The sequence below is a fragment of the Ciconia boyciana genome, chromosome 2 (genome assembly GCF_034638445.1).
Source record: "Ciconia boyciana chromosome 2, ASM3463844v1, whole genome shotgun sequence".
In the NCBI taxonomy this organism is placed as follows: Eukaryota; Metazoa; Chordata; class Aves; order Ciconiiformes; family Ciconiidae; genus Ciconia; species Ciconia boyciana.
In genome coordinates this window covers 90,586,428-90,716,222 of record NC_132935.1, presented here as the reverse complement: position 1 = coordinate 90,716,222, position 129,795 = coordinate 90,586,428, and the positions used below count along the sequence as shown (strand labels likewise).

The window sequence follows — 129,795 nt, the reverse complement described above, 5'->3', positions numbered from 1 at the left end:
CCTTTTAAAAATATTTCATGACTTTTTCTTCCCTCATATTCTGATGTATTTTGTGTTCCCAGCTTGAGTTACAGGTGGTATGTTTCTTAGCAAATTATTCACGTTTATGGACATAGTATATCTACCTAGTAATGAAATGCTAGGTAAGACCATCCATCACATCTCCTTAGCGTTTCTCTGGGTTCCTCTATTAAAGCAATTCTCTGTAGAAGGAAATAAGGGTCAATGACTTTGCCCTGGTCTTGTTTTGTTTTCCTTATTCTCTTCGCGGTAGCCTACCTTATTGCTGTTGCAGTGAGTTGCTCAGCTGGAGCAACTCTCTGAAGCTTGCAGAAGTGAAGACCATCTTAGGCGCTTTTGTCTGTGCTTTCTGCTCATAGGCACATTCTCGACCTGCAAGGTAATAAGCTGAGGGAAAGGAGCATTGCTGACTGGAGTGCCTTGGCTGGTCAGCATGCTGGAAGATCTGCCAGGGAGCCACGAAAGCGGTGCACTCAGAGAGGCTGACCCCGCAGCTGCAGCCGAGTGCATTGGCCAGAGCAGGTAGACTGAGTCTGTGAAGAAAAATGAAAGGAAATACCTCCCTTGTTTTTAAAAAGTCAGAAGACAAGGGCTGCTCAAGGACAAGACAGAAGGGAGCGACTATCTTCTCCAACTCTTGGATTTTTTGTTTCCGTGCCTGTTTTTTCAGGTACCCTCAAATTTCAGAGATTCTTTCTGGGGTCCTAAGATAAAATAGGTTATGTGCTCTAGCCACTCAGATTTCCCTATCCATCAGGGAGCAGGTTTACCTCAGAGGCCCTTTTCTTCACATGCTTGCTATGGATAACAAAGGGAGCACCAAATTACACTCAAAACCTTGCTAACCAGGTATATTTCCCTTTGTCTGAATCCTCACTGCCTTCCTCAAAAGGATTCCACAATCTTTCATGAATAAGGATATAAATCATCTGTCTGTGACTTACAATCCAGTCATACCTGAATGCCTCAAGCATGTGATTCTGTTGCTGTTCACAGCACCTGTGTGGAGGGAATAAGGAGGGACTATGTATTCTGTTGCTGAGCCATGAAAACAAGGGCGAAATGGTCAGTTGAGTCCAGGACTCAGGAGGTCTGTGGTAGGGCAATGATGCCCCGTCCAGTGGATGCCTCAGTCTGTGGATTAAGCATCTTTTCTTTGAAAGCCTGATACATTTCTCTTCCCGTGCTGGAGAGTGTCTTTGAGAGAGAAAAAGAGAACTTGGCCATGCAGGCTGGGTGCTGTCACCCTCATCCCTTTTTCCTGCAGGGTCTTGGGAAGCAATGATTGAGAAGATCTCTAAAATGGGGGACTCGGCTACAAGAAGCCAGAGCCCAAACAGTGTGTTGCTTGTACACATTTTTAGAAAAAGTAAATAAATAAATAAAACCTTCCATTTACAGCAGACAGTTAAAAAGTAATCCATTAGCAAAGGACAGACTCTTGAGCTGACAAATTGTGAACTTTTACTGGTAGCAGAAGCAGCTCATACATCGGTGGTCCAGAAGTGATGCAGCAGTGACGGGTGAGTGTTTGTCACTGGAGGTAGCTTGTTACTTTATTTAAAGATGAGGATGGTGGTTGTGGGAACCCATGGGACCCCACTGATGCAAGCTGAGCCAACATTTCTTAAAAAAAAAAAAAAAAAAAAAAGAATTACTTCCCTGCAGATTTCCTCCTGTCATTGCTTCAGCCATTTACTGTGTCAGAACAGTTCTGACATAGTGACCAGTTTTTGCTGCCAACTAGAATTACAATTCAAATACTGCAGCTCTGTTTCCAGAGGAATACTTGAACTGGCAAACAAAAAGCAGCCATCTCCCAATCCAGCAGCACTTGAAAATGCTAATGTTTTTCAATATCCAATTATAAACTCCTTTTAAAAAAACAAAAAAAAGAAAAAATCCATTAAAACTCTCTAAGATAAGAATTTTTAATGACCTTGTTGGACAAGTAATCCAAAATTGCTGCTCTTACCTTCTGTTCTTGTGATGGTAAACATTGTCAAATACATGAGAATCTTTCAGTTTTGTCATCATTAAGAAAAAATAAATATGACATCCAAAGAAAAAATAAATAACAAAAAAACCTGTTTTAACCTTTGATGTTTAAAATTTGTCATTCAGTACTGTTGTCTCCTTCCTTCTTCCAAAAACCAAGCCAAATATTTCAAATACGTTTTCCACCTGTCGGAATGTGTCAGATTTTACAACCAATACCCTGGCTCAGTAAGTGTCTGTACACTAACAATCAAAAGCAATCTATGTGTTATTGCTTACCGGTTTTTGAATCGGGGCTTGACCAGTTATCCAAAATGGTGGGACACTGCCAACCTTATAAGCCCTCAAAACTTTTAGAGAACTCAATGGCTTTACCCAGCAACAGGTTTTCAAGATTTCACATTCCTTTTGCTCCCATTGCTATCAATTTTTTTTCATTTTTCAATGTTGTCATTGTTTGTTTATTTGGTTTTTAATGTGGTCCATAGTACTACTGTCTCCTATTTCAAAATTCCCTGATCCTTCCTTTTGGTTAGCAGATACAGCATTAATTCCTTGCCCACTGTGAGAAAAGAGAAGAAATGACCTTGAACTTTTTGCCTTTGCAAGTCATACCTCAACATTTATATCGGAAATCAAGTCCCAACAGCAAGAACAAAAGCCTTACTGTGCACCCATGCAAATAAAATACTGAATCTTTCCAGTATAATTTTGGGGGGATTCTGTTGGACATTTTAAGAGAGATTGTGAAGTCTTCAGGCGTGTAGTGATGGACTTTTTGCAGCTTATGTTGCGAATTTATGCAATTGGATTAAGTTTGGTATCTATTTCAGCTGGCAGCTTATAAATGAACACTTGTAAGCAAGAAGAGAGAGGGAAGAAAAAGCAGAACTGTTACCTAAAACGCTAGAAAAAGGCCTGTTTCAACACTGACTGCTGAGAAGCAGATCGATTTGGATAGAAAAATGTTAACCGCTTTCAAATACATACTGAAAAATATGGGGTTTCAGTGTAACATAAATACAATTCTGTGCCATGTGCTTGAGATAATGATGGCTTTAAAAAAAATGCATTAAGAGTTGAGTTTTATGCAAAGCCAGAGTATGAATCTTAAAGATAAGATATAGCAAATCAATACTTTTTATTAGAAGTAGAAGTGAGGTGAGAAAACATTAATATCTTAAGATACAGAGGTGGGAAATAATCTAGCAAAGCTGTAATAGATATCTGGAGTTTAATTAGGAACATATTTGAATAAATGTGTTTGGGGTAAATGCAGATATATATGTATATATTTATTTATGAAACACCTGAAGTTTTCACTCATTGCAATATGGTACGTTTTACCAAGGAAAAAAGTCTCCTCTGTGTTCATTGTTTGTTTAACAGGTATTAAATATTGTTTGTATTGTAGTAGTATCCAGAGATCTTCACAAAGGCCCCTTCACATGCTAGTGAAGGGGCTTTTCATGCTAGCCACTATATGAACACAAAATGACAGGCTGTCCCTGACCCAGAAAGAAATAGAAAGAAAGCAACACCTTACTCTAAGTCACCAAACAGGTCAAGGGTAGAAATGAGAACAAAACCCAAGTCTGTCAAGTCCCAGCTGAGTTTCATCCTCTCTTCATACTGTATAGCTGCTTATTTACAGCATTTAGCTTTAGATATAGTCGTCGTTTTGTTTCTGCATTCATGTGGGCATTATAAGTTTCATGCACAGCAGACTAGAATGTGGTTTTACATAATCTCTTTCATACCGAAAGCTTATGAAAGTAATTTTAAAAAGTAAAAGAAAATTCAAGTGGCTGGTGCTGCATGGTAGGAGTCTCTCTCCACAGCCAGCTTGTTCACGTTTGCCTGCCTTTGCTGTTGAGCTCCTGCTGTGGCAGCTCGGGCTCGTAGCTCCAAGGTCCACCGCTCAGCACGTCGTGACGGTGCGTGTGACAAGCATCACTCGGGTAACAACAAGCAGTGTCGTTGTACTGCGGTGGACCTGGCATTGGCTCAGTTATACACGCACAGGACAAGGCAGGTCTCCGTTCTGGATTCACAGGCAGGCATTATGGCTGTTGGTTTTTTAAGGCTGATCATATCCTCACCAAACCCATTAGAGGTTAGTATGGCTTTAAGCACATATAATGTACTTCCAGCATGGTTACAAAAGAAAATAAGCGTGCAAACAGCTGTGCTCTCATTTATGCAAAGTACTTGATTTCGAAGTGCCTAAGCAATTTCCTTGGTTCCTTGAAAAGAAATTGATTGAGAACTGTTTGCCTTCCAGTAACGGCCACAGGTACGTAGAAAGGGCCATGGGTTAACGTCACTAAAAGAGAAGAGCGTCCCGTCCTTAGTCTTGTGCTGCCACATGTTCTTGCTCCTGCAGGAGGATTAGCGGCTGCCGCCCCCCGGGGCAGTAACGGGAGACAGAGGTGAGGGAAGGGGCACTCGCCACGTGCCTGAGCATGGTCCCCGGGCTGGGAGCGTTGGGCACTGGTGCTGAGGCAGGCTTGTGGGAATGCATCCAGTGCATTTTCGGCCAGTAAGAAGGCAGGCAGAGGAATAAGCATGGGTTTTAGCCCAGCCTTGACTGGCAGAAATTGGTGAGACGGCAGTGAGAGCTGAAGGTAGAAGCAGGACTTCTCTCTTTACAAGCTGTGGTTAATCTCTGACCAAAATAGTATTTCCTGCATGGCGGTGAGGAGGAAGACTAGAGGTCCCGAGGACAGTACATGTGCAGAAGAGCTCAGTTCGATCAGCTGTTGCTTCTATACTGTTTGGTAATGGCTTATCTCATGGCTTCCCATATTTTGAGGGGATTTTTGCCTGGTCCCGCACACGCCTGCATTGTACAGACACATGTATGCATACACGTGCATGGAGTAAAACAGATGAGTGTGTGTGTGTATATACAGAAGTTTGAGTCTCTGCAAGTGTGGGAGTGAAGGAGGCCCAGAGAACCAGCTGCATGACTCCTTCGCCTCCTAGGCAGATCTGTCATTTCTGGCTATAGGATTGGTTTGTTTATTCTGTTTAATGATACTGACCTTTGTGTTGAATAGGTTGGCCTGTTGCAAAGCTAGGATTTGTGTCCTTTTGGGACTTCAGTTGTTTGGAAGACTGAGGATATTTTTCACTACATCAGGTCCAAAGAGAATGACTTCTGATGACCCAGCTGCCCTTATAACTCATTTGCCCTTTACCTTTTGACAGACAAAGTGACTTCAGATTTAGTCATATGTTAGAGACTGTCTAAACTTGAAGAACGTTCTGGTAATAAATGATATCTTATGGCAAAGGGAAATTGAAAGTGGTTTTGAAAATTCCTATTTTTATTATGTATTGCATGTACTGTCTTGGGGGAAACTAATCCTGAATTTGTAGTGCGAGTTTTAGAAAGGACTTATCTTGAAAAGTAGAAAAAAAAAATAAATTTGGATACACTGGAGGGAGTATTGCCTCAAACTGTATTGTCTTCCACAAAAGATCTTATGCCAATGTTACTTTATCTGTCTCTGAAAGAACAATCAATTTCTCTTTTACGATGTAAGAAATTGTCCCCAAATCTTATTTGATTTTGGGACCCCCAATCTGATTCCACAATCTATTTTAGCTAAGCGAATCCCTCAGGATTGGCACAGAAGGGTTCACACCTGAGATATTTTGCAGCACATCAACAAATACCCTTGTTTGGTTTTTAGTCCCTAGACTTGTAGTGGCCCTGATCCTGCAATGCTTATGCCCAAGATTAATTTTAAGCACGTGACTCTCTGTCTCTGTTGAGTTGAGCACATCAGCTAGGATTGGGAACTTGAGTTGCTTTGACTTGCATGTCATCAGTGGCAACAGCTTTGCAAGCTCTGCTTGTGCGTACAGCCCTCCGCTGTCTGCAGCAGGAGTCTCTCGGTGGTCACAGTCCAGAGACCCGCAGGCTGCCCAAGTGGCCCTGCAGTTTGGTTAACAGTCCCGTAAATACACAAGCCAAAAATCCTGTCCTGTTTGCTTCCCATCAGCTGTATTGGTTCTGCTGGGTGGAAAGCAGGGAGGGGAGAAAAAAAGATTTAAGTACTTTTTATGGTAAGTTAAGCAGCACTCTTTCTGACTTCACACAGGAAAGGGATCTGCTGAGTAAGAAAGTGCTAATTTCACATCGTTGTTTTTCGCAGTAGAGATACACGGTAAGTACCAAGCCCAAGAGGAACGAGAGCATAGTCAAATTAATGAAAAATAGGTTATGATGATAAATTATTCAAGTGGATAAAATTACTTCGGATTTGGAAGATGCTGAAACTTAAGGGCCAGATCCTTTTCTGGTATAAAAAGATTCAGCTTCATCACTTTCAGGGAAACAGTGGGAACTTATATCATTCGGTTGAGAATCTGACTATGATCGGCAGCATAAGCAATCATTTAAAACTCAGTGGGACATATTTCATCTACTTTGGGTGACAGCCATAAGGTGAGTGTTTTAAATTCTGATATGGCTTAGCCTTTCTTTTGAGATCTGTGGTGTGATTTTAAAGGAGATGAGATAAAAGCCGTGCCTCTCCAAAGGCACCTTTTCTCTGATGTTAAAGGAAACAATGTAAAAATATGCCCACTAAATAAATCATCAGGGACTTTCAGAATAGATCACATCTTTCTGTCTTAAAACTTGTAATACAACTCAAGATGTTCACCTTAACTCATTTTCTTTTGTTCAGCAATTTTTCCATACAAGGAGACATGTAGAGAAGGCAAGTCTGGAGGAGACACCCCATCAGAAGAGGTTCCAGTGAACAGAGATAAGAAGCTCCTCTTTTGACTTCTGGCATGGCACTTTCAGAAGTTTAATCCTCAGTGATCCCTCTCACATTTCCAAGGAGGGGATAGTGGAGAAAAGATGAGGGCTGTTATTTTGCTGAAGGTGAATACCAGTGACATGTGAACGTACCTGGCTCTGCAGAATAGCCTCTGTTTTTTTTAAGTACCTTAGCTAGCACAGTGAAGGAAGCGTGCTGATTTGGCTTCTGCTGGTCTAGGATGAATTTTCAGTAACATTTGTCTTCAGCTTGCGTGCACGTCATCACACAGAGCAGTGAAGGGAAGCATAGGCTGGCACAACGGGCTTTTAATGACCATGTCTGAAGTTAGAACTTGCAGCAAGTTGCATCTATAGAAAAAGAAAATGCCCTAAACTCAAGAACTCCTGGCAAGTTCATCTACCGTACTAACCTCTAAGGTTGAAACGCATCCTACCAAACAGTAGACACTGAAGTCATAGCTATTGCCCCTAGGCCCCTACTGTGGTAAGTGGAGAGAGAAAGCAACACCTCCAGGGACTAGTTCATGGCTTAGGCAGGATGAATCACCTACTCTTGTCTGAGAACCGAAGGGTGACAGCTCTTTTATCTTTCTGATTAGTCCAATGCCCATAGTTAGATGAGTTGAATCTAACTCTAGGCTTTAAACATTTGTGTCATGTAGCTGTAACAAGACACAAGTGCTCAAATTGAGCCAGCATGGCATAGCCTCCTTAACACTTTGCATAGTCATCGCTGTGAGGAGAACGCTTCTTTATCCCCAGGTGACTCCTTCAACCATCCCCTTATGTGCAGATATGAAGAGGAGTGACAGTTTCTCCAAAGTGAGAGTATTTTCAAAAGTCAAGAAGCTTTATTTTTTAATGTGTTAAACCATATAAAATACCCAGATAATATAACTCATACATGAAATGAGACTAATTAGTAGGAAGGTAATGAGAGAGCATTTACAGAGGTTACATCCCAAGGTCTGGACACTACTACGGAAAACACGGGAGAGGGGTAAAAACTGCAGTCTGCTTTGTTCCTCTAGCACTGGCATGCATAGTTGCTAATTAACCCCAGCAAGGGCAACTTTAGAATGGCAAAATGAGGAGAAAAATGTTAAGGGACTATGAACTTTGTCATTCCTTTCTCTCCCCTTTGCCTCCCACCAGTGTCCCTGGGCTGGCATGAGCTCCTTATTGCTACACCAACCTGCCCTGGCAACCATAGCAGTTCTGGGGCTCCATCCAGCTTTTCCTGCGTTAGGGCCACACGCTGGGGAACTTGGGTTCAAGTGCTTTTTCCAGGAAAAGCTGAAGGGACACCACAGAAGTCCTTTTGGCATAGGTCATCAAGGTTATGTAGGTGCCCAACTCCTTTTTAACTGACAGTCAATTGCCCATCTGCAAAAGCAGAAAATAACACTGCTTGACCTTATAGTATTGGAAATGTAAGTCTATTATGGGTTTTTGAGCACTTGCATGCAAAAAGGTATGGAGAGTTGTGTGAGGACTTAAAACAGACCATTGAATTAGAATGCCATCTGTGATAGCAGAAGTGGAAGCTATTGTACTGACTGCACGGTAAAGGATCCAAATGGCAAATTTATGTTCTGGGTTACTTAAGCTTGAATAGAAGTATAAGGTCTCATTCTAAACTCACCTGAATTGATAGGATCCTTCCCTTGACTTTAATAAGCATCTGTATTGAGCTGAAAGTTGAACCTTGAAATGAAACCTTGGCATGTGAGTAACTGAGACTTTAAAAGCATGAATTTACAGTTTGTCAAAATATCAAGGAGATACTGCTGATGAAACAACATCTATGCTGTGTACTAAATCATAATGCACTTAGTGAAACACAGATGTCTGTTGAAAGAACAGACCTATTGAAAACCAGGCCCATGTTGAACAAGGGTCATCCATTTGCACAGCTTTTAACAGTCGCCATTTACACCTGAACAGCTACAGGCTCTCTTGGAACATGACAGAATTCAAAATGCTTGAGGCAAATGCAACTGAAGGAACATACAGTCAAATCAGTGATCACTGCAAAAGAAGCATCTGTGTCTATATACTGATTGAAGGAGCTGGATGGAGAGGGAACAAAATTATTAGCTGAGGAGATGCGGTGGCTGAAGTATAACTGATGAGAAGTCAAATAAGATTTAAAAAAAAAGAAAAGATTAGCACTGATGTCAGCTGTCACGAAAAAAAATTACGAACAAGCGGGTGTAATGAGAAAATAGGTATGTTGCAAGTAACAGAATTTGAACACTGTGCTAATCTGAAGTTGATCAGTCCATTGTGGAGAAAAATCATAGACAGGGTGCCTGGGAAGACTTTCTTCTTTGTTTCCTCTCAAAACTTAGATTTACAGATCTGGTCTCTCCATCATTTTATTCTGGGACCAGTGTTCTTAAATATGTGCATTAATTGCACCTCAGCTACCTTTGAATTTTTCACTAGCCTAATTACTCTTAGATTTTTGCTCATGTTTAACCTAAACTTTTCCTTCCTTTGCTTATGGCCGTTACTTCTTTTTCTGTTTTCTTCTGAGACTTGGCGTAATTTCCTTCCTTCATTTACATTGTTACCTTGAAGATATTTACAGGCTATGTTCATTTTCCTCCTGAGGTTTCTCTTTTCCCCTGTGTTGCTCTTTTCAGTTCCTTTCTTTTTTCTTCTCTTTGCCTAATTTGTATGCTCCCCATCTTTTTTTATCGTCAGTACAGCTAAGCATTTTGACTAATTTTACATGAGATCTTTTTCTCATACATTTAAGACTAATAGTTAAGTAGCAGAACTGACCTTAAAATGCTGTGAGGGACATTTCCGCAATAATACTGCATAATATCCTCTCTTTTATCACACGGTTTTGTGCTTTTAATGTCCATCAGCAGCAAACTTCTTGTATTGCTAAGCCAGCTGCCGCAGTTAGGTGCAAAAAAAAATCTATAGCCTTCATTTTTTTCAAGTAGGACTTTATATTCCCATTGCTTTAATTTTTCACTGGTGCATATCTTATTTGTAAGCTGTCCAGACTTGCATAGGTTCTGCATAACTTGTGGTACATACATGAGTCTGGTGCATGCATTTGAACAAGCAGGCAGAGTCTGTGCTCCGCAATTAAAACAGAAGAATGTCATTCGGTATGCATGTCCTGCTTTGGATGCTTTTCCATTTAAGAAAGGCCAGGACAGGTTTACAGCTATATAAGCACACTGACGTACATGTAGATGTCTAACAGGATTTTCAGAAGTGACTAGGCGGGCTGAGTTCCTAATCCTTAATTTCCTGATTTTACCAGTTTACACCTGAATTCCTTTGGACATCTGCTACATGTTCTTGGTAAGTTTGCTGGGGTGGGAACTGCCATTTTCTCTGTGCAGTGCTGAGAACAGCAGAGCCCTGCCCTTACCAGTTCCTCATCAGTACCAACCTGAAAATGCCTAAGAGCAGCAAAACAAAACCAGAGCAAAGCCAAGGGGCTGTGCAGTGGGAATTAATATGAAGTAGAAGGAGCCAAGCAAAAAGACACCATGCAATCAGTTCATCTGATGGTGAGAGAGTGAAGAACTGACCATCAGAAACATCTTGCTTAGCAATTCAAGATGAGGCATTGTCTTTCTGTTCTTTGCAAGTAGACCGATTAAAGATATCCCCCATTTTTATACATCCCCATAGGCTGGATGTATAAAAAGTGCAAGAATATACTTTTCCTTGCAATCTCTGGCCCCATATTTGTTTATAAAGATTATCTAATAGAGGAACAGCTGCAATCTGAGAATGTGCCTGCGCTGGCAATAAGGTACGAGGGAATGGGAATCTCGAGTCTGTTGGAAAAAGAAACGTGTATAGCGACCCACGAGCTTGAGAAGATACAGCTCCTTCGCCCTGAACCCCCTGTTGTCACTGGCTGCTGTCAACCGGAGGGTTTGGTTTCAATGTTGTGAGAAACCTGAAGCAATCTCACACAATGCAAGTGAGAAGATGACAGCCCTCTGATGATGCAGCCAGTTTTCCTGATCAGCGTGATTGTATGAGAGCGCTGTACTTAGTTATATCGATTTGCCTCTGAGAGCTCTTTCTGCCACATAAATCTCATCGAAAATCTTTAAAGATCTTGCCCCAGAAGGCCACTATGTTTTCTTTCTCAGTAAAAAGAAGCAGAGCCAGGAATTCATTTCTCAAACTTTCAACTAGAATGGTCCATTTATGAGGCAGGTCTCACTGCATCTCTATTTTACATTTTGAAACATTTAAAAACAGCGCTGCACTTTATGATTAACCTTCACATCTAAGCAGTACTACAAAGAGCTGTATCTCTTTCCTCTCCCTTTCTTTCTTTGTTTGAGAGGCTTGAATAAAGAAAACCACCTTTCTTTTAGATGGGGGAATTTCAAGGAGCATTGTACTTATTGTAGCTCAAGCCTTAAGTACAATACGCACCATATTATAAAGATACTATTTGTGCCACTCTACTTAAAAAGACTGATAGTGCTTCCCTGATGAAATTTTTCTTTTAGAGTACCTAAAATGATTTTTAAAATAAATAAATATTTTAAATTAAGAATAAAGTCTTTCAACTCAGCCAGAGCTAAGGAAGCACAAAATACAAGTTTATACTAATTCTCCATAGAATTATCAACAAGTCTGAGTCATAAACTGTGTCTTTATGCCTGACAGAATCACTTCTTCTAGCACATATAGAAGTAAATATGAGAAAACACAAGAATTCTGACCTTTTTTTTCCCCTGACAAAAATACTTTTTTGAAAAAAAAAATTATTTTCAAAAAACACAGAAAGAACCTATTTGTGTAAACATATACATGTGTGTGAGTTTTAGGCTGTTCAGGTACAGAATAGCTTGTATGATGGGGCTGTAAATGTTTCAGTAACACTAAATGTTTGGTAACATTATTATTTTTTCCTCTTTAACAGCCTGGTAAATTATTCCTTGGCTTACTCTGTCGCTCTGCACAGATGCAGTGGTCTGTCCACACACTGTAATAGGAGACTGGGGACTTCATTTCCTTCTCCTCTTTTTTTCTTCTAAACAAACTAACTCCAAGACCTTTTACAACCAATATATGCCGAAGTGTCACTTATTCATTTAAACTGTGCAGCCCAGTGCAACTTAAATATAATTACTGCACAGCAGAACAAAGCTAACTTCATAAAACCAGGACATGGCAAGCAACATCTGATTAGAGAAGCATCCTCCTACAGGTGCAGAACCATTGGCAACAAAAGAGAGTGTTGTGTTAATCCGGGACATAATAGGAAATTAAACAGGTCATCACTTTGTCATTTATTGCAGAGGGATACACCAGTACCACATTTGTATAGAGCCAATTTCAAAGAAGTGAGTGCTGTAGCAGTTCCCCCCAAATGGAGCAAGTTTGTGGCTATGGCATTAATTGCGTTAATGAATCCTGGCCTAGAGTATATTCACGTGTTTGTGAGTTCTCTCCAAAGCTTCTTTGTCTAAGTATTCTTATTCTGACTTTATGGTAAATGACTTGAAGTTGCTACAGCAAATGGATGAGAAATCTAATGCAGTACAGCAGCAGGGTTTTTGAGGACTGGAATGGACAGTGCCTAACAGTATATGTGATGATTTTGTCAAGACTATAAACTCTCATACCTGCAGCATATCAGCATGTCTTCACAAGCGTGGAAGTGTTTTTTTCAAATAACAGTCCAGACTGATTAGAGTTTGAATCCTTGTCCCAGAGCTGAAGAAAATAAGGCACCAATCTTGCCCAGATTTATGCATGTTTTTCAGTTTATGCACCAGGACTAGTGCCTTTAGTTTCAGTGAACTGACAGACTGAATACTCATAAAATACAAAAAAATTCAAAGTCAGTTTCTGAGCCCCATCAGGGTCTAGAGGCAAACTCCATGGTTTTTGGAGCAGTCTTTGGATTTCCGAGTTCCCCTTGATCAGCTCTTGTGTGCCTGCGATATTAATGGTTCAGGTTTAGGGGAGAGATGTAAAGATATCCTCTAACCCTTTATGACAGTCCAAGTTATATTTCTGTCAGGAACAGCATTTCTCCAGCCAACCCTCAGCACTCCCTTACATTTCCCGCACTGTCAACCCCTTTTTGTCCTTAGGTGAGACAAACACAGACAGACTCTTGTCTCCGTTTTCCATGGCTGGTACTAAGGGGATTGTGGGGTAGGAAGAGACCACTAGCTGGCCACTGTTTTCATAGGAAAAAGGGCTTCCTAAAGCTACTTTCTGGGCCTTCCTTTCAGTGTTGGAGGAATGATTTTTGTGTCTCCCTTTCCTGTACTCAACACCACTCGTACCAAATAAAGAATGTGCCTTATTTGCTAAGGAGCCTAGAAAGAGTTCCGGTAGCCTCTAACTCACTGCTGTCCCAAAGAGATTGGGCAGTGGGAAGGCAGTCTAAGTGGAAAGTGTTTTCCCTTGACTAATCAAAATATCTTCTGGAGTTTGCATTTTCTCACTTCATCACAATACTAGCCCCAGCAATGACAGGAATAACTTGTGTGCTGGCAGTATTGCACATACAGAAAAGGTCTTTTGGACTTTACCAGCGATTAACAGGTACCTAGTGAGTGCCCAGAACTATGAGCATCAGTGAAATATGAATAGTCCATTCACACTTTATGGTAAAGTGTAGTGTACCATACTTTATGGTACGGTAGGGGTAAACCAGAGGATGGGCTAAGTACCCAGCAGCGTTTCAAAAGACAAGATGGAGTAAGATGATAAGACTGAGTAATCATTAGCATAACAGCTTTATATATATATAGTTAGTATACAGTGTAAATGTTTATGAATGTATGTAGGCTATCCAGAGGATAAAAGAAAGGAGATGCAAGAACAAGAGCTAAATGAAATACAAGTTTGCAGTTCAGCTTTGGTCCAGTTGGTCTAGAGGCTGAGTATGCAGGAGGGGTGGCCAGAGCTGGCACAAAGCAAGCATTGCCTGCAGCAGGGACGTGACCTTCCAGTGGAGAGGAATTGAGAGAGAGAAGGGAGACAGCTGACAGGATTTGATGATGTCTCAGCTGACATACGAGGGGGTTTTTTTGTTTTGCAAGGTAATTGTTAATGGGCAATAAAATGAAATGCTGAAGTCTTGGCACAATGTTTTATATATCCTCCTGCCAGAGATCTTTGTTCGCATGTGGTTCTTTCATTTCATAGTCCTCAGGAGCAACATCTGTAATGAGTCCCTTTGTCCTCTGCTGTACTTCATGCTGGTCATCAAACAGTTAACCTGTATTGTCTTTCAGGAGTCCCATTTCACTCCTGCCAGAATCAATGATAAAATTCTGACTGCGCAAAGCGAGTGAGCCCATGGGCCAGATGGATATTTGGTATCAAAACATTTGAAAGGCTCTTTCTGCAATAAAGAGCTATATTAAGTATTTGCTCTAAAGAAAAGTACCAATCTCTTGTCTCCAGGGCATTTGTAATCAATATTATATTATAGGTTGATTAAATACCAAGATATTAGAACGGTGAATCTCAAAGCGTAGTTTTGACTTTTCTTTGTTACTCAAAAACAACTGTAAAATTGTTTAGAGAAATGTTGACAATAACAGAAAACAACAAAATTAAAATCACATCATAGTTACTATTTCTGAATGTGCGAACTTGGCAAGGGGGAAACACTTGTCATTGGATTGGTACCTGGCAGATGCTGTAGATAGGCAGAATATCATAACCCCCTCGTTTATCCTGTGCTCTGTGCAAGTAGATAGTAGAACGTTTGGAATAATTTCTACACGTAGCTTCTTAGACTAGTATCCAGCGTGTGCATAGAAGGTGGGAAGCTTAAAAAGCTGCTGGCATCCATGGGAAGCCAAATAGAAAGGTTGAAATCTGTTGTCTTCACAGATATGTAATAAGGGGTGTGTCTGGTACGGGAAACTCTAGATCTGATGCATTTGACACTGTGACAAAAAATGGGTAAGCAAGAGAACAAAGGCCATGTGAAGAGGCATGGCTAACCCAGCCATAATTTGGAGCAGTAACAGGGGGCTCGGCCCTCTTGTCACTGGATTCCTTTTATTTCATTAGGCTTTCTGTCTTTGGCAACAGGTACTAGGTTCGTGTCCATCTGAACATGAGTGATAAAGTCTGGGACCAGTGTGAGAAGGAGGAGGAAGAGAGAACCTGGCTCCATATTCTAACTATAAAAAAGTTGGGCCGTCAAAATGCCCAGCAGTGGCAAAACAAAGATGCACCTGTTTTTTGGCTCTGATTGGGACGCCTTGGTATGTGGGGGAGAAAAGTACATGAAACAAGTAACAGGGTGAAGAGTGCACCCTCTGCGAGCCAACAGTAAGCAGACTCATAGGAATGCTGTGTCAGAGACTGCGCCAGTTGGAACCTTCTGTCCCTTGACAACCCCACTTTCCCCTTCTGTCCCTACACCAGCTTCTTCACTCTCACTTACCAGAGCTCTTTTTTCAGTCCTCTTTCCAATGTCTTGTTACCAAAGTTTAGGTTTGTTCTTTGGGGGTGTTTTTGGTTTTATTTTACTTTATTAAAGGAGGTTTGAGAGTTTGTTTGTTCTAGTAAGCTGGAGCTGTAATTGGGAAATGGGTTAAGCTTGCTTCTAATTAAGATAATTGACGTGAAATACCCAATTTCATCCTGAGACAGAGAGAGAAATAAGTTCCCCAGCTGAGCTGTAGAAGAGAGCAGCTTTGTCTAACAATGTAGGTGGAAGCAGATGTTTAGAAAAACATGTAAAAGCAATCAGGAGGGGATTTATTCTTTTGTTTATTAAGTAAGATGCATGCCTAAGCAGACAGCCAGCAAAGTTCTGAGTTAAGAAAAGCAAAGTTCCAGCAGGGGCTACAAGGAAAGCTGTATGCAGGTGATTCTTTTTTGGTTTGGTTTTGTTTTGGTTTGTTTTTTTTTTATTTATTTTCCTTTCTTTTTATAAAGGAGGAACCACCCCAAAGCTTTATTGAAGATTCAGGTCAGCCTGTCCCCTTGCATACAGTTTTCCTGACTCTGTTCCCCTGATCCAAGTAATTTTTTTCTCTTTTGCTTAAATAAAGTAAGATATATGATAAGGTCCTATCAGACCATGAGTAACTCCACAGCTAGGAAAAATATACATGGTTTTGTGCACTCTGTTGTTTGCCAATGTTAAAAAATGCATAATGAGTACTAGAGCGATTATGAAATAGTGAGTGACTGAGGACTTCTGATAATGCTCATGTTTGCTTTCTAATTTGTAGGGAATAAGGAAAGTGGAATCAGCTTTTCTGATTGGAGGGACAGAGTTGCTTGGAGATCTAATGTAGGGACAGATAGCTGCTGGGAACCTGTTAGTTGGTGGGGTCAGGTTGGAGAAAAGAAAAATGTAGAGGGTGGGTATTTGTTAGACAGCTGGCTGTGCTAAAAACAGGGAAAGATGTGCTAGTGCTGGTAAGAAAGACGAAAGGCTTCAAAGGCTTTGGATAAGAATATGTACCTTTTTTTTAAAAAATGTCTGTACCTTATCCAACAAACTTGGATTTCATTTACAGCATCAAAAGTAACATTATCTGAGATTAAAATTGGAAGGACCAACACTGAATTCATTTGGCTGCTCATGTAAGTGATCATTCCTGCAATTTTTATGCAAGTATTGAAGCACCAGTTAAATGTATTGCTCTTTTCTTTGGTTTCCTTGTTTCAGCTGTCGTTGAAATTCAACAAGGACTGGTTAAACTTTTTTGAAGTAAGAGACTGTAGGCTTTAATGGCTTGTCTAGCTAACGTCTCTATGATGACTTTGGTAGTATTAGTGAAAGATTAATATTGGGTGATTTGTGGTTTGTGTGTTGCTTGTTGGGGGGGAGCCATTTTACATAGATGAACCTGGTAAATTAATGTCTGAGAATCAAATATGTTTTCTGGCTGAAATGCTAGCCTTTAGTTGACTTTTCTTTGTGATTGAGGTGCTCTTTGGTATAGTAAATCAAATAAGAAGATAAGAAATATGGCAGATTCCTCTTTAATGTAAATAAAAGCGGTAGGGTCCTTCTGTTCTGCTTCTGGCACTCAGAGCCTCAGTACACGTGGAGGGTTGCAGAGCCTGGACCACCTCTCTGCAGGTAGACATCCAGGATTCCTGCTGCTGTTAACGTCTTCATTTAGAAGATGAAAAGCTCGAGCTGATGTTTTGTGAAATCTTGTAGGGCTGCTCTAATGCAAAAAGTAACAGAGCCAAGAGATGGGGTAACTGCAGCCTCTCTATGCTTGTACCTGTAAGCGTGTGTCCTTACTGGAGGGTGTGGAGGGCAAGTAGATACATCCTCCATGCACAGTGCAGTGCTTAGTTTCTGTGATTTGGTGTTCAGATAATGAGATATTTAAACACTTTTAATTACTATGTAGACCTATGTATTTATAGCCTTATGATCTACTATTGAGTGTCTAAAAAAGCTGGTTTCTTGGGCTATTCATACAGAAGTTTTCTTCTGGAGGTCCACCAAAGATTGCAGGTGGATGTTTAGGCTAATTCCTCCATTCAGTTACAAAAGTTACTCAGTTCTTTCATAAACCACATATGGGTTTCAGTGTTGAACTGGTTGCTTTCTGTGGTTCGTTCTAATGCTTTTGGTGAAGTACTGCTTTGCTGTGACCTTGCCCATTCTTTTCTTTGCCTTTGTATTTAGGAAGAAATTTAAACATGATGGAATTTCCGGATATGTAGGCAGATCTTTTATTAAGGAAGTGTTAAAGTGAATAATTTTCTCTGGAGGTTGTTCTTATGTAAAAAGATATTGCAAATGACATTTGGACTCCCCATAAGTGAACCAAGCCTTTAAGTCTTTTTCAGACCTCATACAATGAAAGGCAAATGGCTGAACAGTGCTACTATAAATTATATGATCTTTATGTACTTCGGGGAAGGTATTCCACATGCTTTACTTGGGCAAAGCTCCTGCTGACTTCCTGGGAAACCTTGGCTAGTCAAAATTTCACATGTGATCATAGACTAATATCCTCCTTATAGTAAGCATCACTAAATGATTCCTTCTGAAATTATATCAGTCTTTTGGGAGGCCTCACTGATCTCAGAATAGTGATCCTACTGCTTTTACTGCATGTTGCAAGCCAGACACTTACAAATGGCGTTTGAAAAACTGAGCCAATTTACCCCTATGTCTTAAAGTGACTGCAGAATCTTTTTGAAGGCTTATCTTTATGTTAGCTTTGTAAATACAAACCATAGATTGAGAGAATTAGGAAAAAAACCCCACAAGTTAGAAAAAACAATTTATTAAGTAGTATCATATAAATAACTTGTTACAAAAATCAATTTGCAAAAAGGCAAATTCACTCTGTCTGTGAGAAATTGTTGTTCAAATTGGTTTCTCATTAAATCCTTAAATTTCATTTCCCCCTGCTCCCCACCCCCCAAAAAGAAGCCAGTACAGTGAACAGGAAATATAAGGGAGAGAGTGCACACTTGCCATCTGACCATAACAAATTGCCCATCCACGCTGCAGAAGAGAGAATCATTCCAGCGTGGGTCCTTTTGCAACACAGGAAAGCTTCCAGGTGTAAATCTCTGGGGTGACAAAAATCTTATTGCCCGCAAATGTCCCTCTGTGCTGAGCAGTGACATGATCCATCCGATGCTGAGGCTCCCTTGGCACAACCAGGGGATGACATCGCAAGAGACTGTGTGGCTGGAGCATGCCAGCAAGTAAATCTTCCCAGGTGGCAGCATCAGTTTCAATTTATGCTTGGAAGTATTTTTAATTAAAAAAAATCAATACCGAAAAGCATTTATTTTAAGGGTTTAAAAATCACAAATCGCAATAGGAGTTTGCCAGATTGATTTCGCTCAGTAACACAGTTAAGATGCACATAGCATTTATTATAAGGCCTTCCTTTTAAGTTTAATTTTTCAAAGCAATGAAAGTAATCACAGAATTAAAACAGTACAGTGATTCTGAAGAGTTTTTAATGTGTCAAAATCCAGAATATTTTGTGTTTGCAGTGTTGTTTCTTTGTTATGTTCACCTGAATGCTTAATAATTCTATACATTTGTTTCTTTAATAAACACTAAAGTAATAGATTGTAGAAAACTAAAAGCTTATAGAAAGAGTCTCCAGGTATATTTACATAAATAGTGCAGTCACATAGGAAAGGTCAAAAGCCCATGGGAGTGGGAAGGATTTCTCTATATGCTGGACTTAAGCCTTATTTGTCAAATTGACTTTGTGGAAGGAGAAATTTGAAGTTAGCAGCTCCTTTTTTCTTTTTTCTTCTTCTTATTTTGTAAAGAAAGAAAAAGACACATGCAGGAAAAAAAAAGTAAGAGAATGTTCTGTAAAGGCTCCTTTGAAATCCAGTAACTCTATGCATAATATGACAGCTTTGTGGCTTTTAAGTGCCACGGGCCTGCCTTGCATACGGCTGATTACCTCCCCCCACCCCCCCATGCAATTCACTTTCTGTTCTTCTTCCTGAAACCCCCAGTTCTCTGACTCCTATACTCCCTGTGACCCCAGCCATGGTTTTTGGATACCTACTGCTGAATTTTATGAACTGTTCAGGAAAGTGTTTAGTGTATGACAAAGGCGGGTCTGGTCTGAAAAGTGTAATATTGCAAAATGATGGGCAGGATCAAGATTCTTAGCTGTGCCTAAATAAAACTACTGAGGGGAGAGACTGCCATAAAGACATTGCATTAGCTGCTGTGTTTTTTCCCCTCCTGGAGAAATGCATGAGGCTGTAGATATTAAATATGCTTTTGTTCCTCTTCTTTCTTAAGTACAGAAACAATCTCTAAGAAAACAAGCCTTTCTGAAGACTAAACTGAAAATAAAAAAGTTGTGCCTTTGACATTTATTGGAGGAGGCTGCTGTTTCACAGGTCTAGAGGGGCTGGAAAAAAAACTGCCTTTCACAACTTACGACATCGTTCATACTCATTGGAAGTAGCGTAATGACTGTTAATTGGTTAGCTCTCATTTGGCAAGGGACCTCAGACTGCAGTGTTAACTGAAACACAAACGGGCAGGGGATGGTAGCATCCAGCTGGGACAGTGATCTTCTGAAACACTTCAATATTACTTATAGCCAAAGGAAACATGGGGAGATTTAAAACAGATGGTGTCAGGAAGACCTAACATGGTGGTGTTCGCAGTGAGTTACCTGCTCAGAATCACTGTCCGTAAGTCACCCTGCAGAAGGCCATCAAGATAGATCTGCTGCAGAAATTTAACACATTTTAATAATAATCATATCAAAGGGACTTTCTTTCCTAGAGATTTGCATGGAAATGGCCTGGATTTAATTTGCTTGGTCTGAAAAAGATGATGTCTGTCTTCCTATCCATGCAAATCTCCCTCTGGTTGCTGTAGGAAACCTGGAATTGTTATAGGTGACTATGCACTGTTGCCCCTGCTCAACATGGTTAAGTCTGGCTTTGAAACACGACTTAGCTTCCAATGGTCATTATTTCCCTTCTTTTTATTGATACTGTACATGTGCAGACACACATTCCTAAAGCCATTTCTCCCTGCTCTACTCTTTATGACCGTTCTGCTTTTTATGGTACTACAGATACTCAGTTAGTTGGTTTTTGTGGGACTTTTTTGTTTGTTTTGTGACAGAGAAATGGAAATGTTGTGCCTTGTAATGTAGCCTGCTACCTCCAAAACTGGATTATTTGAAGGTTGCCTCTCCCACTCACATTTCCCAACTAGGAAATAGCTGTCCATAGAATGAAGTAAAACTTGACAACTAATGAAATAAAAAATATCAGTAAAATATATCCATTTCTTAGGACAAATTTAGAAAATATTGGTGTTGGTAGAGGTGGAGTGTTCTTCTACTTGTAATCTTTCCCAGAAATTTTTTTTACCAGCAATAACTAAAACACACAGACAACTTGTTTTTCTCATGGTTAGACAGTGTATCTGTCTATGTCAGGTTTGGGAACACATCCCAGTCCTGTGGTACTGTCAGTAGAGCCCTGTGGAAACCCCCAAATTCCCTTGTTCAGAGCTTGCTGCAAGTTTCTGCCTCGGCTCTCTTCCAAGTGCTTGTCTACACAGAGAGATGTCCTGGTACAACTGCATTGGAGACATGTGCTGGTGCATCTCCTCTGCTGCGTCTCCCATACTGGTGCTGCTGTGGGACAGAATCATTTTTAACCTGAAATAATCATTCTTCTGGAGTAAAAAATCATTTTCTGGGATAAAGTGGCTGTTTTGGCAGTGGGATGGAATAGCTGTACTAGAAACCTTATTCAATTTCAAGTGTAGAGATGTTATTGTTCTGCAGTAGCAAGGCTGGAAACGTCTCCCATGTAAACACGCTCCTGTTTCATGTTAACTCCTTGGTGTTAACATGAATTCCTTGGTATCTTTTAATAGCCCCTCTGTCGTTAGATCAGATGCTTTTCCAAATTAAAAGCCAACTGCATTGCTCATCTCCCTACCTGGTTTAACTAAACTTCCTAATAATATTTCTTCTTCTCAAATAGGTGCAGTTGTAAGAAGAGCAGGCTTAAAACAGCCTTGAAACCCACTTCATAGCCCATAGTCTAACACTTGTTTATCTATAAATGACAATTCTAGCATTGTGTGAAAGCATTGTTAAATACTCATTTCTATCATCTAGCACGCCGGCATGCAACAAGGTGCAAAGAAATACTACTGCAAAGTTTTGTATTCACTGCAATATGGCACTTTCAATATTTAATATGCAGTACTGATTTTATAAATTGCACTTTGTGGTACTGCCAAGCAAGAAGAAAAGACAGAATTGCGCTCTTCTTGCTGTGTGAGAGATGCTAAATCTGTCTAATTTGCAGGAAAAAATAGACCTTAAAACCTAGATGCATAAATAATAATTTGGATGCGAGTTTGTCTTGAATTTTCTTAGAAGAATCCATTTGCTATTCAGGCACCATATTTTTGGTGACATAACATAATTTTATATATAATATATTTACACAACAGGCACGAGTAGCCACTCTCTATTATTTACTGTGTCACTCAATGGACAAGATAAAACCAGCTTTCAATTCAAAGAAAAAAAGAAAAACAAAACTTAAGCTTGGGCTGCTACTAACAATCACTAAATCAGACAAAATCACTGTACAAACATAGGAAAATAGTTACAAGGAGATCAGTGATCCTCCTGTCTTGTTATTCCACCCCAAGGAGGGACTAATGCAAGCTGACCTGCAGGGTAGCCCAGCCCTTTCAGGGTGCAAGGTTCGTCTTCAGTCAAGCGATGGTGACTCCCTATTCCTTGTGAGCTGGGGATGGCTCGCAGGGCCAAATACGCGTGAGTTTCACAGCCACCTCTGCCGTCCCCTCGGCACACAAATCTGTTTCCTCGGGGCCTCAGGAGGGGAAGGGACGGTTCGCTGGCTCGCTTTGGGCGTCCAACTGGACTCTGAGCTTGAGGCAATTTGCTTGAGGCAAGTCCACGCCATGAAGGGCGAGACACAGGCGTTTGTTAGGGAGCCATTCGGAAGAACCCCCGAGGGGTACGCTGTCTCCACTCACTGTATGAGGAGAGCAGCCTGAAGTGAGGGACCCGTGGCAGGCGGTGCTGAGCATCTGCTGTTCCTCCACATATCTGAAATCCAGATGGTCCCTCCTGTGTGCCAGAGACAGGTTTCCGACAGATTGCCTCCTGGATGCTCTGATTTCAAGGAAGCCATGAAGACTTGCAAAGGCTTTTATCATCTTAAATTACTGAGGGGCCCTCAGGAGGACATAATAAGGGCCTAGTCATGCCATTGCCATTGTGACGGGCATTACTGGCTCAGCCCCCCAAGCGTCAGAGTTGGGCACCTCACTCTGCTGGACTGAAGCACCGTGAGAGGTCTCCATCGGTGAGACTGGGGGCTCAGGACCCCTTGAAACTCTGGGCTCCTCCACTCTGAAAACCCACCTAATAAATCATGCTGGGTATCTGCAAGCCATTACCTGCCTTGCCCTAAACCTGTAAATGTGCAGTGCCCCCCACTGCGAAGGAGTCCTTCCCAGTCCCAGCTGGGCACCGCAGCATGGCTGGCTCCACCTCTTCACTGTGAGCTGGTTCACGAAACCTGAAATTATGTCATCATGCTTGTAAAAGTCTAATACTCGGGAATCTTACTGCTCTCTTTATTTAACTTTCTAGGAGTAATGAATTCCAGAGATTAATTTTTAATCCCTTTTAATTTTCTGTTTATTAACTTTTTTCCCTTCTCTCTTTATTTTTAGAGTAAGTTGGAGCTGTTGTTTAGTTTTCAAACTGTTTCACTTAAGATGCGGGGGAGGGAGAAAAGTAGATCCATGCCTGTAATTCTGGTATTAAACACTATTTCAAAATGAAATAAATGAGATTAGTTATGTATGAGGTATATGGAAAAAAAAAAAAATTCCTTCTTTCCTTGGCATAGTGCCATGGGCTACGTCCCTACTTTGGGACGCAGGGTGGCTTTTAGCTCCTGGAATTGGACATGTCCCATGGCAGGCCCTTAGGGTTTTCTCCAGATAGCCTCTCCTAGATGGCTGGATTTGAAGAGCAGCAACTGCATGCATTCGACAAACTAACAGAAATACTGAGTGGTGCACAAGCTGTAAAGAAAATTGGTTTGGCCTGAGACTATGGCATCTTCCCCCACCCCACCCCTGGACAAAAATTACTTAGCTTGGCAAAGCAGATAAACACACACAGAGAGACTTGTGATTAAAATTTTACCTTTTGGTGAAGTCTTTAACAACCCTGGCTAAGTAGTTTATTTAAAAAAAATGAGTTCTAGTTATAAACCCTACTTTTCAGGCCACTGGAATGACAATTGATTCTTGCTCACTTGTGCATTCAGGGCTTGAATCTGGAAAAAAAAAAAAAGAAAACAACCACCCAAAAGCATGAGAAATTACTTCTTCTGGCAGAATGCCAGCATTTTCCATCTCTAAAGCATTTTCCAAATGACTTGTATAATTCTTGCAACATCCTGATGAGGTAGGCATTATTTCCCCACTTTACAGATAGCAAAACTGGGCAGAGAGTCAGTCAGTAAGCCACCCTGGGCATCCAGGTAGAGAAGGTCAGGACAAAAAAAGCTCTCTTTCCTCCTTTGCAGTTGCTCCTTTTGCCCCAATGGGTGGCAGTCACCTTGAGGCTACTACTCGCCTCCTGCACATGAGAACGGGCAGAAGTAGATGGATATGAAAAGCTTGACTCCCACCTCCCCAGTGCAGTGGCCATTACTGAACTGATGTGCAGGTAGAGGCCGACCGAAAAAGTATGAAGAAAAGCACAGTTATGATCTGCTCCTTCCTCCAAGTCATGATCTAATCTGGAGCTGGTTTAGATGATTTTCCTCGTATCACAAGGCAATTCTGGGTTAGAACTGGGAAACCATTGAAGAATTAGATATTGGGGCTACTGACCGCACACACATGCACGCACACACATCTCTCCAGCAATGCTAGGTCAGAAGAATATATACATAGCAGTCAATGAACTATATATATGTGTGTGTTAGTATGATTCAGTGCACTGGGGGCAATGGCGAGTTCTAGAAAAACACTTAGATTTAAATGACCATTAGGCCTTTCTACCCTCCTCATGAGTAAAATGCATGTTTGATGTTTTTTTCTCAACTTACTCTACTTGTATAATAAACCTTCATTCCATCTCCACTACTTTTGACTATAATACATAGGGTAAACTAGGGTACCTCATTACATTGGGATGTGCAATACACAATCGACAGAGCAGTCGTCTGAGCTGAATAGTCTGAATACAAGTAAAAAGAGCAAGTGAGCTTAAACAGTAATATACTCCAATTTACAATATAAGCAGAACAAGTAAAAATATTGCTCCCCATCTGATCCTTTTTTTCCCCTCCACTACTGCTGTGCCTGTAAGATTAGCTTGGTAAACTGGATGCACTAAAAAATAAGAATTTTGCCTCTTGGAAGCTCATAAAATGATACTAGAAAAAGTTTTCTGACGGCTGATCCACACAGACTGCAGTCATTAGACAATCTGAAGGGGTAGAACAGAGAACCCTTTCACACAGCTGTGGAGAAATAGAAAGAAATAGCCACTTCACATATCTCAATGCTGTTTCTGAAAATGAGGAAGGGGGGAAAAAAAAAAAAAGACAACATATTAAGAGTCTTTGTCACTGTCCATTGCACCATACATATCTGCCAGCTTTTTAAACCGAGGCCCCCAGTCACTGAGGTAATCGTAGTCCTGATCTCCGTCTGTAGTCACCGATTCCAAGGAGCTGAGGGACTCCGCCACAGAACCATTACCTTCGTACGCGTAGGTTGCTAACGAGTCATACGGGGGTGCCGTTGGATCTGTATCGTTTTCCTTTAACCTTTGGTTAATGAAATCTCTGACATCCGTGTTATCTCGTGCTGTTGCAGTCCGCCGTGGCATAAAAAGTGTTTCCGGCACAATGTCTCTGCGTAATTTATTATCATCTATGGCTTCGGGATTCCTCAGTGTGCCGATATCAAATGCCTGGGTGTCTTCCTCTCCACCACCTTCATCATTATAACTGACAATGTTGTCTCTGATGTCTTCTTTGGAAATAATCAAAGGCTCTTTTTTCCGCTGCCGTCTCAGTGCTGCAAACAGCACCACTGTAACTGGAAACAAAAATAACAGGGAAAGAGAAAGGGAAAGGTTTATCCCTAACTCCATTAAAACCCAGACAAAATACTGTGCCTCTTCTTGAATTTGAAGTTTTAAAAGATGTTTTGCAAAACTGCAAATGCGCACATCAGGTTTTCAGACTGTGCTTGCTCTGCCTGTGAGTACCTTGGGAGATGAAATGGCATGGATATGCAGTAGAAGAAAGGAGATGTCAAGCTTGTAAGAAGCCAAGTGGAGAATCTTTTTGTCAGTAGGCACATTTTTTACCCAGAGTCATATAGCAATTTTGTTGCCTTGAGAACAAAAATAGTGCCATGAGAGTTGGGAAGGGAGAAACACTTTCTCCAAAATAAATAACATCAGGTGTTATTTACCGTGAACCCCTGGGACGAGATGCAGCTTGTGCTATGGACAAGGCTAGTATGTACTGGGCTATGCCAATGCAAAGCTGCATTTCAAGGTAAGTAAATCTATTCTGCTCTGGAAAAAAGCTTGGAATGTGGAGTGGATTTTCAGCCAGCACAAAGTCCAAGTTTTATTAACTTCCCTGGCTTGTTTTTACAATGTACATCACCTCAAAAAAGTACATGGCTTATATCTTAGACTGATGAAATATGGTAATGGTATTATTTAATCTGCCAAAGGCATGAGATTTCTCAAACAGATAATTTTATGCCTTTCATTCTAAAGTGTGTGTGTGTATATATATTTCATTTATTTGGAGGGCAGGAACTCCTTCCAAAGCCCTGATCCAAATTTAAGTATTTTTACTCAATAATGATCCCCAGTACTGTTGGAGAATCCCCAGTACCGTTGGGCACAGAGGATACAAGGGGATAGGTTCAACACACTATTTCCTTTAGAAGATAATTTCAGATTTCTTAGCTGGATTCTACCTTAAGATGGTAAATGACTGAATATTTACAAGTGAACAGCAGCAAGGAGCCAGGATGTATTGCTACTATCACTGTTGCTTTCGTAGTCTGAGGTCCACAGTGCCCAGTATTTCAGCTCTGCTGTGCAAACTCTGAGAAGAGATATCTTGCTGTATAGTTCTTTTGTAACAAAGCAAAGCAAATCAGGAAATGCCTAAACTCATTGATATGAGATGATAAGGTGGTTCAAAATTATCTTTCATGTCAGCTGTGTTTCTAAAATGGTTTGTAAGTCAAAGCACAGTAACTGTTAAAGACTTTTTTTCACAGTCACTTCCTCATTTGTAACCCTGTTAAGGGCAATGCCAAGGACTAAGGACATCCCCAACCAAAATTTTAGCCCATTGAAACTTGTCTTTCTTAGCTTCCTTCAACAGACAAAAAGCTGATCTTTTTTTTTGAATCCTCCCCTGCAGGATTGCTTAGAGCAAGATGCTATCTGTAGGTGTGCTCAAGCATATTGTGGAAGAGTCTCATACTCTTTCTCTCCATTGACTATAGAGGGATAACAAGAAGATAGGATAAAGTAGGAAAATGCTCTAATTCCTGCTGTGTCTTTACCATAGGCATAGCGTGAGTAAGGGAGAACATCTGTTAATATGAGTTGAAAGGAAATAAGTGAGGTGGTGAAACTGAAGGAATTAGGATGGCTGGTTCAGATGGTGGAAGCTTCAGGCTCTCACCCTAATGATGAGGATTTACTTATGGTGTCATGTAAGGGTCCTTATCTGAGTGATGCTTCTTTGTGCTGCTGTGCAAAAATGCAGTAAGAGAGAATTCTCTTACTTAGGAGCATAAAGCTGTGACACTATGTGGGAGGACTGGGGAAAGGTCTATGTGAGAGAACAGAGATAGCTGGAGAAAATTTTGGAGAATCTGAAAAACATGGCATTGAATTTGAATGGGCTTCCGGAATAGCGACCAGTAGAATGATCTGAGAAAGCATAGGAATGATAGTTTTTACATGGAAGGGTTACTGAAGTATCTCATTAACAAAAAAGGTGTTACAAAAAATATGCAAGGATGAGACTTTCATAATTATGTCACATCTCTGATACTTGGGTTTTCTTATTTTGTTCTGAACTTGCAGGCAAAAAAACCCATGAGAAGTTATATGTTAAAGTATATCACCTTTATTTGCATGTCAGTGTTCAGCAGTATCTGAGGCCTCCTGATAAGCCACTAGACTTACTCAAACTGCAAATAAACCTAGCAATTTACAGGCATTTTTTGTTACTGCTAAACTTTAAGTTGTGGTTCAGGTCTGCCCAGAGTATTGTTTTTCACTCAGTAGTGGTTGCACATGCAAACCCTGCAACCAGCCTGAAAATAGAAAATTATATAGCTGAGTTAATTGAAAATCTGCTTATGGTGCATGGTGGCGTGAGCAGTAATTGACATAAAGTGCTGCTTAGCACACAGAATCAATTATTTTCGATTGACATAAAACAGGAAATCGTTTAATGTCAGATTGATATTAATGAGCACAGTTGTACTAATGAGTGCAAGACTACCTGCAGCATTAGATTTCTTTTTCTGGTAAGGAACTTGATACAAAGTGAGCTCAGCCCTTAGAGGCAACAATACCATGTTTTGAAAAATGAATTTAATGGCAAATTAAGGGTAAGATTGTTATTGTGGGAATCTTTTCTGAAAAGGGATAGTGTTTATTTGGGCAAGCCATGACTCTATTTCTAAAATCTGAGAATCACAACATGGTCTTTGACTCATCACTGGAGAGGGAAATTTTGTTAATAGTAAAGATCAGGATGATTCTGCAGTGGTGATGCAAGGAAGATACAAGTATGGTAGAAAGAAGTGGAGTCACTGAGGAAACTTTTTCTCCCCTGCTTGACCCTGCTGCTGTAAAATTGGTCTGACTCCCTTCTTTCCTGGCCAGATACTAAAGGTGTACGTAACATGTCCCTGAGAACTGCCTGTGTTGTATTGTACAGTTCTTCCCAGATGAATATACTATGGCTAATGGCCGAAGGGCCGATTGTCTCTGATATATAAGAGGGGTGGAACCCGAGTGAGAGGAATGTGAGAGATGTTGTAAACTGTCCTTATTTTTATAAACAAATAAATGTTGACCACCTGTAAGTGCTGTAGCCAGAGATCTGTACATCCTCCACACTCAGGATCCAACCTCTTCATATTCACAGATGCCTGAAACGGAGGACCCTGCAGCTTTTGAGAGAGTGCTTTAGTCGCCACCCCATTTCAGCATCTTTTTCCACCAGAACAGAAGCACTGAGACTTGTTTCTCCTCAGTTTAGACACAAGAAGTTAATTGTTTAAAACTAAGTTATCTGGCCTCCTTCTATGCTCAACAGAAAGAGACAGACACCTGCAGAAGGTCATTAGTCTGGTCCACCTCAGATTCCAATAAGGGGATGGGATGAATGTCTCTCTACAGCTGCCTGTCTCTTTTCGTTGACCAGAGGGTGGAACCCAGCTCTTTCCTCTTGCTTGGACATTGCTAACTTTTAGATAACTAAGATTAGATGGGATGTGTTCTATACACCGTATCTGTAGCAACCCTCAGAAGAGGAGATACAATAATACAAATGCATGACAAGACAAGGATATCTTTGCTTTGGTCTTGTCCTAGCCTTGGTATAATCACTTGTAGCAATGCAAAATAACCATGAAAGGAACAAAATGACTCTGAGCTACTTACCAAGTAATATAATGATACAGAGAAGAATGGCAATAAGAGCCCCAGTGCTAAGACCAGTAGGATGAATCAAGGCTTCGGCATTACAGGACAGCATCTTTCCTCGATGGTCACAAGCACATACTCGAATAGTCACCGTTTCAGTGCTGCTCTGGATAGGGTAGTCATTGTCTGATATTACCACGGGCAAGAAGTAGGTACTCATTTCATGCCGGTTATATCTGGTTTTTCGGGTAAAAATCCCTGCTGTGTTGTCTGGAAACACAAAGCATGCATTAAATCTTCATCTGAAGACTGAAAGCAAGGAAGAGATAATAAAAAAGTTTTCCTAGAAATTCACCTCTGTTGTCCTGTAGTGTAAAGTTTGAGCTGCTGGCTGCCTCGGGAGCTAAGGAGAATGAAAACTGATGTCCACTGTAAGAGTCATCTTTATCAACAGCACTTAATGTTTGTATGAGCTGAAACAATAAGAACAAAATTATCTTCACAGTCAGTAGACCTTATGCTTATTTATGTACTCTAGGATTGTAAAGCAATCTTCTTGTATTCATTTTCTTATCCTGCTTTAAGGCAGCCGATGCTGCTATGGCAAGCTTAAGAAAAGTGATCCATGTGCTGCTGATGCTGTTTAGGATCGCCATGCTATTGTAACCCATACCATCAGCGAGTAACCTAATGAATTTGAAAGTTGGCAGGAAAATCATGTTGAATTCAAGAGCAACCTTTGGTTGATGCCACTCCAGATGGGTAGGAAACCTTTGCATGTGACAAGCAATAGAGATGAAAGGTGAGACAGTCCAAGCTGACTGTATATTTATCTACCCAAATCTCATGTCACAGGAATTGTTTGGCTGAATCTTCCAAATTATCTGCTACTTTGAACCATTTAGTAATAGGACTGGTAGAGTGAGAGTTATCTGGCAGGAAATAGTTATATCAGAGACAGGACCTATAACAGTTACGGACCTGAAACTGTTTTTTGAAGGAGGCAGTGGAGGTGCCTGAATAAAGCAGAGAATCACAGAATGAAAATGAATCAGGGATAACAAGGTGCAGTACAGAAAACAACAGTGTAAAACACACTGTCACATTAGCTGCAGGAATACTAAGTGTAATCAGATACTGTGCAGCCACTGTTTAGTTTAATTTTGCAAAACTGACAGTTTGATGCAATGCAAAGTATACCTCTTGATGAGGTGATGCAAGAGTAGTAGCAAAACTCAATTAATTTGGAATATTTTCTTAGTACAAACAGACAACACACCTGTTCTGCCTTTGCATTTTCACAGACGAAGGTCTCGTAAAACATGGCAAACTCTGGAGCATTGTCATTTACATCCAAAACCTTAATGAACACTGGGACACGGCTGCTTTGTTTTGGGTTGTCTGAAATGATAAAACCAGAAAGAATAGAGATTTTATTTAGCCCAGCTACTAACTCAGTGCAGGAGAAGAAAAGGACAGACTTAGGGGCTCGTTGCCTTAATTCTTCTCACTCACAACAGTCCACATATATTCTGTTGATTTCTGGGGAATGTGTTATGGGGTGAATTCCACAAAATCATGCTGTGTTATCATTAGTCTGATTCTGTGTAAGCTATACAGTTAAGATTGGGTACGAGTCCAGGATTTACAAATTCCTTTGAACACTCCAAGTACAATTATGAATGTATGTGTGATATATATATACATATATATAAAATACGGGATTTAAATGAAACCTATTTATTAACCTAACTGATACAGTTTGGTGGCAACAAAGTTTCTAGAACATAGTCCCTTCCTTAACTCTGAAACAGGAAGACTGAAGAGTCATGAAGATGGGATTGAGTGTTTTTTTTCCTGTCCACCTGTTATATATAATATTCTGTCCCCTACAAATCTCGTTACACTGTTCCTTAAGCTACCACGATTACCATTATATTATTTAAATAGTAACCACAGCTGTGGTCACAGATATTTTCTAATTTGTTGTGAATTGATTTGGCTGATATTCTAGAGTTAACACTAAAATGTATCAGCTGAAGAACATAAACACTATGTAGAATCTGCAGATCCCCATACGTAAACATGCTTTTTTCCCCTATAAGGACTGTATAGTGCCAAGAGATTGAATTTGACAATGATATTCCTGAGCATAAAATACTGATGAAAATATTGTCATCTTTCTAGATAAAAATGAAAACATTTGGAAATGCACCACACTGTATAGACTATTCCTTTTCCTGTTGGACTATGGGTCCTGTTGGACCATTCCTTTTCCTGTTGGGGGGAGAGAGGCTTTAGTCATGAAGATACACAAAATAAGGAAGAAAGGCAAGAGGCAGGAACCTTGCCTAGCAGCCATGAATGGTGAAATAGGCAAGATTCTGAGGCAAAAAGTCACATCATAACAACCATTGACTCCTAAAAGGTACAAGACCTGCCCCCAAACCAATTTGTAATCACCAATCAGAAGGAAACCAAGAGACATTGCCAGGGCTTGATCTGTGTCCTTCGTGCTCCATATCACACAAAAAATGATCTAGGCCAGGTCACCCAGACATACCCACCTCAGTGCCTGGGAGTATGTGGGTGTGGGAGTATGTGAGAGAGTGAAATCTATGAGGGAATGAGTGTGATTGAAATTAGTTTCATTTAAAATAAATACCTTCGCCATCCCTTTCGTGAGGGCTCACACTGAGTTTTGCTACATTAATTTCCTACCCATGTTAATGTAGTTTATTAATGCATTTTAACCTATGATTCAAGTGAAAAAAATAGTGCAATAAAATATAGCAGATCTAAGACTCTGTATGCTTCTACAAGCATTCATTATAGTAGCTTGTTGAGTTAGGCTTTAATAAAAGTCCTATTACTGTGTTTATCATACTTTTATAAATTTGAAAATGTCTTCTCCAAAATTGGCACTGTATATTTGTATTACAGAGCTCAGTCATTTGGACAAAATATTGTGCTCTAAAGCTCCACAGTCCCATTGAAGTTAATATGATTCCATCAAGCATAAACCACTTTCTAATATGAACCATTGGGCTAAATTCATTCAATGTATAAAATAACAGTTTATGTATAATATAGACTAGGATGAATTTTATGCTAAAATACATCAATACAAATGTTGAATTTTTATAATAGGCAGAAATCAAAGGTACTCATTTGAAGTCGCAGAACTATTGGCAAGACTATATTATAAGGGCATACCTTTCTAACAAATACATTCAAATATATTGGCAAATGTGTTTCTTCTCCTTTCAAGAATTACAATTGTTTTCTTTCCTGCTTTTTGAACCATGAACTACATATTTTCATTTTACTTCTAGGTGCTTAAGATCCTCACAATTTACAATGATACTGTAATAAATAGAAGCTTCATAAAAACTCTATGTTCTATGGACATGGGCCTTTTTTCCAATTTAATGGAAATGTAAGTTGAAATATATGTATACATCTTTAAGTAATTTTTTGTCATCTCTCAAATTGTTTTTGCAAATTAATTGATGTAGGTTAATTTGTTTGCATTATCTGCATATATTACTGCTGGGCTCTCTCTCCAAAAAAATCTCCATAGACTCAATGAACTGCTTAAATCTGTTCATCTCTATAGTGGTATGTTTTCTGTTGAGCCAGCAACCAAACTGTTAAAGTTGTTTTGGTTTTTTTTTAAAGCAGCCTCAAAGTCCTGCCAATGTTTGATTTACCCTTAAGTGTTAAGTAAAGAATATTTAAAATTACTCTGGGAATTCTCTCCAGTAAATCAGCTGTAATTCTGCAGCTGTGTATCAGTAGCCCTGTGTACTGAGTTTTATTGCCAGTTTGCCTGCTGACTATGGCAGATGTACTGATGCAGTGTTTCACCAACTATTTGCTTGCAACATCCACAGCATGATTCTCCAGGCTGCTGAGCAACTGCAGCTCATACTGGTGAAAAAGAAGAACATTAAAAAATGACACTACCTACACTTACTGACAATTCTAGACAATTAAAGGCAAAACAACTTCCATATTTTCAATTTTTTCTACTGTAAAATGAAATCAAGAACAGTCATCACTGAAAGGTGTTTCTCTTTATGACATCATCATTTTTTTTTAACTTTTTTTATATCAAAGGGAGCACCCATCCATCTGAATGAGCATCCTGCCTGTAACTTGACTGGATATTTCTTTTAGATACTTCAGTGAAATATACCTGGAGTTTGATGTGATGGTATGTCACTGAGAGCAATCAGTGATTAGCTGGAATTTAGTGGAAAGGGACTTTAGCTAGCCTTGCTGTTTTTAAAATTGCTGGTTTTAAAATTACTGGTTTTAGCTAGCAGAATTAAGCAGTGGTGCTTTCCAGTCTAATCTCTTGACACTGAAATTAGTGAGGTAGCCTGGATCAGATCAAGGCTTGTTTAAACAGTAGCTGCATTTCAACCAAGAAAATTGCCTTTGGAAGGCATCTACCCCAGTTATGCCAAATTTGGTCTAGGCTCAGTGAAGCACAGCCTGGGAAGTAGCTTGTTGCAGCCTGGAAGGATTCAGACTAAAGAGAAATGGTGATTAAGACAGAAGCCTGTATCAGACATAAAAGGTTTAGTTGGGAGGGTTTGGCCTAGTAGAAGGTCTGTCCTTAGGGGAGGAGGCAAGGAACTAAATGAGTATTTTGTATAGATGCTAAGTTGGTTTTCAGACAGTATACAATTTTCTATACTGTATATTATTTCAGCTCTGCTGGGATCAATGCAAGTGTGCTTCCTAAATGTTCTTGCTCTTCTTTCCTTTTTAGGTGTTTATTTTTCCCCTCCTCCTCTACCCAGGGGCTCAATCTGTAGTGTACAACTCTTGACCCTAGATTATCTCTTCAAAGACTTAACAGAAACACAAACACCTGACTAACAGTCATCCAGAAGTCAATGTTTGGTATGCTGAAACCACTTACCTACCATTAAAAGGTGAAAACTTTCAAGAGAGGGAGAAAACTATTAAGAAACATAATTTCTGTAGGCTCTAGCCCACTACTCTTTTACGTAACCCCATCTTCTTGCCTCAATAATATTGTTTCACATCAGTTTTCAGTTATAAAAAGACCTACAGAATAAAGGAAGCTGGAGTCAAGTACTCCTTAGTTACACTCTTCTCACTGTTCAGCAGTTGATTGAGCCATATACACATACACACAGCATAAGAAAGTAGAGCTTATATTGTTTCAGATTATATTTAAAAAAAAAAAAAGCCATTTAGCCTGAGTTGCACAAAGACTTTGTGATGGTCATAGAACTGGTGTTTATATTAGATCTATCTACCATTCCACCATGCTTCACAATCACAGGCACTGTGACTCTGCAAAAGCAAATGGAATTGCATTACCTAATATTTGAGCATGTCCCATGCTTACAGTTAATGTATTAAAATAACGATGATTGTTTATTAAGGCCACCTAGCATACATGTCCTTATCTAGATCCCTGGCATTTCTGCTCCTAAAATCAACATGACTAGTATTACCACAAGATTACTTCTTCTGAGCAATCCTAAACTACATGACAGACTGATTTGTAACTATAGCTCATAATTTCAAAGGACATGAAAGAAGTTAAAAATGGAAATCCTTAAAACTGATTAAGATCTGGGCACCTAGCTCAGCCCAGCCACCTTAGTCTTACTTGAAAACATCCAGCCTGTGCTATATTCAGTCTGGATCAGACTGAATTCAGCCATGGAATGCAGTTTGGCTGTAAACCATCTTGCTTGCTGCATGCCAATTTCAGAATTCAACAATCATGTTCAAAATTAAAAATTACTGATTAGAAAACACAGAATTGTTACCTTTCCTCCCTGCTCAGCTAAGTTACCTCTTCATGAGCTGTGTCCATAGTAAACACAAAACTGCAGACCACCTCTTGCAGTTTCCGCTTCTTCATTAGTATTGAGTGGACTATCCATATAACCTGACATCTGTCCAGCCATGCTTTTCACACGCTCAGCTAGAAGGCTAAATTCATTACATCAGGGACAGCAGTGGTATTTAGGTTTGACTTACTGATCTCTGCTGCTATTACTGTAATGTTGTGCCATAGCAGTGTTTCCCGGTCAAGGGGTTTTGAAGTAAATATCGAACCGTTTCCTGAATTGATGTTGAATACTCTGTCCATATCAGTGTGTCGATCTACAGAGTACCTGCAAATATAGAGACAGGGGTTAGGAGAATGCTTTCTTTTTAATTTCGGTGTTCTTAAACCATTTTCTAAGACCAGACATCAAACAGCTAGTAAATGGGATTGCCTTTTGTTTCAGTGCAGGCTTCAGAGTCTTCATATATATTCACACACAGAGCTAGGTCTGAGCTACTGGATAATGACACATTGGAGGTTTGATTTAGAAGGTGGAGCATTGTCACTGAATAAATGAATTACTGTGGAATTTACATACCTCTGAGAATCATCAAAGCTTTGTTTTTAGTGAAAAATGTGAAGTCTGTGTCCTGAAAGATATGAAGATTATTTTAAGGCTGAGTTGGCTTTCCCATTATAAAACCCTCTTTTTATGGTTTGATATCTCAACTGTTCCAAATAATTTCTGATATAAAATTTGACAGCTGGGGTGCATTTTTGCCTTGCACTTCCCAGCATTTAAAAAGACTGCCCCCACCAAACAAGTCAGCCTGGAACAGAGTTTCATTATTCCATAGTACATATCACATAAAGGTTTGCTGTGATTCACTAAAACTAACATGCTCAGCCCTGCTTGATGGTATCTAGATGTGAAAACGAATGCTAACAAGCTCTGGAGGAGCTCAGAGTCTAAATACGGATTCAAATTTTCTATCTATCTGATCTTTTGCTTTTTCTGCTGAACTGAATCCAACTTTAGAAGCAGAGCCCTCCAGTTCATGGGAGAGGGTGCTACGCCCTTGATCCAAATACTGTGACTTGGTTTCATCTCTCATGAAGAGAAAATTCTTGCATAAATTACAGAGGTTTTGACAGAAATATATCTCTGATGTTGCTAAAGCAAGAATGCAATTGCATTATTCTGCTCTTGTTTCCAGCCCAAATGTGTGCTGATGTACAATCCAGGACAGAGCCTTAGGAAGCCCAGTGCGCTCCCTTGGTTCCCTTGTAGGCCATGTTGATGGAGACAAGGCAGCTACTGCTGTCTCTTGTGTCCAGACAAGGATAAAGATACGGCTGAGCTGGTATGCAGTCCGATGAAAACTGTGCCAGGAGAATGACTGGCAGAGTTTACTGCCACAACAGAACTGAAGGGAATGCAGAGGCTGAAGAAAAAATTCCGTTCCCTGCTCTGCCCTAGGAGCAGCTGTGTGACACGTCCCTTATTCTGCACAGATTTCGCAGTGCCCTTGCAGTGTCTCTTAACTTCTGAGAAAGATCTTGCATGGACAAAGGAGGGAATAGAAGAGTCCAGTTGAAACATGTGATTCTGACAAAGGTTTAAAATGAACTAACTAGATAATTATCTTGTAACTGCATTTATTTTTCTTCTTTGCAAGTAAAAAAAAAAGGGATATAATATCCACAGCAAATTAGACTAGTCTTATTCTGAAATGAGAATTGTAGTGTAGCTTACCTTCCTAAAAAAACTATAGCAAGTATTAATTATTTACACTAAATTGTTTTTCTTTTTCCACATTATGGAAACAGCCAAATGAAATTCAAAGGTACTTGCACAAAAAGCTAGCTTTTTTTTGTGGGACTTGCATAGGCACACCTTGCTAGTTTTTCAGGAGTTGATTTAGTTTTTATTTGTTGATGTCACTTGACCTAACAGTACCGCAATTTCAGCTGTAGTGTCAATAACCTAGTTCCTTTATGCAGCATTGTAACGTTACCATCAGCTTGAAAAGAGTATGTGAGAAGGTATGTAATATGCAACGCTGACTGATGGGACAGCTCCAGCAAGCTGTGTTGTTTTGTCCAAATCTAAATAGTACATGTGAATTTGTTGACTTAGCTGAAATGTTTGATGGAAACAAGTTTATACAAACCGGTCTGACTCTCTCATATTTTGACAAAGTAAGTATTTGATATAGTAAACATTTCATTTTAACTTGCATTCATTCAGGCTTTTATATGATATAATGTTGGTATTTTGTGAATTCAATTATTTTTCAGATATTCTGTATCTCATTTCCATATCTTTCAGCTGAAATACTTTGGTATTTCCATTTTGCAGTAAATCTAGATTTTGCATTCCTATTTGAAATTAAATATCAGGATTTTCCATAGATTAGCTGTTCCAGCCAACTGTAATAGTGTGATTCAGGCTCTTATTCAGCAAGATATTTAAGTAAGCAACTAGCTTTAGGCATGAGTTTTCTGTTTGTTGTTTTTTTTTCTTCAATTATGCTTTCACTCATGCTTGATATTAGTAATGGACTTAAAATATCTTACTGCCTTAGTGCATTTTAATGCCTTGGCATATTGTAATCACTATCTTTACTTTGTAAGATTTCCTATATTCAATATGTGGTGCACTATCTGGAAGAAATTAAAAAAAAAATTGTTCTGGACTTCTTCTAAAGTTACCAGAGCTGTAACATTGAGGACTTCTTCAAGATATTAAGAATTTTAAAATATAAGTCCCTGTAAAACTGCATGTATATTCAGTCACTTGTACAGAGCAAAGTTAAACTCACCAAAAAAAACCCCAAACCAAAACCAGAGAACAGCTTCTTAATGAAATGTTAATTTTATTTCTTCATATCCAAAAGAAAATACATACAAGGTCAATGCAGTTAAAGTATATTCTAATTATACCACTAACACTGGTCTAGAAGGATGATTTTAATAAGCTAGACTGTCACTTCTGTTTCTCAGTTTGTATAATCCAGTCTCTTTTGATCAAGGACTGTTAATTATGTTGAATTGGTGGTGATTGTGACTTATGGATCATAACCTAGTAAGAATTAAGCAGACAACATCAAACTAACTTTTACATTTATTTAATGAAATTACTGGTGTGTATTTGTCAGATTTCAGGACCTCATCCCTTTCAAACCTTGAGGAATTGACAAGCTAGGAAGTTAAAAGGTATCTATGTAGATTCCAGTCGCTCCTTGTACATAAGAGGAAGAAGGGGAGGGTGAAAGAGGGAATCTAACACATGCAAATATGTTGTCAGTAAAATACACAAACAAAATTAAGCCTTACATTTGTTTGCAGATCATTTTCATCTGGGATACTTTAGTAAATCAAATCACAGCAGGGAGACAGTTCCAGTGACTGATGAACTTCATTATGCCTCTGAGGAGTTACTATAGCAAAAAAACTCAACTAGCAATTTAAAAAGATCTGATGTACAATACAGCAGTGCCAGTTGCAGCATTATTTTTTTCAGAATGCAGTGGTTCATAATATTTCTGTTTAGATCAAACACAAGCAGAATGCAAAACTCTTTTTTTATAACACAGCTGGACAGTAGAGTGTTACTCAGGAGTGTATTAATGTCATTATGCATGGAAGCATATTCAAATATAGCCAAACATCTACTTGGTGTATTTTTGTATTTTCCTAATGTCATGTCACAGCAAAGTTTATTTATAAGGGCTGGACTGATGAAATGTAGCTCTGCCAGTACACAGGTCATGAATGATTATGCACTCTTACAACCAGGGCAGATATCCGCTTCATATTTTGGTATTGCTTCATTGTCTTCTGATGTTCAGCAGCTTGCTGTCTAATGTAACCGCAAGTCCGGGAGATTTGTGGGTCAGGAAAGGATGTGTGTGTGAATTTTTCATAATGCATTTTCATAATGATATTGTGAAGGTTTCCTTTAATGGAAGATCAAAGGGGCTTTCATCTAACAGAGTTAGGGCTCAGTTTGTTTAAAAAGAGAAACCTTCACTTGAGCAGAGGAGAAAATGGAAGGTTTTCATTGTAATATCAAGTGTCTAAAGATTTTATTTTTAACTGTCAAGAAAAATTGACAAGCAAGTGACAAGTCATATATATTCAGTCTAATTGCATCTTCCCTGAAGCTTAGAGTGAAAATCGGATTTAGCATCTCTATTGCATGATGAAAAAAAAAAAAATCAACCTGTCAAAAAGATGCAGACTCAACCCGTGCCCCTAAATTCTAGGAGATACTCAAGATATTAACACCATAAAATTACATTTATTGCAAGCTAACATCTCTCAAGCTACTGCTCTCTGCTGATTTCCTTCCCCTCTTACTGATTTTCATGTTTCTTCTTGCTGTTTTTATTTCTATTACTCTAACGTCTTCCTCATTTTTCTTTTTCTTCTCTTTTCACCTTGATTGTTGCATGCTATTAGAGTATAAAGGAGACAAGTTTTCTGCTGCACTGCATCAATTTTGACACCTCTGCTAAATTTTGCTCAATAATTATCTGATACTTTAATATGCAAAGTATCTATACTGTATTAAATAACTGCCCTTTGAAAGAGGTAAGTTTTTGCACACACATTCAATTAATAGAAAAGAGCCAGTAGGCAGTACTCAACAATGAATAGCATAATCCCTATCCACTGTAAATCACTTATAATTAGGAGCTGGTGCTGGTGTAAAATGCAAATGGTTGTAGTTATCACCACAGGGAAACAGAGGGAAGCACTCCCCTCACTCTTCAGTGCCATTAGATATAAAAAAGGAGGTTCGTATGAAGACTGCAAGGGGCCTGGGTGCCACCCCAACCAGTTTTTCATCTTCATGCTAGCATGCCCATGAAGACATGCTATAGAAGGTGTTCAATTCTGTCCCTGGGCTTCACCAAAGCCAGCAAAACATTATGTTGCTCTTTAAGTTACTATGCTCTGCCAGTCCAGAACTCCATATAATTGTTGCATGTCATGATACAAACGAAAGCAAACCTTAATTAAAATTAGAAGGCTTAGTCTTGAACAAGAATTCATGTGCAGGGCATTGCATGTAAACTGAAGACAGAGACGGTTTCTGCCAGAAATGTTTTAGATCTAATTTCTTCATCTAGGAAATTAAGATGATAATATTTACCCCTCTCACAAGACGAGCTGGGAGCTTAAAACTTACTCATGCCTCATAAACATTTTAAGATATCTTGATGAAAGATAGTTGTTTGCAGAAGTGCAAAGTATTGATGGATTGGATTTTTATTAAACCTGCATTGTTCTATTTTGATCTTAAGACTACTATTGCATTTCCAAGGTGCCCAACCCAGAGACATGCTGAAAATTGACCTGGTTTTAATATTTCTGTATTTTTCATTTCCTCCTCTTGCTGCCTTCTCAGTAGCAATGAACTTTAATTAAAGCATACAACTATTAAAAAGTTCTTTTATACTCTATCCAAAATGACTTAAGTACTTCAGTATGTTTTCAAATGTACTGAAACAATGTACCTGTTAATTTACAAAAAATGAAGGCTTAGGTTTAGCTACTCCAACCTTAACATGTCCTCCACTTCCTCTAAGACTAGTTTATTGATTCATGGCAAGTGTAATTTATGAAGTCCATGAGACTGATTCTTAACTTACTAACCTTACACTGATAGAAGTGAAATCAGAGTCTGTGTGTGCACATGAGCTGCTTTTAAGGCATTTCTACTTGCAGTTTAGAGAAGGTAAACGTGACCTCTGTTAAGCAGATCTGGACGGATGGGAGAAGAAAGGGCTGCTGAATCACCCCCCTGTCATATAGCCAAGAGGATGTACTGCACTGCACTGGAAAATGTTAAAGGTGGAAGGAGAACACTAACATCTTCTAAGTGCTCTTTTTGCAGTAAATTCTTCCATGGTAGAAATAACCACAAACATTAGTTACTGAAGAGGATAGACTGTAATTCAAGATGAAAGGACAATGCAAACACAATCACGCATACCTAGATATGCTCAAGTGTGAGAGATCACTTACCATCTACAATACTCCGTATTTAAGCATACCTGAACAATTTCATTGTTAAAAGTCATTTTTTTGTGTGCTGACATGAAAAAAGCAAAATTAAAGCTGTAAAAAATTTACGCACAAGCTGAAATAGGCTATGCTTACTTGACAGGGTTCTTGGCAGCATCTGGATCCTGAGCAGTTACTGTTCCTATTACGCTGTTTATTGGAACATCTTCTTTCACTTCCATTATGTATGCTGGTCTGCTGAACATGGGGGGTTCATCTACATCCTCCACCTGAATTCTGACTGTAGCTGAGTCCTTGAATGGCCCCAGGTAGAGGAATCGAGGGTCCACGTGAGTATTGGTAGCTTCTACTTTCAGAATATACAGGTTTTTATTTTCAAAATCCAGTGCCTGGGAAGAGAAAAAAAAGTTTGAGAGCTCTGTGGGGATTGCTGTGGCTTGCAGCCAGATCACAGAATCATAGAATCATAGAATCAGTAAGGTTGGAAAAGACCTCTAAGATCATCTAGTCCAACCGTCAACCCAACACCTCCATGCCTACTAAACCATGTCCTGAAGTGCCACATCTACACGTCTTTTGAACTCCTCCAGGGACGCTGACTCCACCACCTCTCTGGGCAGCCTGTTCCAATGCTTGACCACCCTTTCAGTAAAGAAATTGTTCCTAATATCCAATCTAAACCTCCCCTGGCACAACTTGAAGCCATTTCCTCTCGTCCTATCGCTAGTTACTTGGGAGGAGAGACCAACATGCACCTCGCTACAACCTCCTTTCAGGCAGTTCACAGAATCACAGAATCGTATAGGTTGGAAAAAACCTTTAAGATCATCGAGTCCAACCGTAAACCTAACACTACCAAGACCATCACTATACCATGTCCCTAAGCACCTCATCCAAACGTCTTTTAAATACCTCCAGGGATGGTGACTCAACCACTTCCCTGGGCAGTCTGTTCCAATGCTTGATAACCCTTTCAGTGAAGTAAAATTTCCTAATATCCAGTCTAAACCTCCCCTGGTGCAAATTGAGGCCATTCCTTCTTGTCCTGTCACTTGTTACCTGGGAGAAGAGACTGACCCCCACCTCACTACAACCTCCTTTCAGGTAGTTGTAGAGAGTAATAAGGTCTCCCCTCAGCCTCTGCTTCTCCAGGCTAAACAACCCCAGTTCCCTCAGCCGCTCCTCATAAGACTTGTGCTCTAGACCCTTCACCAGCTTTGTTGCCCTTCTCTGGACACGCTCCAGCACCTCAATGTCCTTCTTGTAGTGAGGGGCCCAAAACTGAACACAGTATTCAAGATGTGGCCTCACTGGTGACGAGTACAGGGGGACGATCACTTCCCTAGTCCTGCTGGCCACACTATTTTTGATACAAGCTAGGATGCTGTTGGCTTTCTTGGCCACCTGGGTACACTGCTGGCTCATGTTCAGCTGGCTGTCAACCAGCACCCAGGTCCTTTTCTGCCTGGCAGCTTTCCAGCCACTCTTCCCCAAGCCTGTAGCGTTGCATGGGGTTGTTGTGACCCAAATGCAGGACCCGGCACTTGGCCTTGTTGAACCCCATACAATTGACCTCGGCTCATCGATCCAGCCTGTCCACATCCCTCTGCAGAGCCTTCCTCCCCTCAAGCAGCTCAATACTCCCACCCGATTTGGTGTCACCTGCAAACTTACTGAGGGCGCACTCAATCCTCTCATCCAGATCATTGATAAAGATATTAATCAAGACTGGTCCCAAAACTGAGCCCTGGGGAACACTGCTGGTGACTGGCTGCCAACTGGATTTAACTCCGTTCACCACAACTCTCTGGGCTCAGCCATCCAGCCAGTTTTTTACCCAGTGAAGAGTACACCTGCCTAAGCCATGAGCCACCAGCTTCCCTAGGAGAATGCTGTGGGAGACAGTGTCAAAGGCTTTACTGAAGTCCAGGTAGATAACATCTACAGCCTTCCCCTCATCCACTAGGCAGGTCACCTTGTTGTAGAAGGAGATCAGGTTGGTCAAGCAGGACCTGCCTTTCATGAACCCATGCTGGCTGGGCCTGATCCCCTGTTGGCCTGCACATGCCTGCTGAGCGCACTCAAGATGAACCGCTCCATAATTTTCCCCAGTACCAAGGTCAGGCTGACAGGCCTGTAGTTCCCCGGATCTTCCTTCCTGCCCTTCTTGTAGATGGGCGTCACATTGGCAAGCCTCCAGTCGTCTGGGACCTCCCCTGTTAACCAGGACTGCTGATAAATGATGGAGAGTGGCTTGGCAAGCTCCTCCACCAGCTCCCTCAGTACTCTCGGGTGGATCCCATCCAGCCCCATAGACTTGTGAGTGTCCAGGTGGCACAGCAGGTCGTTAACTGCTTCCTCCTGGATTATGGGGGGTACATTCTGCTCTCTGTCCCTGTCTTCCAGCTCAGGGGGCTGAATACCCTGGAGATAACTGGTCTGACTATTAAAGACTGAGGCAAAGAAGGCATTAAGTACCTCAGCCTTTTCCTCATCCGTGGTGGCAATGTTCCCCCCCCGCATCCAATGAAGGAGGGAGATTCTCCTTGGCTCTCTTTTTGTTGTTAATGTAATTGTAAAAACATTTTTTATTATCTCTTACAACAGTGGCCAGATTGAGTTCTAGCTGGGCTTTTGCCTTTCTAATTTTCTCTCTGCATGACTTGATGAGAACCCTGTACTCTTCTTGAGTTGCCTGCCCCTTCTTCCAAAAGTGGTAAACTCTCCTTTTTTTCCTGAGTCCCAGCAAAAGCTCCCTGTTTAGCCAGGCCAGTCGTCTTCCCCACCATTTCATCTTACGGCACATGGGGATAGCCTGCTCCTGCGCCTTTAAGGGTTCCTTCTTGAATAATGCCCAGCCTTCCCGGACCCCTTTGCCCTTCAGGACTGTCTCCCAAGGGACTCTCTCAACCAGTGAGCCAAATTAATGGGGGGATGTCATGGAGAGGCCAGTGCTAGATAACAAGGGACTGAACTGGAATTAAAATGCCAGCAGAAAGGAGAAAGACAGGGCTCTGTGCTACTGATGATACAGTATAGAAAAAAACACTTTTTCAGGGAATTCTATGCCTGGAACTCCTTGACATCAATTAATCTTTCCTTCTCAAATAGTCTTAACTCTTCATGCCTTTTATTCTGTCATTTCTGGCATTTTGATATTTTCTTGTCTATTCCTTGCCCCTAAGCACCACACACTAAAGGGGGAAGATTTTCTAGGAGCTGCTTGTTTAAATATTGGCATTTCATCACTGAAATGAAACACCGTGACATCTAGTGTCTGGACATCCAGAACCACCCATCAAGGAAAACATGATTTTATGACAGGTTATGACTATATCACACTATTAAAAGTATGAAGAAGCAGCATTTAGTGACTCTTTGTTACAGTACTTAGAGAAATGTGGGGAGAGAGTAGTTTTTCCACCCCGTTTTTCCACTATGTTGTAGAAGATTCACAGCTTCTCTCAGCAACAGACAGAAATGCAAACAGAGTTAGACTGATATCATAATCAGCCCCTGGAAGGCATCTCCTAAAAAACAAGTAGTGACAGGTGTCGTACTGATATCAACAAGCAAGTGCATGTTCAGAAAATCTACACAATGTCTATCTAGTGATGATTGAACTTGAACTGATGGAGGATGATATCTGTAACCTTATCAAGCTTGCCTAATAACCCACTGTAAACAATATTTCTCAAACCTTTTCTGACAGCCAATGTGCAACCTAGTAGATGATGTCCATTGTGATCCAGCAAGGCGCTGTGATTTTTTTTTCTAAAGCAAAAGCATGCTGATGGATTTATTAATTACATTTTTACAAAATGTGTGTCAAAAGAAATTTGTCTATCTATGTACTTTAATGTATTATAGCTATACAATTCAACACTTTCTGATAGTGCAAAATAGGCAATGTGATACTGATTATTTCTGTGGTCTTAACACAGCACCTTCTAGTAAGTGAGCAAACCCTGTAATCATCAAAGGGAGAAAATCACAGTTGGAGGGTGGTGCCTCCTTGAGTTATTCTGTGGATATGTTCAGACTGTAGAATTTTTTTCTCAGTCCTATCCCACTCCCTAGGTAATTTACTCTCTCAGGTCTTTCAAAGTATGTGCATTGATTTAGTAAAGGAGGGTATAAGAGGAAGGACCCCAATTGCTTGTATAAAAGAAACTTTACATAGTTAATGTAGAGATTCCTAACAGATAGCATTCAAATTAATAAACAACACATGTTACACTAAAAATGGGAAAAAAATATATGCTAGATAAAGTTTTGACTGGTGTTTCAGAGGCTGAGATTAAGTGTGTTAAGATGTGTACCTTTTTGACAGTTATAATTCCTTCCTGGGTGTCCTTGTCTGTAGTAATTCCAAACATGTCATATCCATCCCCCTCAGTGATGCTGTATTCAATCTCTGCATTTTCATCCACGTCAGCATCATTAGCTTTTATCCTGCCAACTGGTGAGTCAGGTGGTGTAGACTCAGGAGCTCTGAATTGGTATGTGCCTACAGCAGACAGAGAAGGAAATTTTGTCAGTCAGTCTCCTGGTACTTTGGACACCATCTCTCAGCCCACTGTCCATGCTGGGGATGCACAGATGAGTTAGTGAGTCATTGTGTCTTCAGGTCTTCCTGGGGCAACAGCCTTCAGCTTCTGCCTTACTTTCATGTGGATAAAAGTAATTTTTCTATCTATTTTCTAGTATGAAGGATGGGCATTTTGTGTTCCTACATACATGTATCTTGAGGAACATATGTCCATTTCTAGACATTATCACGGTCTCTGTTGGCCATATCAAAATTGTATATGAAAAATGTCTTGCAGCCAAAAGACAAATATTAAGACTTGCCAGAGGCCAATGCAGCTTAGTAACACTAAAACCAAATCCAGCCAAATGCCTATTCATAATGTGCTATATTGAATTCTCCTCTGAAAAAACTCTACTTGGGGAATGTTGGCATTAAGAAGCTGTATCTTTGGCTTTTATACTGAAGACACTTATGTCCAGAGATGTATAATTAACTCATTGGAGGGAGAGTGCTATATTTGCTCTTAAGTTGCTCTAATTTAAATGGAAATGCTTTGCCCACAGCTAGGAACAGACTTTGAACTTAAATGACAAGTTGCTTCCAATAACTTTCCCAGTGACTTAACCGCCAAAGTTTGCTGATTTGTCTGATAGTATCTGCAATTATTTTCTCTAACAGCTGCTTGTGACTTTGACACACACTGACACTGTGATACATCACACACAGAGCAGTGGTTAGACAAAGCAAAAAAGGAGAAAAAGAGAGAGAGAAAGAAGGAAGAAAAGAAAGAAAGAGAGAAGGAAGGAAAGAGAGGGAAAGAGAAGTGGATGAAAGATGAATCACTTTGAATCACTTATGGCCGTGAGTGGTCGCTAATAGAAATTACTTTCTAAGAGATCTGGCTCAAGTGATTCCCTTAAATATCACACAGATCTCTACCAAATGATCTGAGACAGGGGAAGGAAAATAGGCAGAAATATCTGGTATATTTATGTACATGCTTTTGTTTCTGCATGCAAAGAATATAGGAAAATCCATTGAGGCAAATGCTTCCTGGGCGTAAGTATTCATTTTGATAGAATTGCTCTTGGGATCATTTTATGTACTTAAATAAATAAGTTTCAAAACTTAAATATGTTAGATTAGAACAGATATCTTAAAATGCAGTCAATTATAAGGTCTAATAGAAATAATATTGATCAAGAAATACAGATTATATCAGTCAATGCTATTTAATGGGTAGGAGAAATAATGTTTCTGTACATTAATTCACCTCTCAGACTATCTACTGCAACTGGAGTAAAAGTATTAAAGATATGTTTCCCAGTTATTGCCATTAACCTTAGCATGATCCTATTGCTTGTTTGTGTGTTGTCTTTTTCTTTCTTAAAGGAAGTCTGATACTCAGTAAGTTCATGACAGCAGAAACAATATCTGAGGTGAAAAAAAATACCAATTTTTTTCCATTTTACTGTAAAGACATAGAATGTAAATATTCCATACTCTGGGGGAAGCGAGGAGGATTGTCGTTTACGTCAGTCAATGTGATGTTCACGGTGGTGGTTCCTGATAATCCACCCATCTGGCCTCCCATGTCCTTAGCCTGGATGACCACTTGGTATTGCTCCCTGTTTTCACGGTCCATGTTTAGCAAAGCGGTTTTAATAATGCCTGAAAACATGAAAATTAAAGAGGGGGAATTCACATGTAAGGTACTGACTTTGATGGAAATTCTTATTAAAAAAACCCCACAGCCTAAAGAACAAAACAATCTCTGTGTAATAAGTAAACTTTGCCCAGTACAAATATTTACTGTTATGAGATGGCATATTAAATTACAGACTTGTCATATCATATCTCAGGCTGCTGCCTATGTGACAGACACAATATTAGTGGCATCCCCAGAAAGATGTTCTACCTATTTGTGAGCAGTGTTATTTTACATAACTATTTACCCCCTTTCAGTTCCATGCTAAAGTCTCTCACTGAACTGGAAAAAGGTTTTTTGTTCATTATAATGTACTCCATCTTTTCTCTCCTCTTCTGTCAATATTTTTATTTTGACACATGTGGTAAAAAAAAAAAAGTTAACTTCAGCAAGACATCATTAAAGAGGCAATACAGCAACATTAAATGAGAGAAGAGAAATTAATTAAGAAAACTGTGAGCACCCAAGCATGCCCAAATATATATATTTCTATTTATACATTGATTGAAATGATTTTGCCAGTCCCTTCCTTCTTCAAAGGCATAAATATCAGTTATGAGGCCAACTCCTATTGAAATTCAGTCATTCAGATTTACCATGAAGCAAAATGTTTGCATTCTCACTGGGTCTCTTAAGGCTAACAACTGACTCCTTTGTAGGCAAAAGGGGTGAAATTCAAGTACTGAAATCCATGGCAAAATTCACAGCAGCTTCAACAGAGACTTATTTCACTCTAGGAGTTTTGCAATTGATTTCCATGGCAGGAAGATCAAGCCTGTGGTTTACCTTGCTTCCCCTCTGTGCCCCATACAACCCTTTTGCTAAAAGATTATTACTGGTCAACTCCCAGCTACATTATCCTTATTATAACTCTAGATAGAAGAGCACATAGTGTACTGTCCAAGTCAGAATAAGTGCGTCAGTCCAAAAATCCTTGCTTGCAGTATCTAATACCTTACGCTTGAAGTAATCTAATATCTTGGCTCTCCCTCATTTCAGAATTATGTACATTTTTTCACCTCAGGTTTTTCTTTGAGACATATCATCTCTCCCTCCTTTTCCCTGCCTGAGTCTCTAAGATTTATGTAAGAAACAATGCTAAAACCTGATTAATTGTCTGGGATAATCCAGTCCTTTCCTGTAAAGATGCTGAGGAGAACCGATTTCTCTAGCTTCCAGCAACCTATCACAATGGATGTTCCCATTTAAGGAGTTTCTTGAGATCCTTTGTTTCTTGTTGGAGAAGGTTGTTATAAATCTTGGGAAGAGACTATCTGTGTAGTCAGATAGGCAATGGTACAGCAGATTCAGTCAGCCAGAATTCATATGTTTTACATGCACAAGTTCCAAAGCCGTCTGTTATTCAGCACATAAAAAATTCCAGTCATTGTGTATAATTTAAACATCTTCCAAAAACAGAATGCAGAAGTTTCAGATTCTATTTGTGATCTTCTAGTGTAGCACAGCAGCCAATTTTACCTCTTCTATCATTATTCTTAATTAAGATTTCTTTCATAAAATTAGCATTAAAGTGATATGTTGCAGATGTACAGAAATTATAATTACTTTAAACAAGTTTTGAAGAAGCAGAAGGAGAAAAAGAAACCCCACCTGAACAAACCTTCAGTCTTAATTTAGCCATTATGAAGATCTATGAGGATTAAGCACTTTTTTCCACACCCACCTGTTTCTCGTTTTCTTCTAAAAGCCAACCTATTTGGTTTAATTTAAGCATCCACAGCAGTCTCTGTACCCACTGCTTGTTAAAAATGATTGAAAACTGGTTCACATCCAGTACTAATTGTATTTATTAGGCTTTGCTGGTAAGATTAAAATAATGTAGGTGTCATGTTTACAGATGTATCACTCTATTAAGTTTGTCAGATTTTGCACTGAGTAAGATGTAATCTCTTTGAAGTTTTTGTCTAGTATGTCCTAGCATGGCTTAGTACGTCATTTTAAATTACACACATTGTCATAGAATGACAGATAAGGTCCTCTGACCTGTCTCAGATTCAACGGAGAAATATGGTTGTCCCTGGAGAATGCTGTAGACAACTTTAGCGCTGTTCCCATACGTAGGATCATCGGCATCAGTTGCGGTGACTTGCACAACAAAGGTACCTGCAATGATAAATTAAAGATAATAAAAATCCACAGGTTTTTTTCATGGCCAAGACAGTTTATGATGTAGAAAAAGCATAGTTCAAGTTCAGGTCAAACTTGTGGCAAAAAGTTAGACGTATTCTTATTTTGTAGAAGTTTCTCTGTTCATAAAGGACGTAGATACAAAAACAAAATGATAGTTGGCTTATTCTCAGTTCATTAAAATACACAGTCATTGATTGGATATGTAGATCCTTCATCATATTTCTTATGAAGAAACCAGAAACGCACCCTTTTTCAGATATTGAACGCATTCAGAATTTGAATCTAGGTCAATAATATACTTTTGCAAATTTACTCATGCATGTAAGGTGTTTGACGTAGGAATGTAAATCTGTTTTTTCATGCATCTTCTAGAGAAAGAAATGGTGTTGAATCCTAGGCAAAGTGTTAACAAACATAAAAAATGAGCTTCGGTTTTGACATTTAGAACAGATTTGTGAATAAAGTATTCACTTTACATATTAAAATGTGAATATTAGGTTCTCCCTTCACCAGATGAGGTTTCATCCATGTGAAAAGTCCCATGAATGAGAGGAGAGAGTATGCCCCAAAGTCTTTATTTTCATATTGCTTGAGCTTTATTTTAATCTTGTTCTTGATTATAATTAATTAATGCTTCTCTCCCTGGATATTATTTCAGATTAGAAATGTGCTTCTTGCAGTTTAACCATACATTGCTCTCTGACAAAGAAATCAAAATGACCTCCCTAAGAATCAGAGACAAAGAAACAAAACCTGTCAATTTCTCTGGAAAAGATCCAATCTTAAAATGATATTTCAAGGAAACTATTTTATTTTCTTTTATTGATTGATTCTTACAGCTTGATACATTTTAAATCAATAGAAATATTTCAATGGACTACAATGGATTTTGGAGCTTTTTTCTTTTGCATGAAAAGAGCATCAAAGGTCATAGGAAGTTAATGGCATATCTCAGAATCAGTGAAGAGTTGACTAGGGTGACAGTTTTTGCTCCTGAAGTGTGTACAACCACTTTACGCCTGCCCTTTTCCATTTTTTTTTACCCTCCTGAACTAAAGAAGGGTTGCTGAACAGACCTAGGGGTGGAATGGATACACTTAGGTGACCATGGATTTCCATATTATTACACTGCTACTAAATCATGTTAACAAAGCATATTAAATTCTTTACAGGTGTCATGTAACACAGCTTAGCTCAGCTCACTTCCACCATGAGCTAAACTAGATTGTATTAACTTGCATTTTTTGTGGTACAACAGAGGCAGTAGGTTTCACTCAGCTGAAACCTCTGATTCCAGCAAAGTCTTGTCACTATTTTCCTGGAGTTAGATTTTTTTTTTTAAATGGCTGAGGTGCTTTTACTCCAGGCTCAAACAGCAGATGCCTGTGTTCAGTGCCTGTAAACTTTGGGGCCTTCATTAAGTCCACGGAAAGAACCCAGACCAGACACTGAAATCAATTATTAGTTAGCACCTACCAACATCTGACATTTCGGGAATGCTGGCATTGTAAACGTCCTTTGTAAACATTGGCTCATTGTCATTGATATCATGGATCTTAATGATGAACTCAGATTCTGGTTCCACTGGTCTTCCAGTCCTTCTGTTTATAGCCTGGGCACGGAGTATGTATACAGGCTTTTCTTCCCTGTCTAGTCTCTTTGTGGCCTGGATGTCACCAGTGTTTTCATTGATAATGAAGAGGTCTCCTGCTCCATCTCCAGAAAGGATGTACTTAAGTGATCCATCTCCTTTATCCTGGTCTGAATGCAGCTGGTGGTGAAATGGGAATAAAAAAAAGAAAGGAAAATAAATAATTGGGACACAATTCTAGATACTTTAACTGATACCATGATACATGCTTTACTATTATTAATACCCAGCCAAAATGCTGGACACTGCTTTTGGGAAATGAAATGATACCACAGTAGAAGCAGTGAATTGATACAATTGTGGCTTGACATTGGAATTGAAATGGTCTGCAATATTGTAAGAAATTGCCTGAGGAAAACCATGAACTGAAGGTCCAAATCACTTCCCCAAGCTAAGCACACATCAGTCAGATCTAAATGCTAGTGGCTTAGGTGGAATCCTAGGAATATGTAGGACAGTGAGATCCGACAGTGGAAAAACATTGTATTCAGGAATTGCAGTAAGTAAAGAATTAAAAAGTGGCCAGGCCAGCCACTTCTTGAGTTTAAATTCTGGATGCTCTGCTCTTACGCTCTGTGGACATTATGTAATATACAACACAGTGCACAACATAATAACATACTAAATACATACACGAATAACAGATAAATACATGCATTCAAAGATGTGGCAAACTAAGAGCGGAGGCAGGCAGGCATATTAGGCCATTCCAGCACTGGCAATGAAGAGATCAGTTGTCTTATCCAAAGGGACATGGACCAAGCTGAAACATGGTGGGGGCAGGGGAAAGAAGAGAATGATGGTAATTAGCATACAAAGCATGAGCTGCCCAAAAAATAATCTTTTTTTTCCCCAGGAGATTTCCATGTCTCTTGAAATGCTGCTTAGCACACACACAAGGTATGACCAATTAAATCATATGCTCATGGCTGTTCCTTTGATAAAGGCTTATTTATCCCTCCTGGCCTTAAAATCAAGGCTAATCAGCTACATTTTATTTTGTTGTTACATTAGAGAAAATAAAAATGAAAAAAATGAAACATTACAATGGCTTCTAAAGTCAGGGCATAGGTGATGAAATTAATGGGAAAAAATGAATCTATTAGGTAGCAGATTCCTGGAAATTGTTGATTTCATAGAAAAGACATGTTTATGAGTCAGGAGAGCTGGACTTTCTCAACCAGCTCTTTGCTTCTCTTTTCCTGCATACAAGTTAGAAAAAAAATACTTAGTTGACTATCTGGCAAAGTACTTAGCATTGCTGGATGGCATGCTTTATAGAAAAGAAAGATTTGTAGGTTGAAAGAATATAGAAAATCTTCACACAGACTTTACAAATGCCTGGCTATGCCCCTGCCACGCTGGAAGGGCAGTCTCCAGCATAACCACATGGTCAATGTTTTGGGCTTCCTCCAACTTTCTTTCCAGATCAGTGCTATGCTGGCAGCCAACTGACAACCTACTTGGTGGCACAGTGCTCCACCATGTGCGCTTATGCCTATGGGCCCTACAGAAAGCATGCTCCATGCAACAAGTCTGCCTTTAAGGGCAAAACTCTTTGTCACCACACATCCCGAAAGTGTCCAATAATACAAAATATCAGAACTGTAGCATGTTTAATCATTAGCAGATGTGCTGAGGCTCTCTTCTTAATTTTCTCCTTCAGGGACAAAATGGGCATTCCATGTATTTTTGCACAGAGCCCATACTCTTGATAATAAGAATACCAATAAGTAGCTTGTATGCAGCATTTTTCATAAGCAGATTTCAAAACCCTTCACAAAACACTCAATACCATTTGCTCTGTTTTTGGGATCACAAAGCATCGAAACATTAAGTTTCTCAGAAGGCTAGTCTTGGAACCTGGAATAGAGTTCAGGTCTTCCAAGTCTCATTCAGTTGGCCAATACACTCGGCCATAGGGCCTAGAGGAATTATATGATTTACTAGATATAACCTCAGCCTCTGACAAATGTCTGTTAGGCCTGCTTGTTAAGAATTCTACTGCGGGAAGTAATTTCAATAGGATATTTGAGTATAATTATCCTCAAAGGCAACCTGCAACAGAAAAGTCATGAAAAGAATTTTGTCTTTAAAACTGTATTTTTTATGATTGTTTCACATAAAAAAAATCAACTTTTGTTTGCCTTGAAAGCCTCTTTAACTTTGTCTGTATCATACTGGGACAAAAACAGCCCTTGGTAACAGACTATCATTAATTCATATGAATCATGGAATAGTGCTGTTGTAAGACTTGTTACAGGCTGAACTCCCAAACTTATTTTTATCATCATTTTAATTAAACTTGGTTTCAATGAACAAGGTAGCAAAAAAAAAGGTCAAGCTTAGAAAAGGTGTTGGAACCACTGGGAATTGTCTTCCATAATATTCTTTACCTAGCTCAGACCACCTAAAGAGCTAAAAATGGAAAGTTATGTGATTTTTTTCAAGTCCTTATTTCTGAAATTTCTACTCCTCCTCCACAATTAATCCACCTGTGTAAGATTGACTGTGACTTTGGATATCAAGACAAAGTATATCTCAGTGTAATGACTCATCAGTATTGAGAATGAGGTGATCTTCATCAAAAGTTCAATCTCTTGTTCAATCAAAGTTCATCAAAGTTCAATCAAAGTCCTTCAGCAAAAGCACTAACTTTTGAAAATAAACATTCCCTCTGACAAGATCCTTTTCAACTTCAATAATTTTAGTTTTACAACTTTCCTAAGACATGACAGAACAAACTAAGCGTTCAGTTGGCCAGGCTGTATGTGGATTATTTACTATGAGAGCAACACTGGGGGGAGGTCATGCCCTATGTACTGGTGTATATTACTGTCCTGGTTTCAGCTGGGATAGAGTTAATTTTCTTCCTAGTAGCTGGTATAGTGCTGTGTTTTGGATTTAGTATGAGAATAAAGTTGATAACACGCTGATGTTTTAGTTGTTGCTACGTAATGCTTACACTACTCAAGGACTTTTCAGCTTCCCATGCTCTGCCAGGTGCACAAGAAGCTGGGAGGGGGCACAGCCAGGACAGCTGACCCAAACTGGCCAAAGAGCTATTCCATACCATATGATGCCATGCTCAGTATATAAACTGGGGGAGTTGGCCAGGGGGCAGCGATTGCTGCTCAGAGATGAGCTGGGCATCGGTCAGTGGGTGGTGAGCAATTGCATTGTGCATCACTTGTTTTGTATATTCTTTTATTATTCTCTCTAATAGTTAATAAGACTAATAAGTTAATAAGTTTAATAAACTGTCTTTATCTCAACCCACAGATTTTACTTTTTTTCCCGATTCTCTCCTCCATCCCACCGGGGGTGGGGGGAGGGTGAGCGAGCGGCCGTGTGGTGCTTAGTTGCCAACTGGTGTTAAACCATGACAATCATGTAGAGCTAAGGCTGGCTGAGTGCCTGGTCTTCAAGCCAACAGTGAACTTACAGTTTGTCACCATGTGTGGCCTCAAGAACCTGATTCAAAAAGGATCTCAAAAGGTATGATTACAATCTGATTTCAGTAAACTAGGATAGTTCTCTAACTGCTTGTCATCAGTTTTTTTCTGGTATAGGCCTATATCACAACACCAGCATCAACTGCTTAATAGCTGGGTCAAAATAGTGTGGATTTTGTTCCCTTCTTTTCAGAAAAAAAAAATATTTTTATATATTAGAAAAAACAAGCAGATCTCTAGAAAAGTTTCTCACAGATGATAAATTTGTAACATTCACTTGTGAGGAAAATATAAAAAACCCCAATTTATTATTTTAGATTAAGTTATCTGTCATTGACTGTTTGCTTGGTAGAAGAGTTTTATGCAGGCAAAGACAATCATCTGTTTCATTTTTTCTTAAGTGTCAGTTTATCTGGGAAGCAATATTTTGTCTGTGTGACCTATATGAAGGGGGAAATTGCTACCGTAACCAGTTTAAAAAAAATAAGTTGGGAATGAAATTAAAGGAGAAACAAATGGTGCACGTTGAGGCCAAAAGAAGGGCCTGGAGGTGAGATGCACTTAAAAATATAGTTGATGGTTTTGTATATAAAACTTAACACCATTGTTAGGTTATGAGGATGAAATGAGTAGTAATAACAATCCCCCCTTTCCTTTTAAGTTGTTTTTCACTACCCAGATACCTCATTGCAAAAGAAGTTTGCTGTGGTGAGATATGCATTTAAATTATACTGGAGATGCTTTTAGCAGGACCGATCCTAGCCAATGCAAGATATTATAGCTTCAGTCTGTGTGCTAACCTGCGTTGCGAAAGACTGTCCATTACCCTCTGCATAAAGTTGGTCAGATAAATGGGCCATGGCAGATAATCATGGGATAGAATAAAATGTCTTGGGACACAGTGCTCATGTCAGCTGGGCTGTATCATATTACCATTCCTCAAGACAGTTACTTCAGCCAAAGGTTTTTAGGACTCCACATAAAGGTAGATTTTTTTATTTCCATAGGAACTCAGTGTTACTTAATGGCATTAATTTCAGTTGGTGACTGAATTGAGCAATACCCCAAAGGTAAGCAAAATTGTGAAGAAGTAAGTCTATGCAATAAAAAGTAAATGCATCAGCAATTGCACTGTATTAATATTACAGTAAATTGATTCATTCAGAATCTAATCTGGACACTTTTGTGAAATTGTCCATCAATCACTGGCTAAGGCTGGGGATGAACGACAAATTAAAGATTTTACTATGCCCTAGGCATACTTTTACTCATTTTCCTTTAATACCACTGTTAAGCGAACCATCTGGTTTTCTTTTAATGACTTGCAGTCAGATAAAAACTGTCCAGCCTCTGTCTTTCTTCTGCCCCCCCCCCCCCAATGTCCTGGCCCAAACCATTCAAATACAGCTGCCTGAAAACAGGGACGGCTTCATGCCTCCAGGAAGGGGCACTTAAAGTGCATGCAGGACTGCAGCATTAGCTGCCTGTACTTAACATTCTGCTTGTCACATACATAATTACTTTAAAAGGAGAGTTATTTTTATTTTCAAATTAGCCCCAATCTGGAGTAGCCTCCTTGTCCACAGTGTCTCTGGCAGAGCACCAAGAAAGCACCAAGAGCGGTGGCAATGGGGTGTCTTCAGCACGATGAAAAGGAAAAGGCAAGTGAAAGCTGTGCTGAAAGTATTTGTACCATGAGCATTTCTTTTTTTTTTTTTAATTTCTGGAGTGAATATATTTACAGCATTTGTGTTCATCTCCAATAGATAGTATTGCTTCACTTTAAAAAAAACACTCCAGGAAAATTTTACCAGGGTTTTAAAAACTGAGTTGCACCCATGCTACACACACAGGGATTACTTCAACAAAGCATGTGGGAAGAATTTAACAGCGTCTTTCATGTGCTTTTGAGATAAGACTATAAACTGATACAGCATGAAAACAGCAGATCCAATTGGCATTAAGTTGTACAATTCATTATTGCCCATCTCTGGTATTATAGAGTCATGAGCGATACTCCAAAATGTCAGCAGCACTTCCAAAAGAAGCAGCGTTAGCGTGTTTGAACAGAGGTGAGGGACGGCGGCTCCCCGGCTGGGTGACGGCAGGGCCTGGCAGCCAGGGCCTGTCCCACCGCCCCAGCCAGGAGCAGGGCAGCCGGGGGCACCGGGGCAGCCCCAGCCCTGGGCATCCCCCGGGCCAAGGCCAGGACACAACGTGGGCCCGCAGGTGGGCCCGGCTCAGCGGAGCCCACGGCCGGGCAGGGCAGGGCTGTGGGGAGCTGGAGATGGGCCCTGCTGCGGCACCGCAGGGGCAGGGGCTGACAGCCCCAGGGGGCTGACATGGGGTCCTGGGCCCTGGGCAGGTGGGGGAAGCCCTGGGGGCTGGGCAGGGACAGTCAGGGCTGGCGGTGCCTCAGGACCCTTTTCTAACCATGCTAAATTCACCTTGATATGAAACTGTATGAAACAGCAGTACCAAAACTGTATAATGAAAGTGAGATCCCGTATATTTTAATAGGTTAAGGCTAAGCACTAACTTTTTTGTGTGTTTAAATGGAATACATTAGAGAGAAGCGGCTTTCTAGGACAAATATTTGTAACAAGGTTGTACTGAAAATGTACTTTTATAGCCGTGGTAATTAAATTCCAAAAAATTGAAATTGCAGGCTGTGGATATTCGCCAGAATGAAATAACATCCCTCCTCTACCTCACTCTATAACACTGATTTAAACAGCATAGTTAATCTCATTTATGAAGTGGCTTTAGGTTATGCAAGATGGCTGTAAATTGCAGTTTAGCTCCCACTAATGTCATATTGCTGGTTATGATACCTGGCAATTCAGTGGGTAAGATGGTTTTCCATCCATCCTACAGACCAAGTTCTGTTTCCTGTTGTGAATATAACATCCTACTCGCTGAATTTCAGAGCAGTTACTGAACCTCTGCAAAGATCAAAGTCAATTGACCTTGGGATGTACACACTGAACCATCAACCTACAATTATCCAGAAATAAGCTGCCTGTTGCGTCTTATTATTTGCTTGTATTTATAAGAGGAACTTGCTATTCTGGGGTTGCTGTGGTCACATTTTTGTCTCCTAACACAATAATGAAATAGCCAGCAATTATTAAAATAGTAAGTAGGCAGTTGGTAGGTAGCTAACAAAGAGAATCACAGGTTTACCCTTGGCAGTATTCATAGCACATGATTTTGCTCCAGATTGAATAGATCCAAACAGCAGAGTTCTGTCTAGTAATGAACAAATTCAACCACATATATTGCTTGAGGTTACACAGGGCAATGCTACAGCATTTACAAAAACTAAAGCACTCAAAATGAAACTGCTAATACTATAATACTGCACACAGTTTCTATTTCAGAATAATTACCACCTTGCACTCTGCCCTGTCTTTTCTGGTGCTCTGTATCCCTATAGCATCAACCAACCTCCTCAATTAATATCATAATCAACACCATTAATATCATCAAATAATCAGCACCAAAGTTTTTACTCCACTTGGTGACTCTGTGTTAAAAGGAAAATGGCATTGGTTTTGCACATTAGGTAATAAGTATTTATGTATAATTTGCTGAAATTTAAGTATAGACTTCTTCCTGATGCACAAAAAAATACCCCCAAAACACTATCTATGTGTTCCATATACCTACATATACACACACTATATCATGTATGATCAGGGCAAATACCTACACAAATAATTTATTCCAAGCCATAAAAGATCCTTTCTTCTAAAAAGATATTCCACAAGATCCAGAGAAAGATCCAGCATCACCAGAAATGACAGATTTCCTATGGATGTGTGTGCCATGTGCTTATGGCCTCAATTATGCTAAGCTCTGGTTCCTTCCATGCTCCACATAACCTCTCTATCTGACTCACTGCTAAGGCAAAGCATCCTGCTCTCCCTCATATCACTTAGCCTACTGTGTGGTATTTTATACTTCCTGCTCCAACCTGTGTCCTCAAAACCTCTTGACTGCAAAATGCTGCTACTTCTTGTGTTTCCTAAATACTGGCTTGAGAAGAGACAGCATGGGCTGTGGTTGGTGGCAGGTTATATGTGTATATATGGAACAGCCACTTGACTAAACAGTCAAGGCACAATGTAGGTTCATTTGCCTTATGCAGCTACTGTTCTTCCAAACTGTATATGAAATTAATGGTTTTGATCCTTTATTCCTCTATAAAATTTAACTGAAAGCGGTAAATGGGCTTAAAAATTATTTAGAGGCCAAGGGAGAGAGATAGAGGCTTAGAGCGCTGAAGCTAGTTATCTGCTCAGGTCAGATATCTGGAAGGTTATGTCAAGACTTAGGTACCTACCCTTAGGGACCACTATTTAAAAAATGTAGCTTAAATTTCTGTTAAAAATGGGAGGATAGATGCTAAAAAGAATTTGGAAGACAATGGGAGAAAGATGCTACAGTGCTTCCAACTTTTCTTGGTGTTCAGAGAAACTAGAAGAGTTGATTCCTTTCCATTCTTATATAAAGTATTTTGAAGGTTATGGGAAGATTTATACTCTACATCCTCAAAAGAGCTGGAAAGACAGAGTTTGAAGTAAGATTCAAGCAGTGTCATTTTCAAAGAAAATAAAACAACAAAAAAAATTTTACAAGATTAAAAAAAAAATGCAAACAGATCCAGGCTTACCAGATGACAGCACCATGATTCCAGATGTGCAGCTGTCAGAAACAGCACTTTCACACAGGGGCTGTTAGACTGCTACAACAGACGTTTAAAGTAGATTCCCACTTTTTTGTATCTCCTCACTAACCCAAGATCTGCTGTCCTAAGCAATCAGTAGTCTTCATTGTTCATCACTTTCTTGACCTTACAGATATCATGGTTTATAGAACACTTAAATTAGTTAAGTATAGTAAGTGATTAGATTACTATAGTAAGTATAGTTACCACACTATAGTTAATACAGTAGACCTGAATATGGTTCAGTGTGACTGATTTGTGAGTGTTTCAGTTTGTTAATGCAGTTTTAACTTGCTTGCTTCCCACTATGCCTAGTGAAGAAAAAGACACAACAGGTACACAGTTCCTATTTGAAGAAATTGCCCCTCTGGTGATTAGAAAGAATCTTGTTTCCAAATTAGATGTGCTGTTCTTGTGCCAGCATTGTTTTTCTGTTTTAAGAACCTCCTCTCACACATATACATTCTTTGTCATCCAACATTTATAGATAATAATTCCATATGCTCTCATTATTTTTCTTTGCTAGGCTACTAGCCTATATACAGTCTTCGCTTGCAAAATAAGCATTTCTGAGTCTTTAGCTGGAATCCTGTTTACAACCCCAGTCTCTCGTTTTCAAGTCAAGTGCATTCCAAAAACAGCCAGCGAAGAGAAGGCCAGATATGAAGGGCTGATGATCCTAGTCATTTTTCTGTAATTGCTACATTTCAATTGGCCTTCCTTCTGTATGAATGGACACAGGTCTTTGAAGAATGATGTTAATATTTTCCTATCTCTATTAGAAATGAGTACAAACTTCTGCCATTTTCATTTCCATGTCAAACTAGCTTCTTCCTGTCATCCCATGACTGATTAAAACACGCAAGTTTTTCTCCTTCTCTTGCTGTTTCTAATTTATGATTATTCATTGTGTATTGGATTTTTTTAATAACTCCTATTTCAAGAACATTGCATTTTTATCCTGTTTCTATTCCTTCCATTTTGAAGAGCATCCTTTTCTTCCTGTAGAATATTCTGGTCAGCAATAAAGGATAAGATTCAGTACTGACATCAGGCATGCAAACATTAAATCTGTAGTAAATTGCAAACATTAAATCTGTAGTAAATTAATGAAATAAAGCACTGATGAATTACTGAGATTATACAAGATTTCTGCATTTTGGGGTGTTGGTTTCTTTGAGTTATTGGAAAACATACTATATCCTATTTGCATTCTGCTTACTTTTTTGGTTTTGTTTATAAGAGGTTGTATAGCAGAACCAGAAATACTGTCTCATTCAGCTGTTGAATCCTATTCATATAATAATACCTAACAGACTATGTTTTTATATAAAATTCATATCTGCTACTTTTTTAAGGAAACCATATCAGCCCTGATTCCATGGAATCAGGTATATTAGAAGAAAAACTCGGTAAAAAAATAAAAAGAGAAATTGTAAAGGATAGAGGGATCCAATACTTGGACTATTAAAATGCAAATGAAATGTTTTATTAAGATAACCACCTCAGAGTATGCCGGGGAAAGGGTAAAACAATAATGCCCTCTAAAGGCCCCCTTTAACCTAAGTACTGGTTCTTAGCTCTAACCCTGAGGTTTTTACCAAAAAAAATCCATGAGATTCAAAAAAATGAAAAAAATGCTAAAATTGCACCCACTGCAAATGGGGAAAAAAGCTATATGTCAGATAGAAGTGTTCAGTAGCAGCAGTATCATCTGCAAAAAAGATTGTCCTGATATCAAGAACTACAGGAGGAATAAAAAAAAACCTAGGAAAAAAAACCACCAGGATGATGCTATCTTTCTGTTTCTTGAGAGTATCAAAGCATCAGTGATTTTTCTTATTCACTCTCAAAAGTAGGAGTGCCAATCTATTCCCTGTAAATGAATGACACTAGGAGAAGCTAAAAACCAGTTTTGTGCTGCTGAACTACTTCAGGAAATGAATGGACAACAAAGCATTAAGAACATTTCAAGATTCAGAAGCAACCAGGTACTCAAAAGGCAAACTGAGAATAAAAGATGGTGGCATCTGATTTCAAAACAAACAAACAAAACATAGAAAAGGCACTATAATAAGAGTATAGGGTGCTGGAGTAAAGAAGAAGGAGTAAGAAATAGAGTATAAAAGGCACTGGAATAGGAATTTGTCATTAGACCAGGGACAAGAGGCAAAGTGCTCTCACTTTGGAACCTCCAGGCTCACACCCTCCAGGCAGGCTAGAAGGCTCCTTTCATTCTCCTTTTCTGAGGGCTATATGAGGGGCCACATGGCCTGAGATAGACAGGGTCAACAGTTTGGCTGATGTTGTGATCCTTGGTTTATGGAATAGGCTGCCCAACAGCAGTTGGGAACTTGTTCTATTTTAAATATTTGAAGCTAAGAATAAACATCCATACTCTGGTGACTCACACATTTATTACACACCCTTCAAAATCACAAATGGGTTTTCTAACCTGCAGTGCAAACATGCAGCCACAGCTAATCAGCTCTCCAAAAAATCAATTGGAAAGTGTCAATCCTTTCAACATCGCCTAGGGCCTATCAACTCTTTTCCCTCTTGGGTTCCCCAACTGCTGCAGCTCTTCATTGTGATTAAACAGGGATAATGGCACAAGAGCTTTTGTCCTGCACTGCAGTACATCAAACTAGAAAGGTCCCTTATTCTGTTGCCCCTTCTCTCTAGGGGCAACTCGTTATCAGATCTTAATGAATATTTAGCAAAGCTGCAAACTAGGTAAAGGTGTCTCCATGTTCTCCTGAGCTGAGTGCTGCTCAGCTTTTCTGTGGTAATGCAGTTTTATTTGTTCCTCATCCTATTATCTCTAAGGACAATTATAGCAGGAATTTACAAAGTTTGCCTTTACAAAGACAAACAGGTCTTTAATTTATAAGGCACAAGAGACTGTGGTGTCAAGTCTGATCTCTATACATATGGGCCCTTGAATTTCATGTTCTTTCATCAAACTTCTTGCTTTTCTTTGAACTACTGTATAACAGTAAGAAAGATAGCCAATCTTCCTTTTAGACTCTAAGGAACTCAAAACAATTGTGCCTCTGAGTAATAACTGACCTCTCATTTAAAAAAAAAATAAAAATCCTTGGTTGTAAACTGAATTTTCCCAGTTTTACTTACAGCGGTTGGGTTTCATTATGCCTTTGTCTGAAAGATTAAAGAGCCCTCTCCAGCTAAACAGTAGTGATGGTAACAAAAGAGCATTGTACAGACTTCTGCAATTACCCTCACAAAAGCATGGAGAACTGGTTGTTCTCTTAAGAAAGGCCAAGGCAGTTTAAAAAAAACTGTTTTATGCTTTTTGGTCCATCTATTTCAGCATCTGGTATTTCTTTATCATACTGACATCATCCCTTTTTGCCAGTGTTTTTAAACTGTGTGGTAGCAACGGTACCTGGTAGACATGAGGAATGATTTTAGTTGAGGCATCAGCATTCACTTACTAAAAAGCATAAAGGACTTGGCCACTTCCAGACTTGTCATACCCTAGCTCAGGTACTAAGAAAATTCTCCTACATGAATATCTGAGCAGAAGATTAGGAGAGATTAAAAGTTTTCTTACCTAGTGTATACACTTCAGTGATCAGGAATGAAAATTCAAGCCTTTGAATCCTTGAAAGCCATAAAGAGCTGTACCAGCCATTTTGTTTTAGGAGACAGTCTTTCTCATCACTGCAAATTTACCACCATAACTGAATAGTCAGCCATTGGATTCAAGTGTGAGTCTTAAAGACTAAACGGGAAAATTAGTTCGAGGCATCACTGATGATTTCTTTGGTATAAAAAAAAGTACAAACAAGGAGTGAAGCACATTTAAGTGTGTCTCTTTGACAACACACAAGATATGCAAGGGAAAGATAGGCTTGTAGCCGCAAATACAGGACTGGCAGATTTTAATATTGTCTCTGTCACAGTCTTCCTGTCTGATCTTAGACAGATCACTTTTTGATACTTCTACATTCTCCCTGCAGTAAAATCTGGGTTGTTAACAATGTCCAGTTCTGTACATAATGATTATAACATGATTAGAGAGCCTTGTGTGTAATTTATTCTGTGTTAGTTTGTGGAAAGACTGAGGATTTTTTCACTGGAGTAAAGATTAGCAATACTGTAGCTTTGCCACAGCCTGCTGCATTTAGAGGGTGGGGGGATGGCCTATTCATAATCCAGCTGCAATGCTAGAAAATCTAATTGCTCTCAGGTGTTTTTTATTATCCACCAGCTGAAGGTTACTGTCACCACAGGTTAGCTAAGGGATGGGATAGACAGGGGAGTTTCTGCACTCTGGGGCTGGCTATATTAGCTCAGATAACATTCTGAGGTATCTTAAGACTTAGGACTTTGTGGTAAAGTCAAAAGGAATATATGTGCTTTCATTTTTACCAGGTGAGCTGTGGGGTTAAGGAAAATTAAGTGCCTAACTTGTAATGCCTTTCAATGGGAATACAATGAGTCTCCAAAGGGATACATGTCTCCTTGGGAAATCTCTCCCCTAAACCGCCATTTTTCAGTGAGAATTGTGCATACAATTCAAGAGCACCAACTTTTGTTATAGCTTTTTTCCAAGTCAAAGCAAAATAGCTCCAATATTCTGATATCCTTGTTTATCTAAAAGACAGGTATGTTCACAGGAAAAGGTACCTACAGCATAGTTAATGTACCTCCACTGTTTAAGCCTACTAATTAAAATATAAACTATGCCCTATTTTCCTTTTTTGCAAGAAAAGATACTCACTGAGCCAAAAAGCTGAGATATATATCTTACCTTTTAAAAATTACACAGGAAAAAAAAATCATATGAGGTTTTTTGTGTACCCAGCCATTTTACTGCAGAATACTTTTGTGGGTTTGATCTAAATATTTTCTAGTTAATCTGAAGGTCTTCAACTGACTATAATGGGACTTCTGTCCTGTAACTGCATTACTCAATCAAAAAGGGAACTCACATAGTAGTAGATGACAGCAGGTAGTCTACTGAGGTTAGGAGAAAATATTTTTTTCAGAAAAGAGTACATTCAACAAACATGCACTTCCATAATTAATAATTTGTTTTAGTATATGTGCCTTAATCTCTAAATTGTGTGATGTGTATAGTTAGTGAAATCAGTCTGTATTATATGCCCAGCTTTGATTGCCTTTGATTTCTCAGGGAATTTACCCAGGGACAGTTGTTTAGTCTTTATCAGTGGCCAGAATTATCCATTTCATCACTGAGAAAACGTTTTCTTTGGACTCATGAACTTTCAAAAATGCCTCAAAATTATATGGTAGGCAAATACAGCACCTTAATTAAGGTATAAGAACAAGTACATTTCTAATTCAGTGAAAACTTCTACTCTCCTGTGGGGATGGGGGAGAATATATCTTAAAGATGAACTAGGAAAAAACAAAACAAAACAAAAAAAACCCCTTGGCCTAATATCCAGAAATGTTTTTACTGGGATATAGTTGAATAAAACATCAGGCTTCCTCAGCAAGTAACAGCTTCTCAGTACTCCCTGATGGATGCGCTTGAAAGCAAATGCTCATCCTTTGCTTACTGACAAAGGTGACCCTTTGATATTCTGAGCACTTGATGCTGACAATCAAATCCTGAAATATGTGTATGAATTTTATATGCTATATAAAAGTGTGTGTGGCAGGGAGGAAAGTAGGGGGATGGAGAAGGGAGGATATAGACAAACACTAAAACAAATGACAACCCACATTCAGATTTAAATGAAAACTTAACAATAAGGAAATTAATTCATATCCACAGGTTTAGTTGAGTCTTTAATCTGTTTGCATGGCTGCATCATCTAGTTCTACAGTTCAGAAGTTGGGGAAAGGAAAAATATCTCCATGCTGTCATGTTCCCCAACTTTGTATCTAAACAAAAGTTTGTGTTGTGTAAACAGATAATTAAGGATTTGTGTGAGACAGCAGGCACAATCTAAAAGGCTGCACATTTAAATCTCAACAGGACCTTCCTGATGAAGGCTGCTCAACTAGGAATATGTTTATGGGAAACCTTAGCCAAGGCTGCCATTGAGAAAGATTCTTCTTTCAAATGAGTATTCTTCAAAGTGCATTAGTCAGGATGTGAAGGGGTAGCTTACATGACTTGAATGCTGCAACAGAAGGATGTAGGCCCTTTAGAAAGGCCAGGAAGGCAAGGAGGTGGATTAGCAAAAGATCAGCTCAGGTAGATGGAGCTTTGCTTTGGAACAGGTGACAAATCAGTCAAGAGCTTGTGGATAAGAGGACAGACCAACACAAAACACCACCATAGGCATCTGCTACAGACTCCTTGCTCAAAGAGATTAAGTAGATGAAGCCTTCTTTAGACAGATGGAGGAAATCCTGTGATTGCAGGCCATAATACTCATGGGGAACTTTAATCATTCTGCTGTTTGCTGGAAGGGCAATATGTCTGTGTGCAAGCAACTCAGGTTTCTGCAGAACGTCATAAGACAATTTCTTGACCCAGGTGATTGATGCGTTGACCAGAGGATGCATTGTGTTGGACCCATTACTCATTAATAAAGAAGAACTGCTCAGGGATGTGAAAGTGCAATTTGCCCAGAGGCCCCAAAGATCCCTGACCCTAGCAGAAAATTCTGGTAGAGTGAAGCATTATCCACACCAGACAAAGTCCCATAAATTAGGAGCCTTTTAAGTAAATTGGACATATTCAGTTCCGTAGGACAACACTGGATACATCTAAGGATGGTGATGAAATGGTTTCTTTCTATAATGTCTGAAAAGTCATAGTGATTGGGGAAGGTTCTTAAATTCTGAAAATAGGGAAAGTCACACCCATTCTAAAGAAGGGCAAGAAGAAGGATCTGGGAACTAGAGACTGGCCAGCTATACCTCAGTTCCAGGGAAGGTTATAAAGAAAATCCGCTTGGAAGCTAAATCCAGGTACATGAAGAAAAAGAAGGTCATTTGGAACAACTAACATGGATTTAGTAGTGGAAAATCATGCTTAACTAACCTGATTGCCTTTCATGACGGCATGGATGGCACTGTGGACAAGTAGGGAGCAGTGGATATTGCATGACTTTAGCAAGGCCTTTGACACAGTCTCCCATAGTATCCCATAGTAGACAGACAAATTAGTGAGATATGGACTGAAAAAATTTTCAATAAGGTGAATGGAAAATTGGCTGGATAGCCAAGCTCAAAGAGTTGTGATCTGTGGTATGAAGTCCAACCGGTGGCCGATTACTAATGATGTTCCTTGGGGGTTGATACTGGGGATCAATGCTGCTTAATGTCTTTATTAATGACTCAAATGATGGAATGCATCCTCAACAGTTTTGCAAATCATAAAAAAAATGGAGGCTGGCACTCTCAATGTTGAGAAGGTAGAGCTGCTATCTGGAGGGACCTCAACAGCCTGGAGAAATGGATGGATGGAAATCTCATGAAGTTCAGCACAGGCAAATGCAAAGTCCTGCATCTATGCTGGAATAATCCTTTGCAGCAGTACAGGCTGGATAGAAAACAGTTTTGCAGTGAAGTATCTGGGCATTGTGGTAGACAAGAAACTGAACATGAATCAGCAGTGTGTCCTTACTGAGAAGAAAGCCAACTGGTTTGTTTTAGCAAAAGTATAGCTTGTTGATTGAGGGCATTGATGATTCTCCTCCATTCAGAGTTTGTGAGAGTACAGCTGGAGTACTGCATCTAGTTTTGCTCCTCCTCTGTACAAGAACGACATGAACATATTGCAGTGAGTTTACTGAAGGGTCACCAAGTGGTTTAGGGGGACTGGAGCATATGATGTATGAGGAGAGGAGAGAGAAAATGTTTTATTTCAAATTAAAAAGAGAAAGCTTATTGTTGTTTACAGGTACCTAATGGGAAGTTATAGAGAAGGCAGAGTTAGAAAAGGCAGTGATAGGATGAGAGGCAATAGACACAAGTTGCAATGAGGGAAATTCTGATTAGATATTAGGAGGAAAAAAAGCAAAGAAAGGAGAGATGGTTAAGCACTGAGAGAAGTGCCCACAGAAGTTGTAGAATCTCCATCCTTGGAAATACACAAAACTTGACCAGACACTGCCCTGAGCAACCTGTTCTAATTGGACCTGCTTTGAGGAGGGGGTTAGACCAGATTATAGCCTCTAGGGGTTTCTTCCAGCCTTAATTATTCTGTGAGTCTATCTGGCAGGAGTGATATTCAGTCCCAGGCTTCAGGTAATAGTTCAAGATCCAACATTGCCTGTCTAGGAATGTGTGTTCATTTTGACTGGAGAGCCTGGAATTCTTTTGGTGAGAATACTTGTGTCTATGCTCTCCCCATTATACCGTATCTAGTATTCATGAAAGAAAAGAATTCTCTCTGAAGCACATATAATTGGTGTGATCCTATCAGTCTAAATAATCTAAAAGGAATTTTTCATAAAATATTTTCTGTAGGTAAAATAATAGATATTTGCATGAGGTGGGTTTATGAGATGAATGGTGTAAATCCTGACAGGCTTTGTTACTTGGAAGTAGCATTAGGCTTGAGCTCACACCAGTTTACAATTACCATGAATAGACATGCAAGAGTTTTCATCCACAGGGCAATAACTCTTTGCCTGCAACCCCCTTGGCAGTTGTTATTCCCTATGTATACAGGACATTCTGTGAGGAATTTTAGCAGTTGTAAGCAGCATTATCTCTGCTTTAAGCAACTGACCTGAAATGTGTAAAACCACAAAAAGAGCATGGAGTGGAAAGAAACCATGAATGCTCTGACACCTCTGTTTTCATGCCCTTTAAATCCTCTGCCGGTGCCCTGATCAGCTTGATTGCAAGGGCTGCGAGGTAGGAGGAAGCATGTCATAGAGCCAAAGGTACAGTCATACTGTTTGGTTCTGTCTTTTAGGGAGAATTTAACCTTCCATTAATGATAACATGATGCTAAGCACAGAAGTTATACAAATGACTTGACTTAACTTGATGTTGCCTTCCAACATGAAGATATAGTATGGGCAAAACTTACAAACACGCTAAAGATGACTGAATGATCATTATGTGAGCCTGTGTGGCACAGTAAAACCTTCTTTGTTCCAACAGACATCTAATGGTGAAATATTGCTTGATGTTTCACAAAGAGACAAAGTAAGAAATAGTGCCAGATAGACGATATTCCTATACAGAGAGGCCATTCCAGCTGAGCTCTTCTGGAGCCCTGCTCTATACAACACTGCATAGGCAAGTTGGGGATAGAAGGACTGCAGTCTTCTTTGGATGATATGACTCCAAAATAAACAACTCTGAAAAGAAAACAGTGGGAATGATAGTTCTAGCATAAACATTTGCTGATCTGTTTTTCCCCATCTCCTTTAATGTACATTTTTAGCTTCCAGCTCACTTGGTGTTTTATTTCTTTACAGCCTTTGTTGTTCTCTTTTTTTTTTCTTTTGTGAAATTAGAATAGACAAGAGAAAGGACTGATATTTTTCCTTTCTCCTTTCCTTCCAGAGGGTGATTCTTCCCTTTCCTTCATCTGCCACCTCAGACTTTCATGATAACTACAAGCTTCACTGAATCCTGAAGTACTTGCAAGTGCATGCTGAGGTTTGTTTCACCCCATTAATGGCGAAAGCAAGCCACAGTCTGCATTAGTGTATATGGATCAACAGTAGGTATTCACATCACAACGCATTTTCAGTTTGTGTTTTGAAATGTTACACTGACTGGCCACAGCTCTCAATCTGCTGCTGCCCCACTGTGAACCTGTGTTCACCAGCGAGGGAAATGGCAGCAAAAGAAAAGGGAGTCACAGACAATATGAGTTTCATTTAATGAACAGATTTCTCTAAGCTTCATTGTTTAATATTTTTGGTGAGCCAACTGTAAACAACAAATGGTGGAATAAAAATTGTTCTTTGTCTTGAGCCTGAAAGAGGGATTTTCTTCTTTAGCTGTCACTAGCCTGCAAGTTCTATATTCATGACATTGCAGCTTTATAGTGAGGACTTTACTGTGCTATACAAGCAAATAAGAAAATGGTAATCACAGCTCCAAAGAGCAGTGATCTAAGTAACCCAAAATAAAGCATGAACTTCACCTGCAGTCTCTCATTGGGGAGGAAGATTAACGTGTTCAGCTGTTTTTCTATAGCTAGAAGTCTAGGGACACACAATTCAGGAAGACATGCAGATTGCTTACAAGGGTAGTACAGGTTGATCTGTGAAACGATGTGTCCCAAAATGTAAGCACTGGTATGAGTGTGTCATTAGCACATGGAAAACAAAATTGTTTAGTTCAGGGCACAAAAAATGAAAAATAAGGATTAACAGAAATATTGGCTTGAGGGTCCCAGGATTTGCTTGCTTCTCCAGGTGGAATGGGAAGAAAGGGAGGAGGTTATGTACCGTTACACTGTAAGTACCATCATGTGCCATAATGTAGGAAATGTGGTATGTTTGAAACAGATGGTTGTAAGGCTCTTATATTGTGTAATATATTTGGATACAAGGATGATGCCAAGTAGATTCACAATTATGATGATCGTAAACATTAACCATGCTATATTTCCTGCCTTTTCATTTTCTGAATAACATTCTTGCCCATCCCACCCATTTCTCATTATCTCCTTTCTTAGCCCCCATATGACGGTATAAAATCTGCAAGCTGTTTCTGGCTTGTCATCCTGGGCCTCTAACCTCTCAACTGTCCCTCATTTCAGTGTTATCTCTATTCCACAGAGACCGACAGTACAGAGAACTTCTATCAGCGCCAGTAAATCTTTCAGAGAGGAATATAAGACAAGTGTGTGTATGTGTGTGCAATTCAATATAGGAATGAAGGGCAGTTGGGAAAGTCAAGTGGTGGAACATAAAATATGAATGATGGATGAGGAATAAAGGAAGTGCAGATGTGCCATGGCATTTGTTCTACCTTTTAAGAGAATGACAAGTATTCAGCTTATTGAAGCGGGAGGCAGGTGACCTAATCATTTAAACAGGGGGGGAAGGAGGCTAAGAACTCTGATTTTTTTTTTTTTTTTAAATTTCGGTTTAGAAATTTCTGACTTTTAGCTGTGCATGAGGTCATTTAACCTCCCTGTACATCAGTTTCCTCATGGGTAAAAGGCTGGTCTGAATGCTTCTTTCACCACAGAGTTAAACATATCATTGCAATTAACTAATATTGGTACATGTAAAGGACCCTGTGACTTTCTTGTCAGGAGCAAGGGCTGGAGTGCCATAAATGGCCCGCAAAAGCCCTATGCCCTGCTAAGAGAGAAGTTCCTCTACAGAAAGTGGTGCAGACAGCCATTAGTGCAGACATCCTCCCCAAGGACCACAGCACCCTCACGCAGATGGTGTGCTGGGAGGAGCCTAAATCTGGAAAAGTGCAAAACTTTAGTCCTCATCCTTCTGCATGGTGAAGGGTGTGGAGGTCCTCTGAGAGGCACAGTGTAAAGTCACATTTCATGTGCACATTTAGGTGTGAAAGATACCATTGAGGACTTGCCAGGGACAGGGGTCCAGCCCAGAGCCTTGTGTACACTGTGGGCAGTGCACCCACAGAGCACCTTATATTGACTGATGCAACCTAGGAATGACTGATAGCTGTCTTCAGTTTTGCTGTGAGCCATTTCAAGCCCAGGAATTGTTCAGGACTGAGAGGTCATTCAGAGACTTAAAGCCTGGCTCTTGGGCTGCCAGATGTCCTGGAAGTGGAGTGAAGAATCTAGACCCAGAGAAAGGATATTCTGAGCATCAAAATAAATTGAAAACTGTTTTGAGTAGACTCTCTGAATAAATAGAAGGCACAAGTGGAACTTTTAATTTTAGGCCTGGTAAAGATAACAAATAGTCACTGGTTTTGGAAGAGGAAACAGCAGGCATCAGGTGAATATCATAGTGGAAGTCACAAGGTAAAGAAAACAAATACTGAGCAAGTGTTTGCCAATAGAACTGCATAAAGGATGTTAAAAGTGCAGATGGGAAGAGTTATTTTAGTTTGACTTTTCACATCTTGCTTTTTTGGGGGAACAAAAGTTTTGATGGTAAGTACAGAATGCTAGCATGCTACAGATCTGAGAGAAAGTGAAGGTTTCTCTTGCTAGTTATCACATCATCCAATTAAGATATGAGACCTTTTAACCATTGGAGTAATGTGACCCATTACTGCCTCAAATGCTGAAAATGCATGGACTGTATTACATGACAATAATTTTCCTTGTTTAAATAGCCCCTTGTGTGTGCTCACAGCCAGATATTTTTGTCTCAGTATGTGACTTAGTCCCACTACTTGCAATGGTTTGGAGAGTCTACCTTTTGTTTGATTTGCTTCTGGTGAAATACACTGCAATGAACGGTTCTGCTTGCCTTCAGAATAGTTGTAGCCAGAAGTAAAATCAAGGAAAAGAAAGAAAGACAGTACTGAAACTGTATTGTGATACCATTTAGGTCATCCTCTCCTCCTCCAAAGCAGGATCAACAGTACCTTAAACCATTCCTGACAGGGGGGAAGTTACCTTTCCCAGTGGTTCTTTCAACAGAAAACAAAAGGATTCTGGTTTTGCCTAGAGTAATGCAGTATCCTTTCTGCTTTGCCAAGCCACATAGCAGCAGGACTTTGACTTTATCTTCCTTGAAAAATTGAGTTGTCAGCAGAGGATGATTGTTTATGATGGGTTGTACAGGTAGTAACATCAGATAGCTTCCAGGCGAGGCTACTGCTTGAACTATATGAACATCAATAAGACACAGCAACAATGAAAAGTATGTCTGGAAGTTTCCTTTTAGTGCCAGACAGGCAGAGTGTGACAAAACCGTTCCACAGTTGTGCCTGTTGTTATTAGGAAAGCAAGTTGCTCCATTCCACTGCAGGCTTCCAGAAGCTGTTTCTGGGTTAATGAGTAAGATTTAAGACTTGTTCAGATCTTTCTTTAGTCTAAAAGAAAGAGGCATCCTATCCCTTTACATAACAATGATTTGTAGGCTTGTGCTTTAACAAGACCACTCAGTGATGGATGCCAGTACCTCGATTTTATGTAGCCAATGGGACAGACGTGCAAAGACAGCAAGTGCATACAAATGGTAAATATACCTTTGAGTATAATCTTGGAACAGGGCAGATTTTTTTCACTCTTTTGCCCAGGAATATCTGAAGACCTCTAGGGAACATAGCACATATTTCTATATACAGCTGCACTACCACTTCATCGTTTACCTGTGATTTAGAGATGCATTCACCCCAGCCCTTTAAAATCGTACTAAGCAGCCACACATACAACTAGATCTCTTTTAAAACCCAACTCAAATATCGCAGATTTTGGCTAGGTAGTAGTGCTGGGCACTTCTCTACTTTGAAGCTCATGTAATCCTTTTATTTTATTTTGGGATTGAGTCCCTGCCAAGTGCCATAATTTTTGAACCAGAAGAAAAGATATCTTCAGGTTAAAATGTCACTGTGCCCATCAATCACACTTCAATGAATAGCTGTAGTTCACAAGTTATTCAGCAGTGCAATGAATAATTCCAGTCTAGAACTTTTCTGCAAGTTCCTTATATTATTATGTCTGAGAATAACCAAGACTGGAGGTGTGAATTTCTACTCTTTTTAAAAGGCTTTATTTCATGAATATACAGGAATTAAACTCAGGAATACAAGAACTGGATAATAAAATGGTGGATCTTGTGTCAGACCCGCAGCATACAATCAACTTGTATTGATAACACTGGGAGCTTCTTGTTGGCAGCCGCATATTCTTGTCTAGTGTGATACAGCAGCATATTTGGGCTGACAGTAAAGTGTGTAGCATACAAAACTGGGGAGCACTTTTTAATAGCTGGCAGTACCCATGGGTACCAAAAAAGGGCTACTTTATTTCGTACGTGCTTAGGCAATTATCTTCTAAAGAATGGAAAGCATTTGGGTTCACTGGGTATAGAGTATACAGGGTATGGAGCACAGCAGTGCTCTGGTCCATGACTCCAATGATGCTTCAGCGTTGTCTTCAGTATTGCCTTGAGCTCTGTCTTCAGAGACATTACCTTTCTTTTTTATTATCTCAAACCTGAATGCATTCCCCTTCACTTTTCTTCCCCTTCTCTCTAAAACTATTATGATATAAATGTGGGTTTTGTACTATAAACAGTTACAGGATTTTACAACTGTAATTTGGGCAGTTTATAGAAATAATGCTGTTAGAATCTTTCACAACAGACTTCTTATATCTCAAATTTTGATGTAGATGTTTGCATTAAACAGATGCTAACAAATGAAAAGACAAAAGTAAAACCAGACTGAGTAAAAGAATTTTTTTTTCTTGTATCTTATATGGAATCTTTTTTTATAATTATGATGTTAATTCCCACCAGCTTTAACCACTAAACACAAAAAACCCCAGAAGATCCAGGTCTGACTGCTTGTACAGTAAGACATAAGCACAATTCCCCTTTACATACATATATTGCTATTGTTTTAAAAGTTTTTCCTGTTCACATGTCTTTATGATATAAGAGAATAAAAAGACTATCACCAAATATTCTTACCATTTTTGGTTCATATTTAAGGTTAACATTTAGTCCTCTGAGAAAAAATATGCTTCATAAACATGTTCATTATCCTCATTTGCCCACACCAATCAAGTTTAATTGCTCAGTTAAATTGCCTGGTTACCTCAATTTGGAAACATTCAGCTGTTTCCATCATTTATCCTTACACCAATACTCAACTTTCTCTAATAATAAATGGCTGCTCTTCCATGCCTCTTGGCTAATTGTTCAATTACAAGGGTGTGAGCAGTTCTGGCATTTGAAAGACGTGCGAAAGGCCACTTGTGAACAGCTCAGGGACACAGAATCAATGACATTTATACATTATGTGTCATTTCTATGCTTTGTAATAGTAAGTATATTAAAGTACTAATAGGCAGAAGAACAACATTTTTTTCTCTCTCAGTGACTCCAGTTCAAACTTTCTTGGTCTTCTGATCCAACTAGACCATTTTTTAACTGTCTCTCAGCAAACTCATCCTGCAGGAATATTCGCTCCCCCATCAGTCCTTCTGAAGCCAATAGCTTCTACTCTTAGTTCTGCAGTGGAGAGAATGGGGGACTAGGGGCTGAGCAGGTTTAATGTCAAAATTCACAGTGAAAATGACAAGCTGTAGGACTCGCCTCAGCACCACAGGCTTTATCTTTGGAGAAGGAGATCCCCATTACCCTGATCCCCCCGAGTAGACTGTGAAATAGGAGAGTGTATGGCGGACTGCTGTCTTTCAATTTGTTTTCTTTTTTTTTCCTTGACTCCATATTTCTTACCTGTTGTGTTTTTTTTCCCCTTCACTGTCTCATCTTCTGTTTTTACTTGTGCTCTTTTTAGGTAACATTTTTCTCCCATCTGCTATCCTCTACCGCCATTTGATGTTCCTTTCCCCTCCTCTATCTTGATTCCTCTTTGTAAAGCTTCCTCTCCTTCCACCTCTGTCTTTCTAGTTCTTCCCTATTAATCTCTTCTGGCTTTTTTTCTTACCCTCTTATCTTCCTTCTCTACTTCTCCTCTCTAAGGACTCTGTGCCTTTGGCTTTTTCCTGTAGATTGGGCTCAATGGTACCCTTCATGAATGCTGATTATCCTGGTCAGAGCTCTATGAGTATTACACCAGCTGAGTAGCTCTTCATTTGAATCATGCCTTGCAGTCATTTAGCAGGAAAGGAGTGTCACATCCAACTTTGACTGACAGCTGATTGGCAGGCAAGAAAAGCAGCCACCATCTCTCATGGGAATGCTCAGAATCTTGCAGAGGGAGATAAAATGTCAAACCACTGTGATCTGCAGCCTTTGCTAAGAGGCTTGAGAGATCAAACTAGATCAGTCACAATCCCATTTTAGTTTGGAAAACTAAGCTGTATTGTTTCTGCTTTGAATGTCATCATCAATAGCATAATTTCTGCATTCTGCAAGAAAGACTTCTATAGACTATGGCACCTTGGGCAATGTAGACTCACTCTAGACTTATCACAGGTGCATTAGCTCTACAATTCACGTAAAGGTTGTTACCTACATGGAGGTCTGCTACTCAGGCAGGTGGATATTCTCAGACTTAAGTTGTGATTTTTTTTTAATTATTATTTTTTACAGACCTTTTCCTAACTGTCAGCATGTTTTGAGCTTAGAAATTTTCAGCTGCCTGCTGCTTCTTAGTGTATAAGCACAGTGTACTCCAACTCTTTGTAAGAGCACGGCTTGTGGTATTATGGTCATGTCACACAGTCCTCAGTGGCACCACAAAACCTCATGGCTGCAGCATTGTTGTGTGCAGTGGGGAATAAAAAGGGAAATGGTTGCCTTTTGCTGGGTAGAGAAAATCCTCACCAAAATATGGGTACTGTGAATCCTAAATATCTTGGACCAAAGCCTCTTCAGGTTTATATAGTTTGACTCTAGCAAAATTAATAAGCATGAAGGAAAAAATGCATATTACATTTTAAAGCTAAAAATCTGGCCTAGACAACCCTATAATTAAGCTGCATTATTTCCAGACAAAAATAAAAAGGAAAATCTTTAACATAATTCTGCATGTTTGGCCATGGGACTTGCTGGTTAAATGAGGAACTTCCTGTTGTTGATTACAATTTAAAGCTGAAGTGTACTAACCTTTCTGCTGAATTACTCCTCAGCAGAAGCTGGGCAGACAGGAAGGCAAACTAAAAGTTGTAGCAGGCATTGTTCTTGCCTATTTGCTATTGCTGGCTTTCCAGTGCTTCTAAAATCAAAACACAGATGCATATGAAAGAATCTTACCTTGCCAACATATTGGTAGTCAGTTCCTGTGTATTCCTCCAATAAAAAAAACTGATTCCACATCCAGCTCCTTTTGGAACGATGGAGGTCTCGCCTGCTGTTTCCAGACAATACCAAAACCTTTTCCGTTTCTGAAAAGCCACTAGTCCTTTTGGATAATGGAGTTAAGAAACTTTGGTGGGGCTGACCAGCCCAAAACAGCAGCCAGAAGCAATGGTAAGTTCTCATCACGGCAACACAAGAAGGTCTAAATAATGACTTGTTTTCTTGTCCTCAAACTAATCTACTTTACTGCACTGAATCCAATCTCATGCCGTCTTCCTTCTTTAAATAGTCTTTGCAGTCTCAAAGGATCTCTGAAAAGAAAAATAACAACTTTTTGAGCATTTTCAAAGGTACTTAACTTTCATCACTATAGCAAATAAGTCCATAAAGTAGAAGAGTCATAGCAATTGTTGAAAAGCTGGACTGTTTCTGGTTCAAAACGTTGCAAGAGGTCCTTCAAATGATCTGAGTGAATTTATATTGAGTAGGAGGAAGGAGTCCTGATGTTTGGGGTTGGGGGGGGGGTGATGTTTCCCCTTTAACTCCATTTACTTCCATTCGTTGACTAAGGCAAGCCAGGCATTTCTCTTTTTACTGCCTGGACTTTGGGATGTAACTGATTAGTTTCTGACTGGGGATCTTGATGAGGTTACCTTATACATCGAAGAAGGGCTAGCAAGAGTGCACACTATCTTCCCAGGAGGCATTCTGTTGCTATAGTTTTGGGCTGAAGAGCCTGGACTTAGATAACTCCAGGATTTTTCCCTCACATTTAAGGAGTTTTGCCTTTGACTTCATTTAGGAAGGGTCAGGTAAACAGGTTAGTGAAATAAATGTGCATATTTGTCAATATCTCCCACATACTAGACCTGTTGGATACTGCATAGGAAGTAAAGTGGACATTTTGGTTTTCTTAGTTACCTACTGCCAGAGTTTTGTACTGAGTTTTAGATCTTCAAATACATAGTTATATACATAAATGCTTTCATTAATAACTTCTAAAAATAAAAAAAACCAATCAGCTAGTTCATCTCTGCCTGTGGGTTCTTACTAGCTTCTGCTTCCTACTATTATTAATACTAAATATCAGTGCACCTACAAAATAATTATGAAAATGATCCCTATCTCTGAAGACTGCATGATTTTCATAATGAAAAAAAGTTATACATACAGTATCACAGTGTACTGCGGACAGTTCTTCTGTTTTTAAAAAGTTGAAAGCTTCTATTCAGGAAGAATAAATGATACTATGTGTCTCAGGTAAGCAGTCATGCAAAATGCCTGATGAACAGCTTTGGAACATTTCATAATCTGAAGACATCAGAATTAGTTGACAGAAACGTTCCACAACATATATCTTTCATAAAAACTTTGTTAAATTTTTAGTCCGAAGGGATACATACTCTTAGAGAAGCATCATTTGATTAATTTTCATTTGATTTTGCACAGATGCTCTTTGGAAAAGTTATTTTTTTCAATATTCTGATCAAAAAACAGTAAATCATTCTGAACCACCTCAAAATTCAACACAGCAGCTCTCAATATTTGTAAATAAAGATTGTGGAATGACAGTCTGACTATACCAAATTGAAAAGAGAATTATTTTTTTGTTTTATTTTGTAAGCATTTCACACAACACTACTTGGATCATGTTCTATATCAAAGGCCAATTTTTTCCCTATATTATGTGTGTTTGTTTTTTAAAAGGTGTAAATCAGGCAGAATTTAGCCTTTCAGCTACACTGACAGAGTTAAAGAATTTACAATGCCTCGGGTTAGCCACTCTTCTGGTTGTCATTGTTCTTAGTAATAAATTGTATAAAATAACCTCAAGTCTCTCACAGTTCTTCTTAGTAAATCATTTTCTATAAAGAAATACCACTTACTTTTTAGATGGATAGTAGCTAATGGAACAGGGCTGCTCAAACAATATTGTTTTACTGCTTCATAAGGTAAAATACTGTAAAAAGGTAACTTCTGGGTGAGAAGGAGTCAATTTTTTAGCATTAAGAGGAAGAATGGAAAAGGTACAATTAATTCTGAAGCAGTGTAGTTTCCTCCGGAGAAGAGGGAAAGCTTCTAGTTAGCTCTCATTAATGCCAGGGGACATTTTGTAGGTAAAAAAACCTCTGCCCTGCAGGTCATGGGAGCTGTGTCCACTTAGGGCTTTTGAGTGTTGCGAGGTAGACACAGACACATAGGTGTATACACACATACATGTAAACATGCACACACACAGATATAACAGCAAGAACAGACCCACTGCCCACCACAAGAAGACCTTCACAGAGGAGGAACAGAAAAAGCCAGTGTGACGAAGCTTGACAATGTGTTCAAAATTGCCTTCAATGCAATTCATGGAGCACCGGCAAATAAATGTGCAAGTCACTAGAGGGGGACACGGGCAGATTCAGGCACCAGGCTAGGGAGAGCTGAGGTGGCTTTAACTCTCTCCCACTTTTTATAGTCCCTCTTATCCTCCTCCTGTACCCTTCCAACCGGCATGGGGTCTTGTCCTTTGCAGCTCTGTCAACATCCACTCCTGTAACCCCCAGCTCTGAGTGGACTCTGTTCTGGTGGGCATCTTCCCTGACATGATATGAAAAGAGGAGATTATGTCTCACGCAATACCTTTGAGGTCCATTTTCTTGCCAGGTTGCTTTGCGGGGAGGTTGGGGCCTGCCCAGGTGAGTTAATTAGGGCCGCAGGCAGCGGCAGCCCTGGCAAGCTGCCAGGTAACAGCATGCCCGACATGATCTGTGCTTGGAGTGCAGACGTGAAAAGACGGATGAGACGGTAGCTCTGGCTGTGCACACGTAGCTTGCCTTATCAGGGAGGCAGGGTCTGAGGTAGGGAGTGCAGCATATGAGCAAACCTATTATTTTGCTATTAGTGAAGTCTGCATGGATTGCTGAGGCGTGAGGGAGTGAAAATGATCACTTGACAGGCTCCCCCAATGCTCTTCTCATTACCCCTACGGCCAAATCCCGCAGTGGGGCTCCATACCTCTACTCCTGTACACAATGTTTCCTGAGCAGTGCTGCCTGGAGCAGCATTACCTGGACAGGATTTGTGCCAGCTTTTTAAAGGATCAGTCCTTCAAATGCCAATTGCCAGGAAACAATTATTCCTGCGGGGGAATTTTCTGCACTTGAAGTCAGCTATATTTCACCGCTCTGATGTCATGGGAGAGGTTTTATAGTGGCTCATGCTGAAATATAACTCACGAGAATGATATCATAGCTGTGAAATACAGCCTTTTACTCTTCTCTGCAGAGATGTGTCCAAAATGCTGAAATAACAGCATGATCCCATAATGTCCTTCTTGACTGGGCAGTCTTCATGAAGCGGCAGAGCAGCTAAGCCCTGGCAGCTTCCCTGTGAGTAGCAAGAGAGGAGCCATACCTTTACAGACCTTGGCTTAAGTATGCAATTGGGGTAAGTACCAACTGAAGTCCAGGGTGTCTTTGCCCTATAGGTGCTGATAACTGTTTTACGGGTCATAGCGATAAATTCAGTTGAGTGAATAAAAAGGACAGGAGCACTTTACTCTGAGCTGAGCCTTTAGTAAAGAGTGAGCTCCTGTGGCTCTTAAATGCCATTTTGTGCTCCTGTCCCAATGTCTCATGCTCCAGAGAGGTCTCCGCAATGTAATAATTTTTCTCGTGCAATGTCCTTTCTTTATTTTGAAAACAATTCATTCACCAGGGATATTTTATTTCCTTTAAATGGAGATGTGCAAATATAATTGATGGGACCTTGGGATGGGGGCTAAAATTTCTTTGTTTTCTTCACATTGCACAAAGACAAGCAATAAGACAAAAGAGGCGCTTTAAACATGGCATTTCTCTCAACCATCAGCTGGTCAGCTGGTTGGGGAACTTGCTGTGTTAATCAACTGTCAAGAGTTAAAAATTATTTTACTGTACAACAGCCTCAGACAACTGCCTTAGCTCTGTCAGCTCAAATATATAGCAAATCTGGGCTTTTTACGGGAGAAGAAGGAATCTGCATACCCAAGCTTAAAAAAAATCCCAGTCTAACTTTAGGTATGATGATTGTTAACATAAAAGCAATGTCACTTGCAGTCACAGAACTGTCTTCGGTGTGACAAGTGGCAGATTTAAAGTTTATGTTCATGCCTTTTTGAAGGATCAAAACCTCAGACAATTGCTTAGTCACTATAAATATCAACTTACTTCTAAATTATTTCCCCTAGGTGATGATATTCATAGTCAACCTTTCTATTCACCCTCTTCCCCAGTATCTCGTTAATGTCTTAATGCCACCAATGTGAGAATTCAGTGCAAATTTACACCCTTCCAGAGAAATACTTAATTATTTCAACTATAAATCAAAGAGGAAATGTGTCCATTGGAGTCACTCCTATGAATCAGGGACCTCTGCCCTGGAGATGCCTTTCTGGCACAGTGACAGGCATCAGGTGCAAGTTCTTGGCATGAGGAACCCCAAAGAGGTTCCACCTCCGCTCCCACTCAGCACTGTGGGTTGTGCTGCTCTTCCCAGTTGGTTGGTTAAATAAATCAGACTAGCAAAGAGCCCTCCCATGAGATGGGAAGGCAAGGAAAGGGAAAACATTTTTTCTTCATTCCTTTCTGTTCGGCCCCATGGTATTTCCCCCTCAATAGACTCTCAAAGGAATATGCTTTACAATGTGTCCTAGACTCTGGACTTGAGCATAATTTCTTTTCAGATCCCATGCATTCAATTACGTTTCTGTATGTATTTATACATCTCGGACGTTATGGGCCGCTGATTATTATATTTTAAACAGCCTCTAAATATGCCAACAACCATAAGTGTCTCTGAAGTTTCTGACAACCTTTATTCAAACAGAAGTGCCAGTATAATAGATCTTTTATTCCCTAGTCATCTAGGTACAGTTTCATTGTTTGAGGGTTGGGTACAAAGCTTCACACATTAAGATTAAGGTCCATTAGTACACTGGAATGAACACTAATTGTATTTTCAAGAGTTGATAAAGTACTGTTATTCTCACACTGAGACTGAATGAGGAGGTGAAAGTTAATAGAAGATGTGGCATAGCAGTTTAGAAAACTGAGCATGGGAAATGATACTGATATACCCTGGGTGAGTGTAGTATGGGTCTGAAAATTCAGCTAACAGGAATAGTTAGTTTTAGGTTTTGTTTTGTTTTGTTTTGTTTTTTCATTTATGTGACACAATAAACTGCATCTATCCTCATGGAGATTGCTTAGGTTCTTGGGGAAAAATGCACAAAGGCAGAGAATAGACCTTACTCTTTCATTCTAGCAGATTACACTATGAATCCACCAGTGCATGTGCTTTTACTGCCCCCAAATCAGGTCTGATTTATGGTTGGTGATGCAAAGATGCAGACTAGTCCCTGGCTTCATCAACAGCTGTATTATGTGAAATGTCTACCACAGCCTGTGAAAGAAAAGGAGGGTTCTGCCCTGGAAGAATATAATTTATATTTAATTTTGCAGAAGATGTGGGGATGCACTAAAAATATTCTGATATCATATATTCTAGATGCTTACCCAGCCAGCACCAATTGAGTTTGCCAAGCAAACTGACCCTGCTTAAATCGCAAACAATTCTACAGAGTAAACTGCCAGCCACAGTAATGACCGCAGGCTTCAGCTTCACAGTTTGCCTGTGCAGGACAGTCAGTTGCTAGTCCCCTGGCGAGACCATGCAGTGAGAGGTACATTCCATACTCGCATGGTCCTACTGGAAGGACCTTCCCCAGCTCAAACATCAGGTGCAAGTGTCTAACCCATCAAGCCTGAGAGAGAGGAAGACATCAACACTTCGTTGTCAAAGCCTGAGGAATGAAAGGTGGGGAAAGCATTAATGGGGGAGGAGGATAATGGCCAAATAGTGAGTCCTGTGTTTGCTGTGTAATGTGTGACAGTCTGTGGTATGGAATGAGGCATGCTAGGTAAGGATCTGATGATCATTCGCTTGGATTTTACCTTGTTGCAAAGTCATGCCAAAGAAGCAATGTCCAAGTCCCTAAGACAACTTGAATGACCAGAGGAGCCAGGACCCTAGGCTGTGCTCAGGGCTGTCCTCGCAAAAGTGAAGTATGTGGTTCTGCTATCCCGCAGGCAAGACTGCAAGGAAAAGATTAAGGCTGTAAGGAAAATCTGAGAAAAACTACTTTCTCATCATGGGGCGGGGGGAAAGATTAAAGTAGCAATAGCTGCACAAAGAAAAGAAAGTATTCCAACTAACTTCAAAAAATAGAGGCTTCCAAATTTATCATATTCACTTCTTTTCAGTGTCATATTCATATATTTTAATATATCATATTGATATATTTTCATGTATAGCAAATAATTCCTTGCTAGATATTTTCAGTAATAGCTAAGTTTCATGTGCTCAGAAGCTGTTACACTGCAGACTTGTCCATAATTGACTTGGACTTAAAAAGCAGTTGTTGAGTTTGAGCTTACTTTACAATTATATCTCTCTTACAACCAGTCAGATCTGAAAGTCTCCATCTAATAATTTTCTCAAGTGTGAATTGGCTTTTACAGCTCTGAAATCCAAATGCCCTTTTTCCTTCATTGTCCATGAGGCATTCCTTTGTAAATATCAGTCATAAACAGAAAAAAAAGTCAATTTTTCAGTGTAAAGATAGCTGATGAAATTTTAATCTTCTGGTGTTCACTTTTTCTGATATCTTTGTTATATAAACCCATATACTCTAGCGATCATTCCTGTAAATACACCTCTGAAATAACAAAACAGAACAGAGCCAAGAAAGAATTCAAACTGAAAGATTTGTGGTTTTAAAGTAGAGGTACTTTCTGAAGACATCAAGTACACAATGTAATTGCAGCCAGCAGAGGTTGATTATAGTGTCTTTCAAAGTCATTTTTTAATTCAGTTCTCTCAGCAGGAAAAAAGGTCCAGAACTATAAAAATAACTAAATGCAGCAGAAATGTTAAGATAACTACTACCTCCATCCTGCCTTGGGATCTATTAACACGGGCCTTGTGAACAATGCAGCTGCTTTAACCCTAGTGGACCTGAATGCACACGGACACCAGCCTTCACAAAAGCACACACTGACAAAAGAGGGAAAGTGAGAAGTATACCTCCCTCTTTAGTTCATGAATAGCAGTGGCAAAAGATGACTGTATGACTTTATTCAGTAGCTGGTGAGTGAATTGATGCTGTTGTTTGTCTGCTCTCAGATATTTTGATTTTTTTTCACCTGGCATTTGAAAAGAGCCTTAGTGTCATCTTGTTTCAGAGATGCCTACACTAAGTCTGTATTTAGCCACACTGGGAGCATATCATTTCTCCACTGTGCATAAACAGTCTCAGCACACAAGACAGAGGAATGGCACAGAAAAGGAAATCTTGTTTCCATTGTATGGTTGCATTAAATGACTTTTCTGTGGTCATTCAAGAATATCTGTAGTGGGGCTGCAACCTGGACTTAGATTTCCTGAGTCATACAGCAGCATTTTAATCACAAGGTTATTCTTCTTCCTTTCTGATGCCAGTCCAAGACATAATATCTGTGCTTTAACCACCATGTGCACCTTTGCTGCACATACTGGCTGGATGTTGGTGTATGCTGAAGGGTGTGTGGACACTGTAGCTGGAGCACCTGGAAAAGGAAGGCTTCTAGCTTCTTCTGCCTTTTGCAAGTGACATGGGGACAGGCCTCCATGATATTTCATTGTCCCCCTGAAGAGGGAAGCATTCTGCTAATGCTGCATTATCATCTAAAACAGGGGATAGGTATGTGACTAGCAGGTAATACAGAATAATACTGTAAATTATATTAAGTTGTTCCTTGATGGAGAGAAGACTAAAACAGTTAAGCAATCAACTACATTTGTTAGGAGAACAAATCCATAGCACTCCTACTGATGTGTGTATTTGGTACATGGGTCTTTTATTCCTGATCAGTACCAAAAGCAGTAGCTTTTATAAAGTTGGGGTTTTCCCTAACCCTTTTTATTTATTTATTTATTTTAGGATAGGGAACTAGCAGGTTCTTCAAAGCAGAAGTGTCATCAAAAAGAAATTCAGTCTACCTTATGCATCGAAATTTGATGTCTGAAAAGGAGCCTAGCCTCCCTACCCAGTTAATAGAAAGTGAAAGGCTCTTGGGTGACTTGAAGTGCCTAAGTTAAAGCATTTTGTCTCTACACTGAAAAAGCTACATGGTTTGAATACCTCTTATTCTGTTTCTTTTTAGACTCTGGTACTTGAAAGTCTCCTAGACAGGCTCTTAGAAGTGATCAGTGACTTCTTAGGCTTTTCATTGTAAAGCAAAAATAGAGCTATTTTACACCATTCTGAGAAAGGTATGAGATGCCACCACCTAAAAATCTCTAGTAAGGGAACTATTCCAAATCTTTAGACACATTAAAAAAAAACTGGTCAGCTTCTCCCCGAAAATTGTTTTTCTTAATGTAGGTGAGATATCCTGTTTTGCTTTTTCCATGCACACTCAACCTACCATTTATTAGGCACGGACCTCCATGCCATCAGAGGAAAATTATCCACAAGCTCCCACAAATGAGACAGAATCATAGACAACAGATCCTTTCTGTGCTGATCAGCAACTACTCCAAGCCAAGGTGTCAGCGATACTCTCCAAACACAAGAGAAAAATCTGGGCTTGCAGCTGTTTTAGTGTCATTGCAGTTCTCCCTCAAGTATTGCAGTGTGATAATGATGGCAGAGGCTATACTGCCACATGCGTAGCCAGGAATAAAAGAAAGGAGGAGGTAAGGTTTCTTTTTCAACAGGCACCAGCATATCTTCCTATCAAAGACTGACTATTTTTGACAGTAGTAATTAGGCAGTTCAATAACAGACACAAGTAAAAGAAAATTCTTTGACAGGAATGTTTTGGTTGTGCTTTAGGCAGTGTATATTGTTGTCAAACATGATATTAATTGCTAAAATCCTGATTTATTTCCTACAGAAGAAACCCACAGACTGAGATAACAGAATTGTTATAGCAAGTGGTACAACTGAGGGCAAACAGGTAAGCAGAGTTCACCTGATTCTAATTTAGGCACATTAAAGCTTATGCACTTTTCATATGTACAAAAGAGATTGTTCTTTCCCATTTTTTATTTACAACTGTCTGTAACTTCACATTTCTAGGATAGTCACAATCCTACATGTGATTTCTACTGTCTTTTTCTTTTTAGTTTTTTTTAGCGACCCTAATCTTTTCTGCCTCCCTTTTGCAGTTCCCCCTTACAGGGACTCTCCTCGCTACCCCCATTCGCAGTGTGCCCTATTTCATCAGTGGCAGAGCAAAGCAGTTGTCTTCCTTAAGCAGTTTTCCATTCACCAGCTGCTGTTTGCTTCTGTCTTTCTGCTAGAGGCTCAGTGCTCACTATATTTTTCTTTACTTCTTGACAGAAACATACGCTAATTTCCCATTCTGAAGTTAGGCGACAACAATCTCTAGGTGGGACATAAGGTATTGGACGTGGGGAGGATAGAAACAGCTAAACTTTGGCTTTATATATGATTGTCAAGGGCTTTCTTATTTCTCATAGACTTTCGTGACCATTTACCCCTGTGAAATGGATGCAGAGTGCTACCAAATCAGAAATGCCTGCAATGCTCAGCTTATTGTAGGCAAGTGAACTCCATTTGTGCAAATACGCTCCAACAGGAGCAATCAACTAGAAAATAGAGGGATGCCCATTAAGACTCACTTCATTACGAATGTGCTATTAAAAGAACTGTAGATTAGTAGGTCATGTCTCTTTTCTGATGAAAGAGTCTATTATTTCTTTGATCGTGATAGTAACTGGCTATACTAAAACGCTATAGCTTCTTTAAAAGCCTCTTAATGTTACCCCTATTAGCTGCACTGCTGAAGAAGCTGTAGCAAAAGACAAGAGAGCTAATGCCGATGTGCTGGCCTCCCTTCTCAGATCTCTTGATCCTACTTGGGATCCTGTTAAGGATCTAGGAGATCTTCTCAAGCAGGACTAGACTGGATAGCAGAGGGTGGAAATACCTGTGGCAAGTCCTCCTGGGTATCCTCATGGCTAGCATTAAAAAAATCTGCAGCAGTGAGGAGAGGGACTGACCATTTCTGAGTGACCTCAGAGTTACTAGAACCAGATAATGACTATTAAAACGGGAATAAGGCACGCTTGCGGTTCATCCAGGGTGAATAAATACCATGCCACGATGGCAGGGATGTTCTAGCAGTCTGACTAGTAGGACATTCTTGTCCAGGCAGGATGATATTTATTCATCGTACAGCTGCACACCAGAAGCATCTACACTCTGACTGTGACTTCAGGTGAAGCAATAAACTTTACCACTTCAGTGTGTATTTCCAGCCACGATGACTCATTACTTAACTGAGGTTTTGTGAACAGTGAGTGATGTTTCTGAAACTCTTGAAGTTTCTTGAATAGAAAACATGCATACTTGCTTTTCAAATCACTAATCTGAGAGGTGGCTTTCTTCTTTGAAAGGGGCTTTTTAATATGTTTTTGCTAGTAATTTTATGTTTCTCAGTATATGAAAATGTATAAAAGAATAATGTAACTTGTGACTGAATAGCTTCTGAAGTATTTAATAATGCCACTTATGTCACTAGTTCTTTGAAAAACCTTAATGAGTTGTTTAATTAGGAATATTGAGGAAATTTGAATCACACAATTCTTTTTTTTTTTTCTTCTCTCTTGCTTCACACAGCTCTGCATACATACACTGTAAACATCAAATACCATACAGGTGACTAACCCCTTTGCTTGTATTATTAAAGCATACTCCTCTGGGCATTGAAACGAGTAAGAAAGTTCCTTTCAGTGGTATGTGATCAGATGCCTGTAAACATGTTGCTTCTTAGGAGTAAAAAAAACCGGGGAAATATTCCGATCTGACTTAAAACAATTGGTGTTCACAGTATTGTTAAATTCTTTGCAATTATGTGTGGAATCTCTCTGGGATGTAAACAGAGTTTATTTTTTTTGGAAGTGGGGTCTCTAACAGAATTACTGAAATCTTCCCCTTGTGTAATGGAGACTTGTATATGGTGCTTTATTTTTAAAATCTGTTCCAGACAGACTCATTGCTATTGTTTTCCATGGAAGGGAGCGGGAGTCATGCTGCAACTCTTGACTACATTTTTAATGCTAAATAACTATGTGGTCATCATATGCAGCAAATTGGGCATTAGAAGCTTCTAGGACAGCTCTGCTATTGTGTTTTAGACAACTGAAGGGGCTAATACTAAAAACACAAAACATGTGATGCAAGTGGTTGTTCTTGGTCCAGGAATCAGCAGAACATTGCTCTGTGCAAGCCACTGAAGACAGCAAAATTGGCCTTCTTTGCTCAGTGGAGTTTTGGTTTTGATTCTGAATTAATTCTATGGAGTTGCCAGGATTGATAGCCAAGATCAGAAACACTGGATAAGTGGTTTGGGAGGAGCAGCATTAAAAGAAGCTATTTCTGCATAATTTGTGCTTTCATGCCTATAAACAGATGTCTCTGTTTACAAAAACAAGGAGATACTAATCTGGACAAGAGAGACTTCCTTCTTATTTCAGAAAATTCTTTTCATCTAAAAGGTATTCCCTTGAGCAGTTAATGCTCAAGAAAAGTATTTCCAGTAAGAAATGAAACTTGACCAACTGAGGTGTCAGTACAATCTCTGACACTACCCTATTCTTCCATTAGTGGAAAGACTACTCCATACATCTTAAGTATTTTCTTGAGCCAAAACTAAACTTCTCTGATGCTCTTACAGAAAGCGGTAAACAGAAACAGCAAGCCTCAGCCTTGCTGAAACTGATGAGAATTTCTTGTCATTAGAGCCAGCACATCACTCCTAATTTTTTTTTAATAATTTTTCTTAGTTCTACTATTGCTTCTTTCAATTGTTGTTATTCTTTTTATTGGCAAAATTTCTGTTAGCCTGATTTTAATGACTACAGCTGAAGACACTGGAGCTTAAATACCACATGAAGTGACCAAATGTTTACTGACTGTATCTAGAGAAATCCATGCTTTTGCAACAAAAGATGCATTTAACTAAATCTCAAACATTCCTAAAAATTGCACTTATTTGCACTCATAATATGTTCCCCCCCAGTATCTTAAATATTACATGCACTTCTAGTGCATTGTGACTGTTGTCAGCTTAGGCTGTTTCCTTCTGGAGAGAGAAAAGCCTCCTTCATGTCAAGGTCACTTAGCTTTGATCCTAAAGTCCTCCCACTTTCTGCTTTCCTGTTTCCTTCTCACCTCTAATTATGGGCAAACTGATGTAAGGTGAAAATTGTCAAATTGCCCTGAAGGCAAACATGAGCATTTATTCACCTGTCTAAGGTACACGCATAGTCTCAATTACCAAGGAGTTCGATCTCTTAATAATCTTTATTGTATTTATCCTCAGAGCAATTTTGTGAGAATTGCAAAGCAACCATTCCTGAAAATGGAAACAGAGTGAATGTAAAGACCAGACCTTCAAAGGCATTTAGAAACCTAACTCTTACTGCAATCAGGTCAATGGCATTTAAGCCTCTTATCCCATGACGTTTTAGCACTAATTCAAAAACAGAAGACAATATGGATACCGAAAAACCTGAGGAATCATTATAAACTGAACATGGATAAACTCATTAATACATACACATGTATCCTTCTCATTACTCTGTAAGATTTCATGTATTTCTACTCCATTCTTGACAACTTTGTTTTTAATAATGTTTTCTTAAATAAGCTGTAAGACATTTACAGTTTTATGATATTTCTCACCTGCTGGATGAAGACAAGTTTCAAAACAAAATCAAAATTACACCAGCAGTTTATTAGCTCTGTCTACACATTATCTGTTGAACTGATTATCTTGTAATGAAATGTTGTTTCTTCAGTTACATAACCAATCCATAATTTATCTGTTTTGAACCAGAAATTAGATTCTCTCTCCTATTTAAAGCCCTTGCAACTTAGCAACAATGCAGGTGTTAGGTACATGGTACCTGGTAATAGCAGGGAAAGTCTGCCCTGGAGATACCTGCCTCTGCTCCCTCCCCATAATCTCTAAAAGTTACCCCTTTCTTCTGATTTACTGCAGGTTATTTTACACTGTAGGTTGTAAGAGGACTTATTTTCAAGTATGGACACTTACAAAGCAGTAGGGATTACCCAAGATTCAGGCTGTCTATGAAAAAATATGGTGTTTCATTAAATGGGCAATCTAAGATTTATGATTTTAGATTTTCATTCCTTTCTGTTTATAAATGCCCAAAGTTTGTCGGAAGTATGATATATTGTCACTTAGTACCAACTTCCAAGTGTTGAGCTTACATATGTATATATAAATAGATATTAAAAAATATACATTTATGCCTGCACCTGTGTGCTGTACACTACTACCTATACTAGTAGTAGCTATAGTAATGCTACTATTGCCGGTGCGAATTGAACTTTGATTTCAGTGCTGAATGGCTAAAGCGTTTCCTTGACGTTAGTATCCAGAATAGGATGGAGGCTTAAAGCCACAAGCCGCTGTTCCTTGAAATGAAAGTGTGACTCTATCAGATGTGAATAGAGCTGAGCGACTTCAGCTTGAAAGAAAACCTCAGGTGTTTGGGGGAATAACTTCTAACACTTTGACTGCAGTTCATTTCACTGTAACTGGAAAAAGATCAGGTAAGCAGAGTTTTACTGACAAAAGCATTGACGTAATTGGTATGTACGAGAGCGCGTATGCATCAGCACTACCAGTGTGAACACAGCTTTTGTAACCCTGCACCTTAGGAAATAAGATGTTGCCATTGCTACCGAAAAATTGCAGATTTTGTTTTACCTTAACACAGGCCACTCCAGGCCTTGTCTGGTCCCGAGCTTATGTTAACTTGTTTTAGCTGAATGAGCAATTGCCCAACAGATGACTAATGTCCAACTTATTTTTTGTGTTAGCTTAATTCTGTGATATTGCATGGTTTTACCCTAAAGAAATTATACCATGTATGTTGTTCCAACAACTCCCAAGTGAATATTCTGTAACTAAAGTTGGGCACCAATTAAAAAAGCAATAGCAACAGACTGTGTGAAAACCCCAAGCAGACCCAGGACCAAAGAGGAAGAAACTCTGACCATCAACAGCATACGCCTCCCAGTGATGAACTTAGGGTGCTAATTATTTGCTGTCGCTACTCATAAGAAAGGTGAGCATGACATGACAAAAAGAGGTAGATACCAGGAAGCTGGTGACTAAGAAATTGGATTGTACTATTAATGGGAATTAGCAATAATTAGATAATATGGACTATAAATGTTAGCATCATCATAACTGGACTTAGAATAACTGTTTGATTCATTTTGATTTTACTGTTGAAACATTAGTTAGACTAACAATAAACTCTAATTGTTGGCGCTGCATATAAGGTGTGTTCCCCTGTGCCCATAATGAGATTTTGACTGTAACACTCTTTGTCAGATGGGCAATTTTTATGCAGCAGAAGTGTGCAAAACGGGAAAATAATAAGAAGTAGTAGCAAGGAGAAAGAGGAGTGGCAGCAGAGAGGCTCCTAGTTTGGCAGTGCTTCAGAGCTGGGACACAGCTGGTTATCCAGCTGTGAGCCTGGGGCACAGCCAGACGAGGAAGACTCAGGGCATACCACGCCCCAGATGTACATTTTCATTGCATTTCTATTAAGCTCATGCCAGTGGCACTCTGACATATCAACCAGCATCGCAGGAGTCAGGTATTTGCTTAGGCTCCAGCCCAGCGAGGAATTTGAGTGGGCGTCCCTTCCCTGTGCTGTCCACTTGGAGAGGCATCGAAGGCAGGGGACTGCGTGCAGTCACGAGGGCTGTGATCGCCCTCTTGGTCACAGCATCAATTTTGCTCTTGAAGCAGCCCCCTATTCTCAGCAGTTTTGCATGGCAGGGACAAGCCCCATGCCAAAAAAGACAGCATCAATTCATTAGTCAAGGCTGACTGAAATTCGGAGCCGCATCTCAGAGGTGCAGCCCGTAACTTGGAGGCCTGAGGGAAACGTGGATGAGGGTGACTTTAAGCAGCCTTGCTTTCTGGCACGCTCTGGGGCCTGAAGTGGCCCCTGACAAAGCCTAGGTAGTCCTGGGGAGCTCTGTAGTCATTACAGCAGCCTGTGCTTTGCTGCTTAGTCTCTACCTCCCCAAATCTCTGCATCTACAAGTTGCAGTCCAAGACCATCCTGGACATGCTCCCTGTGCTGATAATATATGTGAGCACAGTCGCTGGAGTTCAGTTCCTGTGCAAATGATGAAGTCTAGGGGAACGTGTCCTTCCTGGCAGTGTCTGGGGCTTTTAAGGCTCCTTTAACAGCTCCTTAAACACACCCTTTAGTAAACACAGGGAATCTGGGAGAGTGATGGATGGCTCCCTATTCGTATCCAATTGCAACGCACAGTGTGACACGAGCTGGTTTTCTCAATCATAAAAAAAGAAAAAAACAACATGCCTCACTGCTCTTGAAAGCTAAACAGGGAAAGAGAGCATTTCACTTCAGTGGAGTTGCATACCCATTGAACTGACGTGGTGGGGAAAGGGCCGGGACCCAGTTCCTGTGGGGGCTCCCAGTTAAAAGGCACCTGAGCCATGTGTCCTGAATAAGCATATGAAGGAAAATGAGTTGTCTTCAAGGAAAAATGGCAAGGTCTGGCCTGCCTTGCCATTCCTTCTCAAATGAGGGAGTACAATATATCATCCCTGCCTAAACTCTGCATATTGAGTTAAGCCTAACATTTGGATTTATTAATAGTACAACTTTCCTCCTCTGTTCCTCCAGGATAAGAATTCAATCTTTTTTCCCAGGAGCTGCATTTTTATGCATACTTATGGGCAGGCAAGGTTTGCAGAAGGTGACTCCCTACAGAAAATGTGTGGCTTCTTAATGTCAATTTGTTTCTGCATTTGCTGGAGGACCCTGTAGTAATCTGGATGAATACTTGCTGTAAATTGATAAAAAAATATGATGTCCTAGAAAGTATACGCTAGCACAAAACATGAGGGAAAAAGAATCCCCATTCCATTTAAAATTAGCAAAGTTGTTACAAAATGGAGAGATTTCCTTTTGTGTTTCAAAGTAATTTATAAGGTTTGTGGGTTTTTTTATTACAGCTGTTTGGTGAGTGGGATGGGAAAGATACACATAATTGATGAATGTGCCTTTTCTGACATGGGGGGATGTAAGCACAGCTTGTGGCTGGGGGAGAAAGGAAGATTAATTGTCAGTTGGTCTATTGTGCAAAACTTTGACAAACTTCTACAGTATGGAATCTACACTTTTTAAATGTCTGTCTTTTTCATTCCCTGGATATACGTGAACATAATACTCATAGCTCTAGGTGTGGCAGGAAGGATGTTAAAATGCAAAAATGCAGGAAGAAAATCAGAAGTAGAATGGGTCACCATTTTACTTCTGAACATATCAGAGCCTGGGAGGGACGGGAAAAGAGCAGCAGACAACTTTGGCTTGGTCAAACAGAATTTCCCCTTGGGTTTTAAAGGGAGTGTGTGCTGCCATTGCATCTCTTTAAGCCACTGTGAGGTGATAGTACCCCATGAGCACTCTGAGTATCTAACCCTATTCCTCATACTTTTGGCTGGGCAACACCAACCTTGTGGCTGTGGGTCCTCTTCTGCCTTTTGCCTGCAGCTGCACTTGTTTTAGTCATGATTTTTTTTTTTCCTGAATTGCTTCTAATTGCACTTTAAGGCTGTTGTATCCTACTTTATTTTAATCCTCATAGTAGAAGGGCAAAATCTATAAATTCTATTTTAGAAAAGGAAAAAAAGCTCTGAACAATTTTTTAAACTGTTTTTCTTACTTGCTGTTATTTATAGGCTTGATCTCCAACCCCATGCCCCAGCTCAACTCTGTACCAAACCACATTAAGTCTTAACGAGAAAATCTTTAGGGTGAGATCATAACAAATAAATAGCTGTTTACCCATGAGTCCTTTCTGTTGTTTCTCTTTTTGTGTGTGTGTTGTAGTATTTCTGTGGTTTGATAGGATCAAAGTAGTCTGGCTTTTGTATTCCCATAGCTGGTCACAGGCTATATGAACATTTTTCAAATTCAACCTTCCACCCAGGACATGTACTAGCTCTCAAGGAGGCATAAAGGAAACATCCCAATCCAATGACTGCTGCAGATGTGTTCAATAAAAGAAGAGCTGTAACTACACAAATTACCTTTGCTAAGCTGCAGGGTGCTGCAGAACTCCTGGAATGAGTTTCTCCCTGCCACACTTTTCATTCTCTCTGCTGGTTGTGAATGAATACAAATTAAGAAGAAATCCCTGAAAGAGGTTATAGGCCTATACAAATATTTTACAAGAGAATTGGGCTGCTCATGCAGCTTATTTTTTACATTGCAGAAAGTTTTAGGAAGAAAGGGATGCTACCTCTTTAGAAGCCTGCGTGAATAGGGCAGGAATGTGAGAGGTTCAGCACAGCCGACTGGCAATTTCATTACCAGTCTTGCAATAATTGATATTTTAATTAAAGCCCCAGCTCCTGGAGATGGGTAATTGTCGGAGAATCTCCATTTTCATTTAGGAAAGCATGTTTCTAGTCTGATGTTTGCCAAATAATATTTGGAAATATAACCTAGCCATCCCAGAGCTGGAATGCAATGAAAGCCAATCTGTACTTACAACGCATTTTCATTGTTTGAGACAAAATACCTCCTGAGTGGAAAGCCAAACTGATACATGTTGGGGCCGGGCCCCAGACTTTCAAATGTGGCATGGTTAATTCTGGATGTTTAAATTCAAGATCTGAAATATGCTGAGATTGAGAACAGCAGATGGAAGGGGCCGTGGCAGCCTGTCGTAGGGAGGAGAGTGGAGGGGGGTGCAAAATACCTGTTGGGACCAGGAGGAACAGAATACTCGTAGCAAACTCTATCTGCTAGCTGCATCCCCAGGAGGAGCAAAAGCATGCTCTCTGCCAGGGAATGAAAAGCTAACAGAGAAAAATTGCTGTGTTACCTTCTACTGAGGAAAACAGTTTCTTACAGAGATTGATTTACTTCATCTTTTGGTTCCAAAATGCCATTAAACAGTGTATTCAAAACTGTATGATAAAACCTGGGCCCTGGTTTCAGTCCATAGACAACCCAGACTCTCTCCAGACCTCTATACCTGGCTAAGGCTCAGCCCAGTTCTTTCACCAGTGGCATCCTCAGCTCTGCAGTGTTTTAAGAAATCTTCCTGCTTCTCATCCTCTGGCAGAGACGCAGGGAAACTGGTTGTATTTTGGCTTTGTAGGTGTAAAGGCAGGATTTTAACTGTTCTTCCATACTTACAGGTCTGTTTTATTTCTCCTAGCAACTACTTTGTAGAGTTTCTCCTGCTGCAGAACCCTGGGAAATGAGACCAGGAGTTTACCTACACAAGAGATATATGCTGCCATAGTTTTTTTGCCATTTGTGAATTTGCTATGCACAATCAATTTCAAAATGCTATAAAAAGAGCCAACATGAAAGAAATTCAAAACCCTTAGTGGAGTGTTGCCTTTAAAAATAAAAACATTTTGGCTTCAGGCCAACCATGCAGAGAACAAATGGAAGAAAAATTCTCTTAAAATATTTAACATTACACAGTGGATTATACTAGATTACAAATAATCAAACATGTCTGTTTATTTTAAAAAAGACATTCGTGTCAAGTGCAGTTCTGTAGCTTTCATGTTTGTTTGTTACTACTCAATAATATTTTAGTAAAAGCCTCTTACTGGCCAGAAAATAATACTTCATTCTTTATTGGTTTTTGCCTTTTTCTTAAATCTACTTAAATTCAGAGGATGTCTTGCATGGACTCTGAGAAGAGCAGGGTGGAATCCACTTCCAATTAGCAAATGGTACTTTCTTCTTCCTTCCCTATCTCATGAAACATGTCATGTTACACGTACAAGGATGGCTATGGAGTGACCTAGTTTGTTGCACCAAATCATTGGTGTGAACATAGCCAGTTTTACATCTAATCTGCTGTGGCATTAGCTGACAGCACAGGTAACTTGATGCCTTTTTTCTCCCAAACGTGGCTGATAAGAGTATCCACTTAAATAATTGGCAGAGTTTTGGGAACAAGCTTTATTAATTTGTCCTCCTTTAAAAGGATGAGTACGTCAGGAAGGAAAAAAAAAAGGGAGAAAGGAATGGAGTAAGAGTGGTTATTATGTGGTATTTTTAATGGATTAGTGACATTTGAGGGACAAAGCGGGTTGAGAACTGCAAAAGCAACTTTCAAATTACGGAAGTGGTATTTGTCCAACTATTGAAATAAAATAGTCAATAGGATCAATTCTCCTGTCCTGTCTCCTGGACAGAGAACTTGGGCCCTGAAGCTCAGTATTTAGAGCCTTTGAACCTTTTCTCAGCTGTCAGCTGACCCTGGCGGTGCCAGAATTCCCCAGGCACTCATGCTCCTGCCATCAAAGCCCTCCAGGTGCGTGCACTTCTGCTACTGAGAAAGGGCAAAATTATGCAAATCTGATGCAGGCAGACAATGTGGCAGCTAATGCTTGGCATGATTTACAAGCTAGACCCTCCTTCTCCTATTTCCCCTCAGGAGCCTCAGCTGGGACATCAAAACGCGTCCACCAAATTGGAACAGCATTCAAGCCCATTTCCCACCTCCAGCGACTGTGCTCCGGTGGGGGTCTCTGAGCTGGATCTCTTTCAATTTGTGATGCTAAGGCTGTGTAACATACTCTAATATTCATAGAACCCAGGCCATCCATCTGACTGCCCTAACCACCACATCTACGCCTCCTCTCTGTCCTTTCTTTGGCCCGGCAGCAAAGGGAAAGTTTTGTCTCAAGTTCTTCCTCCTGTCTGATTGTTTTCCTTTTCCCTGCTCCTGCCTAAATGGACAGAGCATGGTCCATTTAGGTCTCAGATGGGGGAGCGAGGTCTTGTCCACATGTTCTCTCTCAGCTGGAGCTGTGTCAGCTTAAGAGCCTTTTTGTCACGAGGTACTCATCTATACACCCTGCCAGGAGAGGAGGTTGTTAGCTGTACTACACCTTAACCCATTTCCGTCAAAATAAGCTCATTGTAGCTTGCAGATCTCTAGTGAACTTGTACAATCTTGACACAAAGGAGGTGGGGAGGGCTCCCAGGAGCGGGTCTATGTGAACAGCTCTGGGAAGTGGCCTACAGGTGGAGGAATGGTGTCTCCTTCACCAGCACAGGGCGGCCAGGAGGATGTAGGAAGAAGACCTCATCCGCATCGTAAAACAGGGGCTGATGCAGCTTCTGTGCAGAATGGATGAAGGGACTAAATTGTGTCTAAACCCCTGTGCTTGCTTGTATTTCCTGGCCTGGTCTGCAAGATACAAATTTAGCTATTAAGGTCTAATAACAAAATGGAAAGCTCAATTATAAAAGATGAAATGTTGCATTAGAGGTTAATAGAATGGTCTGATAAACAAATCAGTTGTTGTATTTCATCTCCCTGTTACCAAATTACTGGTTTGTCAGTTGTATGCTTCCACCCTTCCCTACTCTCTTTCCACATGTTTTGTTTGTAATGCAGTTAATTTATATATTATCTGTCTTCTCTTTGAAGATAACAAAGTATAACTAAGACTTAGCTACATTGCTTTAGCTAAAATATCTCCTGTTCTTTTATCCCTCAAACCACTTGCTTCAGTCATGCAGAAATGGATGAAATGGGAATCAGACTTGGGGGATTTAATTGCAGTGCCAAAAGGCATGGAGAGCCCTCGGGATTCGGCACCCTCTTTTAGCTGTATGATGTTGACACCAGGGAAATTTGAGATGAACGTATCTGACAGAACAGAGCTTGCACATCATCTCCATAAAAGTCCCCACTGTTTCCAGTTTCACTGAATACTGTACACTTAGGCACTTCTGCCAGAGTTGAAAAGCACTTTATAGGCACTGAGTGAAGCCTTGCAACACATCTTTATGCTAAGTGCTATCTTTATTTAAAAGATTGAAGGGGGAAGGAGAAGAGGGAAGGGAAGCCAAGAGGGATTAGTGCCAAGAGGGACTTACAAAAATACTTGCGTGAGTTAACTTAATGGGAATTAGGCACCCGGCTGACTTCTGTGCATCCCGTGAAGGCATCTAACTCCTATGGATGAACTCCCTCAGGGACTTTTGCAAGTCTCTTGAAGTAACATTAAATCTTTGTAAATCTCATACAGAAGAGTATGTCAAGCCTGAGCTAACTGTGATTAGGGCTGAACGTTTCTACCTCTCACTGAAGTAAATGGGACTTGGGGCTACACAAGAGGCCAGCCTATACAACTCTGACAGTGAGCCTGAATAACCCAGGGGCCCGCCAAACTAGTGCACTGGCTGGTTAAGTGTGCTCAGACACGAGAGGCTCCGCATGCTGTGGCTGTGCATCCAGGATCAGTGTTTACCTGGTAACATTCGAGGTCAGGCTGGACAGGCCTCTGAGCAACCTGATCTACTTGAAGATGTCCCTGCTCATTGCAGGGGGGTTGGACTAGATGATCTTTGGAGGCACCTTCCAACCCAAACCATTCTATAATTCTATGGTACTAAGGGTGGCCCTCGGTACCCCCAAAAGACTAATACCTCTGTGGTGACTTGCACATGCCACTCTGTAATGGAGCAGGAAATAAAATCTAGCTCATCTCACACCAGCCATGGAGATGGTGCTTCTTCTTGGTGTAGTTAGCAGCAGGGTAGGGAAGGAGTCAAGGCAGTAAAGACTACAAGGAAGCAACCTGCTCCCCCTGAGGTACTGAGATACCTGGTGGTTCTTTTGTGGCAGAGTTCAGAAATGATCAGTATTTGCAATGTAAGTTTTTTTCTACTTCTGATCCTCTGATCTCTACGATTACACACAGGCTCTACAATCCTTTTGAATTAGAGGGTATGTTTTAAAATCTCATTGTCTTTTCAAAAATCAAACAACATCTCCCTCCCTGCCAAAATGTCAGCAAGACAACTAACAAATCCATGCTAACAGGCAAAAAAAAAATCCAGAAACTGAAAAAGTTCACGGACAACACAAAATAAGGTAGGAATTCAAAGATATGTAGTGTACTGCACCCCCTGAGCACAACTATAATGCTAGTTCAGTATAGATGAGACACTGTCAGAGCTTTTGAAACCTCTTCATACATTTTACAGTGTGTTGCAAAACTAGCAGGCTTGGCCTCAGTGCTTCTCTGATCACGAAGGAAAGAGAAAAGCAATAGCAGAAATGAGAGCTACGTCTGCTGATACAGCGAATGCTATATAACCTGCTGGAGCATTGTGTATACAGGGCTGCATGTAAAAGTGTGTTTGCTCAGGTGTGAATATATGTATTGCCTCCCTTTGTTTACATGGATGCTTTTGTTTCCTGTGTTTATACAAGCTTGTTTTAAAGGCTGGCACATCTCATCTTTGAAGCTGTGAATCCCTCAAATTCCATCCAAGCACACTGCCAGCAATCCACAGCTGTACACAGCAAGAGCAAGTGAATAAAACAAGTGTGACTGAAAGGAAAGCAATGCCGCTTTGCTCTTGTGTGAGCTTTCTCTTTAGTCCTGTGAAGGACCTAATTTAGCAGAGCACTTTACTTTCAAACTGTATGCTTTTACTGAAGGCTGCTAGTGGACCTAAAGATAAAGACGTACCTGAATGCTTTGCTGAATCGCGGCCTAAGAAGCAGAACATAACAGAAAAAATGTTGATCATTATCTAAGAAATGATGGGCTGGCATCATGCTGATAGAAGTACTTTTTCAGTGCACATAAAAACAGTAGGGATTACAGGTGAGGAATGGATTTCTGCATCTTATCTCTCATTCATTGAAATAAATGGTTTTATGTTTCCAGCAAGTTTATTTAACTTATTCCTTCCAAACAGGCATTTTGTGTTTGAGCTGGGTAGGGAAGAAGGTGAATGAACTCCTCTGATTGTTCTGCAAGTTCAGGGCAGCCTTAGTTTTTCTCCAGTGACACATCTGTAAGTGTGGTGGAAGGCTCCGTGCAGGAAGAAGCTTTGTACTGAGACTTTCCCTTTGCCAAATGGCAAAGAACATTTTGTCTTACACAGGGTTGGCAGACCAGGAGCTAGGCAAATCTGTTTATCATCTGTGCTGGAGACCACCGCACCTTGCCATTGCCAAAGTACAATAGCGTTTCTGAAACTGGGAAAAGCAAACAATGGTCTGGTAACATAAATGTCTTCCCTGAGTTAACAATTTCCCTTGCAGGGAAAGAGAAGGGAGAGGAGAATTTGAATTTGAATGTGCCCCCCTCCACACACACACATACACACACAGATACCTCCTGCCAAAAGATGCATCTGGTTCTATAAAAATCCTGGATCCTCTTGCATGAATGCAATCTGAAGTCATAGGTTTGCATAAGAACCAAATCCTCAGCCAGAGGGCTGTGAAGTATCTGTCAGCTTGTCAGCTGGATACATACAGAGCAAGCTATTTAGAGCTGATGTTGCTACTTGGAAGACAGGGACTTGGTTATCTTTCTACTTCTGTGCACCTGTGGCCTCTCTTGCTTATTTCATAATGCTTCTACTTGCTTTTACCTCACCTTGTTTGAGCTAAGGGCAACTTCAAAGTAAGTGGCTAACGTTTGGGTGCTCTAACCCTTGCGTGTGGCAAACCTTTACACAGGGACGGTGAGGCAGCGCGGTGCCAAGGTGCTGTCTTGTGAGCTGGGGAGGGAGAGACCTACGTGGAAGGAGAGCCCGATGAGTGTCAGGGAGAGAAGTAGTCCGCAAAGCCAAGGGGAGTGCATCTGACCCATCAGATCTGCAGGGAGGTAGCTTGGGAGAGGTCCGCTTTTATGAAGGAAGCAAATGCAGCACAAGAGCCATATGAAATAATATTAGGTGGGATTCACCAGAAACTCCCACTCTTGTCTCAGGTGATATATGCCCTGCTTTAATTTCCAGTTCAAGCAAACTACAGGCTTTGAACAAAAATTCAGCCAAAACAGTGCAGATTAAGCAAATAGGCTTTCAGAAAATCATAGTGCATAGTTGACTATATTACTCTGCAAATAACTGCCTTCGTAACAGAGAGCAATTACACCACTGACTCTCTACGCTTTTAAAAAATAAAAGGAAGAAAATAAACTATGCTTTTGGTCCCATTGTCCCTAGATCAGCTACAGGTCTCTACAAACTATCAGGAAGTTACTCAGAGGAGATACTGCAATGCCTGTAATGCCGGTGCCATCAGAATCTCTTCCTAGCGCCAGGTGCTGGCCAGAAAACCTCAAATTAAATCCCACTGTGATGTTCTTTCTCCTATTCCACCGAAATAAATGGGGTAGTGGTTCACTGCTGACTCCCTCTCAAAGTGTGGTCTGTGACAGTGATCTTGGAAAGGGGTCTGTGAGGAGCTCTCCTGTTCCTGCTCTGAAGTGCTCTAGCAGATTAAAAACAGTGGGATGGAGAAGGAGAGGTTGCTGGGCAGTTAATGGCACTAGAATGGGGAGATTGCATGTTGTGATGAACATTGCCATAGTTTGTGACCTTGCCTGGTGCATGTGGTGCTGATTATACCGAAGGATCAAGCAGATGTGAAGGAAAATTGAGTTTCATTTCCTCCCAGCTATCACAGGCCCTCTTTGGTAAGTAGAGGATTATGATACTTTAGGAAAATAATGTATATATCTGTGTGTGGCTGCAATAATGATGGATTTTTTCCCCAACCAAAGTAACTGTGATTGATGCAGCTGGCTGCAACCTATAACGAACACTAAGGTTAATTGGAGCCAAGGGCACAGCAGTCCTTAAGTAGCATTATTCTGTGGTGCACTCATGTGCTGTCATTAATTTTCCTATTTGTTTGACTTTACAAAAACACATAGGAAAAAAATCTGAAAAGAACAGAAAAAAGAGCTCAATTATACCTCTTACAAGGTAGTACTGAGGATGGGGAGGAGCTGAATCACCCAAGTGCTCGATGACATTATGCTTTTGTACAGCATACTGCCTCCAGGTAACCGGAGAGCATACCGTGCAGTGGCATTTGCTACATCTGTGCTCTTCTGTCTTTTCTAGCTGGTGCATTAAAAGATCGGGCATCATAACACTTCCAAGCCACAGATATTTTACTACAGCAGAGTTCAACCTGAGTCAGAATTTGAACTCCTGAAGCACTGAAAAAATATATGGAACACAGGATTAGAGCCATTGTGCTGTGTGAGAATGAACACACAGCAGATCTAGTCTGGTATCTCTTCTCTGAAGGTGGCCAGCATCTGGTGGATGGTCAGCATCTAGAGGAATGGTCAAAGATCCCAGCAATAGGCTGATGTGGGGATAACCTGCTTTCCATGTGGGGATCCTAATCTGGTAGAGTTAGAGACTGCTTTGAACTGTGAAAATCTGAGGTATTATGGACTTTTCAAAAGCAGTAGTGGGGACCCTGGGGCATTCTCATTCACAGTCTGCTGTTTGTGTGCACACATGTGTCCCGTTCCCTTTTGGACATTAGTGAAGTTGGGTTTAGCAGGATTATGTGTTGCAGTGGTTCCTGCAGTATATATTCCTGTTATATGAAAAAAAAATTTCCTCTCCTCTGTATTTCTACATCTAGGGATGGGGCCACAAAGCTTAGAGTTGTGGGGTGTACTGCAAAGCAGCTATAAGAGTGGAAGGTACCAGGAATTACAACAGTGACCAGTGATGTGAATGAGAACCGATAAATCACAGACATCTGACAAATGATGTTTGTCCCTGCTGATCCCACAGTGTTGCATAAATATGCAAGCTGAGTCAAGCCCATACAACATGTGAAACATTATATACTCATCAGAACACTCCAAACAAAAACCTACCAGCCTACTCTCTCTCCTCCCAACAAACAATGCAGTATAAGATCTTTTGCTTTATTATAGAAGTCAACAAGTCAGAAATGATTCATATTCTTATATAAAACAGATTTTTACAAGGTTTTGTTTGAATGAATGGTGACTGTCAGTATATGGTTATATTAGGATGTGTATAAGGAGGGCTTTCAGTGTAATGTAGTATCAAGGACATAAACTGAATTTAAATTACAAGTAAAAATCAGGTCCCTATGATCCACCTGAAGTGATACCCTAACTTCTAATATCTTGCAAGATTTCAGGGCAAACAATAACATGCCAGCTGCAAAACCTACTGCCCAATTCATTCCATTATAACGGACAAATTTTGATGTTTGGCCATCAAAAATAAATATGCACACCAAGAAAAATGACAAGTGTCTCTGTACTGCCTAAAAGTAATTCCATATGTGTACTTTTTCACATTTGCACCCTTACAACATATTGCAAGCGTGTGAAGGAGAGGAGGAAATAGGAGCGGGGGCAGGATTCCCGCATGTTACAGATACTGCTAACAGCTTTTTTTTAGTCTTTCTCTAAGACTTTCTGGTTGCTGTATTTCATACATGAGAAAATTTCAAGATCCTTCCCTTGTTATCACTTATTCTAACAGCTACGTGTGCCCTGATGAGACTGTTTTCTTGGACATATTCTTATTAGTGCTCTTAAACATGTATTTTGACATGCCTCTTTTGGCTCAACTGCAGCACAAAACTGTAGATGTACTGGAAAATAAGGACATAAACTTTTCCAGACCTTTGGACTACTCCTTTCTTTGGAAACATGATGCCCTGCCAGTGTGTCCAGTATTGCACAGAAGCTTATTGGGTGAGCAATATCATCTCATTGTCAATTTAACTAATAAGCAATGGAAAAGCTGGCAAGTAAAATTCAAGCTCCTGAAAATAATATCTAAATACATTTCACATTCATATTTTTAATTATTCTTTAAAAGAAACCAAAATGACTGACAGCATCACAATCTTTTTCAGTGGACCCTTAAAATAATCGATATTAACTCTGCCCATGGTGGTTTTTTTAGTGGAAATGTAGCAAGAAATAGGAAAAGCAGAGGTGCAATTGGAGACAATGCATTCCTTAATCATTATTTTCATGTATTATAAAGAGAGTAGAAGAGTGTTCATGTGCCATATGAGCCTGTATTTTATATGGGGATATATTGACAGGGACATAAGACTTGGGGCAGTACGTTACTACCGTAAGCAAGATCTTGCTTCTGGCCAGTATCGAATGAAAGTATTTTATCATGCATTTTTCAGCTCATCAGTATGATGATACATGATCCAGCAGAAACCATATGGTACAAACTCCTACACAGTTGTAAAGCACTCGGGCTTTAAAATGAGTGCCACAAATCTTTTTGCCAATGCTTTGTACTTCTAGAAAGGATTACAAAGTTAGCATTGCACAAAAGCAGCACAGGGGAGCCTGACTCATTCCAAGCTGTGGCTTAAGAGCAGCTGGGGGAGCAAAGGTAAGGTTAAAGGTGGCTTTAAGCCATCCTTATATACTACTAGTCCTCAGTCAGTTTCTGCCAGAGCATACCCTTGATCTCTTCCTTTCCTTTATTGCAATGTTTTGCCATTTTTAAGCTGCTTCTGCATCTTCTACTTCAAGTCTCAGGTGGGTTACAGGACGTAGTGAAGGGTGAAGTGTGCTGTGCACTCCTGCAAACTAGATGTCTATTATGTGGAGACTTGTGATTATGGGAGAGCTGGACTCAGTGCCTCAAATGATTCCTCCTAGTGCTATGTCCCCAGGAAATTCAGCAATATTTAGAGTAGCCTGAAGGCTATTTTAAGTTGCACCAGCTGCTAAACACAGCAGGGATTCAACAGGGTGATAAAGGACATTTTAGACCAAGTCCTGACTTACACTCTCTGCAGGGAGTGTAATACAAAAACTGCTAGGAAAGCTCTGCTCAGTCTGAGAATTCACCTATTTTGGGATAAGCCTTCCAGGGCTGAGGGAGGGCAGATTTATACTAGAGGAATGGTGCCAATCTGCACTAATGCAAACAGGGTCTGACTGTGGAAAGGGAATAAAAATAACAGAATTATTTAAGGCCAAAGATTGATATTTGAGACCTAGCGGGCTGGAGGCTGGGCTCTTTGGTATTTGATTTTTCATTCATTAAACCAATAACTTAACCCATTTTCAGTCCCCGTTAATGCAACTCAATTGCATGAGTGCTTTACCAAGCCATTAAAGGAACCACCTTATAGAAACAGATGGGCAAAATTGTGTCCATATTACTGCACTGTGACTCTGATCACAGGCATAATGTTCTGAGCATGTTATAGTGCTCCTTCAGTATGCTCACTGGGGCTAGTAAAAAGTAAAGAAAGGACAGGATGTTCAAGGAAAAAATCTCCAAGCTCTGCACTTTCACATGTGATTCAAAAGCCGGGATTTTGAAATTACACTATCTGGGTATAAATTCAAGCTGCAAGAAGCAGCAGTGTGTCCAGATAAAAGCACGCTTCCTTGTTATATGTATCAAAAGAAGGATACTGAAAAACTTGAGGAAAGAGTTGATGCTATCACAGCCCTTGTGACTTCTTGTGCTCGCTATCTTGGTGAATTTTTGTGCTTGCCAGAAAAAAATATTCATCCTCCAGGGCCTGCATGTTTCTAATATAAGTGGTGGAGAGGGGCCAAAACCACCCTCTCGCTCCTCATGGAGGGCACAGGCTGATCCAACACATAGGCTCTGGAGCTCACTGAGGCAACCGTGGAGATAAGGGCCATAGTCAGACGATGCAGATATCTCTGCAGGGCTCAGACAAAAAGGTCGGTCACAGCACCTCAGTTGGAAGTCTTTGTCTCCACACCTGAACACAGAGAGGTCTACATGGGTGCAGTCCTCAGTCACTCTGATACAAAGTCTGCACACTTGATTTATACATCAGTGGAGACTGGTTTGAGTAAGCCTAGGCAATTTTGCACTGGACTTAATATTGCACTCTACCAATACTAACCCTTGGTAGTGGCATGGCAACATATGGCTGGTGGCAAAAACCTTTTAAACCGTTTCTGTCCTGTGGACAAATGCTTCCTCCACTGTGAATGCTCAGTGGAAAGATGCAGTATTTTTAGCCCCCCACTCCCTGCCTGTGCTTACAGCCTTTGCTGTGTTTACCCCATCTGTCTGGCAGAACAACACAGCCCTCCTTCATGGAGCTCCTCTTCTTCTGTCAAGGGCCATGACCTGGCCTTACAATTGCTTCGGCATCCATGGCCCCACTGGGTCACACCAAAGGTCTGTGGCACCCGGGGCCTCCCGGGGTGACTCCGGGCCGGAAATGAGCCATGACCCAAGGGGACGACTCGGGCCACCAAAGCATTCTCTGGAGGAATTTGTTCCCCCTTCTTCATTGCTCTGGGAGAAAACCTTGCAGCAAAACTAGACTCCGTAAAAACAGTGAAAAAAAGGTTGCGCTTTTTTTAAAAAAAAAAAAAAAATAATTAAAAGCGGTGCTGCAGTGTCAATTTTAACGACGCATGTTTGTATCTGATGGCAGGGCAGAATTCTTGCGCAAAATTCCCAGGCGGGAGGTGCAGGGTGCACCTCCCCGCCCCGCCCCGGCTCCCGCTGCCGCTGCCGCTCCCGGCCCCGCTCCCGGCCCCGCTCCCGGCCCCGGCCCCGCTCCCGCTCCCGCTCCCGGCCCCGGCCCCGGCCCCGGCCCCGGCGCCGGCCGCCACGTGGGGGAGCTCCAGGCTTTGCAGACGGCCGCCGGCCCGGGACTGAACTTGCCATCGGACTCGGTCTGCTGATACTTTAAAAAAACCCCATTTAAATCGGTGCTTTGAGGGGATGTGTAGCTCGGCAAATAACTTAAGGGTAGAAGGGAAAGGCGTGCCAGTCTTAAACAAAACAAAAAACCAGTATCTCCTTCACTGATACACTTTTTAAAACACGAACGGCTAATCCTTTCACTGTTTCCTAGTAAAGTATTTAACTGCGACAAAAAAAAAGGCGTTTTTCAACGCCTTTAAACAGCTCAGCTGGAAGCACAGAAATTAGCATGAAGTGAAATATTTATGGGAGCTTTATACAGTTTAATATCATTATTTTCTCTGCCATAAGGCACTAGGGCCAATTAAGTATTTCCAATTAAGTAGCCTAAAACAAAATAGCAAGCAGCAAGAAATAGTGGCCAAACAGTTATGACTGGACTGTGGAAAGAAGAGAGACTGACCCTGAATGCAAGATAAATAATTTTCTGGTACCAAAACATAAAACTACTCTAGCGCAAAAAGGCAACAATTGGATGAAAGAACGAGAAGAGAAAATCATGTTCAACATTGATGTTATTAAACACTGTTCTTTTCAAATCCTGTCCATTAAACATGAAGCTTTTTGTTTGTCTAGATGCGCATCATATTGCATCGCATAATTCTGCTACACAAATGTGTAGTGGAATGCATTCCTCTCTAATCATCGGCCAAATTCCAAACTTCAGTCATTTTTTGTGAGATTTCTATACGGAACAAAGTTAAACATATAACGCGAGAGAAATGTGTTTAGTGTTGTCTTTGAATGACTCAAAAAATACCTAATTGGCTGCAGTTACGTGTGTTTTATTACTCCAGATTTTTTAAAGTTATTTTTTAGCATGTTTAATGTTTTTGGCATCTAAACGGTTGACATTGGAGTTGGCGGTTTGTATCTCATAGTATGAATGGGGAAGAGGGTTAAAATTTCTCTGAAATGGATGAGGTGATGTTTACAGATTCATAAGCAGGCTGTTGCTTGTGCTGTTGTTTGCTCTTCAAGGTTGGGTTAACAGTCTAACTGCCATGGTGACTCTCTGGAAACCCAGAAATGCAGAACAGCACTTCAGCAACTGAGAAAGACAGAAACCTAGTGTTTAGATTACAGGATACTTCGTAGCAAGGGGAAAATTTTGGAAGAAATCCTGCAATCCCAGAGGTTGCTTTTATTTTCACATTGATGATTTATGATGGCAATTTCCTCACACTTTGTAATGACACCTCAGGTAAACTGTCTTGCTCACAACACAGAGCTTGGCCACAATGGGGAGAAAAAGTGCACTGCAGCCTCACGGGTAGAGCCTGACAAAAATCTTAAGATGTTCTGATACTTTTGGGTGCTAAAAAAGCAAGCTCAGAATGGCTTTCCAAATGACAAATGTTTTCCTGGGAGCCCAGGATAAATATATACATCAGCGGTTATTTTTCAACTGCCATTTTTCACAGTTCAGCCAACTTTGAGTTATTTGCATTGGAATGGTATCTTAAAGAGACCTAAAAAGGTATAGGTTTTCAAGCTACATTGTAATGATGGTCTTCCTTAAGATCACCACATGTAATGATTAGATCTTCCTTAAACCTTTCTGAATGCCAAGCAAAACTAGGTGAGTGGCTACACATATAAGTGCTTGAGACTATTTGTGTCTCTAAAAATACACCTGTGCATAAGTATTTGTGAGATTGGGCTCATCTGGTCTAACCTGCGACGACCAGAGCTCATTTTCATTTTAGCTTAAATTAAGGTTTTTTTGTGCTTGTAACTGTTCTTTGTCCAATACCCTGATAGCTTTGTCTCGCTATTACAAAAAGAAGCAGCTACTTGAATTGCAATTCGGTGTGGAAAAATTTCCAAACTCCAGAGGTGAAAGAGATTTGCATTGACCTAGCATCCACATTTCACAGTGCTCAGGAGCTCTTTCTCACGCACTCCCATTCTGGTCCGAACCTGGGATAAAGCACTGCACAGCGCTCGCTGTCGGCGTTGTATGGAGTCCTGCTCTTTGTCTGCAGCACTTGTAAGGGCATGCCTACAGGGCTGTGCAGCGGAGTGCGATGGGGAGAGCCCCCAGCCCTCCCAGGTGCTGCCAGCAGCCCCACCGTACCAGCACCGCGCTGCACCTTGCCTCATCCATCCTGCTGATGGGCAGAGTTAACCAGCCGGGACGCGGCACAGGGCTGGAACAGCTCGGCTGCTGTTGCAGGATCTCTGCCTGGCGCTGGACTTGACCCTTGCGTGGGTACCAGTGAGCTCTGGGACCTGCAGCACAGCACCAAACCCCTCCATAAAGACGTTCTTATCCCCTCGGTATTGAAATCAACAGTACCGCTATCGAATACTGCCTGGGAGAGACATCTGCTATTTAAATGTGTTATAGCGGATGAAAGGAATTGAAACACAAAAAACAAACACTTCCTTTTTTCCTAATATAATCAGTATTTTTAAGCAGTTTATCTGCTTATTAATAGGAAGGTTTTAAAACATTTTGCTTGAGCTGACATTCTTTAATTATAATATTCACATTGCTGAATATGCAGTCACACCAACAGAAGCTCCATTGTGAAAGAACGCACAGATTCAATCTGTTTCTTTCTCTGAATTTTTCTGACTTGGTCATATTTTTCCATTCATCATTATTTTTTTGTTTGCTTCTCACATTTCTTCTTAAATGTGTGTTTTTTTTCCTCTTACTCTGCTGTTCCACTTGAAAACACCAGGATTAGCATGCAGATGTTTTTTTGAGCAGACATTTTTTTTTAATCATTCCCATTTTCCACAATCTATTTGGGTAGCTGGGGATTTTTGTTTGTTTGTTTCTTTTTGACCCTGTCTTGTTGTTTGTGGGTTTTTTTCTGATAAATGCATTACCCTAGTCTTCTGAGTGTAAACACCTTCTATTTGCTATTGTTTTCTTAAAACAACTTTTTAGAAAATTAACTATTTATTCTAGTTAAATAAATCATGGGCTATGCTAACTATGCCAATAATCTAATATCTTCCATATTTTTAGTGCTTTGCTAATCATGAAAGCCTAGGTCGAAGAGATACTGTTTTAGGAAGGTTTTGGGGAAAAAAAAAGGGTAAGTTTTCAGCTTGTCTGTTATCTGTTGTAAAATTGTGCCGTTAATACCTTTAAAAATTGTGTTTATAATATGCCCAAGTTATAGGATTTACTAAACATAGAGTAGGTGGAGGAGAAAAGTAATCATACTTCTTGCCAATAAGAAAGGTCCAACTTTTTCTTTTTTATTTATTTAAAAAGAATAATGACCTCTTTAAATGAGCACCAATTGGAATTTTGGCTATCTTGTAATCTGCAGGCTAACGTTCACAGGAGTTATACTTAATTTTGTAAAGGGAATTACACTTAATTTTTAGAAAGCTGAGAGGAGAAAAAGATGTTCAGCAGCTTAGCCTAGGGAAACTGCCATCGAATGCCATTTAAGCAATGACGAGCAGAAAGAATAAAACCTGGGCTGTTACCATCCATGAAATTGGCAACATCCACCTTCATTAAATCTATATTATAAACACTGAAGAGGTTCAGAAATGCCTTCCCTCTTGCATTAGAACGAGTAATCAATGGATTTTACAGGGCTGGTATTTCAATATAAATTTTTAATGTCAAGAAACTAATGCTGGGGGGGGTGTGTTCTTCCATAACCCTGAACATTGCCAGTAACTATGGTATCCACCACTGCCATTTAGTGGCTGTATATTTTTTTAAGAACTTCTATGCCTGGAGCACCCACGGAGAGGAAAGCTCACCTATGCACCATTCCTTACAAGGAAAAGTAAAATTGCCTTCAGTTATGTGTGCTGGGCAAGCTCAGAAATGCCATAAACTTCAGTTGTTTGGGAGCTTGGCCAAGTCAACAGGACGTCCTGCTCATTTCCAAAGTTCGTTTAATGCCTAAAACTTTGTTGCTTAATAGTTCCCTCTCATCCAGAACGGCTTCATCTTTCCCTGGTGGGCAACTGCAATTCTGTTTTAAAAAGAATTGCGACACCATGTCCTGGCACCCCCGAGGAGCAGCTCCCGGGCAGCCCCACGGAGCCTGGAGAGAGGTCAGTTGAGCAGAGAGAAAGCACAACCCACACAATTTAGTTGCCTCTTAGAAAGGATCTGCCACCGCCTCTTCCATGCAGTGGGCTTAATTCCTGAAAAGAGTTATTGGCTGAAGTTAAAAAACAAGACAACACTGAATGTGAATTATCCCTTGAAAGTTTTTCTACAAATAAGTAAATGCAAAAATCCATGGATGATGCTTTTTCCTTTTCTTTGTTGCTAGACACCTTGTTAAAAATGGGAAAATTTTTTTAGTAAGTTTTTAAAACAAGCTATCTTTTCTCCCACAAGAGAAAGCAGGAGATTATCTGTTACCTGTAGCTATAATCAGGATAATATTACAAATCTGTTTTTTCCCTGCAATCCTCTTCTTTTTGCTCAAATATTTTTTTTGTGACATCACATACTTCAAGAAGAAAACACAAGATGACTTTGCTACAGCAGTACGAGCAGAGCAGCAAAGAGCGGATTCTTTTTTTCTCTCTTGCTCTGCAATATGTAACTGAAAATGCTTTGGGGGTTAGTCAGCTTTCTTTAAACCTGCGGCAGTTAAAAAGTGTTTTCCCAACCCTTCTTCTGTATCCTATCACGAATAGACAAAGGCAGAAGTTCCTGTAGCCTCGCAGCCCCTTTGCACCGATACAGCTGAAGCAAAGGCAATGCAGGCAATTGCACTGAGGTTTAAACCTCTCCCCTCAAAAAAAAAGAGTAGGTCGTTGTGCGGAAGTCTAGATGTGTGCCATCTCCAGTGAGGGACCTGGGTGCATGAGGTTACAGAGGGATTATCCTAAAGCTGCCTCCTTCTATCTTGTAATCTAGTGATTTCCTATCCCAGCACAGCAGTTTATTACAGTAAGGACACAATTTAGCATCTCTCTGAACATACCATTATTACTGCACGTATCGTAATTAGTTCCTGCTTCCGAAGCACTTGGACACGGAGGAACATGCAAGTGCTAAGTGTTACAGTCATTACCATTCACCTTTACTTGATACATTGCCATTTTATTTAGCCGCTTGTGACCAAAGCATCTGCATGTCTTTGGCCAGACTGTACACGGGTGAGCCAGTGAGACCGCAGGAACTGAGAGGTGGAGTCCTGAAATCTGCCTTGCTCCAGAAAGCCGAGAGATAAGTTTGCTGGTAATGTAATAAGCTACTAGTTAGTAAGGAAGTAATAAATAATTGCAATTAAATTAACTGTATTGCCAACCCAGAATCTCCAAATAAATCATAAGTTGGACTGACTTAAAAATAACTTAAGATTGTTCTTTTGTCTTTTTTCCCTTTGGTGGACTCCATGTTTTCAAGGCTTTCTTTATATGCAAGAGCTAGGAATTTTTCTTTTTTAGTGAAAATTAAAATCCCTGTATAACATCGTTACCTTAACAGGTCAGAGCTTTAAGGAAAATGAATGCTAAGAGTGGACAACAAAGAATGACATATGCGGTGGATTTCGAGATGAAATAAACTCCACCAAAAAACTATGGGCCTGATTCATTGCTACTAGTTACATAAGCTGAGAATCATTTCACCAAAATCTACGGGTAAAATCTCAACCTCCTAAACTCGTAGGACTCCATTGAAAATGTTGCCGGGATCTCCAGTGGAGAGGGAAGACCAATAATCCAGTGTAAATAAGAGCGAATGTAGGTCCTGTCATTTGACCAGACAGCCTAAATGACAGAAAACAGGATTACGTCCTCAGCTGTTATAAATTTCACGTGGTTTTGCTTTGCTTTTCCCTTGGAAGAATACTGATTTGGCTGTCCGATGAATTGAAACTTAAGGCTGAGCTTTAGCTCTGACTTAGATTTAAGCGGAAGAAAAAGATGTCTGCATGGAATGAACAGCTATATGCATTTTAGATGCATATACATTTATTCGTGTGAGGGCAAAATCTTTCCTATTTATGAATGCATGCTATATGGTTTCTTTTTGCATGCCTGTGCTTCTGTTAAGGTGCATGTCTATAAAGCATGGATACTCAGAGAATCTTCAAACCCCAGTGTCCAGGTCTGCAAACTCCTATTCAAGTGAGTCACCACTGGCTTCATGAAATAATTTTTCCATTGTAAATTTGCAAATGATCTGCTCTGGGGTATAAAGACCTCAAAAGGTAGTGATAAAACACACTTTATAAAAAATCTGAACTCAGCATGAGTAAGGATTACTCATGAAAGGAAGGGCACTGACACTTAAACCTTGAGTTACCCAATTCCTTTTTAAAAACTGGTCTCTAATGGGTGGTTGCAAAACTGTGAGTGTCTTTTGTCCCCTCTTTCCTGTTCCCCCTTCATCGCAGGAGATATTGCAAGTCAAAGTTTTAAGATTTAAAAATGTGGCCTAAATGCATCAGGTATATTCACTGCAGGTCTTTCACTTCATGACTAGAGTGTGAGAAAAGTGAATTCTACCCTGAGATAAGAGACTCCCCTGTCTGTAGTGCTCTGCAGATATGACAAAACACAGGCTATGGGCTTTCCAAGTAACTCAGGGGCCCAAAAGTTCAGGAATCCTTCCTGTGCCTGCCTCCCTGGCAAATCAGCTACCTTGGGAAGAGGTTTGTTTTTTTTTTTTCTTTTAAATCTCTGTACTGATACAATGCTTCTGCAGTGCAGATACTGGCAGCTGCGGAAGCTGAAGACCTTTATTTGTCCACAGAACAGATAATGGATAAACAGCAGCAATGACAGTTTCTTCAGCCCACCTCGCCAAGGAGCCTAGAGCTCAGGGATGTACTCCACGCCACTTCTACTACTGGTTCATGGACCAGTGCCACTGAAGTTCTCTACAGATTATGCTATTAATACAACCCCCCCACTATTTATTTTTTTTCCTGTATGAAAGGGAATGGAAATAGTTGTTTTGCTTAGATAGTCCTCTGAAGAGCCATTAGGTGGTACTAATGATGCTTTTGACTGCTGGCATCTGTTCTAGCAGGGGTTTGAGTACAGGCCTTGAAGGTAGAGGGCTTTCAAAACCCGTTTGCTTGCCAGTCCCCTGAGGAATACCAGCTATGTTGGTATCAACATACTGAAAGATGTGTGATACCAGCCAGCAAGCCAGGTGCTCTCAATGGCAGAGTAATAGTTTATTGAAAGAGACAGGCATGTGAGGCTGAGCCGTGAAGTAAAGATGCAAAATTTCTCTTGTGAGGCCTTTTAAACACTCTTACTGAATTACCTTGTCCAAGCTTTTGGAGAGTGTTCTGTCCTGTTCCCAGATATCCCTCCCCCAGGGGCATCTACCAGTCCACAGTATTATGGAGAAAAGATAAATTCTAAGAGTCTCTCTTTCTCTTTCTTTTTGAAAATAGAGAGACATTTAGAAGGAAAATATAATCATATTCTTTATAAATCCATTTTAACAGCAGTTTCATACACAAACACCATTCCACATTTCTTTCCTTGACAGTCCTGTATTTTTTTCCAGTGCCAGTGGCCTGAATAATAACGGTGTAGCATAAGCCTGGCTGTCACATGCTACTCATCCTGAGCAGGAGTCAGGTCAAAATACTCACTCTTGTGTCCCAAAGAACTAGGGTTGTTATTTTAATCTTTTAAGGTTTTTTTTTTCTGATAGAGGAGAAATCCCACAGACAACCAAAATGTCCTTCCTGGGGTGAGATGGTCCCACATCCTCTTCCCTCTTTGCTTTCGGCTTTTAAAGAGATCACTTCTGCAGGACCAAGGGTTCAGCTTCCTATTTTTGGCACGGTGTCCATGCTTCTGACTTTGCACGGGAAGAGCTGAGAAAGCAAAGCTGAGTATTTATATTACAAGGTATGCGAGTTGTGCCTAGAGCCAAGCAGTCAGAAGTGCAGAAGGCTTGCAGTTTGTAGGTATACACCCCAGTGGACAACAACCAGAAGGCTGCCTCCACGGAAATGTACTCCCTCCCTTTGGCATCCCTTCAGTCAGGCAGAAACAATGCATAGCCCAAATGCTCCCAAATCCTCTGCTTTGCAGTCGCAGAGGCCCGTTCATCAGCTGGTAAAGGCGATGACAGTTCCTTAAAGTTACAAGAGTTACACATGGATTTACTCCAATTAAGGACTTGGCCCAGATTCTTTTTTTTTCTTTTTCTTTTTTTAAAGCATTAGCAGATGGCAAATATGCACTGAGCACAGACAGACTACTGGTTTTTGAGGGCAATGGCTGCTTGCAATGCTAATTTGGGGTTTTATGTTTATGCAAGCTAACCTGGAGGGAGACATTTCAGAGCTGGGTTGAAGCAGCAGAAAGACTCAAGCCGCAAAGTGCAGAGCTGGGTATTGGTAACCCATTTAAAGCTGGGGTGTGTGGATGCAGGGCTGGGTGTCTGCTCATTCTGAAGAGATTCAGAAAAAAACGCAGGAGCAGATGTTAAGAGATCACAACTTCATGCATTTCCCTCATTCAGTCATGTCAAGATGAGGGCATTTGCACAACATGGACCTCAGTTCAGCCTCCAAACACCTTCATCATGTGAAGGTATTTGGCTTTATGGTTTGGATTCAGGCCAGCTGACTACTGCAAGCTGATATCCACACATTCTCCTGGAAATGACGTCCACAGGAGAAAATTTTAGTGCATTGGTGTGTGGTGGAACTCAATTAGTAATGAGCACCCAAAAGTAGAGGTTGAGAGATGTGTACAAATCAGGTGTTGACAGATTTTTTTCATCTAGCAGTTCTTTTGACGCATACACCGTGTCCATGTCTGCAAACTGTGACGTGCTGTTGCAGACTCATGTGGAACAAAGCCAACATTTCCCACAAAACTCTGTTATCCTCGCTGCAGAAAGCAACCTGGGATAACCATAAAATACGTACTGACCGAGGCTGAACAGCTTATATATAACTAGGCATTAGTTAGTGCCTAGTTCAGATTGTGCAGTCACAGAATAGGAATAAAATGAAAAAGCAAAGAGGAGGCCATTTTCCTGGCAACAGTCCTATCCACAAATACAGTGGAAAGATGTGTGACACTGAGGGCAGAATTTACCCTGAAGACCACTGAAGGCATGTATTATGGTCTCCACTGACCTCCAGGAGTTCCCAGCAAATGTTTTGTACCTCACTTTTTATTTCCTAGTTCTTTCTCTCCCTTTCATGAAAGAATTATAATATCCTTATATTAGGCCTGATACCATGTTATTCCTCCACATAAGATATTCTTGTGCGTTATGGTCAGACCTACTTTTTTTTTTTAACTTCTGATTCATTTAAGGGAACCAAGAAGCCATCATTGTGAGTGAAAAATCACATTAACCTCACCTGAAAATTCCGTACACAGAAGACTTTAAAATCATTCCAGTGGTTACAGAATGAATCATAATATAGTAGGCACTTAGCTATTGTTTTTAATAGGTGTGCTTTAATTGGACAAAAGCATAGCTGACATGTTTAACTTACACCTCTATTACAGGGTAGAACTCACTTAAGGACTCTGTTCTAATAGGATTTGCTGCAAAGTTAGCCGCATTTTGGTCAAATAATCCTGCAACCAAGACTGATTTCTCTGAACATATTTGCCAACTGGGACTCTATTAAGTTAGAGCACTGCTTCACGCAATTAGGACCTGTGGGCACTAATGTAATACAAATAAATAATAATATGTTGCTGTAGAATAGTTTGGATAAATAATTCATCACACAGATTAAGTATGAACTATTTGCTCGCACTGCTGTTTGCTGTGTCACTGGCCACAGAAGTCCCATGATACCGCTCCTGCTCTCTGGCTACATGGCTGAGGATTTTTTAACGGGAGAGTGAGGAGAGAGTGGGGAGCTGACTGCTCTCAGGTCCTGGGCATGTCCATTGTTGGTAATTTATTCATACGTTTTCCTCTGCTTGCTTGGTCCAGTTTTTCAGCTCATCTTTATCATTACAGCTCCCTGGAAGTCAACGGAATAATATTCATTTGTCCTCTTTTGACTGAGAATGTGACTAGATAAAATTTCAGTCAGAACTAAGAATAAAATAGAAACCCTGAGTGTTGCTAATCCTGAATCTAAGGGCCTTAGTCCTCACAGGTACTGCTCAGTCCCTGATTCAGCACAATATTTTGAGCATTTTCTTAAATCCCACTGACAGCAATGGCCCACAAGCACATGCTGAATGCAAGTGCCACAAGAAAATATTCTGATTGCGGTTCTCAGAGTCCTTCTAACAGCAGATCCTTGAAATGTGAATGCAGCCCTAAAACTAAAATTCAGTTTATCACATCCTGAAAAGCCAGGAAAATGAGAAATCTTCCTCTGAATGTGTTAATGCTCATTTTTGCTTTGAAGAACCAGCAGTTTTCAGATTATGGCTCTAGTATTTTAAAACTTAAAGCCCTCGAGTCCAAGACAAAAACTAAGCTATTGATTAAAAGAAAAGCCATGGAGATGTTGAAAGTTCAAATAAAGCAATGAAGATGCTTAAATATCAGCATTTCTTTTGAGCCTTTTAGTGTCTTACTGACTAGGGCGGCTCAAGAGGACAAAAATAACGTCTCCCTTGCTGTGAGCCAGTGGAGCTCATAGCCCCTAGCTGACAATTTTTTCCCTTAGCTCTACAGGCTACGACCACCACATCCAACCCTTGGTGAAAGGAGTGCTAAATCCACTGAAGAGTATCAGAAATGGAAATACACAGGGGAATAAAAGAAAATATGCCATACAATTTTCTGAAGCAGCTGAACTTGGAGAAGACAAAGTCAAGGGGGGGCACAAGGTCAGTTTGGAAATAGATAAGAGAACAGACCATTGTTATTATTTTCTTATCTGAACATTAAAAAGAAAATTTAAAAAATCAAAAATAGCTTTGCCAGAAGTGGAATAAATTCCACTCTGTTCCACTAAGCTGCATGTCTTTGGCCTGATTTTATACTCAGGAGAGTGAGCAAAGTTTGGCCAGCAGATTTGCTGGTATCTACTCCCCACCCCCTTCCACCTGGTAGCACACTCCTTCCTGGGCTGCCTCTGTAATAGCAAAAAGCGACAGCTCCTGCTCCATCGCTTCCCAGAATATAGCAGCAGCATCACCCCCTGCCTCCTCTCCTAGCAGAGGCTGCCCGGCAATAACCTAATAAGCAGGGCTGGGAGGCTTAAAGAAAAACATCACTGAGACAGAGATGCAACTAGTTGCACAAAGTAAACGTCAAAAAGGAAAATTCCTCTCTGGGAAGGTACGTCAGGCAAGCCTTGGTCACGTACATCTGGATTTCATTCTCTAAAGTAATGTTAGCTGGACAACATTCAGCTCCTGGGCTTGCAGATCTCAGCCTGACTCTGCCAAGTGCCGATCACCCTCCGTCCCAATGGACTTCAGGGACAGTGAAAAGCAACTGAGGCCAGGAAGAGACAACGGCCGTCATTTTGCAGGATCAAGCCCATCGCGTGATGCAAGAGGCCATTTTTGACTCTGACACGTGTGAGGGGTTGCAGTACTAAAAGATCAGTACAACAAACTGGTGCCTGCAATGCTCACATAAGCAATGTTTAGGAGGCAGCAGTAGTAATAATAAAAACGTAAACCTGGGTATGGTTTCTCTTAGATATAAATTAAGATTTAAATATAAAACTGATAGGCTTCTGCTAATCCTTCTTAGGAAGTCATAAATTGTTAATCAGACCTTAGGCGGTGTTGTTTAATACCAACTTTAATAAAATAGCTGCCTGAAGCAGAAAGACAGTTGGGATCCTGACTCTAAAACTTTGGTAGCTTCATCCACATTTTTGTAGCCTGAGGCTCTTACACTACCATTGATACCAACTCCTTTGAAATATGCTCATTTTTTAGGCTGCTAAATTATTAAACACCTTATTAGTAGAAAGATTAGATGGAAGAAAAGTCATCTCTGTATGATGGAAAATGGATTGGAAGAGGAAGGAAAAGTTGAGGGAATATTTACATAGAAGATACAGCTCTGTTGTTGATATACAGAGGTAATCCATAATCCATAACTCATTTAAGAAATGAACCCATCAAATTACATCACAATGCATGACAAATTGCTACTGTTGAGCTATCCTACAATAAATTGCATAGAATCATTCCTGTCAAGAGTAAAACTTGTTTGAGACTAAAAAAGCAATGTCGCTACAAGGTTATTTTCCCTGTTGTTCCATAGGATTTGTCTATCACACACAGTGTCTCGTATTTTCATCATATACTTTGATGGGGGTAGCAAAAATTCCCTTGTATGGGGTAACCACAAAGTCTGCCAAATTACAACTGCTTTGGAAATTGCAAGAAAGGTGAAAGGAAGAAGAAGGAGAAATGTTTCTTCCTCATTATTCCGTAATAATATTTGTCAGTCAGGTGAGCAGATCTTTAGACTTAAAAAAAAAAAAAAAAAGCAGTCATTTCCTTAAGTGCAATGCCTTTTCACTGTATGTCCAGAGCAGCTTGTTAGCATGCTAATTGTTTCGTTTAATATGCAATACAGAGCACATTTACTACTTTGAAGTGCTTGTTCATGATGTCATGGATATTAGTGTATATTTCTTAATTACACAACAGTACAATCTTTCCCCCCTTCAACCTACACTTTCTGTTGCTCTGATTGGTTTCTCTAACTAGCCAGAATAATCATTTTGCCACACAGAAGCAGATAAGGAAAAAAAAAAAGTAAACAATTTTAAAAGCCATTTTAATTTAATAACAAATTGGGAGCTGTACTTTATGTTAAATTAGCACTGCAAGCCTCATATCAATTCAAGGCAAGGTTCCTTGTTCGTTACTGCTTAATTAATCAGTCCTGTTTCCATCTAAATGAAAAGTTTTCTCTCTCTCCCATATCATCTCTAATATCTCATTTTAGGCAGCACATCAAGTTAATCTTGCTTACATTAGCAACTTATTTCTAATGGCTCAGCTCAGTTATTTACAATAATTCATCCTATCCCAGCTTGCAGCTGAATCCTGCTTGGTCTCTTTGCTCTGTTCGGACAGTCGGAGTCAATGATAAAACAGCAAGCACAGAGCAAGCTCATCCAGCCCCGTGACGCACCGTCTGAGGACAAAGACCAACTTCCACCATACTGATGTCTACTGAACTTTTGGCTTCCTGGCGTGCCTTGTCTTCCCAGAGGCAATGTGCACAGGGCTGGGCAAAAGATCGTTACCTTATAAAACAACAGATGAGCATAAAACAGTCCAATGGAAGAAGAGAAATATGTAAGGGAAGGAGAACATACAAGGTTGGGTGGTGTCTGAAAACACATCCTCATTACCCTTTATACAGCACATCCTGTAAATAAAGCTGGGATAACCATGAGTCCTGCACTACCATCAGTGACGTATATAAAAAATATCAAACCTTCCACCATGTCACCTTCAAAGGAAGTGCAGAATGGGACTTTAAGCACCAGCTGGCTGAATGTCTCCTCCTTGTGCTCACCCCACCATTCCCAGAGCTGGAAACTGCTGCCACTGCCATAATCTGGTACTTTTTGACACTGTGGTAGCCAAGCACACTAAGTTTGGCACTTAACAAAAGACCTCTGGTGTTTTGGATTGCACCAACCTGGCCCCAGTCAAACACTTACTGTGGTCACTGGTAGCCATCTAGTCTATGTGCTCGCCATTGCTAAGTTCAGCCTCCAGAAGTAAGTTTTCTGGCTGCCTCCTGGGGCTAGGATGCCTGCCCATGTCAGGACGCCTGCTGCTCATCCCCCCTCCTTCTTCAGGTGGCACCGCTGCTCCAGCAGCTCCATCCCGCGATGACCTGCAGCCTCTAAGATGTAACAGATACTTGCTCGGGTCAGGGCTCGAAACTAAATCTGCACCTGAGGTTTTAAAGCCGGTGTTATAATGCCAGTTGTTTTAATGCCAGTTTGACCAAACATAAATACCTCTGTAATAAACACAAAATACACTTCATATTAAATGAGCCATTCCAAGAGGACAAAAACTGTTCCTGAGTAACCCCAGTGTTTACTTTTGCTCATCAAGGATTCAGGATGGTATTGCAACAGGAAACAAAGATGTGCAGTATATTTTAACCTCCTAGATTTGCAGCAACCAGCTTCTGACCTCACATTTACCAGCCTGGTTGAAATTACAACCTGTTGCTAAGGAAAACTCTGTCATACCTTAAAGTAACTGCGATATCAAGTAGCTTTGAGAAATCCTTTCTACAAATCAGAGTGCACACTTCTGTTTCTGATGGGAAACGCTGCTCTGAAAGGCACTGAATTTCAAAGCGGCTTGAGATTATATTGTCTGCAGAATTGTGCTGATGGCTGTAAATATTAACAAATAAGATACACTGGGCCAGAGTTTTTCCTCGGATTGCTTATGCACTGCTTCCTCTTAAGTGCAGATGACCTGAAGACACAGGCACCAGAAGGAAAAATCTGAGCTAAGAATTGGCTTTAGAGACGTAACGCACAGTGACACTTGCACAAAGGAAAGATGCTCCTGCTATGTTCCAGCAGACCCAGCCAGCAAGTGACAATCTCAGTCCAGGCCTCTGCATCCCTGCTGCAACTGCTCCCAGCTGCTGATGGAAGCAGAAAGACAGCAGAGGATCCATCTCCATGCTGTACAAATGAGCCAGGGCTATATTGCTGAAGGGGCTTCAATGGGAAATGATGATCATTCCTTACACAGGTTTTTTTTCATCCCCACTTTTCCTAGTCTACTATTTAGGGACACCAAGTATACATATTTTTGGAGGTCATGGTTTGGTCACCATGGAAATAATTGCAAAGTTGTAAACACATCATTACAAGATCCTGACATCTTGATCCAGGAAGGCACTTCAGTATTCAAACAGTCTTGTGGACTTCAGTGCAGTTTATTGGTATGTTTAAAAGTAAACTGCTCTGGGACCAGGTATGATAGGGCAGAGAGAGAGAAGAATACTGCTTTGTTTATAGCAGAAATAACATGGCAATTATCAGCAGTGAGAAGGGAAATACCATAGCTGAGCATTAATATTATTTAGACTTAAATGGAGTTTAGATGAAATACAGTTTTATAAAACCGGTTGGTGCAGCACGGATTGCTTAAAGGGATGTGGCTGGTGGACTTAAAAGTTGCTTCTGCATCTTTTTCCCTTTCAGCAGTGACAGCTAAATTGAGCACCAATTTCACAAAAGGAATTTGCTCCCTGAAAGGGATTCTAACTCTATATATTCCTGCTCTGTGATCTCCCAGAGCACTCTTCGCGCTGTGAAAATGAGGAAATAGGCTCTCTTGAATTCTTGTAGTGGTCGATCAGTTTGCGAGGCCAGGTTCAAAAGCATTAGGGCATAGTAGGTGGGACGCAGCTCAGAACCTGGTACTATTTGGATCTAACCCTGCCATATAACTTGTAAATTTAATGTGTCTTTTATGTGTCTTTTCCTACTTCTCCCTCTATTTATTTATAGTAGGACCAATACCCATGCCAGAGGTATTTGTGTGTGTCACGTCCTTATTCAAGTAACTTTCCTTTGACTCACCTTCATATCTATGCACTAGGAATAATACTCCTTAGATGTTTAGAAAGCAGGGGTGCTTTGAAATGAATTCGTACAGGCATGGAGGTGAACAAGAGAGTGCAGTGTGACCTCTGGCTGCCCCAAACCACAGGCAGCAGCATGCAGAAAAGGCAGCCTTTTATGAGACTTTTTTATCCCCTTCTCTCCCACAGGCATAAGTAGGTGGGAATGGACAAGGCAGGGAATGATAAAGAAACTCTGTGGCCTGTCCAGCTGGGCCAACGCAGAGAGGAAGGTCACCGCCACCTTGCTTGGGGACAGCTCAGATTACTTTCTCCTGGGAATAAGATATTCAGTCTTGTCCCAGACGGCTCTGGAGCTACCCAGCCTCCTCCTTCCCCTCCACACAGAACATGGCTGAACAAACAAGCAAAAAACATCCAGGAAATCCTTTGGGGAGAGAGTGTCAAAGCGGCTGCAAGGAGTCCTTGAGAAAAATAATTGGCTTTCTTTTGGATGAAAAAGAGACCCGATCTAATTTTTTTCCCCATCCATTCTTTGATCAGCTCCAACAACTCGAGTGAGCAGCAGAGAGGCAGGAGAGTTGACTGCAAGCAGTACTTGCTGTAGATCCTGGTTCAGCATCCCTGCTGTGCTATGGCCTCCTCGTGTGACCTTCGGCAAGTCACTCACCTCCGTTGTGATTTGCTTCCCCCTGCTGTAAAACAAGGCCAATTATACAGGCCAGTCTCGTAGGGGGGCCATGTGGTGGAGACGTATTTTTTAGACATTGTGGAATACTTGAACAGCTTTTGAGTGAAGGCCCCATGTCGATCAACTATGCCTTGTCCCTTACTTGAAGCAAGACTCCCAAATGTCCACAGAGCATCTCACAACGATAGTGTTCTTTTATTTGGCAGGATACTATAAGCTATTTCATTTTCTTTTTGTCCATGAAGATGCTTTTGTCAAATAATATTGCCAGACTAATGACACCCTAAAGTTACAAACCACCAGGCACTCAAAGAGAATCAATTCAGTGAGGAAACAGATTTCACCTGAATGCTTAGGGCAAAACTAAAAGCAACCATGCTTTTAATTATTTTTGTTAATGTATTGGAACTGGGGGGGATGAGGGAGGAGGACACATGGATATCTTTCTAAGCAAGAGGGCTTCTCTCGGGTGAGAGTGTCAGTACGGAGGCTGGCCCCCATGCTGCACGGTGTCAGCACCCTGGTTGGGACCACAGGCGTGTGTGGTTCTCCCACCATCCCACCGCCTCACACGCAGGACAGGTTTGGATCCCCGTGATATTTGAGAACGCAAAGTGGAGTTACCGTCAGAGGCAAGTATTTTCTTTGAGTTTGGTCTTATCCTTCACACCAAAGCAGAGCTACATGCTAATGATCGTGTTGATTAAGCAGCCTTTGTGCTTATAGATGCTATTAACTGACAATTGAAATGCAGCAGTTAGGGAGTAGGCGGCTCTGCCTTACACCCAGAGAAGCACACACCTGCAGTACCTGGGGAAACACAACTAGTGTTTAATTTCTGCGCTAATTTTCAATTCCTGCTGACCCTTCTCCTAGGTCCTCCTGCTCTGGCTCTGCAATCAGATGCAGAAGTGGGAATGCTGGAAAGACACACCACCAATTATCTCGCAGGCAGCTGTAAACATTACAGCAAGATAATGGAATTAGTTTAGCTGAGAGGAATTAAGGTACCCAGATAGTACAGGACCAATCTCATTCATAAAGTGCTCTCTCCTGTGCATTGCGGTGTGTCACTAGGGAAGAGCTGAGGGGTTACGATGGGTATTTATGTTGCAAATCAAACCTAATAGTCACATTCTGGCTAGAACTAAGCACTTTCTGACTATATTTAAATACATATGTATATCCTGACAAGACAGGCTAATTAATCCATAAAATATCTGCCCACAACACCAGAATAAAGCCATTATTGAACAGGTTGCTTAAAATGTAGCAAGGTTGGCACTGTTCCTGAATGCGACCAGATGGAAACGTATATGCGCTTTTGTCTGTGTGCTTGGCAAAGAGGAGAGTATGGAGAAGGTGTCTTGTGGCTGGGTGTGAAGAAAGATAATGCAGTATCAGTGTAATCTTGGATGTTTCAGCACAGTGCTATCAAGTGCTCTGGCACTGGCACAGTTAAGCAATCACTTCTTCACTTAAAGCTTCTTTTTGGAGGTCCAGCACCATAACTCAAGAAGGACACCATGCCAGACATGGTTTTTCCATCCTGGCAGGACTTGCAGGCTCCCCTCACCAGAAAGACGCAGTTTCCCTTCCCCGTCAGCATTGCTCCTCACTGCTGCTAAGGGGGTTGCAGCTGCACGAAAAACTGTCTTTTCTGGTTTGTTTTGAAAGAGGAAAATACTCAAGGAATGAGCAGCTCCACGAGACTGGATGTACCAACCAGTAACATTAATTCACACCACTCTAAACAGTCCTGAACTACAGTTATCCCATTTCTTCTGGGAATGCCCCAGTTAACAAACAAACAAAAGCATAAATATAAACATTCACAGTATTTGTTTGGGCCTTTCAGTGCCAAGTGCACAACCAGGAAAATAAATAAAGTGGAAGACAATGTTGGCAACCAGCCACACCTGGAGTATGTACAGGAGATGGTCACGGGTGCAAGGAGGGATAACACTGCCTGAAATAAGGAAGGGAAGCCGCTGATGGGTGATCAGGATTAGGACACACAGCAGTACCCTAAAGAAGCTTAGGAACCTGAGGCTGGATGGACTCCCAATAGATATCGGCCAGTCATTGGGGAAAGAAGAGAGAGAAGCTCTTAAGCTGAGATTTACAGCAAGAAAAACCCAAATGGATGTGAAGAGAAGTACTCAAACTCAAACTTTAAAAATGCTTTTATCCAGTACTTTCTCCATCTAGTTTCACTGCAGTGTCACTCACAACACAACCCAGAGAGGATGACTTTTTCTGCTGATGTTTTGCATTAATTATGCATTCTTCAAGGGTGTTATTAAAACTCAGACAGGGACTAATAATCTGCCCTGTACCTTTTGTTAAGCAATAAAGACAGATAACAGCTGGGTTTAATCACACTAAACATTCCCTCTACATCTCGTCTCTCCCCATCCCAAATGAAACAAGGCGTGATGTCATAAAACCTCTCTTCTCACAGAGCCCGGTTTCTCCAGACCCCTTGGAAAGGGCTGCCACGACCAAGCAAGCAGCATGAGCAAACCAGCTGCTACTGGATTTTTATCTCAACCAGAACACATTGGAGCTTGAGAACCGTGTTTATACTGCAAGTTGAATCCTGCATAGAGTCAGCAGAAGAGATTGGGTTCGGCGGCACACAGAGCCGTTCGGTCCATGTGCAGGATGGGAGACTCACTTTAGAGGTTTATGTTGAAAAGGTACTGAATTTGGCCCCACATGGCAGTCAGGATAATCACAACTGTTATCAGCCCTGTTTCTGAGAGTTGTGAATCCAAGTAATTATTTAGGAAAAAGAAAAGGAAAAAGAAGCAAACCCTAAATGATGCAAAGCCTTTGGAAAAATCGGAACAGTTAGTGCAGCTAACTAGGTCTTTAATGGGTTAATGAAGAAGTCTCCCTAACACCCAGCTTCCAAGGCACAGCCCCTCCATGGCATTTCCCACACGCTTATGATAATCAAAAGATACTGAAAACCAATTCTACTTTATTCTGGTATAATTGCAGCAGAGCCACTAGAGGAATTGCAACCATTATGCAAGATGAGGCACCATCACAGTGGGGCCTGCTGTTTCCAACGGATTCTACCCACTCATTTTTATAGATTTCAGCTACCTTTCATTTTAGTAATTAGCCACCATTTCCAAGGAGATCCATAAGCAATTTCCTGCCCATCTTGAGCCATAATGCTACAAGATTGCACTAGAAAGGGAACATACTTTAAAAGTAGTCAACAAAGGGCAGACGGCACATGAAAAAGTTCAGTTAAACAAGAGACGGAGACCACCATCTAATTTAACAACAGATAAATGTCAATGCCCTCTAGATCTGCTTGACCACTACGCAGGACACAGGCATCCACTGGAAAACCCAGCAGCAATTCCTTCCAAACCCTGAAATATTGCAGGAGTCTATTAACAAGCAGCAGATCGGTGTGCTGAAATCTTCAGTCAAAGCAAAAATCGTGTAGGAGACCTGAGGGGACAGAGGACTGGGGGGAGGATCCTGCCCTGAGGAACTCAGTATGCCCTTGAGTAGAGGGTTGCTCGCACAGAGAAGGTGCTCTGGCAGGATCTCGGCTGGTGAGAAGCACAGGCACGTTCATAACTTCTATCAAGTTTGCAGTTTCGAGATCTTCAGCAGAAAGGAGAGAAAAAAAAACCCACAACATTTTTTAACGTGTGTTTAATGTGTGTGTTTTGCTTTCAAGGAAGTCTCTCAACTAAATATTATTGAAACAGCAGATGGCAAAATGCAAACTTTATGAAAGGGAAGGCTGCCTTGAGCAGCAGGTTAACGTTTGCATGGGAGAGCTGTGCCAGGGAGGGAAGGAAGAGTCAGAAGTTAAGATGCATATTTCCAGCTGAACAACTTGGTTAGAAAACGATGACCGTGTCTATAAACATAATCTTTAGAGTGCTGGCATGGAGATATGCAAGAGCTGTGAACTGGTGTGAAAGCTAAAATACCTAGAGGGACTAATAAGTCTCTATGGGGACCCCAGTTCCTTAAATGGCTGAAAAGGATAATTGCAGAGAACTACAACAGGACTGAATCAATGCCATTTTCCCTGAAAAAAAAAATTTATTGCTGCCTCTGATTACGTTATTCTGAAAAGACTGGCTGCCTTCCCCCTCCCTCTCCCAGCTCAAAAGTCAACTGCAAGCCACTAGAAATATGTCCAGAAAGATTATGGTGCAGCTGAAAGCCAGAAGCATATGAGATTATATATTTACCGGTGCTGTGTCAGATAACATCTGAGAGGAGAGGAAAAAGGGATTCAGCCCTGCAGTCTTTATTAGCATGTTTGGGCTGTTTAAAGGAGCTATCCAATTGTGTCATTGCTGCCAGGCCTTTAAAACTGTATATATCCATGATAAAGGAATCTACTTGATCTTGATCACAAGCCTCCAAGCCCTACCCGACTCTCCTGTGACATGCAAACTTATTGCCTTTAAACAGGAATTAGAAAAAAAAGAAAGGAATAGGGATGCACCATTGCCCATAGCATTATATTGCTCAGGAACAGATGTTAATCAATTTTATGGAATGTTTTAAGTAATATGCAAGCACTTTTGCAACAGAACTGACTGCATAATAGAGATTTCAGTCCGGCAAATACATGAGATAAGCCTTTACCTTGACTAGAGAGTTACGTCTATTTTGATTAAAACCAAAGAGGTCTGCACATTCAAGCAATCTTATTCCCTTGGAATTATGTTATTTCCAGGGTGCTATTACACATGGTCCTATGACAAAAGGGGATGGAAATAACCTTGCTCTTGATTGTAGTGTTCTCCTTGTGCATATGTTCATGCACATAGCTCGTGAAGTACACATGTAGGATGTATGTACCGTCCTCACAGATTCCTGAATAGACAGGAACAACTGTACTCTCTATTCCAGCTGCGCTAGAAGAACAGTAAATTTGGAGAAAGGACTGACCTTACACTCTGTAAGTAATTTTTGCTACACAATCTCCCATGCAGTGCTAACAGAACTTTAAAATCCCACATCATACACAAGTACAAGGAAAAAGGTGCCCCATCTTCTCGGTTTGTATAAAAGTAGCAGCTGTGCCATCGTGCTGGGAGTAATTTTGGTCATTAAACTTCTTGATCCTTGAATGTCATCAGGAGTTACTTAGGTGACCATCCACTTGCACTTACAAAGTACTGCATTTAACTCTCCATAAAATATGGATTTTATTGCAGCAGTGACAAGACTTCTTTCCACAGCCACTGACCTCTACTGCTATTGCTTATCTCTTGACTCAACCTTTTGCATAAGAATACATATATATATAGTATACATACTGTGCATTGGTTTCTCTGTGTGTGCATGTAGGTGTTATATACATGTGAATATATAAATAGTTCAATCTATCTGACATACAAAGTATGTTACCAGCTCCTTAGAAACATTTACAACATAACCAAATTCAGTGCTTTCTTTCTGCAATTATCCAACTTCTCTCCTGTAAAATGCCTGTACGCCTACCCCCTTTCTTCCACCACCTCCATCACTCCTTTATCAAATAAAAGATTTCACATTTGTCAATTCCTGTAACGTCCCTGGATCTGCCCCCTCTGCCCCCTTCTTTTTGCTGAGGGAGAGCCTCATTTCATCTGTGCTCTACATTCAGCTCTGCACTTTGCCTCGGATTTTGCTCGTGATCCGAAGGGTTTTGCCCTGTATCCATTTCACAGCAACTAGGCAAGAAACCGAGACAGGTTTTTCTATTATTATTTTCTAGTTACTTATCACCCTTCTCCTTTTATTATTGTTGTTATTATTAATTATTATTACTATTATTATTATTATTATTCCCTTCCAAACACACGCGACCCTCCTCCCGCTCTCACCACCTCCCCTCCACCGAAGTGTCTTGCTGGCGACAATTCCCAGGAAAACGCCGCATCCCTTCGCCTGACTTAAAATGACAGCAAACGTGGTCCCCACACGCCCCTGAGCCGCCGGGCACGCCGCGGAGCCCCGGGGGGGGACACCCCGGCGCGGCGGTGGGGCGCAGAGCCCTCCGCAAGACAGCTGCCAACTTTGCAAAATAAGTGCTTGGCTCCCCCCCCCTCCCCCCCTTAATTAGCATTCCCAAGCACGGCAAAAAGAAAAAGGGAAGGAGGCAGCTGCCTGGTGACAGTTGAAACTTGCTCCTAAAGAAGTGCAAAGCCGCATCTCCTTACCGGCAAGCAGGCGCGACGGGGCCGAGCCTCGCCCGGGTCGGCGGCGCGGCGGCAGCGCGGCTCCCCCGGCCCCTTCTCCCCGCCGCTCAGCCTCCCCGCCTCTCACTGGGGCTGCCGCTCGGCCAGCAGCACTTTTTAACTCCAGAATGCAGGCAGCCCAAGCCGAGGGGGCTCTCTATCTGATTGGTTTCCATTCAGTGCTCCTGATTAATTAAAAAAAAAAAAAAAAAATCGGGGGGGGCGGAGGGAAAGGGGAAAAAAAAAGCCAAACTCCTCCCTCCCTCCCTGCCTGCCTGCCTGCCTGCTAGGCGCACACACACACTCGCGCACACACACACTCGCGCACACACACACACGCACAGACACGCACGCACACGCACTCCTGGCGCTGGCGCTGCGGATGCCGGAGCCGCCGGAGCTGCCGCACTGGGGACGGGGAGGCGCGGAGCGGGCGCGGAGAGGGCGCGGGCGCGGAGAGGGCTCCTGCGGGCGGGCAGGGATTTGCAAGTGAATGCGGTGGGAGGGCGGAGGGGGAGGGCTGTGTTGCGGAGCCCCGCTTCCCCCCGAGAGCCGCTCCGTGCTTGAGGTGGAGAGCAGCTCGCTCCTTCCTAAGCGTTTCGTAGTGATAGTAAAAGCTATACCAGGATAAAATCGGGGGGGGAGGGATAAAGAGGAGGGAGAGGCATGCTCCTCTGTTGTGAACTGTGTGTTTGTGCTGTGCGGTTTCGCATCCTCGGAGCCGTTTTTAAGTCCTGCTGTTGACACCAGAGATGCCCGACTGGTCTTTTCCCACACTTGCCGGGAACTTCCTGGACTTGATGAATCGAGAATTTCAGTGAATTATTAATGGAGATGGCACTTTGGGGGGGTGATCACATGTGGCGGTTTCTCTGTGAATGGGAAGCAGCGGAGGAGGATTTTCCAGGTGCCTGCCTTTGCTCGGGCCCCCTCTTCCCAGAGGGCTCCCCACTCACGAGGTTATGACTAATCTTAATGCAGAAAGAACTGAAATCTCGGCTTTTGCCGTGGGACTCGTGGAGCCCCTCTGCACACATGCATGTTGTACAGCCTCAACCCCCCCCCCCCCCCCAAGTCTAGCCTTAAATAAAGCTTTAGGTGTTTTAACCTAAATATTAAACAAGATGGAAATTGCCTGCGAGTTTATTATTTACCTGACTAGAGTCCACTCCAATTCAGCTGCCTGGTGTCCCCTTAAGATTCATGGCAAATGTTACAAGAAGTGAAGCTTTCTGCCATTTGCCTCTCACATCTCCACAGTCTTAGGTTTGACCTTTATGATGTATTTTTTTTCTCCTGCTAGTCAATCTTAAGCTGTCTTTTTTTTTTTTTTTTTTCTTTTTCTTCCCATCCTCTTACCCACCTCTCACAATTTCTGCTTGCTGTATGTCTTAAGGATAGGTCTGTGCTGGCTCTAAGCCACCTTTGTGTCCTCCTGTTTCCAGACCACTTCAAGGCTTTTAGTATAATCTAAATACTCTGAGCACCAGAAATTCAGGTGACGATCTTGCTGCTTGTGCTGTAATTTCTACAGTGCTGCAGCACCATCTCCACAGCATAGCTGATATCTCCGAAACTGGTACTCAGCATAGCTGTTATCCCTGAAACTGGTACTGGGCTCCTTAAGGAAGCTTTCAAGCTATTCCCTACAGTCACTGTGTTGGCAGACTCCTTCTTCAGCGCAAAATCAGGCTTTTAAGGACTCTGTATGATACCTACAAAAACCAAAGCACTGTAAAGAGGCTGGATTCTGCTTTCTATATACTTGTGAACTC

General features: G+C 40.6%; 1 protein-coding gene across 2 annotated transcripts; it reads right to left on the bottom strand.

The window, feature by feature from the left end:
- Window positions 1-21,789: 21,789 nt before the first annotated feature.
- Window positions 21,790-128,194, bottom strand: LOC140647919 (cadherin-6). Of its 2 annotated transcripts, XM_072853132.1 has the most exons (13): window positions 128,003-128,194; window positions 81,933-82,073; window positions 75,904-76,259; window positions 50,779-51,073; window positions 49,156-49,275; window positions 46,947-47,114; window positions 45,232-45,419; window positions 41,045-41,298; window positions 35,080-35,216; window positions 30,323-30,444; window positions 29,399-29,516; window positions 29,062-29,313; window positions 21,790-25,436 (listed from the first exon to the last, which is right to left on the bottom strand). In XM_072853132.1, exons 3-13 carry the CDS (start codon window positions 76,129-76,131, stop codon window positions 24,946-24,948), a joined length of 2,373 nt encoding a protein of 790 aa, XP_072709233.1. In that variant the 5' UTR covers window positions 76,132-76,259; window positions 81,933-82,073; window positions 128,003-128,194; the 3' UTR covers window positions 21,790-24,945. The 2 variants fall into 2 exon arrangements, with proteins under 2 accessions (XP_072709233.1, XP_072709231.1); XM_072853130.1 differs by lacking the exon at window positions 81,933-82,073.
- Between the last annotated feature and the right edge of the window lie 1,601 nt (window positions 128,195-129,795).

What these genes read in the sequence shown, in the direction of transcription:
- LOC140647919 (XM_072853132.1), bottom strand. Translation starts at nt 76,131, where the DNA reads ATGAGAACTTACCATTGCTTCTGGCTGCTGTTTTGGGCTGGTCAGCCC. An exon ending in TCCTCCTCGCTTCCCCCAGA is followed by an intron (nt 45,420 to 46,946) that starts GTATGGAATATT and finishes TGTCTGCTGTAG; the next exon opens with GCACATACCAATTCAGAGCT. An exon ending in GAATTATAACTGTCAAAAAG is followed by an intron (nt 41,299 to 45,231) that starts GTACACATCTTA and finishes TTCTCTTCCCAG; the next exon opens with GCACTGGATTTTGAAAATAA.